The sequence below is a fragment of the Beta vulgaris genome, chromosome 5 (genome assembly GCF_026745355.1).
Source record: "Beta vulgaris subsp. vulgaris cultivar EL10 chromosome 5, EL10.2, whole genome shotgun sequence".
In the NCBI taxonomy this organism is placed as follows: Eukaryota; Viridiplantae; Streptophyta; class Magnoliopsida; order Caryophyllales; family Amaranthaceae; genus Beta; species Beta vulgaris.
Window position 1 is genome coordinate 66,548,008 of NC_079206.1, and position 111,952 is coordinate 66,659,959.

At 34.8% G+C, this 111,952-nt stretch overlaps 9 protein-coding genes and 1 long non-coding RNA gene across 19 annotated transcripts; all 10 read right to left on the reverse strand.

Moving 5' to 3' along the window:
- Positions 1-13,472: 13,472 nt before the first annotated feature.
- LOC104894728 (protein LIGHT-DEPENDENT SHORT HYPOCOTYLS 4) lies at positions 13,473-14,567 on the reverse strand. Its single transcript, XM_010681031.4, has one exon. It carries the CDS (start codon positions 14,314-14,316, stop codon positions 13,759-13,761), a length of 558 nt encoding a protein of 185 aa, XP_010679333.2. The 5' UTR covers positions 14,317-14,567; the 3' UTR covers positions 13,473-13,758.
- Positions 14,568-24,740: 10,173 nt separating this feature from the next.
- Positions 24,741-29,235, reverse strand: LOC104894727 (protein LIGHT-DEPENDENT SHORT HYPOCOTYLS 4). Its single transcript, XM_010681030.4, is given in 3 exon segments — positions 24,741-24,974; positions 28,297-28,614; positions 28,617-29,235. Coding segments are annotated over 3 exon segments (702 nt in total). The 5' UTR covers positions 28,945-29,235; the 3' UTR covers positions 24,741-24,918.
- Positions 29,236-34,757: 5,522 nt separating this feature from the next.
- Positions 34,758-41,567, reverse strand: LOC104894729 (U-box domain-containing protein 3). 6 transcript variants are annotated; one of them, XM_019249806.3, is made up of 6 exons: positions 41,261-41,567; positions 38,864-39,144; positions 38,028-38,162; positions 36,127-37,932; positions 35,794-35,905; positions 34,758-35,437 (listed from the first exon to the last, which is right to left on the reverse strand). In XM_019249806.3, exons 2-5 carry the CDS (start codon positions 39,137-39,139, stop codon positions 35,840-35,842), a joined length of 2,283 nt encoding a protein of 760 aa, XP_019105351.1. In that variant the 5' UTR covers positions 39,140-39,144; positions 41,261-41,567; the 3' UTR covers positions 34,758-35,437; positions 35,794-35,839. The 6 variants fall into 6 exon arrangements, with proteins under 6 accessions (XP_019105351.1, XP_019105349.1, XP_010679335.1 ...); XM_019249804.3 differs by having other exon boundaries at positions 34,758-35,457; XM_010681033.4 differs by lacking the exon at positions 34,758-35,437 and having other exon boundaries at positions 35,489-35,905; positions 38,046-38,162.
- A 14,869-nt stretch (positions 41,568-56,436) lies between these two features.
- LOC125494096 (uncharacterized) lies at positions 56,437-59,370 on the reverse strand. Its single transcript, XR_008969651.1, has 3 exons — positions 59,144-59,370; positions 58,443-58,499; positions 56,437-56,971 (listed from the first exon to the last, which is right to left on the reverse strand). It is a non-coding gene; the product is annotated as an uncharacterized LOC125494096 (long non-coding RNA).
- A 5,437-nt stretch (positions 59,371-64,807) lies between these two features.
- LOC104894730 (probable E3 ubiquitin-protein ligase XBOS34) lies at positions 64,808-69,525 on the reverse strand. Its single transcript, XM_010681034.4, has 9 exons — positions 69,214-69,525; positions 68,303-68,417; positions 67,270-67,350; positions 67,084-67,172; positions 66,897-66,988; positions 66,681-66,762; positions 66,165-66,267; positions 65,920-66,005; positions 64,808-65,696 (listed from the first exon to the last, which is right to left on the reverse strand). Exons 1-9 carry the CDS (start codon positions 69,313-69,315, stop codon positions 65,142-65,144), a joined length of 1,305 nt encoding a protein of 434 aa, XP_010679336.1. The 5' UTR covers positions 69,316-69,525; the 3' UTR covers positions 64,808-65,141.
- Positions 69,526-71,916: 2,391 nt separating this feature from the next.
- LOC104894731 (putative E3 ubiquitin-protein ligase XBAT35) lies at positions 71,917-81,466 on the reverse strand. Its single transcript, XM_010681035.3, has 9 exons — positions 81,117-81,466; positions 80,886-81,000; positions 79,768-79,848; positions 79,547-79,635; positions 79,327-79,427; positions 78,744-78,831; positions 75,203-75,305; positions 74,467-74,552; positions 71,917-72,913 (listed from the first exon to the last, which is right to left on the reverse strand). The coding sequence occupies exons 1-9, from the start codon at positions 81,216-81,218 to the stop codon at positions 72,107-72,109; spliced, it is 1,572 nt and encodes a 523-aa protein (XP_010679337.1). The 5' UTR covers positions 81,219-81,466; the 3' UTR covers positions 71,917-72,106.
- An 878-nt stretch (positions 81,467-82,344) lies between these two features.
- LOC104894732 (transcription initiation factor TFIID subunit 4b) lies at positions 82,345-88,418 on the reverse strand. Of its 4 annotated transcripts, XM_010681036.3 has the most exons (14): positions 88,270-88,417; positions 87,909-87,965; positions 87,407-87,458; positions 85,906-86,138; positions 85,623-85,820; positions 84,928-85,049; positions 84,760-84,847; positions 84,520-84,655; positions 84,358-84,413; positions 84,224-84,280; positions 83,992-84,132; positions 83,812-83,877; positions 83,205-83,394; positions 82,345-82,762 (listed from the first exon to the last, which is right to left on the reverse strand). In XM_010681036.3, the coding sequence occupies exons 2-14, from the start codon at positions 87,939-87,941 to the stop codon at positions 82,587-82,589; spliced, it is 1,548 nt and encodes a 515-aa protein (XP_010679338.1). In that variant the 5' UTR covers positions 87,942-87,965; positions 88,270-88,417; the 3' UTR covers positions 82,345-82,586. The 4 variants fall into 4 exon arrangements, with proteins under 4 accessions (XP_010679338.1, XP_048493592.1, XP_019105353.1 ...); XM_048637635.1 differs by lacking the exon at positions 87,407-87,458 and having other exon boundaries at positions 88,270-88,398; XM_010681037.3 differs by lacking the exon at positions 83,205-83,394 and having other exon boundaries at positions 82,619-82,762; positions 88,270-88,418.
- A 1,442-nt stretch (positions 88,419-89,860) lies between these two features.
- LOC109135046 (rho-N domain-containing protein 1, chloroplastic) lies at positions 89,861-93,611 on the reverse strand. Its single transcript, XM_019249809.3, has 4 exons — positions 92,982-93,611; positions 92,607-92,676; positions 92,108-92,159; positions 89,861-90,966 (listed from the first exon to the last, which is right to left on the reverse strand). The coding sequence occupies exons 2-4, from the start codon at positions 92,628-92,630 to the stop codon at positions 90,638-90,640; spliced, it is 405 nt and encodes a 134-aa protein (XP_019105354.1). The 5' UTR covers positions 92,631-92,676; positions 92,982-93,611; the 3' UTR covers positions 89,861-90,637.
- A 741-nt stretch (positions 93,612-94,352) lies between these two features.
- Positions 94,353-97,054, reverse strand: LOC104894733 (rho-N domain-containing protein 1, chloroplastic). The gene is made up of 2 exons (XM_010681038.3): positions 96,878-97,054; positions 94,353-95,804 (listed from the first exon to the last, which is right to left on the reverse strand). The coding sequence occupies exons 1-2, from the start codon at positions 96,915-96,917 to the stop codon at positions 94,660-94,662; spliced, it is 1,185 nt and encodes a 394-aa protein (XP_010679340.1). The 5' UTR covers positions 96,918-97,054; the 3' UTR covers positions 94,353-94,659.
- A 2,929-nt stretch (positions 97,055-99,983) lies between these two features.
- Positions 99,984-105,850, reverse strand: LOC104894734 (mitochondrial inner membrane protease subunit 2). Of its 2 annotated transcripts, none has more exons than XM_010681040.4 (5): positions 105,557-105,850; positions 104,178-104,350; positions 101,458-101,641; positions 100,569-100,675; positions 99,984-100,314 (listed from the first exon to the last, which is right to left on the reverse strand). In XM_010681040.4, the coding sequence occupies exons 1-5, from the start codon at positions 105,626-105,628 to the stop codon at positions 100,233-100,235; spliced, it is 618 nt and encodes a 205-aa protein (XP_010679342.2). In that variant the 5' UTR covers positions 105,629-105,850; the 3' UTR covers positions 99,984-100,232. The 2 variants fall into 2 exon arrangements, with proteins under 2 accessions (XP_010679342.2, XP_010679341.2); XM_010681039.4 differs by having other exon boundaries at positions 100,569-100,678; positions 105,557-105,849.
- Positions 105,851-111,952: the final 6,102 nt, after the last annotated feature.

Here is a 111,952-nt window from a genome sequence, read left to right on the forward strand (position 1 = left end):
TACAAGTCACGTCGGCCTTCCTAGGAACGATTCGGGTGAAAATATGACCAGGCTCAGAAAAGTCAAAAAAAATGTTCCAAAAACAGCCAAAATTGAAGGTTATAATACACGCTTTCGGACTTTCCCGGGGTCCGAGTTCTGAATGCCACGAGATGCCTCCTAGGGCCATGGGAGGTCATTGGAAAGGAGTCATGTGGCTTGGAACAAATATATGGATGCATTTACGTTCATTTCGAGGCAAATTTAGGTTTCACGAGAAATGAACAAATAAGGTGTTCATAGGCTTTTCGAGGCAACACAAATGGTGCCAAGTACCCGAGCAACGTTACAAGTCACATCCGCCTTCCTAGGAATGATTCGGGTGAAAATATAACCAGGCAGGAAAAATCCAAAAATGTCCCAAACAGAGCCAAAATTGAAGGTTATAATACACGCTTTCGGACTTTTCCGGGTCCGAGCTCCGAACGCCACAAGATTCCTCCTAGGGCCATGGGAGGTCATTGGAAATAAGTCATGTGGCTTGGAACGAATATATGGATGCATTTACGTTCATTTCGGGACAATTTTAGGTTTTTACGAGAAAAGAACAGATGTGGTGTTTAGTGGCTTTTTGAGGCAACTTAAATGGTGCCAAGCACCCGAGCAACGTTACAAGTCACGTCGGCCTTCCTAGGAACGATTCGGGTGAAAATATGACCAGGCTCAGAAAAGTTCAAAAATGTCCCAAAAACATACATATTTGAAGGTTATAATACACGCTTTTGGAATTTTCGGGGTCCGAGCTCCGAACGCCACGAGATTTCTCCTAGGGCCTTGGGAGGTCATTGGAAAAGAGTCATGTGGCTTGGAACAAATATATGGATGCATTTACGTTCATTTCGAGGCAAATTTAGGTTTCACGAGAAATGAACAAATGAGGTGTTTATAGGCTTTTCGAGGAAACACAAATGGTGCCAAATACCCGAGTAGCGTTACAAGTCACGTCCGCCTTCCTAGGAACGATCCGGGTGAAAATATGACCAGGCTTAGAAATGTCAAAAAATGTTCCAAAAACAGCCAAAATTGAAGGTTATAATACACGCTTTCGGACTTTTCGGGGTCCGAGCTCCGAACGCCACGGGATTCCTACTAGGGCCACGGGAGATCATTGGAAAGGAGTCATATGGCTTGGAACGAATATATGGATGCATTTACGTTCATTTCGGAACAATTTTAGGTTTTTACGAGAAATGAACAAATGCGGTGTTTAGTGGCTTTTCAAGGCAACACAAATGGTGCCAAGCACCCGAGCAACGTTACAACTTACAAGTCACGTCGGCCTTCCTAGGAACGATTCGGGTGAAAATATGACCAGGCTCAGAAAAGTCAAAAAATGTTCCAAAAACAGCCAAAATTGAAGGTTATAATACACGATTTCGGACTTTCCCAGGGTCCGAGCTCCAACCCCACGGGATTTTTCCTAGGGACATGGTAGGTCATTATAAAGGAGTCATGTGGCTTGGAACGAATATATGGATGCGTTTACGTTCATTTATAGACAAATTTAGGTTTCACGAAAGTGAACAAATGAGATGTTTATAGGCTTTTCGAGGCAACACAAATGGTGTCAAGCACCCAAGCAACGTTACAAGTCACGTCGGCCTTCCTAGGAACGATTTGGGTGAAAATATGACCAGGCTCAGAAAAGTCCAAAAATGTCCCAAAAACATACAAATTTGAAGGTTATAATACACGCTTTTGTATTTTTCGGGGTCCGAGCTCCGAACGCCACGAGATTTCTCCTAGGGCCATGAGAGGTCATTGAAAAAGAGTCATGTGGCTTTGAACGAATATATATATGGATGCATTTACGTTCATTTCGAGGCAAATTAAATTTAGGTTTCACGAGAAATGAACAAATTAGGTGTTTATAGGCTTTTCGAGGCAACACAAATGGTGCCAAGTACCCGAGCAACGTTACAAGTCACGTCCGCCTTCCCAGGAACGATTCGGGTGAAAATATGACCAGGCTCATAAAAGTCCAAAAATGTTCCAAAAACAGCCAAAATTGAAGGTTATAATACACGCTTTCGGACTTTTCCGGGGTCCGAGCTCCAAACCCCACGGGATTTATCCTAGGGACATGGTAGGTCATTGGAAAGGAGTCATGTGACATGGAACAAATCATTAAAAACAAAACTATCTGTCGAAACATTGTAAAATTTTAAAATTATACACATTTTAGTAGTAACACATACACCTAGTGTATGTGTGGCTCACATACACCAAATGTATGTATAGCCTTTGCGGTACAGTACTTATGTATTTAGTATATTGCCACCATCGTAATACTATCAGACAGGTCGTTCATGGCATCTAGCTTCTTTTTTCTTTTTTGTTTTTCTTAATTAGCAACTAATGGAGGATCTGTATATAGAGTATATTAAGATTATTTTTAGTGAAGGTCATGTACTTATGTTCTCAGTTTTCACCTTGATATCACTTATTTAATAATTAATAATTTCAAATAATCTAAGATAAGTGCTTATAGAGGTTATCTTAGTTCAGTTTACAACTACAACAAGTTCAAGATCAGATAAGTTAAGTTTCAATATTTCATAATAATAAAATCGGGTGTAACGCACTTCTGATATGTCCACAGATATTTATTTGGCTCATTCGGAAAATTCGAAATGACCAAATAAGTAAAATTGGAGAACTCTAATTAAGCATAAATTTATTTAGATGTATCATGCATACGGTACATCATAACCATAAATGTATCTCAAGGTGTACCGTGATCGTATTAAGTTAACATTAAAGTCAAGAAGTTCGGATATGCTAGATAGCATTCACCCGAAGAGGTTCATTTTATCTTTGTAATATTGCGCCAAGAATAAAACCCGAGATAAAATGTTTTTGATTCTAACTGAAAAGAACTAACATTATCAAGATTATTAATGATTAAAAGAAAGTACCATCTTTTATCTGCACCCATATAATATTTTTCATTCGACTGTTGCTATTAAAGTTCAATCAATCTTTGTATAAAGTCTTCCACAGCTATGCAAACAAGGGTACAAAGAGAAAATCCAGACCAATGAACAATGCATCTACAGACAAAATAGGTAGACAAGGGCCTAAATTTAAATGGCATTAATTAGGGCTTTAGGACATGAGAAGCTAGAATAATGAATAATCACATGCTGGCCAAAGCTATATAGTTTCAGAAATAATACCATATTTTGTGGAGTATTGCATGAAATATAGATGCAGCAAATAATATGCCGTTGTTTAGATGTTTTTTAGTACGTTATCGATCTAGGTTGCATGAATTATTAATTTGGTAATAAGATAGTAACCTAAGGTTAAGTTTAGTATGTGACAATTCTTTGGTATCAAGTTTTTTACGTTACATTTATCATGAAGTATTTTGAATGCTATAAGAAATTAAGGGGTGCAATTTTCTATTGGATTTACAAGATAAATTCTTATTTTTATAAGTGTATCGCATGCTGAATATTAGAATATATTTTTTATTCGTGTGTAATGATTTTAGAACTTTAATTTTGCAAATTATAAGATCTTACATATGCGTAGTAAGTAATTAATTTTATACTCTTTCATGTATTCCTTTTAACGTACTTATTATTGGAGAATAAATAGTGTAAAAAAATGTAAACTACACCAAGTACGTGTAGAATAAAAACTGTACTACTACAAGGTGACTAGAAGAAAGTTGGAAATCGTCAAACACCATTATCAGATATCTTCAAAGATATAGATAAAACATCTTGTATCATGCATATTGATATCTAACCAACTCTGGTTGGTCATTCATTAATTTTTGTTTTATAAAAAAACAAGGACTTCTCGAAAAGAGGATAGGTGGAAAAAAAAAGTGACATTGCAGATCACCAATCAAATGATAGTAGGGACCATTACTCTTAAAGATGACTTTGTTGTAATTGTTCCTCAACTGAAAAAAAAAAATATTATCCTTCACAACCTTAATTATAATAATGAAAATAATTAAGGTGCTTAAAATGAAAATAAAATATTAAATTAAGCATTTATTACCTCAGTTGATGTGAAAATGTGTCTTGAATTCTTAAATTGTTTCCATTTAATTAAAAAAATGTATTTAATGCTTATATGTAGCCCTAAAGGCTACATATAACATTACCCTTATAATAAAGCAGCCTAATTATTTGAATGCTAGTTTCGTTCTATGATAAGGTCCATAAACTGATAAACAAGTGCATATTGGTAAGAAGTTTTGACAAAACTTAGTAAGTTCATTTAGGGTTTAAGAATTAATAAGTTTGTATAGGAATAATGTAAGTTTCCATTAGTTTCGAATCAATAAGTTATTACATACGCTATCTGCTCGTCGTTCTATTTTCACTTAGTTTAGCAATAATAAGTTCACATATGCAAGTTAAAGGCTAATAATCTTAGACAAGTTAAATTCATGAATAAATAATGGTTACTCAAAGTCAATTTACAACTGAATAAGTTATTAGAAGTTTTAGTCATGACTCATGAATTCGAATAAGTTCAATTAAAGGTCAATAAATAAATTTGGCTAATAAGTTAAAGATATTCAATTAAGGTTGCATAAGTGAATTTGTGTTAATAAGCGAAAACACCCTAAGCATAAGTCCAAATACGTGAGATTCAAAAAAAATCCCATAATAAAATCAGTTTCATGTTAAGAGAATACACCTTTAACATAAATTTAAGTAAGTGTAATTCCGGTGAAAATAATATATATAATACACCCTTAGGAAAACGACGTACGAGCTTCAAACAAGATCAGAGATCGTAGTGTTGGGGCCGCCGCGCACATTCACACACCCACTAGTATGATATTGTCCGCTTTGGGCCTGGCCAAGCCCGCACGGATTTATTTTTGGGCACAACCCAAAAGTCCTCATACTAGTGTGGTGAACATCTCATCAATAAGGAGCTCTCCCCCTCCTTAATTCTTCCATGTGGGACTTGGATGCTCCAAATCCTCCCCTCAGACCAAGGACCACAAACCGTTGGTCTCCCCTTGCACAATACATCGTGATTTCTTGTACCGCCGCAACTCGCACCACGGAACACGCCGCTTGACCACCCCCAAGTCAAGAAGACTTTCGATACAAGGTATACATCAGGTTTCCAATCGCGAGAGAACACAAGGACTCCCACATGCTTCACCACGGAGCGACATCCACCCCTTCATAGGCCGAGCCCCATCGACCGGCTCGCCCGACAACCTGGCTCTGATACCACTTGTTGGGGCCGCCGCGCACGTTCACACACCCACTAGTATGATATTGTCCGCTTTGGGCCTGGCCAAGCCCGCACGAATTTGTTTTTGGGCACAACCCAAAAGGCCTCATACTAGTGTGGTGAACATCTCATTAATCCCCCTCCTTATTTCTTCCATGTGGGACTTGGGATGTATACTCCCAACACGTAGCAACTAAGTGACCATTCAATTTTTTTGTGTAGTCACTCCAATTAGTTCTTACTACAAGTTTTCAGATCAAACCACAACAAACAACACTTAAAACAACATTGAAACTACAAAACAAAAGCTAGGTACTCCATGAATTTAGGCAAGCCAAAATGGGGGTGGGAGGGGGGGGCCTTCCTTCAGGCTAGCTTTGCTGTCTGTAGTTGATCATATACAATTATTTACCCCAAAAGGAGCAGAAAATAGCTGTTGACAAAAACTCACAAGATTTGTTGCTGTTTATTTGTTACCCACCGAAAGAAAGAATTCTCTATTGGATAAAATTAAAAGTAAAATCAAGAAAATTAATTATAGTAGGACAAATGTACAATTGCATGTTGTGTCATCTCAATCTTTCAATTAATGATCATGGTCTAATTAAGGCATGTGACTCTGATCCATAAAAAGCACAAAGTGTACGAAATGATTTTCAACTATATATGCTGCTTAAAAGTTTAAAGTGAAGAATATGAAAATGATTATAGTTAAAAGAGTACGTACTCCTACTTTAATTTGTTGCTAACCAATCAATAATTGTGGAGTTTTTCTATAAAGATATAGAATCACATTTACAAATATAAAGTGTGCTTTTTATATCTAATTGTATATACTATCGAAGCTATAATTAAAAATAGAAAACTTACACCCATGCATGATATGTCATACATGAAAAGAGGAGAAAAAATGAGTCATATAAGTTAAAAGGAATGATAATTGAGCTTATATAATAAATGGACAAAGCCTCATTGTATGAACATGTATGAACATGCCTAATTTCAACACAAGTTTTAGACATTTGTCAATCCAAACTCCTGATTAGAAGACTGAAAGGTTACAATAAAGGAGTTCGAAAAAAAGAATAAGAAGATTTATATAAAACTTATAATAATTAAAAGTTTAAGACCTTTAGTAGTCGCCCATAAAGAAGCTACCTAAACTTTAACCTTGAATATGTTAAATATGGGTCTGCACCGTGCCTATCACGAGGTCAAAGGAGGTTATACCTTAAAACCATATGGCAATAACGGGAGTATTAGCCCCTTTGTATTATAAATTACTCATTTATTTAATTTATTACTATGTGACACTCACATGTGTATTACGCTAACGCTATACATCATTGCTTCAACAGAATATTATGTTAGATTATTATTCACAACATTAAACTTCAATATGTGAGAGTTGCTTTGTTGAGTGGTAGTTATCACAATTCAACTAGCAAAACGTCTTGGGGGATGGACCAGATTCACAATAATTTATTGTGAACCCAAGCTAACTTTATCACACAAAAACGACTATATTAGAAAAAGAAACCGGCTATATCATACGAAAACTTGCTATATAAGAAAGCTGACTATATCATATAAAAAACTGATTAATAAAATTAAAGGTGATTATATCATACAAAAATTGACTATATCAAACGAAAACTTATTATATCATATAAATTCCGATACACAATAAATCATTGTCAACCCGGTACACTCAAGTTTTTCTAAAACCAAGCTTATCCCCTTCAACTTCAAGTCACCACTTCTATAATACGGTAAGACTTTTCAACCTCTTGACCATGCATATGACTCATTTAATTACTACTCAATCTAGCAGTCTACCGTTAGTAATGGTTTAAGAAGGACATGTTTGTTGTTTGTTTTAGGTGCATGGTAGACCTCTTTAGCTTAGAAAAGTTATAGTATCCAATTGTCGGGCCATAGGACTATATTAGGAGGGTACTGATACATCACCCAAAATAAGGTGACATAACAATAATATGTTTGAATCATTCATGAATACGTATAGCTAGGTTAGCTTATTAGGTCAAGGACAATATATATGGGAGGACCACTAAAAAAAAATAGCTAGTTGAAGTTGGTTGTGTTTGATAATCACAATTCAATACTGAACCCGACCCGATCTGACCCGACCCGATCTCCCTTCCTTATTTTGGTCACTTGTGAAAATGATCTTCTTTTAGAACATTAACAGTGACGATACTATACTACCTTTTCTTTTTTTTTTCTTCTTTTTGTATAGTATTAATCAGTTGGTTTGGTTATTACTCTTATGTACTATGCAATGGTATTATATATGCTACTTTTATTCTGTCTTTTTGTCTATTTTGTCTAGATTACTAACGTTAAATTTCGTCAATAATCATCAAATGGTCATGGGTTGTATCTGTTGCACATGGAGCTTTTATCCTTTAATATAAGAAAAAATTGTTTTTAATAAGTCAACTTTTGGTTGGTCTTCTTAAAATAAGTCACTCTTTTGATTATTTTAGAATAATTTAACCTTGTATCTACTTCTACTGTAAACAAGTTAATGACGTTGAAATTATGATGCGTGTCACACTTTAATAGGATGACATCATGATTTAACTCATTTATACCAAAAGTAGATACAAGGTTAACTTTTTCATAGTTAATCGAAGGTTGACTTATTTTAAGAAGAACGCGCAAAGATTAACTTATTAAAAATAATTTTTCCTAAATATAATCAGAGGAGTAATTAACTCCTCGAACATTCCCTACATATGTAATTTGTTTATAACTCTTATGACCCTAATTTGAAGTATATATCCTTGGGTAAATGCCTTAGTGTAATTTCGTCAAAAGTATTCAGTCCACATCTATTAATGGAGGATTTATATAGTTTAGATCATTTATAAGCCTAAAGGAAGTTTTGTCCGAACATCAATTAGCAATTATTGGAGGCGGAGCAACACTTAATATACATGAAGAATAAAATATATAGTAGAAGTATTATTTCTGGGTAATTCATTATTTCGCGAATAAGAACATGCACTCAAGTAACCATAATGTAACCTGTAGGCATAATGAGCGTTATGTACCCTAATGTATAATTCATGCTTTGAATTATTTCATGTAAAGAATATCTTCCTAGAAAATTAAGAGCTCGCAAGTGTAAGAGGGAGAAATATCCACTTATAGGCCAATCCCATACCATGTCCAAATGGAGTAAAATGTCCATTTTAGAGTAAATTCTCAAAATAGTGTCTAAATGTATCATGTTAAAATTACCATATATATGCTGTCAAAATGTATATATACTATTATATTTCTGCAAAATTATGTGACTTTTGACATCTATTGAAGTTTTTTCTTTTCTCTTTCTTCAATCATCTCAATCGATTTATTATTACTCATATAGAATCTGCTCCGATCAATGATGACCACAAATGTTGATATTCACATTGACATCGATGCAATAACACTTACTTTCGAGCATTGCTTTACCATACTTTATGGTATACCCCTTATTAGTTTGTCTTTCAAATAGATTCGATCTTTAACTTGAAACAAATAAATGAAAATGCTATCTGAAGAGACAAGACCATCATCCACTAGCAATTATCTCATATCTCGTTGAAATTCTTCAATAAAAGAATCATTACTTCATAATCAATGATAATGACAATGACTTAATAGTTACATGATCTTCAAGATACATAATTGACCTTTTATATATTTTTAGTTATGTAGTTCTTTTGTTTCTAAATACTAGATGCATTTCTCGATACATGCTTATCAATGTATAACTTTAATCATTAATATATCTGATTTTTTTTATAAATAATAAGAATTATTAGATAAAAAAAGTTGATAGTTTGAAATTTTAAATCCCGACGAATTTAAGAAAATCTCACATGACTAATTTGTCCTTTCATAGAGATCACAAAACACAATTAAAAGTCTCACGATACATCTCAACTCTATTGGAAAGGTCCCAGATTCAATCTATAAATATCCCAAAATAGCAGAATTTTAAAGGCGATATAATACACGCTTTTGAGCACAAGCAACAAATCTCATGAGATACATCCTGGGTCATAAGATATCTTTTAAGACATCCAACTAGGTTCATAGGGGGGTGTCAGAAGATCTTTGAAGGTTATTCGGGTGTGATTATAGTGATGTTAATTAAGTGATGGAAATGTTCAATGATTGATATATAAAAAGATTATTAATCGCCAAGCTATCAATTTACCAAGTGTGTGAGGGAATGTTTAAGCCAAATATTACCTCTTAACGAGAAAAACAAGTTTGGGAAGATATGAAATTGGCTGTAAATATAATCTTAAATCAATATAGAGGCTCTAAACCATCCAAACAACATATCAAGGTATCTTAGAACCTTTGAAAAACACATTGATAGAAAACATCATCAAGGAGTACCCTAAATTTAACCCTTTTAAAGAGCACAAAACAAGCTTCCTAGATCTTTCTAGGGCTTGAAAAAACTATCTCCATAGATGCATCCTAGGATTGTAGGTAGATCTATTGAAGGGATTGAACTCTCCTCCCTTCTCCTTATCATGGACTATAGATAACATTCTTCACCTTGGAGCTTCATTTCAAAGATGTTTGATTAAGAAAGTTTCTAGAGATCAAGTGAAGCAAGCAAGCTCATGATATAGCCAATATATTTCGTCTTCACACTCCCCCCTAATGTTTTTCTTTACTGATTTGTTCTATGTTGCTATTGTAAAAAAAAAGTTCATAGATGCTAAATAGGAGCATTGTGATTGGAGCTATTTATAATTGGATTATAGCTAAGCTATATTCGATGATTGATTTATAATTACATAGATTGGACGGCATTTGTAAACTCATTGGTCAATAAATAAAATGAAATAAAGAGATACCATTATTTACAAATATTAATGTTATAACTAGTATTTGGGCCCGGATGATGTCCCGAATTGGTATTGTGTTTTCGAACTTTGATATGCATTTTTTTCCATTCCCACTAAATATATTAAGGAAAACTCAACATTTAAAAGGTACAGATATAATAATGTGGATACTTAAAGCATGATTAAAAATTTGTTGAGATGGTAATTGTGTCATGTATAATAGCAAGAAGTCACGGGTTCAAATCTTGTTGCAATTGAATTTTATTTTTGTTAATTGACATGACTTATGTACACATTGGACAATTGTATTGGAGTAACAGAGATGTCACTTGACGTTTATAAGAAGTCACGGGTTCAAATCTTGTTGCAATTGAATTTTATTTTTGTTAATTGACATGACTTATGTACACATTGGACAATTGTATTGGAGTAACAGAGATGTCACTTGACGTTTATACATTGTTATATACGTCTTTTAATATATTTGTATAGATTATTCTCAAACTCCCAATAAAAAAAAGCAAGTACACTTTACAATTAAAAGTAAATTAATGAAGTAATTTCTTGAGAATCACTACTAATTTATCACATTTTAGTACTCCATAACACTTTATGCACAACATAATAATCATGAAATCCAACTTGACAGATCCAAAAATATATAAAAGTGTTGTCGGCCAGATTGCATTAGAAAGACTTCATGATTGAATTCAGTTGTTTCCAACTTTCCATTTAGTTAACTAATTGAATAACTAGAGTAATTAATAATTTATCGTACGTCACCAATTAGTTACTATAAGATGCAGGACAGTAACTTTCATTGGTTTACAGTACAAATTATCATATTTTTAAAGTGATTAGACGTTACCAAATTCATAACCGAAGGTTTCAAATCATACCGACATTTCACATAATGTTCATTTTACATAAATATGGATGACAAAAATTGATACTCCACCAAACAAAAAGAAGAACCATTGATAAGTCTAGAATAATGAAGGTTCCAAGAAATTGCTAATAATGCAACAACACATTATTATTAAACAAACCACCCAAAAAACTTAGCTTGATAATATCTTAATTAATCAAACTATTTACTGGCTCTATTCCCATCTCCTAATTAATCTCACTTATTTAGTAAAAATAACTTCAAATAAGTTAAGTTGAAAACTAACAAGCTAGATTAATTTATATAGTTAAGTTTACTATTTGGTTAACAAAGTCAAAATAGTTAGTTTATACACTACTCAATTTCACTTCAAGTCTATAATACGCTAGTAAGTTAAGATTGAGCCTTTTATATGTTCAAATAAGATAATTTTTTAGATACGTGACTAACGTGAGAATCTAGTCAAAATAACTTCAACATAAGAGGAAGGATGTGTGGTTCTTATGACTTTTGATGGCTAGAATCCATGAGATCACGATATATTAAGTTATGTAGTCTCGTAGTTCGATAAATAATTAAACATGATTGATAATTCTACCTTCGTTTCATATTAGATGCTACACTTTGCAAAATACGGGCTTCGAGGCAATTTTTAAGAACAAGAGAGACAGATAGAAAGAAAAATAGGGATCCATGTAATAGAAGAGAGATGGAGAGGATTTATTCCAAAAAAAAGTGTAGCACATATAGTATAAAAATACTATATTATACAAAGTGTAACATCTAATATGAAACGGAACTAGTAGCTAAATTCAAATTAGATATGAAGACGGAAACAATTATTGCTAATGGTCGGGCCTAATGTGAAGAGATAGGTACCAGCTTCCTTCAAAACCATAATCATAGACAAAATTATCACCCTCAATATTATTGAAATTATGAATATAAATATATATAAAAAAAAGAAAAGAATAAGTAATGAATTATTGATACTAAAACAAAGCAATAATGTAGGGGAAAAAGGTCAAAGTGAAACATTTTTGCACAATGGAGAAAAATACTAATTACCATTTACCCTCCTGCTGCTGCTCTATGTGCAGTGTTATATTTAAGCACACTTTTGTTCATTCTGACAAACATATGCAGTCTTTTGTAAAGTTTTCCTTCATAAATTTCTCAAATTTTCCCTCAATAACAAGTTGTTATTATTTACCATGAAGCCATCATCCATGAGAGAAGAGCTAGCTCGAATATTTCCACTAATAATAATATTTAGGGAACAAATATTCAGAAAAAAACAGTATTAATCTAATTAATTTCTTAAATTTAATTTATAAAAATAACACAATAAGCAACCAAGTAACAACCCTTCTTTGATTTAGGAAGATCTAAGAGTACATTTATAAATGAAACGAGTTTTTAAGTCATCCCTAATTTTCCCAAATAGTTTAGTTAAAATAACGCGTTTTAGACTTAAGACTATATTCTACTCATTTGCTCATTATGTTTATTGCTTATCGATGCCTTCAAACGAGTAAGATAGCAAGTTGGATATACATGCGCAAAAAATAGCCAAGTATATATTAAAAAATGTATATTTCTCACAACAGAAACTCTAATTTCCTATTCAATAAACAAAGATCCTCCCCAAACCACAGAAAAAAAATCACTAATAAAAAAACACAAACACATAGTTGAAGACCCAAGCAACATTTTCCATAAACCAAGCATACATAATTCAAATAGCACCATATATGTCCATTGATTAGTTATAACCTAACCCTATTTAGAAATCAACAATATATACTTCATTGCAAGTCATAAAATAGGAAATTAGCAAATTAACTTTGATTTATATGAGATAGGACTAAAGTAGGAGTAGTTGTTATATAATAAACTAATTAATACTCCTAAAACACACCATAAAATTATACAAAACATAATCATAGTAATCATAGCAAATTAATTTAAATGTATATGAGAAAGAACTAAAGAAGTGTACTGTAGTAGTTGTTATATACTCCCTCCGTTTCATATTAATCTACACACTTTGACATTTTACACTATTCACAAATTGCACTTTGACCCTCGTTTGTGATTTATACGTGAATAAAAACATAGTCATGTGGGATCTTGTTAGATTCGTCTTAGTATGTATTTTATTAATATGTACTTTTTATAATTTTTACAAATACAAAACTAAAAATACATGTCCTCAAAGTTTTACATCGGCATGCGTGAAAAGTGTAAGTGTGTAGATTAAAATGAAACGGAGGGAGTAATAAACTAATGAACACTCCTCCTAAAACACAACATAAAATTACACAAAACATAATTATCATAGTAATAATCCTACAAACTAAATATCTCACCATATAATATAATCTCAAGATGATATATGATAATGATGATTATTATTATAACCATCTTGTAGATAATAAAATTAAACTAGCTTGTATTATATAATAAACTAATTAACATACAACATAAAATTACACAAAACATAATCATAGTAATACTTATACTAATCAACTAGGATCAACAACACGATTCAATTTTCAATTTGAACAGCTACCCACCTATTGTAGACGAGTATACTTATACTAATCAACTAAATATAAAAATACCTCACCATATAACATAATCAATCTCAAGATGATATATGATGATGATGATGATTATAATAACCATCTTATATATAGATAAGATAATTAAATCAAACTAGCTTGTATTATTATTATTATTAACTTGTTGTGGGACCCTCTTACGTTTCTTCTTCTCATAGCTAATACCTCTAGCTTTAGACTGAGAATCTCTAACCTCCCTTAAAAAAAGCCTAACAGCACGGGCCCCAAACGGGTTGATCTCGGGCTTACCACCATTTTCTTCATAAGCAGCTCTCAACCGTCCGATTAAAGCATCAAGTGATCCCCAAGCTTGACGAAGTGGACACGGGCAAGGGGCAGGTGGGTTTGGGTGCCCGTAAAATGGACATAGTTGAGTATGAACCTTAGTTTTTCCAAACTGATCTAAGTAACGTAAGAACTCTAGTACATGGGCTCCACTACAACGGTTAAGTGATAGTGGTGGTCGGTGGTTTTTAAGGTATTGACCAAAAGTGTTCCAATCTCTTCTTTTTTGGTTTTCATATCTTGAGAAGGTTGTTGTTGTTGATGAAGGAGAGGTGGGTTGTGGTGGTTGTTGTGGTGGTTGTGGGTGGTTTTGATGGTGGTTGTGGTGGTGGTCAAGGGTGGTGATGTTATTTGAAGGTGAGTTCATTATATGTGTAAGATAAGAGATAAGATGTGTGTAATAATATGATGAATTATTGTTTGAGCTAAGGGAGTAAATAATATGTTTGTAGTAAAAAAAAACAAAGTTGATTGAGGGTTTTTTTTGTTTTATGAGGGTGTTTTGGCTTTTTTTGGGGGGTGGGGGTGTGAGAGGAAGATAGATTGGGGAGGAGTGTGGTTTTTGTGCTTGATGATGAGGGGAAAGAGGGAAAAAGGAAGTTGGAGTGCTCTTGTGTGGGTTTTAGTTGCTTTGTAGATAAGTATTTTCTTCATTTATGAAATCTAAGTGTATAAGGTAGGTTAATTGTGTTAGCTGGGTGTGTTTTATTCAACTTATTTTTGCGTATCAAGGTTGGGGGTTCAATTCTCACTAGGGGAACTTTGAGGGTAGGAATTTTTCTTACCCTTCCTCCTTACTCTCAAGTGTTTGGCCCATTAAGACTCGTGTGAGGTCTGGGCCACTTCTTATTACCAAGAAAAAAATTGTGTCAGCTGGGTATGTTTTATTCAACTGATTTTTGCGTATCTGAATATTATATTTTCTATATAACATAATAATTGCAATAAATGAATATTTTATATCTCACAAATAATACTCATTTGTTGTAGTTATTATGTTACAGAAGAAGTAAAAACATATCTTAACTTATTAGATCTTATAAACTAGTTCTTATTAGAGGACTTTATTTGACCTTATTTTGTTATAGTATTTTTGTTTATTTAAATTGAATTGAAATTATCTTAACTTGATAGACATTAATAGTCCTTATTACACTTTCTTTGAACTTATTTTTTTGTGATAAGGAGTAAAAATAAGACGAACAAAACATACCCACTGTGTATTGTTTATGTAGGAACGTATAAGGTTTGTCGCATGTGCGTGTGAGATCGATTATACTGGTATGACTGGTTCTTACTAATTTTTATTTTTACTGTAGACCACCAATTTATAATTAAATTTTGAAAACACTTTTTTAATCAAAATAGAAAATGACACACAACTAGTACACAAAGACTCCGTTTGGTAGGGCGTAAAACGATTTCCCGGAAAATTATTTTCCTCTATTTTCAGTTTTACATTGTTTGGTTGGCAAAAGAGTGTAAAACCATTTTCCCTTGGGGTAAAATTACTCTCCCAATGATGGAAAACCATTTTCCTTTCAAAATGAAGGGAAAATATTTTCCTTATCTCTCTTGTACACTCCTCTCACTACCTCCTTACTTTCCCTTTCATTTTCCTTTCATTTCATCATTTTTCTTACATCGAACCAAACAACGGAAAACTAATTTTGGAATTGTGTTTTCCATTGTAAATTGTTTTCCATAAAAATCATTTTACACTAAAAATGTTTTACGCCCTACCGGAGCTAAAATATGTGACTTAAGATTTCAACTCTGAATAAGCTTGTGCTATACTCTAATAGCTTGCATGATCAATGTAAAGCTTTATTCACCCAAGCTAATTATGACACCCCTCCTAATCTTCTTATATCTTAGCCTTAAACTTTAGGTCATGTCAAAACTAGACTAAAAAGGATGTAAAAAAAAAGAGAACATATATTTATGACTCCTTTTTTTTTATATAGTCATACTTTTTCTTTTTGTCTTCTTTCATCTGATTCAAAAAATAGGATAAAGGATAACAAAAACCTAATTATAGCAATACGAAAGTACTGCAAATAATGATCTTTTACAAAAAAATACACACAAATAAAAAAGAAGCGAAAAAGAAGAAAATGAAAATGTAAGAGCACGCATTACGCAATGCAAGTGCCAAAGAACCAATGGATCGCAGTGACCTCACAACCCATAAATGACAATATGACATGACTTGTCTTGCTGACCAACATAGTAGTACTCATTAATGGTTTGATACTCTTCAGTCTTCTCGGTTCATCATAATTCTCTTAGTACTTTTTACTCCTATTATGGGGATATTTATTGTTTAACCATGCTTTAATTTGTAGGATTTCTTTTAGGATTTTTTAGGATTTAGGAGTATTATGCATTGGGGTATTTTTGGTTGTGGGCTATTTTAAACTTTTATTTAGCTGGTTTAGCAAAAAAAAAAAAAAAATGAGAGGTATTTGACTCTTACTCTAAGGCTTTGTTTGGTTGACAAAACAAATCGTGGGAAGTGCAAATTCCTAGGAAGTAGAAGTATATATGAAGTTGTTTGGTACGCAAAATCATGGGAATTTGCACTTTCTAGGAAGTTCTACTTCCTCCAAAATGGAGGAAGTTAACTTACATATGTCCCCCTAGGTAAGTAGAGCTTCCTATAGGAAGTTATACTTCCCATTGTCAACCAAACACAATTTTACACTTCCTAGGAAGTTCAAATACATGGAAAAAATAACTTCCTAGGAAGTATGACTTCCTATATACAACCAAACAAGGCCTAATTGTTTATACAAGTATTTGATAAAAGCATCTATTAATATTAATTGTTTTGTAATATTATGATTACTTTGAATAGATTTAACAGACTACTAATTCCAACAAGATGCATATTTCTTTAAGTGATCTCATTTTCTTATTAGTTACTTCATAATTAAGCGTGCTGGGATGGATGACCTCCTAGTAAGGTTTTTTTTTTTTTGAGGGGACCTCTTAGTAAGGTTTCGCAAGGTACACATAAGTGAGAACAAAATGCGCGACAAAAACTTGTGTTGGTTATTGAGGACAGAATTATGTTCTTAAATGAGCATTGATGACGATAGACTCGACTACTTATGGGTCGGGTGTTACACTTCAATGCAAAGTAAATGTTAAGTTGAATGTCAATTGAAAAGTTATTAAAATTAGCCTTTTGGTAACCCAAAATGTCATTTACCAAATACAATCAAACAAGATCAAATTAATTTCATCTTTAATAAACCAATAATGAACCAGATCTAGTTTTGTGGCACAGGCCTCTTGTATATTCTGTCACAAGCAGCTATTAATCGAACCGTCTATAATTTTGACATAGTTTGAAGAAGAATACTTTATATCTTACCATGCGCCTGAACTTCCAATACCTTCATGTTGATAGTTTTGAATTTCAACTAATCTGAATAATTTCTCATACTTACAAACGAAAAAAACTAGACTCGTACTCCCATAATATTGAAGATGGAGACCTCTACAACATTGAAGATTAAACTTCCCACAATATGGCATGAGAAACTCTCATAAAAAGAGACTTATTTTTTTTTAAAAAATAAACGAAAATGGGCTTGTCATGAATGATTTGTTTCATGGCATTCCCTAACTGATGAAACGGAGAAGTTGAGAAGAGGGGGTGTTGAGAGAATTAGGTTTTGATATGAATATTCTTTTTCTAGTTACTTTATCAAAATAATATGCCAAAACCAAATTAAAAAACTACCTAAAAATCATTCACCAAATATATATATTGATGCTCAAATATTACACCAATCTTTAATGCCCATTTGGCCATTTCTATATACTCCTAAAGTCCTAAACTCCTATAAAAGTTTTGTCCTAAAAATAGATGGCACAATATCAACTTGGAACTGTGGCATGTGGGAGTAAATCTAAACTTACACAACATAACACTATTCTAAATTCTAATCTTCCACCAATACAGATTATGTAATTTATTATGATATCTAATGGATTATTGCGCTTTCCGTACGAAGAAAAGTCCAACCCGACTGCCTAAAGAAGGCAATTTTTTGGGACCCACTATAATCGGTAAATATTTGACGTATTTGACTGCCTATTATTTAAGACGCTCAAATTTCACTAATTCTGATTACTTTTATTTACTCTTCACTTTTTATTTGTATCATATTAAAAAAAAAAAAAAACTCCTTTTTATCATCTGAAAGGACGTTTTAAGCTAGATCCCGTGTTAGTCTCAGCTTGTTCTTATATATTATAAAAAAAATAATAAAATTGACCTAACACACACTAACTTAGTGAGTTTACACCGGAGAGGTAATTGATATTAACTTCATATTGTTAGTTTTATAAAGATATAATGGATTTTATTAACGCAAAACATATAATGAAATTATATGTAATATTGTGGAAGATTTAATTTTAATGTCTTGACATGCAGTGAGATGTAGAATGCATAGTACCAGGGCCGGTTCTGAGGGTAGGCAAGGAGTGCCACCGCCCAGGGCCCACGATCGTGTGGGGCCCAAAAAAAGAAATGAACTATGACCAGTTAAATAAAAATTGATACACTTTTTGAATATTTAGTGAAATTTGTGCTATTTTTGTACAATTTTTAATAATATTATGTGCTTATTTTTTATTGGTATCATTAACAAAATATAGATTATAGTTTTAGGTACGAAGGTTTTAATTATATGACCTATAAAATATTAGGATCGACTCATATAGGGGCCTTTGTTTTTAGGTCCACCTAGGACCCAAAAATTATCAGGAACGGCCCTACATAGTACTCTTATCATGCACGTGCTTTAACATATAGAAAGGTGTAGTTTCCGCATGATCTAGTGAGTGTTTGAATGATATAGTTGATTGTTTACAAATAATGTTGTTTCTGCATGATATAGCTAGTATGTTTCTGCATGATACGATGAGTGTCTGAATGATATAGTAGATTGTTCAGAAATAATGTTTTGCATGATACAACATATTACTACATGATATAGTGAGAGTTTGAGTGATATAGGCCATGTTCGTTTGGACTTATTTTTAGTCCAGTTAATATCAGTTTAATTCACTTTCTCTCTGCAATTCAACTAAGTTTTCAGTTCAATTCAATCTAGTTTCTCTCAATCCAAGAGAACGGTGTCAAAGTGGATTTATGATGAGATTGTTGAGAAACGATGTAGTTTCTGCATGACATAGTATGGTTATGAATGATACAGTGAGTGTTATGCATAATATAGTGGTTTATAGCGAGTTCTTGAATGATATAGTGGATTGTTAAAAAAAGATACGCGCTTTCATCCTGCAGGTGCACACGCACTAAAAACATGCATCGGGTCCACGCAAGTCATATTGTTCTACCATATACGGGCCTGCAACATAGATCGAGTTTAATTGTGTACTTTCTCCATTTTTTTTCTATTGTAATATCTATTTTGGATGGTTTTATATCTAATGTAATAATTATTCTGCTGGCAAAATAAATTCTAGTTGGGAATATTGCCTTTACTTTATCGAGTTAAGCATACGGTAATGATCCAAACTTTTGGGTTTTGCATTGTTTGAGACCTAAAACTTTTTTTTCACCATTTAAGACCCAAAAACACATTCAGATGGTAAATTTTAATGCTACTTAAGCAATGGATCCCTTACATATTATATTAACTCTTTTGACTCTACAATCCTCTTTGCGGTTCTTCTCTTAAAACAAAAAACGCTACACTTCAATCAACTTCGTTAACTTCTCTTCCTCCTCCATCAAATCAATTTAATGGCTCCATTATATTGAAGCCCGATATATTTGCTCACAAACAAAAAAAACCGACTCCTTTGAAGCATCTTGGTCGACATCACAATAGCTGGAACTGTTATTGATTTGTATGAAATTGATATTTTTGTTTGTAAAACTAACTCCAATACGCATTCTTAGGGTACAATCACAATTAATTTTGGTGGTTGTGCTGCCAAATTTGTCAAAGACTGTTGGCAGATTTCTTATTTATCATTTGGAAACGACTATTCATGCCAAATATTACAAGTACTAATTAGCTTGTCCATATATAGTCCACCAATTGCTTAAACATTTACCCTTCACGATTACGTTCTTATGTCTCAAAAGATGAGAGTATCTAAACTCGATCGTAATAAAAAATGATCACCTTAATCCTTAGCTTGTGTTTATCAACATCTGTTTGGAATATCCACTATTCAATACATAATTGACAATGTTCATGCTACATAATCTCTAACTTCAGCTCAATATCTTTTACTCCACAACCTTAGTCCTTAGCTTGTGTTTATCAACCTCGATCTCTTTGGAGTATCTACTATCCAATACATAATTGACAATGTTCATGCTACATAATCTCCAACTTCACTCCATCACGTTTACAGGAAAGCTAATTAAGTCACAACTAAACTTCTAAATTTGGTGAACTATAATGAGCACCACGACATACATCGATATAATAAGGTGAAGAGAACGAACCCTAACGAACCCTAAGAGACGCTACTGAATCATGACAAATGAAAAAAAAGAAAAGAAAGAGTGAGACAGTAGTGTGTAGCCGACATGTATGACAGAAATGCACGTGGGTAATGGAGGGGCTCCGCACGGTTGGTGGGTCCCAAAGAATGGGGTCAGGTGGGTCCTAGTCAAAGGGCAGAGGCGTCAAATCAAAATCCAACGTCCCATCAGATTGACCGTAGATTGCGGGATTCTCGTGCCCAAGTTTCCCACTTGCTCTTTTGCCATTTTTTGCTCCTTTTTGGGCCCCAAACCCTGCCACCATGCCCGATTTATAGCCCATTTTCTCTCTATACGAATTACCTGACCAGACAGTTAAAGATATCTTAATCTAGTGGTTAAGATTGAGATGCGATGAATAATACTCCCTCCGTCTTTTATTAGTTTACCCCTTTTGACTTTTCACATTTATCAATGTCAAACTTTGAGTAATAATATTTCTAATTATATATTTGTAAAAGTTATAAAAATTTAATATTCCAAAACTACATATCGAGACGAATCAAACAATATCACACATGATTATATTTTCCTTACATATAAAGTACAAATGACGGTCAAAGTAATAAAGATGAATAGTGTTATAAGTCAAAGTGGGTAAACTAATAAAGGACGGAGGTAGTAGTTCATAGATTCGAATTCCCCTTATCCTCTTTGTACTTTATACTGCCTCTGTGACTTATATGGATCAAACAAAAAAAGTTACCAGGCCAGACTATTCTTTTTTTTCTTTTATTTTTCTTGGAAGGGTAACCTAATTATTGCATTATATACTCCAATTTACCCATAGTATATGTTTACTTATTTAAGAAAAAAATAAGTTCCAATAGTTAAGTTAGTATTTTCGTTCAAAAGAGAAATTTATGCCATTTTTTTTTGAGCAAAACTGAACTGAAGTAAAACTGTGAAAAACAAGTAATTGAATTATTGACTGAAGTGAGTTGAATTGAAAAGAACAAGAGCTTAATTTAATAGACTAATAAACTCAAATAAGTAAAAATAACAATGATAGGATAGCTCCATAACTAACGTAATTAAGTTTAAGATTAAGAAGCTCAAGCGAATTTATGTAAATGAAGTAAATGTCAAAAGAACAAACCTTACATGTATGTAATCTAAGAAGTAGCTTTTATTACATTTAAATTAATGTGAAATTGTAGTTGGCAATAATAAGAAATTGGTTAAGGGGGTGTTTGGTATCATGTTTTTTCACAAAAGAAACGGAATCAAGTAACAAAATCCGTTTCTACTTGTTTGGTTAGTGTGTAAAGTAACAATTACCGTTACTTGAGGGAAACACATCCCCCTAAGTTGTTTCCATTCAAAAACCTAAGGAAACAAATAACGTTTCACTCCTCAAACAAGAGGAAAGGGAGTGGGTTATATTTATTTCTATTCCATTAGGATACCAAACAACTAATAAGGGTAACACTTATTATTACCCTTTCCCCTCCTTATCAAAATCCTTTCCATTCCGTTTACGGTATTCATACCAAACACCCCCTAAGTGTGTATTATCACATGGGTTTTGATAGTAGTGTAATTTACGGCTTAATATAATTGAAAATGGAACATAATAGAGAATCACAATTCGAAACAAGTTGACCTAATAGATCTATATTTTTAAATAAGTCAAAATCCGATTACCTAAAATATTCAAATAATCTGATTAAGGACCTGTTCTTTTGGACTAAATCAGGTTAAACTGAACTGAGAGAAACTGGAATTGAAGAGAGAAAGTGAACTGAACTAAAAATAAGTCCAAAAGAACAGATCAACCTTAGATTAATACAAAATTCGACATTATAATTACTGAAATTAACTTGCCCTAATCCCATTTGACACAATTATTTTTGGAATTTGATCCAATCTTGTGATAACTAGATTCCAAAATGAGTATCCAAAGATGACTACAACTCCTAATGACTATCAAAATGCAAAACATGTTTTTTTTTAAGCACAAAGAGAGAATATGGTTAAAAGTTAACCTGGCAAATAATTTCATTTCCACAAAGAAAATAAAATTTTCATGTTATGATTTGATTTGACTTTTATATACTCATTGTCGTCTTTAATAGCCTCACACACTCTCCTCTCCTGTCATTCAGCAGCATTGATTGAACAAGATATAAGAGAGTAAAGCAGTAATTTGAAGAGACAACTCCGTCAAAGAATCTCTTCACCATCATCATCATTTACATGACAACTTAGAGATCGAACAATCATAAGAACCCAATTACATTTGATGGATGTTAACTAGAATTATACCTCTTTCTTACCTATTTTAGTTATTTTTTCTTCTTTACAATCTTGCACTTAATATCAAATAAATACACCATTTTTTCTCACCTATTTTTTTCTAACTTCATACCTATTTTTAGCCATTATTCTTCTATTTTGTGGGATCATTCAAATATCCAATAATGTTTTAGTTTTATCACGTCAAGTTGACAAATGACTACTCATTTTGATCAATAATGATTACTTCCTCCGTTTCATGTTACTCGCTACATTTCTCAATTCGCGGACTCCTGAGCAATTTTCGGAGAAGAAAGAGGTAGAGAGTAAAAAGAAAAGGGACTCATGTGAGAGGAGATAAATAAAGAGAGTTTATTGCCCAAAAAAGAAGTGTAGCAAAACTTTGCGCCATAATGAAAAATGTAGCTAGTATTATAAAACGGATTATAAAATTCGAGCGAGTAACAAACAATCTTAGAAAAAAAAGGGTTCAAACAATAATTGCATGGAGGTTAATATTGTGATCCTGCCATATGATTATTTCTGATCCTCAAAATAAACGAACACAGTGCATGTATGACATACGTATAGTAAATACATGCCCAAAAACAGGAACAATAAAGTTTCTCATAAGCTATGGTATTATATTATATGATGAAACTTCAAAACCCTAATAGGGTTGTTGCATTTGCATCCACTTTTACTATAAGATAATTTTTTTTAGCATGTCTTAATGTAATTTTTCCCCCCAAAATTACGATATGAAATTTATTCCTTCTTTGTCAGTGTTTTCCATTAATTCTACTACTTTTTATAATATATTGTTTGAAGAAGTTTAAGCATTGATATAGCTTCATATAGTCACAGCTTAAGATCTTTAATTAGTGGAAACTTTAGCCTCACTAGATTAATGTAAGAGGAATGTCCTTTTATTAATTATCAGTCTTGAATCGTGATTTGGGACACAGAACACCACATGTTGCTCATATATGAGTTTTGTTCGTGCAATCCTATATACATGTAGTACGTGATCACGTGGATCTCATATAGCTTAGTTAGAAAGAATTATGAAGGTGGTAAGACTTGAGATCGAACCCCATTTATTTAGTCGCTCATTTATATAAAAAAAAACATAGAAAATATGTCAAGGAAAGGATAATTTTATTAAGTACGACTTTCTTTGTCCAAAAATATATATTTGTGACATTATTCATACTCGATGGTGTGATTAAATATTAGAGAGCTATCTTTGTAATAGTTGGTTCGTCCCGGTAATCTTCCCACCATTGAGTTATTTTGAAGCAGTTAGATCATCAGGAAATATGTATTGACTATATTTTGAAGTAATCATAGATGGAGGAGAAGCCTACATATCTTTTTAAAAATTTAGTGAGTTTCTTATTGTAATACGGAAACATCTAACAAAATGTTGTAATTTAGAAAAGAGCTAGATTGATATGTAGGGTTATAAATAAATTTAAATATAATGTTGTCTAATATCTTTAACTTATAATTGGTACTTTTTTTGAACGTAAAGGTACAAATAAAAGTTAGGGTAATTCTATCTCAAGAAAAAGCGTAAAATAAAATGTAATTGACACGTATTAATTAAGTTACTATTGCTACGATCTCAAATCATATATCAACAATCAAATCATTTATTATTACGCATGCACAACTTTTTCGATGTACTTCCTCCGTTTCAAAATAGATGCTACATTGTTGACTTTTCCACTATTCATGAATGAGGTTTGACCATGCATTATTTACTATTAGGTAAAATCAAATGTTATAATGTAATATGTTGTTGGATTTGTCTTAATGTATATTTTCAGAAAATCAAAATTTTATACTTTACTCTAATACATAATTAAAGATATTAGTAGTCAAAGTAGTGCCTCGACAAGCGTTTTAGTCAACAATGTACCATCTATTTTGAAACGGAGGAAGTATTAGTTTTGGCATTGATATATAAAAATAGCTGCAAATTTAACACGAATAATATGAAAAAATAAACGTACGTAATAAATTAAGTGTTCTGATAATATAGAAGGGATTAACAATTTAACATTTAACACCCTTAAGTTTATAATTCAAAGCTTCGAGTAATTCAACGATCAGTACTTATCTATAAAGTGAATTGTCTTGGAATCTTTTAAAAAGGGAAAGAAAAAAAAAAAGTCCTGATTAAGCATTTTCTTCAGCTCCACCATGGAAGTTAAGGGTCATCCCAATAATTTTTCCTAAAAAGCAGATAATTATTAGTAAATAAATAAGTACTAATAGTAAGAACACAATATCCAACGATGATCCCAATTACTTTGTCGGCTAGATTAACTACTGATTGAATGAAGTACAAGATTTAACTTCATTATCGATCTATATGGCTTGTTCATAGCAAGCTTTTCGCTTATTAACAAATAATAAAAGGTCATGGAACCATAATAATTCGTTAGATTGAACATAGAAGTTAGAATTATACAAGCATTGAAATTCCATGCAAAGAAATGTACGTACACTTCACAAGAATAGTAATGTTAACAATCAACATATATCATAATCGAATTTCTATGTGTACCTAATTTTTTTTTTTTTTGGGTAAATAGACGTTTTATAAATTAACTAGAAACAGATATAGAAAATACATGCCGAGTAGTTTCGCCCTGTATTAAATAAAAGCATGTGTATAATGGGTAGTATTAAATAATAGGTAAGTATAAGATCCAATTTGAAGAAAAATCTAGATAAAAACACTTATCAGAAACATTTGTAACAAGCAACTTGTGACTTCAATAAAATTCGAGGTGAAGAGATACTTATCTCCGTTAAAATTCCGATCACGTAAGTCAAAAAGTTTGTTATCCAACTATTGTAAATCTTATGTAGCGCAACTAATTACCTAATAAACAATCTCTTTAATTTTTAAAAAATAATCTTCTTTCATTTGATTCAAGTTTCAAAACATATCCATCTTTTACTATTAGGTTATAAAATAGTTTCATTACCACACAACCTAGACTACTGCACTCTACACCCATTAGACAATACACTGAAAGGGGTTACTCCAAATAGCTCATAGATCAAGCTATAATATATATATATATATATATATATATATAATATATTATATATATATATATATATATATATGTTGGTTTTTGTTTTAATCATTGAAGGTGTACTTTCTTGCTCCATCATCCTTTTTACAGTATTATAAACACATCAATCTATTTAATAACCAATCAATAAAAGTTAGTTCCTAAGAGTTGAAATTTTCATAATACTTATAAACTGAAACAAATTTTAACAAGATTTTATATGGCATTACATTTTACAAGATCATTAATTAGTTGCAATTTGATGTCAAAATTTATCTAAAAACAAATGAAGTATAGGTTTTGAGATAGAGATAATTATATAGAAAGTTAGTAGTTGTTAGATATCAAATCTTAGTAAAACTATATAGTAATTAGCTCCCCAAAATTTCTACTACTATTAGTAGCCAAAATGTTGTTTTATCAATTCTCTATACCTATAACAATATGCTAATTATATTGTACTCCCTCCGTTTCAAAATATAATTCCCATTTCTATTTTGAGAGTCAAATTTTAAAAACTTTGACCAAATATTTTTACTAATGTATAAAAAAAAAAATATTCATGAGGGGTCTTGTTAGATTCGTCTTAACGTATAAATTCGTAATAATAACTTTTTATATTTTTTACTAATAAGAAGTAGAAGATATCGTAGGTCAAAGGTACGTCTTGGAGACTGTGCAAAATGAAATGGGAACTATAATTTGTGACGGAGGGAGTAACATTTAGCAAATTAGCATTATTTCATAACCAAAATGCTAAGATAACACTTTGACTAATTAGTTATACACTTAAACATCCTCAAAATGCTAAATTATGTTGTTAGATATAGGTTGTTATTAGAATAAGCAAGACATTTTCATTACTTTAATTTGCACTAAGGCCAAAGTAGAACTTCTAGCCACACCTAAATAGGAAAAATGCTTCCATAAGCAAGAGTATATTCTCAAATCCAAGAAAAAACTACAAAACCCTTATGTCGTCTAAGCTAGCCATTGTTTTATAATATGATCATTCTAGGTTTATCATAAAACATGAGCAATATTTTAAAGATTAGTGAACCAACCAAGAAGATAGATAAAACTTAATTAACTACTCATGTGTCACATGGTAAATTATCATAGAATCTGGTGCATAATTAAGCGAGAAAAAAGACAACAAATAATAGAATATAAACACTTGGAGTTATATATCCTTATTATTAGGACATACTTATTATTAGGACATATAGAAAAGAACAAAATGGCATGTTCAGAACTTATTGAATTTTAATTCTTGCGTAAGTTGTTACTTGGTAGTGATCTCACAAATAATTTTAGGGTTAATATGAATTAAGTTTTTTTTTGTCTCTGAAGTGTAATTAATGCATATAACATATAAAGACAGTATTCTTAGCCAGATATTTTAGGGCATTTTTTGGGTCAAACTCGTTTAGCCGGGCTAATCTTGATCAGCTCTAGTTTCTTTTTTCGAAACATTCTTAGAGAACCTCAAGAACAGTAATAATGTCCCAAATTTATATATAGGTATAACATATGATACGTATATTTTATAACCAAACACAATTGGTAACGCTTCCTTTAAAAGAAAGTAGCATAACTTCATCTGTCATTCACTGATTGCTTTTTTTGGGGGTTTAAATAAATGAAAGCTTCCAATTTCAGCAGTACTACTAAAGCAGAAGTTGAACTCAAACAGTTTCCTAGTATTCTTTTATCATATTGCAGTCAAAGAACAACTGTTTTGAAAATATTAAATATAATGTCCCAAGTTTATCATCTTCATCACTACTAGTATCACTTAATTTATATTAGTCTAGTGTTCTCCTAATTTCTTGTTAGAACATCAAAGAGAGAAACCATAAGCACATTATTACTTATGCTATATCATTTTACCTTAAGCTTAGTATGTTATACTCAATATTATAGGGAATCTAATTAAGTTGCCGACAATAATTTAAGTTTCGCCATAATACTCTATCCACACAACTTAAACGAGACATTTCATAAGAACTTGTTCTTCCTTATTAATTACTTTTGAATTTTGATACTTTGGATCTCTTTTTATTAGTTATGCACACAACTCAAAGTTACTTTTTGACTAATATATTCATATTTTTCATGTCCGAATTGCTAATATCATACAATTAAGCCAAAATTAACCTCAACACCACAAACCATGATGCAGGTGCACCCAACACGACCAACTTTAACCAGTAATAAATTAAATCCCCTTCATTCTTATTTCAATTCAAGATCATGTTACACTTCCCCCCTTCTTTCTCTTTAACCATAAATGACATAAAACATTGATCACATAACCTTACTAATTAATAATACTACTAACCCTAGTAACCCTAACAATGCCACCACATGATCATAAAACCAACAACATAATAACACTACTACAACATACAACATACAACACACATACAGCTAAAACTTCCTACTAATTATCATTAAACAGCACCTGGTGGCGGCATTTGGTGCAGTGGCGGTGGCGGTGGCGGCGGCATCATCGATATCGAATCGATAATCGGGTTCGGGCCCCCATTAACAGGCGGAACCCTCTTACGTTTCTTCTTCTCATAGCTAATACCTCTAGCTTTAGACTGAGAATCTCTAACCTCCCTTAAAAAAAGCCTAACAGCTCGGGCCCCAAACGGGTTGATCTCGGGCTTACCACCATTTTCTTCATAAGCAGCTCTCAACCGTCCGATTAAAGCATCAAGTGATCCCCAAGCTTGACGAAGTGGACACGGGCAAGGGGCAGGTGGGTTTGAGTGCCTAAAGGACATAGTTGAGTATGAACCTTAGTTTTTCCAAACTGATCTAAGTAACGTAAGAACTCTAGTACATGGGCTCCACTACAACGGTTAAGTGATAGTGGTGGTCGGTGGTTTTTAAGGTATTGACCAAAAGTATTCCAATCTCTTCTTTTTTGGTTTTCATATCTACTACTACTAGTTGAAGAAGGTGAGGTTGAAGAAGAAGAGTTTGAGAGAGTATTAGTAGTAGTAGTATTAGTGATAGTGGAAGAAGAAGAAAGGAGAAAAGATGAAGAATTGTTGTTGTTGTTGTTGTTTTGTGTAAGATGAGAGATTAGTGGATGATCCATTTTTTGTTGTTGTTGTTGTTGTTTTTTGGTAACTTTTAGGGTTGTTTGTGTGTTTTGAGGGAGAAAGAAAGAGATGAAGATGATAATATTTGAAGGAATTTTTTTGGGGGGATGGAGAGAATTTTGGGTTGAGGGAGATGGGGGTGTTTAAATAATTGAAGAGGTGTAAATAGTAGTAGTAGATGTGTGGTTGAATTCAAGAGGAAATGTTGAGAAGGAAGTACAAGTTAGAGCCTAGAGGGACTATGTGAGTGAAATTGGTGTATAGCTAGTGAAGGGTTAAGGGTGGGTGGTGTTTGTATTTGTGGGGGGTTATTGAAAGGGGTTATACATTGGAGGGATTGGACTTTAGAGGAGTTTTTCTTCCCCTAAAAATAGGGTCAACATGAGAGTGGGGTTACTATTTTGAAGTTGTTACTTTTGATAGGGAGAGCTAAGGGGTGGGGATGATAGCTAAAGGTGGCCATTGGATTGGGTTGACTCTAAGGAAGACACAAGTTTAAGCCAAAAAAAAATATATATGAGGTAGACACTGTATAATAAGCGTGTTTTTTAATAGAAAGTACGATTGATACAACATACAATACATATTTTAATATAAGGGAAAACATTATGGAATCACAAAATTAAGCCTAGGCATGGTAATCCAGTACGATAGGCCTGTAGGCCATTTGGTTTTGGATCTGATAGGTTCAACATGGTAAGACCATGAGTTAACGCTCTTGCACAATCTAAACCATTATTATATTGATATATAGTGACAATGGTTATGTTAACATGAACGTATAAGGTAATGCTATGAAATCGACCATTTGAATCTAGTAAAAATCACGTGTTTTTAATATATGATGTGCACTACGCTTCCAATTACGTTGTTTCATTATATCTCTTATTCTTTGTTTTAATTTATATATTGTATGTTCTTTTATTATGTATGTTGTTTATGAATGAAGATGAAATTTCTTCTTTTATTTTGAAATGTAAATTCGTACCTAATTTTGAACGATGTCATCTCCCGTGTGCGGCATGATCTAATTAGTGCATTATAAGTAAAGCAATTTAAAATCCTAACTTCTTTAATGGGGTTGTTTGACAATTGGTTGTTGGCTGTTGGCTTTTGGCTGGTTTAGTTGGCTTGTTTGACTGGCTGGAAGCATTGGCAGTATGTATTGGCTTTTTAAGTTGGTTGTTTAAGCCAGTTGTTTGCAAAAGTGTTTGGCAAAATTAATTGTGACTGTTGGTTGTTTATTAGAGAGTTTATGGGCCAACAAGCCAAAAGCCAATCCAAAAAGCTGCTCCAGGCAGCTTTTTCATTTTGGCTTAAAAGCCATCTTTTCGGCCAACCAAAAAGCCAATAACCAAACACTTCTTTTGGCTATTTGGCCAAATGAAAAAGCCAAAAGTCAATGAAAAAGCCATTTACCAAATATCTCATTATGAGTTATATGACTTACCCTAACCGCCATCAGTGAAACAATTTGAAGACCTATCTACTTTCAAAGTTTGAAGACTTCCAAATATTTTGATGGCCAATCCTTGAAAATTAAACATGTTGTTGCCACATTTTAGTAAGGGAAACAAGAATCTTATTGTTGTTTGTCGTTCTAAATTTAATGGTCACCTAGTGACTCCAATTTCATCCAAACTTATCTTTAACTTATATAATAATTGTCATCATCCCATCAAAAAGGTCTTTCACTATCAAGTTCATTTCTAGTCACATAAATAGACCTCAAGCTTCTTTGAGAGCTTGCTTAAGCATTTGGAAGACTTCTATATATTAAGCATTTATCAAACATTTTTTTTTTTTGAGGGGAAGCATTTATCAAAGATAGTATTTAGTTATCTGTGATATGTTCAAAATAAGTAGGAAAAAGTACTTATAAACTAGTTGACATGAAAAGACGTTTTTATACTTCATGTTAAAGTTTTTCTTCAAAAGCATTTGACAAGGCTTTAGGTTAGTTCAAATACTGTTATAAGTTTCGAAAAGTAAAATACACCTAAAGAGAGCATTTTCGATCTCGGATAAATTAAACCTATAATATGTTGAGTTTATGTATACTCCTTGTATCTAGGACCAAATTCACAACTAAAAAGAAAATGAAAAACAAAGAACATGGAAGAATCATGATAATCTAGAGTTTCTTATAATTGCATTGGAAATGTAATTATGATATTTATGAATGTCAAGTTGTGCGATATTATCTTGGAAACAAAGAAGCTTTTGTCATTACTGTTCTTTTAACCCTTTATTTATATTCCTAAAAACCAACCTTCAAACAAAGAGAACGTAAACCCTTTACATATAGCCTAGGTAAAAGCACCTGGAAAATATGACAATTTAGAACAACATAAAAGGTTGAAATGTTGATTTGTACGAAGAGAATCAAAGAAAATGAGCAGAATTTAGAAACTCAATATGTTCTATATATATAAGGTAAAATTCTGTTTATACACTGTATTTAGTCACCGGCCCACTGCCACTGTTCCCTCTATATTACTACAGTAAATAAAAACACCACTTTTACACATGTTACGTACTAAATTTAGGGTTTGTTTTATAAAAGACCGTCTATTTTAAAACAAAAATTAGGCAATAGTAAGTTCAATATTAAAAAGAGAATTAGCCCAAGAGTGACTAAGTTAATTTCTTTCGCAGACAAGTTTAATCTATTTAGTGATTAGGTCTACTTTTATACTTCCTCCGTTTTTTTTTAGATGTTACACTTTCGATTTTAGGAAATTTTAAATTAGATGTTACACTTTTATTTTGGGTAATAACTTCTCTCTATCTATCTCCTATCACATGTTCACATGGGACCCTTTTGTTTTGCATTCTCTCTATCTCTCTCATCTCCAAAAATTACCTAGGAGTCCGTGATTTGAAAAGTGTAACATCTAAAAAAAACGGAGGAAGTATTAAAATTAGACGATCTCTTTTGATATTTTTTGTTAAAGCTAAAATTCCATTTTGAAGTTTGCTTACCATTTTGCTACATTACTTACCTAGAAACAGGGAGCACCGAGTATCTTAACTAAGGATCAACGTCTATATACTTCCTCCGTTTGAAAATAAATGAAACGTTTTTGTGATGTATGAGCATTTTGAGGGAGCTTTTCATGGAGTATTTCAGAAAGGAGGTGGTAAAAAGCTTCTTTCATTTTTCCATTCATTTATTTTCAACCGTTCATCTAATAAATTGATGCTAGTGTAAATTGAGACTTTTTGCACTAAAGTAAGAGATTTTTTAGGTATTTCAGCTGTCTTTTTTCTCACATTATTTTTAATATTCCAGGAATTTTATATTATGATAAATTGATTCCAATCAATATATAACTTGAGTTCAATGCCAATAAAGAGGGTTCAATTACAATTTTATCACTCACAATATGCTTTGTTTAGTCACTTTAGTGCAGATAGATTCAAACAAGTCATATTCAGGGTGAAGAATTAATTCAGATAATTTGAATTCAAAGGCAGGTCAAGTTGTTTAATAACAGAAAATCACATAAGAAAGTAAGAAACCATTGTACATTAGTAGAGGTTTAAAAACATCAACTTTATCATCAACTTGTAAAAAAAAAAAAGACTACACTTTTTCAGTCTCAAACTGAAAACAAATATACTCTTATTTTATAAAGTTTTTTTTTTTTCCTATTTTCATATTTACTAATAAATATTTTATATCATTATTATCGTCAGTTGCATATTATTAAAATTTATATTAAAAAAAATAATATTCTTAATATATTCATTGAAATGAAATCAACAATATTCCACATGACTGTTTTTTTTTTCTTATATGTTGGAAATAATTTACAAGATTTTGCTTTTACTAGCTTATTAATAATGTCAAAATTGCAAATATGAATCACTATACGGAACGGCAAGGATAATAAAGTAAAATTAATTTTTTTTACCCTTCATGCATTACATGAGTTTTTGCAATATGATTTGAATCTTAATATAATTGTTTATAAAGGGATTTATAACTTATGGGGGAAACGATGAAGAAAGAAGTATGCAACGATTATGCAACAGTGGACATGCACTTATAGAGGTCATGTAGTACCATAGTTATGATGGTGGTTAAGACAAATGAATAAATGTGAAAGAGGTTGCAATGTTATCATCGGTTGCAGATAAACAATATATATAGTACTTTGGATGTATTCATAGACCATGATAGATGAATATCACTTAAAATTTAATTAACACATTGCCTTGCTACATATAGAACACTTTGGAAGGTATTAATAAGGAAAGTCTACAATGTGTATATGGTAATATTTCTACACCTCTAATATTTTTTTTTTTTGCCCTCCTTTCGGGAACTCGTGGTAAAAATGAATTTTCTTTGGGCTGCCCTTGTACAGAACCACTCACCCAGAGGCCCACCAAACCCTAAATCCCCCCCCCCCCTTCCCGCCAAGAATGTTGAAATTTGCTTCCACTAAGATTTGAACCGTGGTCTCCCATATGTGAAATAGGAAGCCATTCATTAGACCTAAGGGTCCTTGGTAATTCTACACCTCTAATTAATGGATCACAATTCACAAAGAAAAACACGTATAAAGATAGAGTTGCGATACTATAAACATATTAGCATGAAACTTCCCCTTACAAAAATACATACACATATAAGCACATTACACAATTTATATTTATCTACCATACAAATTCTTAATCATGGGGGTTATGTGTGATTAGATAGTAATCTATACTAATATATTAAAAGACATGCGTAAATCAGAAACGGTGCCACGTGGCGCTCTCCCTAGGGAATTTTAGTTCATGTAATCCATGTACAATAAAAAAATTTAGAAATTGCATAGTATATATAGGTTTTGATCCCGTGACCTCAAGTTCATGAACTAAAATTTTAACCACTAGACCAAGTTGTATTTAGTGCTATCATATCAAAGTACAATATTAATAAATTAAAATTTTCTTACCCGTGGCATAGCGCAGGCCTAATAACTAGTTATGGGAATAAAACATGGGGTTATGTGTGATTAGATAGTAATTATGGGAATAAAACATGGTAAATTACAATCTTAAAATAGAAAAGTTTTTGGTAAAAACTCCCATAGTTTAATTTTTTTTTGAAAAAAGACAAAAAAAACAAACAAACAAATAAGAAGTAAAACTATGACATGATCACATGCCTAACTCCCTAAGCATTGAGAAATTTTGGGGGTGGGGGCATTGAATTGAGATAGCAGCCTTGTAATTACTGACTTCCTATGCCTTATCAGTTATCAAACACCACAACAATTAAGGATTGACTTTATGTAGTTGGACCATTCAAAGAAATGCCAACATTTCATCTTCAATAATTCAAACAAGTCTCAATTTGATAAGGACATGAGTCTTCCAAATACATGCACTTTCAAAATCAAAGTTATTCTCTCATACCCCTTTCATTCATTTTGATAAAAAATCTTCAGATTTTTCTTTGTTGCAACTTATAAGAAGCCTAATAAAGGCCAAATTCAATGGGCCAAATTCCGATATAGATCCTTTTGCTATGACTTATGATATTCCTTTCTTAGTTAATGGTATATATACATATACAGCCATGAATTGAAATTGACTCAAGTGGTGAGTTTTCCCATCTTCCCTAGCAAGGTCTAGGATTCAATTCCTACCCCCAAGCATTTGTTTGGGATTTAAGGGCGAGGGGGGGGGGGGGGGGGGGGGGGGGGGGGGGGGGGGGGGGGTTCAGGGGTTCAGGGTGTGTCTGGCTTGTAGTGGGCCTTTGGGTGGAGGTTGTGCGAAGACAATCCAGAGGATTCTACTTAAAAAATTAATAAAAAATATACGTATACAGCCTTTTATTAAATAGCATATACACCTCATGCGTCGATACATTATGTATACACGTAGTTTCCTTGTATCGTACACATACGTGATGCATGTAGCGCACAAGAAGTGAAAGCATGATATGATTTGCGCCCCTTGTAGGAATGATTTGAAGGTGCTAATGCAATGCTCCAACAATTGCTTCTGTCTTTAATTCATCCTTCTGCAATGAGAAACAGCAGTATGGATACACATTGTTGATCCACCAACTACCCAAACTCTTGCTCCTGCTTAATTAACTCATAGTAAAACTTCAAACATATACAAGTACAATATACTTGTCAATTTTAACATGTCCTTCTCATTACCAATGTACTTCAAACTAAGTGTATGAATTTTATAGGTCTTAGTCAAGCGCAGAGTAGTCAGGCCCAAACGAGTAGAGATACCGAGTAATAAGTGACCATCCAATGGACCAAACTCAAGTCCGGCCCTCTACGTATGTATAATAGAGCCACGAAGGAAGTGCAACCACATCCAATCCAAGGTCATAACTCATAAGCTTCGTCTCCACGTGACTTTACCAATTAAGCTAGTTGAATTTCTTTGTTTTTGCCATCCCCTAATAAGAACCTTAATCGGAATCCGGATGCATGCAAGACTTGCTCAATTGTTGCAAGCTACCTGTATAGACAACCAACCACCTACTTTCTCTATGATGAGAAAATAAAAATCTTGACAAGAAATCTGCTCTCCAAAAGTATGCCAAAATAGCCATTGTATGCTCAAGCTTACACAATGTTCTAAAGAAGACTAAACAATGAATTGCAGACACCAAGATTCTATATTACAAATATATATACAAATTTAAAGACGAATTTTATCAAGAACAAACTCATCACTAACAAACCCCTACCTGACTAGTAGCTAATATGTACTATACAAACTAAATCTTAATGACTTGCATACTTGATTGAAAAGATTTACGAGTTAAAGAATGCCTGATCTAAGAAGGATACGAATTTTCTAACGTAAATTACCTCATTAAAAAAAGATGGTGAATACAATAGGAGTAGCAACATTGCCTCACTTCTTTCTTTTGCCTGAGCCCCCTTCACGCTGAGTACGAAAATGGCTCAGAAGTTGCTGCGCCTGCAAATCATTAAATAAAAATTAGTGTTATTCCTTTAACACTCGAATTTGGCCCATTGACAGAGATTTTAAGTGTACCTCAAAAAGAACTAGACTTTACTTGAAAGCACTTAGAATCTTCAGATAAGTATACTTTTCGAACATACTATAAACTAAACTCATATTTAAGACCTCAGAAAAAAGAGAGAAGAGAAACAACAAAAGAAAAGAGTGTCACATACTTTCTCTTTAGCTCTAGGGGTTCCTGATTGTGACAGAGCAACAAGTGGAGGAACAGCACCTTCTTGAAGCACTAAGTTGCAAAACTTGTTACTATTAAGACACAATTGCAACAGCACAGAAGCAGCATTTTCCTTTCCTCTTTGCGAACCTGAGTCAACAATCTCAACAAGCAGCGGTATCCCACCTTCCTTGGCAATTGCCAAACGCCCTTCTGTTATTGGGGATAGATTTGCGAGAAGGGCTACAGATTTGTCAACCATTCCTGTGGAAGGTTCTAGAAGCTGAACTAGATACTTTACAGCCCCGCCCTGAACTATTCGAGCTATATTTTCATGACAGATGGACAAATTAAACAAGGCAGTTGCAGCATCCTTCTTCCCTCTGATAGTTCCTCGAGCTAGAAGATCAACTAGCACTTTGATTGCTCCAGAGCGGCCAATCTTCGATTTGAAATCCTCAAGAAGAGAGAAACTGAAAAGAGCTGCAGCTGAATTCTCTTTAGCTGTATCAGTGCCTGTCTTAAGCACATGAATTAAAGGTTCAATTATTCCAGCTTCTGCAATCTTTGCTTTAATTTCTTCATTAAGTGAAAGATTCAGAAGCGCTGTCACAGCATGCTCCTGGGTTATCTTGACATCAGTGTGTAGAAGTGAGATTAAAGGGCCAATAGCTCCACATTTCCCAATAATTATGCGGTTCTCCATGTTGTGCTTGGCAAGAAGCCGTAGCTCAGCTGCCGCTGAAGTTTGCAGCGAATTTGATGGTCCTTTAAGATGCTCTACCATTTCATCAACATGAAATGATGACGTCGTTTCATCATGTCCCGAGTCCGAGAATGAAAGTGAGTGAACTTTGCCATACTTATTGCTGCCATTGGCATTCATCGCAGAGCTCGTATATGCACTCTGAGAAGATGAATGCTCTGACACTATCTCACCTACTTTTTCATGCCTGTCAGAAATCCTTGACAATTCGCTTATTGATGATGGCACGTAGTCGCAGCTGGAAACAGCACTTGTTGCAGAGTGGGTCCTACTGTGAGCATACGTGTGTTCGGAGGATCGGTGATTCGAATTCTTAGCCTCCAAACCTTGGCACGTGCTCGAGCTTATCTCACCAGATAAAGAAGAAGGTTCATCAATGTTTAGCCTCCCTACTGCATCTCCAACCTCTAGGGAGGACCGGGACATAGAGTCACTACTATGAACCGAACAGCCGAAACTATCGGTACGAATTACATCTTGAGCAGATAATTCAGAACTATTTGGAGGTTTCAGATTATTTTCCTGTAACCAATTTGCTATCAGTGCCTTGACAGTGTAATTTGGTATGACATTAGTGTGTGAAAGATACTGGCGGGTTTTAGGGCAGATTCTCAACCCATGATCAAGCCATTTCTGGATGGAAGACCTCTCAAAAGTTTGACCCGAAGCTACAATGACTGGATCTAACATGAAAATTAATGACAAAGGACACCGGAAGTATGATGGGATAAGAACACCTTTCATTGTTCCAAAGCATCCATTTTTAAGCAGATAGTCCCGAATAAGAGCCAGGAGATCCACAATTTGATTTATTTGATCCACTTCTTCTACGCACTTGTTTGCATCAAGTTTCACCCTCTCCTTTTCAACAGCAATACTCTCTTTAAGTAACTCCTGATTTGACACTAGGCTCAGAGACTCCACAATTTCTGCCAAGTGTTGACTGCAAGAGATTAGATTATCGTTTTTACTTCTTAGAGCCTGTTCCATGTGTCCTGAGATCCGCTCTGGTTGCCAGCTCTGAAGCTCCTGGACACAATGCTGAAATGTAATACCAAAGTTAGAGACTACGACAAGAGCTTGAAAGTAGATTTAAAGAATGAGAGTATATTTGATAAGGAGTTATCCGAAGCTACCATTATCTCGGTACATACTTGCACACCAGCGAAACTTGACGAAGACGGTGATGTTCGTAACAACCTACATAATATACTACAAATCTCAAGGGCAGATCTCTTGATTGTTTTCAGCAACTGCTCACTTCGTGAAACCTGACAAATGAAGCGGTTATAAGATAGTGGTAACTCAGAAGAACAAATTGTTAAAATCTAGCACAATGTACATAAACATTACCCCAAAAACTACAACAGGTACCCAGAATTTCCTTCTTAGGTCTTTACTGAAAAGCAAAGCACATAATGGGAAGATAGGGAAAGGGGGAAGACTAGAAAATTAACAGTTAGAGTAGGTCACAAGTAGCAGAAATGCACTATTTGAAAAATGATGTTCATGCACGCAGGAGAAAGAGAAGGTATAGCGAGCAACAAGTAGCACCACCCATAGCCTGGAGGAACAGAGTGAGCATGGAAAGTAACTACAGCCAAAACCATCACCATTTCAAACACTGCTAAACCACATATGGGAAAGTGAGCAATATCTTAAGCATTGTCTTAATTTCTTACTGTTTCCAAGCTTCCTCAACTTTATAAGATTCTTCAATTTTCAGCAAAAAGGTGTAACAAAGGGAGCATTATGCCGTTATCTTCACCGGAGTGTCACGAATCTGAAAATATAACCCCGAACTTAACTATTCTGAACTTTTTTAAGGGAAACTATTCTGAACTTAATAGACCTTATATTAGCCCAACATCTGAACTTATTTCCCAAAACTAAGTGAAAACTAGGTGAGGAGAAAACGCCAAAACTAAACTGGAGAGGAGAGAATGTGGGGAGGAAGAACCCATCTACTCACAGAAAGAATACTGCTCATCTTCGGAGACCACTGTTCCATAAATTCCCTAGCAGTGTTAATGTAAATATCCAGATCTTCACACTCCTTCCATAAAACTGCTTCTGAAGCTATCTTGTCATCATCAATTTCATCAAGAACAGGTTTCAAATGCTTGAGCATAGTAGCCAATATCTCAAATTCATTTCGAGTAGGCATAGCCTTTGATGTTTGACATGACATTAAATGAATAAATCGAGAAATGCTGTTGTTCAAACATCTCATGTATTTAGCCTCCATTTCACCTGCATCAACAACAAATGATATGCTTCAATTGCGATGTATCTGTAACATAGTAAGCAAAAATCTAGTTTCTCATCTTGAGAAGAAACTTAAATACAGCAATCAGAACATTATCAAGAGAAAAGAGATTCCTACATACACTGATATGCCTAATTGCCTATATTGTAATCCTATTATCTAAAGACATCGTTTGATTTCGTTTCCCAGTGTAAAGCCCCCGTTGTTTTTCCTCATATACGTAAGGATCGGTTTGGAAAGTATTCTATATGATGAACAGAGCTCCAAATTCCATATGTACATACAAAAACTCAATCTTGATTCATACAGTTGACCCCATCGGGATTAAGGATTGGGAACTTTTGTTGTGGTTGTGGTCACTTTAGACACTGGTAACAGCCTATATTCAGCAGAGAAGTAAATTATCCTCAGCTCCGCAGCCAGAAGGGAATGGGATTTAGGCCCTGATGTCAGTTGGTTCTCATCACACACAGGAACATGCACTGAGATGGGACTGTCATGCCCAATAATGCATGACATACATGCCACCGCGATACACAGATATATAACTACATCTAAAGAAAGATTAATGCCAAGAAGCTCCAAGCATTGATCATCAGCATTGAACTAATTGTTATGAAAATATACTTCTCGTCAGCTTCAAGTTCAATATATACACAAATCTCTCAATATATCTCTTGCTTTTAATAAATCCACAAAAGCAGGTGTAATGAGTAAACCACAAAAGCAGGAAAAAAGAAAAAAAAAAAGCGAAACACAAAATCTAAATCCCAGTCTTTTCTTGCTTTAGATCTTCAAGTTTCAGTCTGTAAGGCAATCATGTAATACTAATCTATCATGATAACTTTTGCAGTAGGCCCTCCTTATATCCTATGGGATAGTCCAGGGTATAGTTCGAAAAAGTTTGAACATGTGCTTTGGCAGAAATACATGACCTTACACTAAAAAGCTATATTATGCATCATACCTTTAAATCTAATGTCTAGACAAAGCGTGTCTCGTACGAATTCACAACCCAAAGTCTCAGAAGAACAATATCTATTCCATAGAGCTAAAACACTGCGACACTTTTAATAATCATCTCAAACCATAGTAACATATGACATCTAGACACTTCAAATGACCAAAAAAATGATCCAAATCCCTAAAACAGATGAGTCTGAGCCTCAAAGCCACCCCGCAACCGCAAATTGTCCCGACTCGAACTACTATATACGACAACTCACAAGTACAACTCAGTTTCCAATAAGCAAACAGAAGCATAAAGAACCATGAAAGTTCAAACATCCCCCACCTTCAGAACAAGAGAATTACAAATCAGAAAGAAAGATAAAAGGAGCAATGTAATTAAGCCTCTAAATAGATGATTACATAAACTCTGAACATTGAAAGATTTCTCAAATTCTTTTTAGATTTGAAATAAAATAATAGGTGACAATAGTAAACATCTTTACTCAAATCTGATGTGCTATAAGCTTAAAACATCCAGCTCCTCATCCATTTAGGATCAAACATTAACCCTCAATATAGTAATTTGTTCCTTGTTGTGCTGAAGAAAGTTGTTAAGTGAAGTATTTGGCAACTAGGGTCATAACTCATAACAACAGTTCTTACTTCACTTAACACCTTTCTTCAACAAGGAACAAAAACACTATAAATCCAGAAGAAAGAGCACCAAAAGGGGCTCTCTTGACATAATTTTTTTCAGGAAAGAAAAACATTTCTCTTAATAGAAGACTTCCATAACCCAAAATTTCTCTCAAGTAATACAGAAAACCTCATATTTCTGGAGAAATTTACACCAAACACATGCAGCACCTATTTTCATAGCACAAACAGCATCAATTTTCAATCTTTTCATTTTCCCAGCTAATAAAACATCATAGAGAACAAAACCCAATTAAATTCTAATCTAGAGGATCTCCAAAATAACAATATTACTCAAAAAAATTAACAACCCAAATCATGAAATAGCAAAAAAAACATGAATTTTTACCATGTTTCTACCCCAATAACATGGAAATAATTACAAGTTTGACAAAAGATATTAAAAACCCAGAAAAAATAAGAGGAAATATCAAATGAAGAATATGGTTTTACCTGATGCAGGGGAAAAGAGTAGGTGAAGGCATTAACAAACCCAAAAAAAGGCAAGTTTTGTTAGCATGAAAGGTGGAAAATTTGTTGAGACTGGAAAAAAGTCACCATTTTCCCCTCAAAATTTTTCCCATTTCTGGAAAACTCTCATATATATATGTACCTTGTTTACAACGCTTCCATGGACATCAAAATTTCAGAAATTTAAGAGAGGGAGTGTATTTTGATTAAAGAAGAGGGGTAATTTCTTTTGTTTTCCTGTTTAGGGCAAAAAGAGATAGGGGCCCATATTGTTTAGGACATGACTGTTTTTTTCTGTTCTAATCTCAGTTTTGTTCATGTTAAGAAGCTTGAATAGATTCGGTGCACAATAATTTTACTGTGAATATTGTACGGTATAATTTATTTTTATTTGATATAGTTGGTTTTTGTATAATATAACCACTGTTTGTAAAGTTAGTGTCTGAATGATATAGTCAGTTTTCTCTGTTATAATAATTTTTTTCAGTTTTAGTCAGGCTTTTGTGTAATATAGTCACTTTGTGTTCACAATAAATTATTGTGAGTCGTGTTCCTAAAAAAAAATAGTGAGTCGGGTCTACCCAAGACTTATTGTGTCTTATGTGTATAACACGATGCACGCTCAGCTCAAGTAATTGTGTGACGATATTATCGGTCGCATCATTTGTGCACCATCGGTCGCATCATTTGTGCTTTGTAGCTATTAGTAATTTTGTTTATGCATTATTAATAAACCTATGACTATCATATATTAAATTTTGTATTTTTTTAGCCTTTTTTATCTCTATGTTGCACCTTGAATTTCTTAACCTTTTGCGTTTATAGCGTATAAAAAAACATTAACATAAATCACCGCATATTTTAAAGGTTTATTTTCAAATTCATAACTAAGTTGTTTAGCAATGACCGAAATAATTTTTCGTCCACCATCCATATTAGGTTTGTACTGGATAATTTTACAATTAATAGTTATATATTTATCTCATAATAACTCCTTAAACATAATTTGTTATATTTTAGAGAAGTTATTATTTGCATATTGGTCCATATTTCAAATGAGATGAACGACGTACTAATATATTAAAAGGCGTGCGTAAACGAGGAACGGTGCCACGTGGCGCTCTCCATAGGGTGTTTTAGTTCATGTGATCCATATACAATAAAAAAAATAGAAATTGCATAGTATAGGTTTTGATCCCGTGACCTCAAGTTAATGTACTAAAGTTTTAACCACTAGACCAGGTTGTATTTAGTGATATCATATCAAAGTACAATATTAATAAATGAAAATTTTCTTACCCGGGGCGTAGCCCGGACCTAATAACTAGTTGTATAGTCTATAAGTAACTCCAATCCTTTCTATTCTTCAAACTAATGAATGAGGGAGAAAAATAATTACATTAATATATTAAGTTTCTTTATATATAGGATGATTACTAAAAGCATATGCTATTATTTCATTAAACATATAAATGAAGTCATGGCTTAATTTGTTGGGAAAAAAATAGAGTTATGGTTTAAGAATTTATATGTAAGATGTGTTATATATTGTGATTTTGAGTTATATTTTTGCATATATGTATCATACCAATATAACATACACCAAAACATAGATATATCATATGTATAATATGCATGTTTAACCTAATTTGATGTCATTATCCCTCGTTGATCACCAACCTAATCAAATATAATGTGTATATTTCTTCTAGCCTGAGAGTGAGCTTAGCTCAGTTAATTAAAGCTCCCTTTTCAATTTCACGAGATCTTGAGATCAAATCTCATCTCTACATTTTTAGCTCTCTAAACAGTACCCAAAAAAGTTCTTCTAGCCTTTGGGACTAAGGATGATCAGCAATTGGATGCACCTAATAGCCATTTTCTAGGGAGATCATAATGTTAATTTGGATGTATACATTTATTATTAGTGTTTATACATTATGTAACCTTTATATGTATAATTAACTCTAGATACATAAAATAAAATATTGTATCATAAAATTTTCCTAACTATAGCATATAGGCAAAATTGACCTCAACATCATAAACTATAGCTCGACTGCATCCAAAACCACCAACTACGACTAGTAGCCTAAATACCACCAACTATGTTGTGCGGTGCGGTGTATTTCGTACCACAAATGAGGACGAAAGCCTAAGATATTGCCAAAGACGGTGGGTTTTTATGGTACACACGACACCCCACCCGTAGTTGCTGGTACAAACTGCACCCCACCCCGTATACGGTAGTGTTTAGGTTATTAGTCATAGTTGATAGTGTTGGGTGTATTCAAGCTATAGTTCGGAGTATTGATGACAATTTTACCTAACATATAAGGTTAGATGAATTGTCACCCGATGAATGTATATTAAAAATGTGGAAGTTTGGTGTGCCTCATCATTTTAAACTAAATTGGTTCAACTAAACAACTAAGTTAGCAATTATTATCCTATTTATCACCAAGTGATCTTATTAGTATTATCTTATCCATAAACTTGTCACCATACAGTTGTCTTCCGGCCTTCTATTTGGACTAAAGAGTAAAGACATTATAATTTTACTTGTTTTGTCATTTATATTACGGATAATTAAGAAGTTGTTGTCTTTGACATATAATTATTGTCTCAACTTTTTTTTGCTTAAAAGTCTGCTACCGGACAGATTAGTATTATGTATCTTCTCAGAATATATTTCACTGTTTGATGGTAAGGGTACTAATAAAATCATACTTCCTCCGTTTCAAAATAGATGCTACATTGTTGACTTTTTCACTATTCATGAATGAGGTTTGACCATGCATTATTTACTATTAGGTAAAATCAAATGTTATAATGTAATATGTTGTTGGATTTGTCTTAATGTATATTTTCAGAAAATCAAAATTTTATACTTTACTCTAATACATAATTAAAATATTAGTAGTCAAAGTAGTGCCTCGACAAGCGTTTTAGTCAACAATGTACCATCTATTTTGAAACGGATGAAGTAGAAGAAAAAAGCACAAATTTGTGGTTGGATACTTTTATTGCATTTTGGCAAGTTTTAACTGTTTTCCCTAGTTTTCAGCCCTCTTTTTAAAATTACTATACATAACACAAACCTCATAATAACTTTTTATATTTGATGGGTTTTCCACAAAATTTTAATAAAAAAAATCTCACTCCGATCGAGTGCAAATAATCGGAGCATTTATGCTTCTAATTTAGACATTAATTCGCCCTATGAAAAGTGAAAACGATTTATATATTTTAATTTATAATCTTACGTGCTGCCAAAAACTTATAAAATCTCATATATAAGAGTACTAGTAAAAAAGATTGACACTACCAATCGATACTCAATTCCTATTTGCAAATTGCCAAATAAGGGCTTTTTTCGATTAAAGGGAATTCATTCAAGCATTAGTTTTGAAAGAGTCTAATACAATCATCCGCTAACAAACTAGTGCAACAATTAGGGGGATCACATAGTTCCGTAACAACAGTAGGAGTGGCTTCCATCTTTCGTGCATCTTTGGCGAGCATGTCCGCAACCTTGTTATCTTCACGCCTCAAGAACACAAACTTCACTTCTCCGAACAGTTTTGAAATTTCCATGCATTCTTTTATAACATTAGCATACACATTATGAAAAATCTCTTCTTGGCTGAGTCTGGTTATTGCAAGTTGGCAATCTAAAGCTAATAAAATTTGACTATTCCGGATTGTCCAGATTTCTTAGCAAAAGAATATTCCAGGAGAGATTACTAGACTTCTCTTTACAACTGATGTTAGACCTAAGGGCTTATTGAACAAATTATTTCTATAGCTAGAGAGTAGAGACCATCTAAAATCAGTAAGATATGCTCAATTTATTGATGGACAACATACATCACCAAATTAAATGAAATTGTACCTCTATAAACCAATGACAGGCTTTCAGGGATTTGGCTTCAAAATATTAGGATGTCATTCTTTCATAATTAAATGTAGGTAGAAGGTAGGAAAGTGTAAGCATGCATGTAGTAGGTACCAATTTTTACTATTTTAATGGGTCCAAAACTTCATCACTTTTGCTAAAAATCTAAATATTATTAATAATGAATCATGTTTATAGAGCCTTCGATGAGAAAGGCTTGGTAACCAACTGTTTGAGTCCAAAAAAGACTCAAACACTCACATTGGTACCATTATAACCTGGTATTGGTATCACATTGTTATCAGGATTGGTACCAAGCAACCTTACTTTGGTATCAAAATTTTCGGACAATGTACCAATCTAACCTAGCATTGGTACCAAACAACACGCGAGTGAAATTTTCAAAGCTTAAAATGACCAAATTGCCCCTGTTTGAGTCTCCTAAAAGACTCAAACGGTTGGTTGCCTAGACAAACTCAGCCTTCGATGGTGCAAGATTGAAGGTTTACACACCACAAAGGTAATATATCGCTTTATACTAAAGTACAATGATTGAAATCCACTACTAACCAAACTTGAAAAAAGTAAGCAGTGATATTAGCTCTATTTTAGTACAATAAGCTACAATTAAAGAACATGGTTAGTTGAGTTAGTTGTTCATTTGACCTTTTATATGAATTGACTAGCAATCATTTCAATATGTCCCTCAAATAGCAAGGAGGTTAAATATGATTTACCTCTAATATTGTTTGCATATAGTCATACATTTTACAAGACTAAACTAGTTATATATTAGGTCGGGCAGTCCAAGTAAGAAAAAATTTCATTTATTAATATAATACTACTTTATGATAATAACACTAAATACAACTTAGTATAATGGTTAAGACTTTAGTATATATACTTGAGGTCTTGGGATCAAACTCTATACTACATAATTTCTAAATTTTTTTATTGTACATGGATTATATGAACTAAAACTCCATAGGGAGAGCGCCACGTGACACGGTTTCTTGTTTATGCACGCCTTTTATTATATTTATATAGATTTTCATATTTCACAATTTATTCAGAATACTATATTGTAATTTCCCATTGGTTTCCAATATATTTTACATTTTTACTACATGTTTTTCGTACTTGTAAATCATAAGTTTTGCCATGCGTAGTTTCTTATTAGTTTTTTTTGTGTTTCATTTATATTATTTCCTTTTGATTTGCTAGTTTATTTTTCTCATTCTTAGAAGGCTTCCTTTCTCTTACAAATCCAAATATAAAATCAATATCAATCTAGCTATACATGTACCAAATAAAAGTGTAAAGTTGAAATGAAAATTATGAGGGCAATAATATTAACGAAAATAAAAAAAATATATCGAATATGAATCACTATGTTTAACGAAGGTAAAATAGTTTTGGCCTATTAATGGATAAAGATATTTTTCTTTAAAAATGTCCTAATAAGTACTTTTAATGATAACAATAGAATTTAATGAGAAATTGAATGATGTACTTAATAACATTCAAGTCTTGGCCCACTTTTCAAGGACATCATTAATAGTATGCTTATGATACAAAAAAGATATAAATTACTCCCTCCATCTTAAAATATAGCTTCCATTTTCCTTTTTTCACGGTAATTTATGTAAGTAGAATATAAGAAGCTAAGAATAGTAAAGATTTTTTGTTTATTTAAATAAATGTTGTATGAGAAAATACGATTTTAGGAGAGAGAATGGAGAATAATTGGTGAAAGATTGTTAATTGTAACATTTTGGTTGAATAAACAAAGGAAAAAAAATAAAATCCAAGAAGCAAATAAATTATGGGACACGGTTTTTCTAGACAAATTATGGAAAAAATGTGAAACTAAATATGGAAATGAGAACTACTTTTTGGGCAAAGGAAATACTAATTTTACTAAAAACTTTGAGTTTTTATTTTATTTTAAGGGGAGAAATATTTGCTGTTTGAGTGTGTGTGTATATATATATATTGAACATCTAATTAAATTATTAATATATGTATGTAGACTATTAAAAAATACAAATAAAGAGAATACTTATAATTTTAGTAAACTAACCATATGAAAGAAACCTGAAAAGACTGAAAGAGCATATCATTGAGTTGATAAAAGCTATCTAACTTTTTTTTTACCACAATATCTGTAATTTTTTATCGTGATAGGGCTCCTTCAGGTCCGGTCATATTTTTTCCCCGAAAACATTCCTATGGGGTACGACACGACTTATAATGCATCATGGATGTTTCACACCATCTGAATTGCCCCATAAGGCCACCAAAACACCCATTTATGATTTTGTGGAGGAGCCACATAATGGCCCTGAAAAGGTCGTAAAAGTTGTTCTTATGTCCGTTCAAAGTCGTGGAAGTCCTTAATATACCATCTCATGTTTCCTCAAGATATCCCACGACATTTGGTGCACAGGTCCCAGGGACGTCAAAAACTGTGACTTATAGCCTTCAATTTTGACCGTTTTATGGCTCCTCCGGGCGCAATCATATTTTTCGTCAAAAAACTTCCTATGAGGTGCGACACGACTTATAATGCATCTCGGCTGCTTCGCACCATCTGAATTGACCCAGAATGCCACCAAACCACCTTTATGATTTTGTGGTGCGGCTAGGGAATGACCCTGAAACGGTCATAAAAGTTGTTCTTATGCCCGTTCAAAATCGTGGAAGTCCTTAATATACAATCCTATGTCCTCTCGAGCCATCCCATGGTAGTCGGTGCACGGGTCACGGGGACGTCTAAAACCGTGACTTATAACCTCCAATTTTGACCGTTTTAATGCTCATCCAGGCTCGGTCATATTTTTCGCCGAAAACCTTCCTATAGGGTGCGACACGACTTATAATGCATCCCGGGTGCTTCGCACCATCTGAATTGGCCTAGAAGGCCACCAAACGTCTCATTTATTATTTTGTCGTGCGGCCACAGAATTGCTCTGAAACGGTCTTAAAAGTTGTTCTTATGCCCGTTCAAAGTCGTGGCAGTCCTTAATATAGCAACCCATACCCCCTTGAGGCATCCCACAACATTCGTGTAACACCCCCAAAATCCATACACGTCTAAAGCTACGTCACATCGACTTTGGGAGTGTTACCGCCGCGATGGAACGCAAGGCATAATTAGAAATACGGTAACTCAAATTCATTGTCTCAAAACCAAATTGCAGCGGAATAGAAAATGTAAATACAACTCGGGAATCATAGATGACCCCTCTTTATTCAAACTCAAACCCTGTAACAATGTTCTATGAAATTCATTAATGATCAAATCAAAAGTTAACTTCAAACTACAGTCTAGCCCCCATATGCTTGATGTCATAGCAGCACCAGCTCACCTAGTCTGCTCCCCATTGAAGTATCAATAGTTCATCACAGGACAACAAACACATAACAACACACAGAGTCAGCTATGCTGAGTACGTAATGAACCATGAAAACCATATGAATATAAATGAAGCATACATTACAACTGTTATATGAACCCACATTATCTCACATCCTTTACTCTTTCATTATTTGGCATCGAACGGGCACCGTCATCTTACTAGAATCATACGGGCTACTGAATCCTTAATAGACGACTTGGTCTATTAGATGAAATGCAAATACGGTTTTGTTCCGTCTCACACCCATCACCTTAGTATGCATACCCCCAAGATCGAACGGAACCTTCCGCCTACTTGAGTTATCAAAATATAAGGACACTACTGTCGTCACAGTAGGCCTGCGTAGGAGTGTAGGACAAGTCCTACACTCCCCCCATTGTTCTATACTTGTAGGGAGTCCAACTACAAGTATCGCCATAATCTTCTTTTATTACCAATCATTCTTTTATAACTTTAAGGAGTCATTTACATACTCTCTTAATTACCAAACTCAATCTTATCCCTAGTAACACTCTTGTTACTCTATAGATCAGATTAATAATGCTGATGTTACACTACGATAGAACTTCGCATTTCAATGCAACATATTTCAATGCATCATATTGATTTCACGTTATAAACGTTTAACCAAACAATCACAATCAAATGTTCCCTATCATGGTACTAGGTTCCAATAACATGAACTGCAACCTAAACATGATACTAAGCTTTGAAAGTAAACTGGTACGCGTACGTACCTTGTAACGGAGAATTTTCGCTGACTTAATAGAACGAGCCGCTTATGAAATTGGGACCTAAACCGTTAAAACAACGCTTTAGTGTTACGTCCTTGATAACACTAACAACTACTACGTACTAAGACCATAACGACCTAACGATTCGAATTAAACGATAGTTAAACCTTATTCCAGAACTTTCGTTATAATTCTAATCTAGTGAATTTAACGTCTTTTAGAAGTCAGAGTTAGTGAGTAACTAAGTTAGTTAGTAACATTAGTTCACTATTTTACCAATCCAAAAGGGTCATAAGTCCAACCTGTCTTATGTCCAGAAGTTAAGTCATATGTCCAAAAGTAAGTCATATGTCCAAAAGATAAGTTCCATGTCCAAAAGGTAAGTTCCATGTCCAAAAAGGTAAGTCATATGTCCCAAAGTCAGGTTCCATGAAACAGGTCACCCATGAAACGATAATAACTGTAACTAGTAATAGGACACACTTTTCCTACTTTCAACTTATTCCAATTACAAACCTAACCAGCATTTTAACTTAAAACAGAACAATAACTTAACTAGTTAACAATCTAATAAATTATTACACAACTTTACTTACTAATTATTAATTACTAATTACTAAAAATACAACGTACGTAATTATGAAAAACAGTAAATATAAAAATAATTAATAAACTGACATACTAAGTTAAGTACAAAAATTATACCGCTAGAACTCGCCGGCGAAAGAATTCCGGCGACCGAAAACCACACCACACACGCGCACAACACCAAACCGGTTTTCCGCTCCCCAAACCCCTTGCGCGACCCAGATCCGTCGCGCCACCACGCTCGCACGACGCGGAACCACGCTCGCACAAACCTTCTCGCAATCTGTCGCGCAGCTACACTCGCAACGACGCGATTCCTCGCGCACCCTCACCGCAGCTTGGCGCACTACCTCGAACACCTTCGCGCACAACTCGAACCTCTTCGCACAACACCTTCGAGCACTCTTTTCCGCACACACGAACCACGCAGCACTTCGCACAAGACCCTCGTCCACTCGCACCACACCCTCGACGAATTCGCACCAATCTCTCGACAGAATTATGTCTCGCACCACCACCACTCACGCACACAATACACAAGTGACGAGAGGGTAGAGAGGAGAGGGAGAGCAGCGAGGTTGAGCGAAAATCCGAGAGAGAGAGAGAGAGAAAAATCTGAGAGAGAGGGAGAGAGAGAAATCGGCTGAGGAGAGAGTGAGGAGAGAGAAAAGTCGGCTGGGAGAGAGGGAGAAGAAAGGGTTTAGGGTTTTTTCTGAAATTCCATCTTCTTTTCTTTTTATCTCCCTTCAAAAGGTAGTAACCCTAGGTCGATTAGGTTACTCTTTTAAAATTCCGGAAATTCCTAACAAATTCATATTACTAATAATTTATTCCTATTAATTGTAAATAAATTAAAATACCTTTTTTATTAATTCTTTTATATTTTCTTAATTAGTACGAAATTAGTATAAAAATACGGAGTATTACAGGCTTCCCCCCTTAAAAGAAGTTTCGTCCCGAAACTTTGAGGTAGCCCGTCTTAACGACGATCTTTTGCACTTCTAAGTCCCAAATTTCACAAGCGTTTTCTAACGTTCACACAATAGATAAGCAATTTTCACACATAACTAGCATATAACTAACATAATCAACATAATTAACATACTTTAGGGTGAAAGCGCGAAATTCTATCGCATTCTTCCCCCCTTAAAAGAAAAGTTACGTCCCCGTAACTCACGTACCTCTTGGAAAAGCTCAGGGTACTTCAGACGCATTGCATCTTCGGCTTCCCATGTGGCTTCCTCGGTAGTTTGATTTCTCCACAACACCTTGACAATTCTGACGTCCTTATTCCTCGTACTTCGCACTTTGCGGTCTAGGATCTGGACAGGTTTCTCCTCATAGGACAAAGTTTCGTCTATCTCTACGTTTTCAGGTTCAAGGACATGTGACGCATCAGGTACGTACTCCGGAGTTGGGATACGTGAAACACGTTATGGACCCTTTCTAGGTCGTTGGGTAAATCCAGGCGATAAGCAACTTTCCCTACCCTCGCCAGTATCTCATAGGGTCCTATGAACTTAGGGCTTAGCTTCCCCTTTTTCCCGAATCGCATCACTCCTTTCATTGGGGACACCTTAAGCAACACTTTTTCCCCAACTTCGAAATTTTCGTCCCTTCGCTTCTGGTCCGCATAGGATTTTTGCCTGTCCTGTGCAGTCTTAATCTTTTCTTGAATGACTCGCACTTGATCCATCGTCTCTTGAATCATATCAGGTCCTAACACTACAGTCTCACTGATGTCGTTCCAACACAAAGGGCTACGACACTTTCTCCCGTACAACGCTTCAAATGGTGCCATCTTAATACTAGCATGGTAGCTGTTGTTGTATGAGAATTCTATGAGGTCCAAATGGTCTTCCCATGACCCTTGGTATTCTAAAGCACATGCTCGCAACATGTCCTCTAAGGTCTGAATAGTTCGTTCTGTTTGACCATCGGTAGCTGGGTGAAAGGCTGTACTCATTAATAGCTCACTACCAAATGCTTCCTGGACCTTTTTCCAGAAATTCGACAGGAATCAGAGTCTCGATCTGATACTATACTTGTGGGTACTCCATGCAATCGAATGACATTTTTCACATAAGCCTTGGCTAAGGCTTCCATACTCCACGTATCTTTCATAGGTATGAACCTTGCTGTCTTGGTTAGTCTATCCACTATCACCCAAATGGTATTATTGCCTCCCCGACTCCTAGGTAAGGCGACAACGAAGTCCATGGATATCGAGTCCCATTTCCATGTCGGAATGTCTAAGGTTGAATCTTTCCCTGAGGTCTCTTGTGTTCACTTTTGACTTTCTGGCATGTTAAGCATTTGGAAACAAACTCAGCTACTGCTCTCTTCATACCAGGCCACCAAAACATCTTCTTGAGGTCCTTATACAACTTATCTCCCCCGGGTGGACAGAATACGTCGTGTTATGACCCTCGCTCATTATCTTTTGTTTCAGCTCTTCACACTTTTGTGGCACGCACCACCTACCCTTATATCGTATGCTCCCATCCTCATGGATCGCAAACCCCTCTGCTTTGCCCTCCTTAAGCTTTGCCTTGACTCGCTCAAGTTTCACATCCCCAGGTTGACTCGCCCTTATCTCTTCTAGGAAGTTAGGTTCGATGGTTAGGGCACTCAGCAATCTTTCTACCTCCCCTTCATGAACAACTTCTATCTGAAGTCTAGAGAATTCCTCACAAAGTTTGTCGGCAACGACTAATGTATTCAGGCTATGGCTAGACTTGCGACTTAACGCATCAGCAACAACGTTGGCTTTACCCTCATGGTATTGGATGTCTAAGTCATAGTCCTTGATGAGCTCTAACCATCTGCGCTGCCTCATGTTGAGGTCTTTCTGGGTGAAGATATATTTAAGGCTTTTGTGATCGGTGAAGATACGGCAGGTTACCCATAGAGGTAGTGTCTCCAGATTTTGAGTGCAAATACTATGGCGGCCAATTCTAGGTCATGTGTTGGGTAATTGACTTCATATGGCTTCAACTGTCGGGACGCATAAGCTATAACTTTCCCGTTTTGCATCAGAACACAACCCAACCCATTTTTGGATGCATCACTATACACATCATATCCTTCGTTCCCATTAGGCAAGGTTAGGACAGGGGCTGAGGTTAATCTCTCTTTGAGTGTTTGGAAGGCCTTCTCACTGTCCTCATTCCAGGTAAACCTACAATCCTTCTTCATCAGGTTTGTCATAGGTTTTGCTATTTTGGAGAAGTCTTTCACAAATCTCCTATAGTAACCGGCTAAACCCAAGAAACTTCGTATATCCGTGACATTCTTTGGGGTAGGCCATTCACTCACGGCTTTGATTTTCGCAGGATCGACTGATACACCCTCCTTAGAGATAAAATGACCCAAAAATGACACTCTTTCCAACCAAAATTCACATTTCGAAAACTTTGCATAAGTTGGTTGTCCCTAAGTGTCTGCAAAATGACCCTCAAATGATCTCATGTTCCTCCTTGTTCTTAGAATAGATCAGGATATCGTCTATGAACTACGACGAATTTGTCTAGGTAGGGTCGGAAAATTCTATTCATAAGGTCCATGAAAACTGCAGGTGCATTGGTTAACCCAAAAGGCATAACCGTAAACTCATAGTGGCCATATCTGGTTCGAAAGGCAGTCTTAGGTATATCATGATCAACAATCCTCAACTGATGGTAACCAGACCTTAAGTCATTTTGGAGAACATCCCCGCACCCTGAAGTTGGTCGAACAAATCATCAATCCTAGGTAATGGATACTTGTTTTTCACAGTGACATTGTTCAACTCCCGGTAGTCTATACATAACCTCAAGCTACCATCCTTCTTTTTCACAAATAAGACGGGTGCTCCCCATGGCGACATGCTAGGTCTAATATACCCTTTGTCTAGAAGTTCCTCTAACTGGTTCTTTAACTCATTCATTTCTGCCGGAGCCATCCGATACGGGGCTTTCGAAATGGGTCCAGTCCCAGGTACAGGTCAACGGTGAACTCTACATCTCTCCTTGGAGGCATACCAGGTATTTCCTCAGGAAAGACATCCTGGAATTCTCGGACTATGGGCACATCTTCAGGCCTTAACGGATCATCCTCCACTCTTCTCACTGAACACATAAATAGGGGCCAACCCTTGTCTACGTAGTTCTTAAGTTGTAACGCATTGATAACTTTAATTCCTGGTTCTCGAGGTATCCTCCTATATGACACTCTTTTCCCCAAAGGGTCCTTTAGTTCCACTTTTTGCGCATCGCAATCTATCTTAGCCCTGTACTTCCCAAGCCAATCCATCCCCAGAATGATATCTAGGTTTGATAAGTTAAACTCTATCAGATCAGAGGGAAAGTATCCCTCACCTATCTTTAATGGCACTTTTAGGAATCTTTTAGAACAATTAACAGTCTCCCCGATGGAATGACTATAGGCATAGAAATCGACTCAGACTCGACCAATGTTAAATTTCTAACAGTTGCATGGGCAATAAATGACAAGGATGCTCCAGAATCAAATAAAACTTTAACAGGAGTGGAGTTGATAGAAAATGTACCCGTGACAACGTCTCTACGAGCCTCTTCTTCACTAGCCGTCATCATGTACAGCTTCCCTTTGCCCTTATCTTGGGAACTAGTTGCATTGTTAGCATTAGAGACTTGGTTGCTGGTATTGGTAGCGGGCTTGGAATAGTTAGAATTCCCATTGTAATTACCTCCCCCGTTACCATTCCCGTTACCATTTCCGTTTCGGGGCTTGTCCCCATAGTTCCCTTCCTTTGGCCATTGGGGTTTAGCTTGTTTTTCGAATAGCATTCATAGGCTCTATGCCCCATCTTCCCACATTCCCGGCATTCAACCTTGTTACCCTCACAATCCTTACCAGGTGTGTTGTTCGGGCACTTTCTACACCGATATACACGCTCAGGTCTGCGGTTATGGTGTTATTGTTGCGGTTGTTGTTGTTGTTGTTGTTGTTGGGATTATGGTTATTATTGGGTCCCTTACCAAAATTTCTCTGAGGGTTTTGATTATTCTGGTTCCCGTTGTGCTTTTTCTCAAACTTTGGCCCTCAGGGTTTGGGTTATCCTTACGTTTCTCGCCCAGCTTACCCCCTTCCTCCCTTTTCCTGATAGCATAAAGGTGGGCAGCTTTGCCAAACACATGGTCCAGAGAGGTGAATGTATCTCCCCCCAGTCTACCCTGCAGGTCAAGGGTAAGTCCCAATTCAAAACGTGAGGCTTTAGCCTCCTCAGTAGGGGCAATCTCTGGGGCAAACCTCATCAGTTCAATAAATTTTCGGTAATATTCCTCTACCGACATGGTCCCTTGTTCCAGCATCATGAACTCTTGGGCTTTTTGTTTCTTAAGATACGGAGGGTAGTACTTGTCTCTTAGGGCCTTTTTAAAAGTTTCCCACCCGAAACCCGGTTGGCTGAGAAGGTTGTCCTTAGCCTGGGTCCACCAGAAATGGGCATCCCCCTGCAGATAGTAACTAGCTAAGGGCACTGTTTTCTCGTCAGGACAGGTTAGGGTGAAGAAAAGCTTATCAAATTCCCCAACCCAGTTTTCCAACTCTTCAGGTCCCCCTTTTCCATTTAGTATAGGTGGGTTCCTACGGGCCACTTTTTCAGATAGGTTCCCATCCCGGCTGTGACCTTGGGCTAAGTTGGCTGTAATCTGTACTAGGTCACGTATCGATTGCTCGATGTTAAGAGAGGTGTCAGGGGCGCCTCCCGATCGAACCATTCTGCGCTGAAATTAACATAGTAGCTATTTCAGTGACTTACACATAATTTTTGTTTTAACTTATTCAACGAATACACATTTAACATATAAACATATATTGCGAACACCTTTAAGTCTGTACTGACTTGCATTACAATCATCCAAAATAAGATGCCAATAATTAACAATAAAAGATAATACTATGCACTATTATTGAAAATGGGAATGTAATATTTGTAAAGAAATACTATATATATATATATAATCAAATAATGTTACTCCCTAATCGGCATGCAAGCCTTATTATCCCTAACATAACAAATGAACAAAAACGATCAAAATAAAACAAAAATCCTAATCCTACATATATGTTCAAAAGAACTATGGGCCAAGACGGTGAGCTTCATCCTCTGATCCAGAATCCTCCATCCCTCCATCAAGGTCAATCTCATCTGCCTCAGGCTCGCCGTCCTCAAAGAATATATCCTCTAGTATGGGTCCTAGGTCTTCCTCGGGTCTTCTTCCTCGATGGGATCCTCCTCCTCAATGGGATCCTCCTCCTCAATGGGATCCTCCTCCTCAATGGGATCCTCCTCCTCAATGGGATCCTCTGCCTCAAGGATCTCTCCTGAACAGGATTCTCATCCTCAACAGGGTCTTCATTCTCAGCAGGGTCCTCTTCCTCAACTGGTATATCCTCTAGTGGAGGTGGCTCATCATCATCATCCTCCCCATGTAACCCTGGTACAACTGGACCCCACCCAACACTATAATGAAGGTCCTATTGTTCCTTTCATCATCAGAGACGTAAGTGACTGTCCTAAGATTCTGAAAGTCATCGGCCAATAACTCATCCTCAAATGGCTGGTATCTTGGCCTCTTTGCCACAGGTGCTGATGGCGGTTCAGGTATGACCCCTGGGTTCTCAGAATTCCCATCTATGGCCCTATTGCTCGAACTTTCCCTTTCAGATGAAGTAGAAGGGTTTTGACCCCTGGTCTCACGAACCCTCCACTCATTCTCGCAGTATTTAAGGTCAGTGAGGAAGTGCTTTTCGGAAGGCAGGTTCTGGTATCCGTAGGTATGCTTATTCCTATTGAAATACCCTTCTGAGTCCACATATCCCCATACCTACGATGAACAAATCTATATGGCTCTATATCTGGAACATAACGAAGCATGAAGTGTATCCTAGAGCCCTCAGATCGTAACCACTGTTCCCCTTGCATAATTCTGTAATCCATAGCAGACTTCATTTTAAAGAACCACATATCCCAGTCTTCCCCTACTTGTTTCATCAAAAAGTCCCTACAGCCTATGTCGTGAACCATCTGTGAAAGTAAAAACAAATAGAATAGTCTAAGTTTTTGTAAAGAGGTAAATGCTCATTTTAACTTTGAAATCCACAAGTGAAATCAAGCTCATTCGATCAATAAATAGTTTTTATACTTAAATAAGTTTTGAGTCTAATCAATTTAGACCTATCTTTGTACACTCTCTTAATCTAGTCACATTTGAAGATTTCAAGAATCTTTCACCATTTCAATTACACAGAGAGTACATACAAGTTCGAGATACAAACAAAGTGCAATGATAACATGCCTATGACTTAATGCATATGACATGATCTATATGCTCCTAGCCCATACTACCCGTTTTGAAATCGTTTCGAAAACGTCTTTGAAAATAGGAGCTTCTGGCTCTGATACCAGTTTTGTAACACCCCCAAAATCCATACACGTCTAAAGCTACGTCGCATCGACTTTGGGAGTGTTACCGCCGCGATGGAACGCAAGGCATAATTAGAAATACGGTAACTCAAATTCATTGTCTCAAAACCAAATTGCAGCGGAATAGAAAATGTAAATACAACTCGGGAATCATAGATGACCCCTCTTTATTCAAACTCAAACCATGTAACAATGTTCTATAAAATTCATTAATGATCAAACCAAAAGTTAACTTCAAACTACAGTCTAGCCCCCATATGCTTGATGTCATGCAGCAGCACCAGCTCACCTAGTCTGCTCCCCATTGAAGTATCAATAGTTCATCACAGGACAACAAACACATAATAACACACAGAGTCAGCTATGCTGAGTACGTAATGAACCATAAACATATGAAATAAATGAGCATACATTACAACTGTTATATGAACCTACGTTATCTCACATCCTTTAATCTTTCATTATTTGGCATCGAACGGGCACCGTCATCTTACTAGAATCATACGGGCTACTGAATCCTTAATAGACAACTTGGTCTATTAGATGAAATGCAAATACGGTTTTGTTCCGTCTCACACCCATCACCTTAGTATGCATACCCCCAAGATCGAACGGAACCTTCCGCCTACTTGAGTTATCAAAATATAAGGACACTACTGTCGTCACAGTAGGCCTGCGTAGGAGTGTAGGACAAGTCCTACACTCCCCCCATTGTTCTATACTTGTAGGGAGTCCAACTACAAGTATCGCCATAATCTTCTTTTATTACCAATCATTCTTTTATAACTTTAAGGAGTCATTTACATACTCTCTTAATTACCAAACTCAATCTTATCCCTAGTAACACTCTTGTTACTCTATAGATCAGATTAATAATGCTGATGTTACACTACGATAGAACTTCGCATTTCAATGCAACATATTTCAATGCATCATATTGATTTCACGTTATAAACGTCTAACCAAACAATCACAATCAAATGTTCCCTATCATGGTACTAGGTTCCAATAACATGAACTGCAACCTAAACATGATACTAAGCTTTGAAAGTAAACTGGTACGCGTACGTACCTTGTAACGGAGAATTTTCGCTGACTTAATAGAACGAGCCGCTTATGAAATTGGGACCTAAATCGTTAAAACAAAGCTTTAGTGTTACGTCCTTGATAACACTAACAACTACTACGTACTAAGACCATAACGACCACACGATTCGAATTAACGATAGTTAAAACCTTATTCCAGAACTTTCGTTATAATTCTAATCTAGTGAATTTAACGTCTTTTAGAAGTCAGAGTTAGTGAGTAACTAAGTTAGTTAGTAACATTAGTCCACTATTTTACCAATCCAAAAGGTCATAAGTCCAACCTGTCTTATGTCCAGAAGTTAAGTCATATGTCCAAAATAAGTCATATGTCCAAAGTAAGTCATATGTCCAAAAGATAAGTTCCATGTCCAAAAGGTAAGTTCCATGTCCAAAAGGTAAGTCATATGTCCCAAAGTCAGGTTCATGAAACAGGTCAAAAAAATAACTGTAACTATAATAGGACACACTTTTCCTACTTTCAACTTATTCCAATTACAAACCTAACCAGCATTTTAACTTAAAACAGAACAATAACTTAACTAGTTAACAATCTAATAAATTATTACACAACTTTACTTACTAATTATTAATTACTAATTACTAAAATACAACGTACGTAATTATGAAAAAAGAATATAAAATAATTAATAAACTGACATACTAAGTTAAGTACAAAAATTATACCGCTAGAACTCGCCGGCGAAAGAATTCCGGCGACCGAAAACCACACCACACACGCGCACAACACCGAAACCGGTTTCCGTCGCCCAAACCCCCTTGCGCGACCCAGATCCGTCGCGCCACCACGCTCGCACGACGCGGAACCACGCTCGCACAAACCTTCTCGCAATCTGTCGCGCAGCTACACTCGCACGACGCGATTCCTCGCGCACCCTCACCGCAGCTTGGCGCACTACCCTCGAACACCTTCGCGCACAACTCGAACCTCTTCGCACAACACCTTCGAGCACTCTTTTCCACACACACGAACCACGCACGCACTTCGCACAAGACCCTCGTCCACTCGCACCACACCCTCGACGAATTCGCACCAATCTCTCGACAGAATTATGTCTCGCACCACCACCACTCACGCACACAATACACAAGTGACGAGAGGGTAGAGAGGAGAGGGAGAGCAGCGAGGTTGAGCGAAAATCCGAGAGAGAGAGAGAGAGAAAAATCTGAGAGAGAGGGAGAGAGAGAAATCGGCTGAGGAGAGAGTGAGGAGAGAGAAAAGTCGGCTGGGAGAGAGGGAGAAGAAAGGGTTTAGGGTTTTTTTCTGAAATTCCATCTTCTTTTCTTTTTATACTCCCTTCCAAAAGGTAGTAACCCTAGGTCGATTAGGTTACTCTTTTAAAATTCCGGAAATTCCTAACAATTTCATATTACTAATAATTTATTCCTATTAACTTGTAAATAAATTAAAATACCTTTTTTTTATTAATTCTTTTATATTTTCTTAATTAGTACGGAATTAGTATAAAAATACGGAGTATTACAATTCGGTGCACGGGTCCCAGAGACGTCTAAAACCGTGACTTATAGCCTTCGATTTTGACCGTTTTAGGGCTCCTCCGGGCCCGATATTATTTTTTGCCGAAAACTTTCATATGGGGTGCGACACGATATATAATGCATCCTGGGGGATTCGCACCATCTGAATTACACCTCGAATGGCTCCAAACGACTCATTTATTATTTTTGTGTTGTAGCCACAAAATGGCCCCGAAACTGTCGTAAAAGTTGTTCTTATTCCCGTTCAAAATCGTGGGAGTCCTTAATATACCATCTCATGTCCTCTAGAGGCATACCAAAACATTCGGTGCACGGGTCCCAGGGACATCCAAAATCGTGACTTATAACCTTCAAATTTGACCGTTTAAGGGCTCCTCCGGGACCGGACATATTTTTCGCCGAAAACCTTCCTATGGGTTGCGCCTTGACTTATAATGCATCCTGGGTGCTTCACACCAATTGAATTTCTCCAGAATGCCACCAAACCACCTTTATGATATTGTGGTGCGGCTAAGGAATGACCCTGAAACGGTCGTAAAAGTTGTTATTATGTCCGTTCAAAATCGTGGAAGTCTTTAATATACCATCTTATGTCCCCTCGAGGCATCCCACGACAGTCTGTGCACGGGTCACGGGGACGTCTAAAACCGTGACTTATAACCTTCAATTTTGACCGTTTTAATGCTCATCCAGGCCCGGTCATATTTTTCGCTATAAATCTTCCTATGGGTGCGACACGACTGATAATGCATCACAGGTGCTTAGCACCATCTGAATTGGTCTAGAATGCCACCAAACGACTCATTTATTATTTTGTCGTGGGGCCACAGATTGGCTCCGAAACGGTCGTCAAAGTTGTTCTTATGCCTGTTCAAAGTCGTGGCGGTCCTTAATATACCAACCCATACCCCCTTGAGGCATCCCACAATATTCAGTGCACGGGTCCCAGGGACGTCTAAAAGCGTGACTTATAGCCTTTAATTTTGATCGTTTTAGGTCTCTTCCGGGCCCGATTATTTTTTTTCGCCGAAAGCTTTCCTATGGAGTGCGACACGACTTATAATGCATCCCGGGTGCTTCGCACCATATGAATTGCCCCAAAATGCCACCAAACAACCCATTTACGATTTTGTGGTGCATCCACGAAATGGTCCTGAAACGGTCGTAAAGGTTGTTCTTATCAAAGTCGTGGAAATCCTTAATATACCATCCCATGTCCCCTCGAGACATCCCACGACGTTCGGTGCACGGGTCCGGGGGATGTCTAAAACCGTGACTTCTAGCCTTTAAATTTGATTGTTTTAGGGGTCCTCCAGGCCCTTTCATATTTTTTGCCGAAAACCTTCCTATGGGGTGCAGTACGATATATAATGCATCCAGGGTGATTTGCACCATCTGAAGTTGCCCCCGAATGCCACCAGACAACTCATTTATTATTTTGTTGTGCGGCCAAGGAATGACCCCGAAACGGTCGTAAAAGTTGTTCTTATGTTGGTTCAAAGTCGTGGTAGTCCTTAATATACCATCCCATGTCCCCTTGAGGTATCCCACAACATTCAGTGCACGGGTCCCAGGGATGTCTAAAATCGTGACTTATAGCCTTCAATTTTGACCGTTTTAGGGCTCTCCGAGCCCCGGTCATATTTTTTGCTGAAAACCTTCCTATTGGTGCAGCACGACTTATAATGCATCCCGCGTGTTTTGCACCATGTGAATTATCCCAGAATACCACCAAACCACCCATATATTATTTTGTGGTGGAGCTACGGAATGGCCCTGAAACGGTCGCAAAAGTTGTTCTTATGTCCGTTCAAAGTCGTGGAAGTCCTTAATATAATATCCCATGTCCCCTCGAGGCATCGCATTGCATTCGGTGCACGGGACCCGGGGACGTCTAAAACCGTGACTTATTTGCCTTCAATTTTGCGTTTTAGGGCTTCTCTGGGTTCGGTCATACTTTTCGCCGAAAACCTTCATATGGGGTGCAACACGACTTATAATGAATCGTGGGTGCTTCGCACCATCTGAATTACCCCAGAATGTCATGAAATCACACATTTATGATTTTGTGGTGCAGCCACGGAATGACCATGAAACGGTCGTAAAAGTTGTTCTTATGTCCTTTCAAAGTCGTGAAAGTTCTTAATATACCATCCCATATCCTCTCGAGGCATCCCATGACATTCGGTGCACGTGTCCCATCGACGTCTAAAAGCGTGACTTATAGACTTCAATTTTGACTATTTTAGGGCTCCTTCGGGCTTGGTCATATTTTTTCTCCAAAAACCTTCCTATGAATGCGACACGAATTATAATGCATCCCGGGTATTTCACACATTTTGAATTGCCCCAGAACGCCATCAAACCACCCATTTATGATTTTGTGATGCAGCCACGGAATGGCCCGAAAATGGTCGTAAAAGTTGTTCTTATGTCCACTCAAAGTCGTAAGTCCTTAATATATCATCCCATGTCCTCTCAAGACATCCCACGACATTCGATATGCGGATCTCAGGAACGTCTAAAACTGTGACTTATAGGCTTCAATTTTGAGACTGTAGTACATTCCTTTCCCCACCTCCTCCTTAAGTGCTGCTTAATTATATGTCATAAATAAGATTAGTGTACAATTTTAGGGGTCAAAGATGGTCCCATAATAAAGATTGACTGCCGTTTACTCCATCCTGATCCTGCCCTCCAAAAGGGGAACTCCAATAAATGAAAGGGGGTGCACCTCCCATGTGGAGTTACATACTTAAAGCAAAGAAACTGTCCCACTAAAAGATTTTGTATAAGAATCACATAATATAACCTATGTAGAATTTATATTCTTTTCAGAAATAATAAGACAACAGTTTTTTTTGGTCATGTGTTCATTCATCAATACTATATGATACCTCAAAAAATTTCTTAAGATTCCAAATAAACAAGATGGTGATGTACTGGGAAGTTATAATTGCAGCAAACTTTTTAGATGTTAAAAAGGTAGTCATTGATTTGACACAGTTAATTATTGTGAGATTGGATCTATTATTTCACTAATGGTATTTTTGGGGCAAACATGTTCGCTTCTGATCGTGAGAGTAAAAACAGGGGCGTTTTAGTATTTTCGCACAAAAGACAAAAAATCGACACTGAACTTTGGTATCAACTTATACCAAAGCTTAGTATATCAAAATAAGTCTTACTTTGATACCCAAGTGTAAATAAACTTTAAGTATCAACTTTGACCTTTGGTACCGCTAGAAAAGCCATTTAGTCTCTTACGATGAGACACATATCCGGCCTCTTTTTGGCAAACTAAAATTTTTAGACAAGGGCAAAAATAGATCTCTTTAGAGGTTTAAATTCTTATTATCCATCTATTAGTGTACTTGTGTAGTTGTATTTTTCATGGCAAAAGTAATTTATGTGGCTTAGTGGTTGTTGTTACTTGTTCATATGTTTCCTTTACGCTATTTCCTAAAAGCTATTCCCCTTAAAACGATATTTTATTATATACCACTTTTCATTTTTATTAGAGTTTTCACTTAGCCAAATTTTTTGGGCCATTTGCTAGTTGGTTATAAATGGTGGTAACGAGAATTAACTTATATTTAAATTAGTAAAGATTATCATTGCTTATTCTCATGGTAATGCTAATTTATTATAAAGTATCTATTTTTCTTCTTAAATTTTCATTCACATCTAATAGTACCTCGTAGGCGGTAATGAGTGGTAATGAAAATTGCTTATTCTTGGAGGAAAAAAAAAAGTTTAAGGGATGAGATTACTTCTTCATAGAGAAAAAAGACAAACTTGAGAATTGCCTCCTCACGAGAATTTTAAGGATACTTCCCTTATAATTATACTTAAAATACATTCTCATTACCCCAATACGTCTATTAACGACTACCAGACATGCTATAAATATACTCAGTAAGTTACTCCTGAACACACCTTTAATAAGTTACGTTACTTAGGTCTATATACATTGACTTGCATTTAGTTACCCGAAAATAATTGTCCCATCTAAAACATGAACTCTTCCCACAAAAAAACCTTGATTTTGACAAACTAAAATGAACTGGCTTGAAAAATAATCCACCAAAAAAACTAAGTATGATTTTGAGATACTCGAATAATGCTTCAAACTACATTAATGTTAGGTGGCCCAAGTTCAGTACTAGCCCGAATCCCACAGGCCACAAGGCACATGTAACATGTTGGGCTTATAACTCTTCAGACTTCGATGAGTTCAATCTTAGTGTAATTGTTTCAATTCCTTAACTCATAATTTATGATTTTGTAATTTCTATGATATTGAGTATAAATACGACGGGACAACTTTTGTATTGTTTAAAATTTGCGTAATAACAATCATCTTTTTCTATTTGTCCACTTGTTTTCTTTACGTTTATTAATTTTTTAGATTTAATTAGAAATAAGCAACCTTTATTTTTTCTTAAGTTTATACGTGATGGGACTTGATCAGCCTTAATATTGATCTTTTAAGCTAAAGAGTGAATTATTAGATACGTTTCCGTGAGAAAAGGTATTGCAAACTTTTTCTTTGCTTATCTTATATCTTTCGAAGAATCTAGTAAGCTCTCCTTTAGTATTGAAAAAGGCAAGAGAAGGTGTTGTAAACGACGTGAAGTCAAGTTTAATGTTATGAAACAAAATTTTACAAGTAATATATTAAAATAAAAAAAAATATTTAAAATTATATGGTAGTGCAAACTTTTAACATGAGAAATTGGAACCATTAACTATTGACTTGACTGCGAGTTCATGAACGATTCTTCGATTTTGATCTAATAAGCTTCTCCTTTAGTACCAAAAGAGGAAGAAAAGGAAAGCATTTTTACAATTTGTATATGAGAACAAAGTTTATCAAGAAGTTGAACAGAGATCCAAAAACTATCTCAAGTGTCAAATAATGTCACCAACATGAAAGCAAAATTGTCTTAAAGTATACACTACTATACATGAAAACTCCATGATATTGCTGGTATTCACATAAATATATATCAAACCAAAGCAATATCATGTTATTTGTGTTACTGCATAAGCTATGATAACATAATTATCACAGGACACCCAACTCTCCCCCAAATAAAAGAATTACCAACGATTTACTCAGTCTTATGTACAAAACCCTCTAAATAACTGTTTTTTATTTTCAGATTCCATAGAGTTTAACAACCTGACTAATCTTGGCTCTGCAGACAGGGCAAACCCCTTTGTTGTCTATGATCTTCTTTACGCAAGACATACACGTAGACACGTGCCCACATGGGACACAAGCTCCATCAACCGGAGATTCCCAGCAGACCACGCACACTGTGGACTCAGCTGTTGCAGGCTGGTGCCCTACAGATTCAGCAACAGATGTGGGCACTTCATCAATAAAATTGCTAGTATTAATCGGAGGAGCTGATGGAGCAGGCGAAGAAACTGCTGCAGGTGCAGAATATCTGTCAGCTGTCGGCAAGACTAAAGGACTCAGCTTATGATTTGATGGAGTAAGTGAGGATTGCATGACGCCCCAGTTGCCAGGGTACTGATCTGTGCGTCTAGGTGATTCTTGCACCCAAACGTTGTTGTTTGGTGTCAAAGGAGGCGAAAATACTCTGGGTGTTCGCCAAGCAGGACTACTCATTTGAGATGCTGCTGACGAGTGAAGTGGTGAACTTACAGATTCAGGATTCATCATCTGAGCTGAGGCTGGCCTTACCTACACACATATATCGAACCATGAGACAAGACCAGACCAGCTCAATCCCCAGCCAAATCTTATTAAGTTTCAGACCAGATGAAACCTTAGTCTGAAAGTGTTCTCTTAGCTCATAAACTTTTTAATTAGGAAAAGCACAGAGTGATCGAACATTCTTGGATTATAATTTTGTTAGTATTGAAGTTATTAATTGTATTTCTAGATAATATAGATCATCTCATACCTGTGAGATCCCTTTACAAGCATTGTACAATCGTCGAAGTTGTTGTTTGTCATTGTAGGTGACTGATGAGAATTTATACCGAGTTTCTGGACAAGAAAACCAAAATGAGTAGAAGCTCGATACAAACAGAAGTAGTAAATTGATTTCAGAAGCTTCTTTACTTCTTAGTGAACTCGTCATCAATCAATCAACCTAATCAGAAAAGTTAGAGCAGAGTTATGGAGAAAAAAAATGTATGAACTCACTAGTCAGCTTGTCGAAAACTGTCAAAGCAGGATTTGGTTGATCAAATCTTGGCGCCTTAATTTTAGATCGATTAACAGAGACAATTTTACGCGGCTCAGCATCCTGATCACCATATTAAAGGATAATAGTATGTTAATGCTTATAAGAGATGGCTACTTGGCATTCAACATCTGAATGGCATAAGCAAATTAAAGTGGTTACAACTAAGCAAAATAGCACTAATCCATCTCTTCAAAACCTACATATCTTGAATAGAATATAGCATGAATGTTTTGGGGAAATGCAGTCTAATTCTATTTTTCTTGCACTAACAACAAAGCTCTCAACATTAGAGTGATGCCACCAATGAAGAAATGTTATATTCCTAATCAATTTCGAGCTCTACTCTCTTCGACTTCTAAGAATCAATTTCTACAGTAATCAGTTGCTACACATGACATTAACACTAGAAAATCTATTAAGATTAAGTTGGACGAGTAAAAAGTTATAATCAGCAAAAAGAAAAGAAAACATACTTCAGGAGTTGAATAAATGACAAGCTCTAGTTTTGGCGGTTTTTGAGGATTATGAGGACCGTGAGGTACTACAACCACCCAACTGCACAATAGCAAGATTATAGCAAAGTCTTCAGTTGAAGTAAAAGAATCAATGATTGATGAAAATATGCAGATTACAAGTACTTAAACCAATTGTTAGGCTTGATTATGGAGCATTGATTAATGATTACTAACATTACTCTTGAGGATGATTCTGTAGTTGTTACATCAGACAATCCTGGTCCAAAAGTTTCGCGGATGTGACCAGCAAAATAACAAATACGGTTCTGAAAGATACAAAATAAAACATCAAGAACATTGAAGATCAAATGTTGTAATTAACAACAACTAGCTATGAAACTGTAAGAACACATTGTTAAACCTCAATCTCTCGAACAACAATATTACGACCATTCTTCCTAGCGATGTCAAGTGGTGTTTGATGATCACGATTCTTGACAAATACATTGGCTGTGAATTCATACAAGAGAGTAAATTGGTTGTTAACTATTTGTTGCAAATGATACGAAATTTGATTATTAGCACATCAATGTATATATATGTATACCTCCATGTGTGAGAAGTAATGCAACTGTGTTCTCAAGGCCTTCCTTTGCTGCATAATGTAGAGGTGTTCCTCCATCATGACCTATGATGAAATATCATTTCACATACTTAATAATGTTCAACTCATCTTATTTTAAATTCTATCAGGGAAAAATAAATTCAGGACTTATAACTTCAAAGTTCAAACCACTCAAGTTCAAAACCGGTAAATTCATATTTGTTCAGATAATCAAATTCGGGTCAATAAGGGCTACCAATCAACTTCGACTCACAACTACGTACATTAAGTTCTAATAAGTTCTCATAAATTTAAATTAGTGCTAATAAGTTTAGATAAATGAAACTTAAGGTGAACTAAAAACACCCCAAAATTTTGACAAAGAACTAGAATCTTAGAACTAGGAGACATTTCACTTTAAGTATATTAAGTGTAATGTGCATGAATTCAAAACTTCTAGTTCACTCTATATAAATATAGGCAAAATTCGGCCGCTTGTGAACCTTCAGGTACTGTCTTATTCAATGTTTGCTCAATCACTCTTTTACCCGCGAATGCAATGTAGGCGTTAGGTTCGGCAATAATGATATCCCCCAACATACCGAAGCTGGCTGTCACTCCACCAGTAGTAGGAGATGTAAGGATTGATACATAGAATAACTAAAAAAGTAGAAATCCCTGAATTTTGTTTGTAATTATTTGGTTTTCATAAGTTAAGTAATATAGCAGAAATTATCATATTTTAAAGAAAAACTAGTTATTAGGTCCAGGCTATGCCCCGGGTTAGAAAATTTTTTATTTATTAACATAATACTTTATGATAATAACACTAAATACAACTTAGCCTAGTGGTTAAACCTTTAGTATATGTACTTGAGGTCTCGGGATCAAACCCTATACGATGCAATTTTTTAAATTTTTTATTGTACATGGATTACATGAATTAAAACTCCCTAGGGAGAGCGCCACTTGGCACATTTTCTTGTTTTCGCACACCTTTTAATATATTTGTATAGATATAAAATTTAAGGTTTACCTTTGCAAATAGCATTGACATTAGCACCCAACTCAACAAGAAATTTGGCAACTTCAAAAAGACCAGGATCCTTTGCTGCAACAATAAGTGGTGTTTTGCCTTCTTTGTCTTTCCACTAAACTCAAAAATCATCAAGAAAACAAATTTTAATTTCATCACAAATACTTATTTTACTAACATTTTAGCTATTAATTGCATCAAAAAGAAAAACTTAAATTTATCTTTGGTACCTATACAAACTAAATAAAAATTATGTTACATATACACTTCTATGTTTGAACTTTAAATCATCCATACCATGTACCAAAAAAAAAAAGTACGTACAAGTACTCTCTTTATTATTTAAAGTTCTACTTATCGAGAATATACCACGCAATATATCTTAATTCATGTTATGAATAAAAAATCATCACGTGACATCTTATTAAATTTGCTTCGATGAGTATATATAGTATTTTATATATAGAGTAAAATTCTCGTAATATTTTACAAATATGTAATCAAAGATATTAATGAATAGTGCTTTACATTGAAAATTGTGTAAAATACTACTCGTAGTAATGAGTAAACTTTATAAAAACATACTAACTCATTTATTAGTTCCCTCTTCTGAATGATGTTCGATTGATACCTGGAACAAGAGGTTCGAAAAGAATGATGTTTTCGTTCGATTGACATAGAACAAGAGGTTCGAAAAGAATAACATCCCTCGTATATTTAACAAGGTTCGAAAAGACATATTATTCCTACTACTAAATACTTATAGCAAATACTCCTAAATCTATCCTAACATCTAAACATTAAAATATGATAATCCATATTCATTTTATAAGAAACAAATCTATCACCCCAAAATAAAAAGTAAAAAAATGCAAGAAAACAAAGATTAATTAGTTAGATTAGTTAATTACCTCAAGACTAGCACCTTGTTTGGATAGAAACTCAATACCACCAACATCACCATTAATCACATAATGATAAATCAATTTTTCTCTTGATTGTTTTTGTCCCATAATTAAGAACACAACTTAACAAAAAAAGAAAAATGAATTTCCAAACAAATGGAAAAATAAAAAAGAGGGAGAAATTTCAAAGATAAAAACTTTGTAATATATTTGTAAGTGGATGAAGAAAACTCAGAGAAACTAACAGAGATGGTAATTGGGTAGTATGAAGTATGAAGAGAGAAAGAGTCAAGAGTAAATTGAGAGAGAAAGAGGCGGGTTTATTTGTCAAAGGATGACATATTAATCTTCTTTCTTTTTTCTAAATAATAATAAAATAAAAAAATACTCCTTTTTTTTTTTATCGTTCTCACCTAGAATCTTGACACTGTTCATACCTAAAGAGAATTTTCTTAATTTTTTTCAATTTGTAAAAAAATAAAATAAAGTCATGTAAGATTTTGTTTGATTCGTCTCAATTATTATTATATTATTATTATTCAATCGTTATAATTTAAACTAATATATAATGGAAGATAATTAAGTTCAAAGAGGTGCATTGAGAGATACACACGAAAAAGTGAGAAAGATAAAAAAAAAAGAGTATATTTGTATTTGCGTAGGAAAATAAGGCTTATTGGGAAAATGATGTTTTGGTCAACTGTTGGGAATATGGACTGGTGCAATTACATGGAACAGCATAATTATTTTAGTAATATTAAATCTCATAAATTATTTCCTATATTCACACTTATTTTTCCCTTTCACTTTATTTGCACTTTAGATCTAAATTTTGATAAAATTGATTGGGTTTTTCTAAATAGTGTCGATGTGTTTTACGAAATTTTATGTTGTATCCGATCTTTTTGAAATTTCCACATCGTACCCCTAAAATTTATTAACCTTACACAAAGTACCTTTAGATATAAAACGGTTGATTTTGGGATTTTCTTACCTTGTGGGCATAGAGTAGGATTTTGTAGCCTTGTTAAATTACTGAAATTTGGAATATGATTTGATAAATTAAAGACTAAATGAGATTTAAAGTAGAAATTTTTATTAGTAAGGATATTTTGTGTGACGTTTAGAGAGTTTAGGGGTACAATGTGTAAAGTTCAAAAAGGTCGGGTACAACATAGAATTTCGAAAAACATAGAGACACTACGTAAAAAACCCTTTACTTGAAACATTTATTCGGACATACTTGCTGATATGTAACTTTAATCATTAACATCTTTAATTTCATATAAGTAAAAATAAAAAAATTCGATATTTTTAAATTAGATGTTCATGTAAATCTGACATATCTCACATGAGTATATGTTACTTTATGTAGAATTCACATAATATAGTCAAAGAAAGTGTCTGAATAATGTAGAAGTCAAAACGTTTTAAGAAATGAATGAATTACCTGACTTATTTTTTTAAAGATGCAACATTTACATTTTTGTGGAGTTAGACTAAAATATAATGAACGTAGCATTTTCTCAATTGGTTGATTCACTGAATTAATATTTAATTGCATTAAATGACCTAAGAAAATATCAGGATGACATTGATTTAGATTAGCCAAATGAATAACTAATTAAAATCACGTCGTTTTAACAGAATTTTGTCCCATATTTCATATTAGATATGTCGTTTTAAAGAACATCCCACTCAAAAAAGTAATTCAATGAAAATTCCACTAATAAAAAAAGCTGATGATTCTTCATGGTAATGTATTAACTAATTATTATACTAATTATCGCTTATGGAAAATAAATGTGCTTTATTTAGCGTACCCACTAAGTCAATGTGGTGGAAAATTCATGTTTTTTAATGGTACACCAAATTTTAAAATGTCAACCAAGAAAATCTAGAAGTTATATAGTATATTGAATCAATATATTCTCTAGAGCTTTCGTTTTTGTAAATTTCTACGCGTGGTTAGACAGGATTTCAGTAAGGAAGAGAATTTCACATGTACTTTCACAATTATGTGATAATTGACCCTCTAAATATAAATGTGATTTATCGACTTACTTCTCTCGTTTTTTATTAGACGACTTTGACGATCTTTTATGATTTCTATTTAAGAAAAAATAGAGTTTTTTTCTTTATATGTAAATGAGTGATTAAAGCGCAATGATGTAGACGGGATTCGATTCCAGATCTCGGATATCACCTACATAAAACTTTACCAGCTAAATTAGATGACATCTACGCTTAATAAAAAAACATATCGAGAGATCTTTGTTAGTTTCGTCTCAATATATATTTTCAACTTTTTATAGTAATTTTTTCTTATTTATAATTAGAGACATTAAAGTTCAAATTAGTGCACCGTCAAGTGTCCCTAAAAAAAAATGACCAACTAATGAAAATGGCAACAATTAATGTTCGTCATTTTATTTTTTTAATAATTCTCCAACAGAAAATTCCTTCATTTATAATATAGTAGACCACGTTTCATTTGATAATTGTTTTTGATAAGGAAATGAGTTGAAAAATCAAAAGTATCCTTCATGAAATAAGTTTCTTGAGCTCCACAATGACATAAAAGGACAATAAAAGTTTGAAATTTAAGCTGTTCAATTATACTAATATTACATATTATTTTTGGAATAAACTAAAAACAAATATGAGTTCTTAATTACAGATAAAAGTATATAATTAGAACGAGGAAGCTTCTGAAAATGGATTCACATAGATATATAATTTATAGCACATCTATAACTCATTCTTAAAACAATGTTGTGGTTTCTGACTATACAATGATTCAATATTACTTTACAAAATTGAACATGATCATAGTGTAACATAACACCATATCCCCTAATTGCATAACTGGCAAAAGAATTGTGAAGTAATCTTGGTCTCAAACAGCATAAAGTCTGATAACCTGATCAATTTTGGCCCGGCAAACAGGGCAAACCCCTTTCTTGGATTTGATTTCTGATAAGCAAGAGATGCAACCAGCCATATGACCACAAGGAATGCATGCCCCCTCAATCGGGGCTTCCCAACATATCACGCACCCAGACTCATCCGATTTACCTTTTGCTTCGCCACTGGTGACGGGCAAGTCCATAGGGACCATGTCGATTGTAGGATAATGAATAGGCCCGTCATCTAAAACATCTGCAGGCAATGGAGGAGCTGATGGAGCAGAAGGAATGGATGTTGGGACAACAGTTGTAGGATTGACACTTGGTTCAGATGGACCTGGATCAGCCCATCCATTATATTGCTCCGGTTTGGGTTTATCGGCCCATCCATTGCAGCTTGCCTTTGTGGGTGGTGGAACACTGGATGGGCCCCAGTCACTGTGAGTAGCATTACCTTTCATATCACCCCAAACTGTTGTAGTAGAACTTGACTGAGAGTTCGAACCTGATGAAGATTCTGGCCGATGGCTTGCCTTAGCTTCTGGTAGTGTAGGCCTGGATGGACCTGGATCAGCCCACCCATTATGTTGTTCTGGTGTGGATTCATAGGCCCACCCGTTGCAGCTTCCCTTAGGGGGTGTTGGGACAATAGATGGGCTGCAGTTACTGTGAGCGGCATCATTACCATCAACATCGCCCCAACCATTTGTAACAGAAGTTGACTGAGAATTTGAGGCTGATGAAAATTCTAGTCGATTGCTGGTGTTAGTTTCTGGTAATGAGGGTGATGGCATAACCTAGTTAACCAATTTCGCAAATTATCAAGATTAGCATTTTTTATACATGCTTCTCTATAAATAAATATATCGGATGGATGCCTAAAGTAAAGTCAATCTTGTAATTTAATATTTTGGACCGGAATCTGTATTTTTAAAAAATATACACGATTTCCATGTTCTGTATCCTCCACAATGAGTGAGCTAAAGTAATAGGCTTTCACTTGGTTAGCATGACACAATATTCAACAGCTCCGAAACACATTATTCAGCATCAACAGCCTAATTCCCTCAAACCATCATTTCATGACTTCAGGTCCATTGAAAATAAATTCTCAGGAAAATAAGAGATATTAAACGCAAAGGCACTAAGAAACTTGGACTAGAGGGCTATGACCCAGTTATGGCCAGCAAATACTAATGCACTGCTACTGAGATCAAGTCAGAAGAAATACAAAATACTCACACCTCTTATTATTTGGCCCATTTGCTTTATCAAGGTCAAACATCGATAACATCGACCATCAATTCACATCGATATATAAGAGAAAACAATATCATGTGGGATCTTGTTACTGTTGTTAGTATCCTTGTATCGTGTTGTTTTCCAAGTATCAACTTTTTATAATTGTTATTTAACGTAATTAAAGATATTAATGGTCAAAAGTGCATCTTGGAGAGTGTAAAAAAGTAAATGAGACAAACAACAAGGGACAGAGGGAGTAGCGGCTAATTTCCTTTCAATTTGTTGGAACGATCCTTGGAAGCTGAAAATGAAAGCTTGTACTCGGCAAGGATTTAGTAACAAGCTTGCATGAGCAGCCATGAGGCCCTGTCTAAAACTTCAGCGATCAGCAGTCAACTTCAAGCAACCACTAATTATTATTAAAGCATGAGCTACTAATTTTCCCAAAATTTCTAGTAGGCTGCATGATCTGAACCTCTAACCAAGGAGATTCTGTGATTACCCAAGTTATAGGCTATATATTATCTCTGAGCTACAATACTTCGGTTAAACGCCCTAGGACCATCAGAAGCCATGAACTAAAATCTCTACATGATAGGCACAACCACGAACTACCTAAGGTTCATAGCCCTTAAGTTTGCTATGTATAGGATCCTTAACTAGGACATGCAGGTGCAAAAGGTCACGGCCATCCGGGTCTGAGAGCACCATCTCTTCCACCCTCTAGAAAAAGAAAAGGGATGAGAAATAGCAAGAAGTAGTTATAGGTCCGCACAGAGCCTTCCCAAAAATTCTGATGCAATTTTTTTCCCACCCCGAAGCACGAATGGTATTCACGATGGTATCTACTATAAAGAGCAAGCTTGTCAAGAAAAAAACATATTTGTAAGTGATATTTGAGAGGGATGGTTAGAGTAAGGTTTCAGTTCCACTCCAATGCATGCATTGCCTAACCAGATAAATGTTCATTGAGCATAAGACTAACACTATCAGCTTTCTCAAATTAAGCAGACTAAACAAATTGCCAGTTTAATATGCCTGTGCACAATTGCACATCAGGATAAGGCAGAAATTAGTCCTAAAGTAATGCTAGGCATTTGATAAATACCTTAGGAAATCCTTTGCAAGCACTATATAGCTGAGCAAGTTGATGCCTGTCTCCTTCAATGGCCGATAAAAATTTATAACGGGTCCCTGGAAAAAGGAGGATAAAGCAATATTTTAGAGAGAGAACCCAAAGGAGGTGGATGGCAGACACCACTCTGGCATTCTTCACACAAAAGGGGGGGGGGGGGGGGGAGAGCTTGTTTATTAGATGAATAATACAGCTCCCATATAGCAATCATCTGACAAGGATAGTGCTAATCATATACTATCTTTTGGTAACAAGCTTTCAATTAATTCTCCAATTACATAGGAGTAGGACCAAAAGCAAACTGATAGAAAGCTTCAACCATAACGTTGATGTTGAAAGAAATCATCAGACATCTTGTTTTATGTCACATTTCTAGTTCCTGCGGTATCAATATCAAGTTTCTACAAGAACAAAATTTACAAGGTTCACTACAGAAATATATGACATATATTAAGCATGTTTTGTTCTCTCCAATTTTCTATTCATTGTAAAACAGCACTACAGACAAAGGCTTAGGCTGAGCACAGGGGGATACTAGCTTCACACCCCATAACTAACTGTAGAAGGCATAACCATTCAGCAATGACAGATTTTGAAGTAATAACTAGCTTAGCACAGATAAATATCCCTTTTCACAGGTGAGCACTAGAGAATGGAGCATGCCAAAAAGAAGTGAGCTGGCAAATATAATATATAGTAATGAACTTACTAGTTGATTCATTCAAAATTGTCAAGGAGGGATCTGACTCATGAAACTTTGGCTCCCGAATATTGCACTTCCAAAGAGGGATGATAGTACGAGGTTGGGGATCCTGTTCATTACAGCTATATTTAGAAGGGGAAAAAAAGGTAGGTTTACAAAGTCACAAGATGAGTTTTTAAACTATGGAATTAAAACCCAGTTGTTCCTGTTACGTAACGGCCATTCTGTAACGGATTTGGAAGTTGTCGTTCCGAGAAATCCCATTATAGAACGCCACATCAAAAATCATGTCCTTCTCGCCATGTCATCCGTTACGTAGCAGTGACTTGCCAGGTTAGAACTTAGAACATTCTTTTTTTTGTTAGGTCTGTTCTTTTGACAGGATTCACGAAAGAAAAAACATAAATAGTAAGAAAAACAATATGTACACACTCAAGAAGGGAGAATAAATTAGTAGGGGTATTTAAGTTTGGATGTGTATGAGTTGTTTCTTACTTCTGTTTTTTTAATTGCACCGTTTGTTGTTCATGTTTGTCGAAACGCTTCTTTGAACGTTAACATCTCTAATTGCATATAAGTAGGGATTATAAAAAATTTGATATTTGGAATCCTCAAATTGAGATGAATCTAAGGCGACCCACTTTGACTATGTTTTTTCTTATACTATAATGATGTGAAATAGCTTAACAATGTTGGTTGATAAATAGTGTCAAAAAGGAAATGGTGTAGTTAAAAAAGAACAAAGGAAGTATATTATGATGAAGAAATACTTGGTTAAATTACAAATTTGCAAATATGACGTTAAATCCCTTATATGTGAGCTTTTTCAAAAATTTCACGCTGCTTTAGCCGCGATCTGTCCATAACTCCAATACAAGCTGCTTCCGCGATAACGCGACCGCATCTGCAATTTTTTCTGTGGTTTAAAGAACAAAAGATACATGCAAGACACCAGTATTCGAGAGCAACTCCGCCACCATCACTCAAGCTGTAAGATCAGTTAGGTCACATCATAAACATTTTAAGAATACAAAGTTGATAACCCGATCTGAATGCACAGACATGTGATGAGATATCCTATGAATACAATCCGCAGGTATGAGCACTGGTTCAGCCCTCCACCCAACCCTTGTACTGGCGCACGCGAAGTTGCAAACCATGCTCTAGAATGAATAACTGGATCATGGTAGCTCTTGCATCCAAAAACTCTAATTTTAAACAAGTAAAAAAGGGATATGCATTCCTATGTCCATTTCAAATACACCGACATAGACATTGGATCGCAAAACAATTAGAAGTCTGATGAGTGAGAATTCAGTCTCACTCACGTATATATTTTCGTTGTTTTTGCATGTTTTTTTTGGATTCTTGTGCATTTTCTTTCTCCATTCTCCTAATTTTCATCCTCCATTAGTAAATGCTTGTATTTAGGATCTCTTAGTCTTCTCCCCCTCCCCTTGATCACTAACATCTATTTTAGTGTTGGCTTGTTGCTTTGTTGAGAGAAAAGACCAAAACAGGGGAGGAGCTGGCACTCCTTCAAATACAGGAACGGTAACTCCTAGGAGTTGCAGGGCATAACACATCAAGGTAGGAAGTTTGGAGCGAGGAGCGAGCGACCATGGATTAAGCGCCCCTGACTTGTATACACAAGGAACGGGTGCTTCATAGGAAAGAGGAGAATGTGCTCCTACTGCACACAATTCAAGAAGACACTGAGTTTTGAGCGACCCATGAGCTAACCATGAGCAAGAGAAACTGAAACCCTAGAGAGAGAAAGTAGATCTTGAAAGTTTATTGCCCTACCTTGATTAAGACTTGTGTACATAAAGTCATAAATTTGGTTTGTTGCTTGCTTAATTCTGTGTATTGTGATTGAGTATCCTCTTTCAACTCCACAAATGACTTCCCACACAAAGAAATACAAGAACCTAAACAATGTCAACCAACCCCTCCCTCAGCGAACAAGTCCATATCCCCGCCCTTCAAATTGATCCCAATACCAACCACAAAGGCCTACCAAATTCTATCATGGGCCTACCCTCGAAACTCTTGGCATTTTTCAAGATGTTCTTGCGTGCCTCACGGACTTTGGTTGGGATTTTTTTCTTCTCTGAGTGCCTTAGACCCTTGAGTTTCTCGCTTCCCTTGAGCGCACTCTAAATAGGGAGGAGGAGTTTGATATAAATTTCAAACTTCTTAAGCAAATTTCACATGATCACAACGAAGCTAAATGGGGTATTTGTCGGGCCCCAAGGCGAGGATTTACCACCCTCACATCCAAGACTTCCCCGTTTACAACCAAGAAGCCTTTTGGAGGCTCATAGCCTGCTCTCTAAACTTTCAACCTCGAACCACCACCTCATTGGCCATCATCTCCTTCGTTCTTAGGTACACCCATGACCCATCAACTACTCGTTGGGTGCGTATATACTAGGCAAGAGCTTAGTTAAATGACTCAAGAAGACCTTGTAGCACTTTACATGGCAACCAAGACCCCCAATTGCCTAGGGGAATGCTTAACTCGGTTTTAATTTCTTAGAAAGGTGTGTGGAGATAAGGTTGGGGGAACTCTATAAGGGTAGATTGACATTGGTGGTATGATATCTGTAATAGCTATTCACACGGGATTTGGGAAGCACCTAAAGCAACTAAAGCTTATAGATAGTAACCCTTTCCTTAACCTTTGCGGCAGATGCAATACATCCGTCCTTCTCTAGACCCCCCGAGCGTTGGATTTAGCTTGTCAAGGGTTACCACCGTTATTTCCTCCCTAACCCGAGGCCACTAGGATTGATCGAGAAGTGGATAATGTTTAGGATGTTGATAGTGAATCCAAAGATGAACCTCCAACCCGTGCACAAAATGTTGTTTCCCCTCCTAGAGGTCTCTCAAGTAGACAACCTCAATCTTCCTCTTCTCCCTCTTTTGATTATGAATTTGTTATCACCTTCCTCTCACTTACTCAAAAAAAAATCGTATGTTTTCTATGATGGAGGACATGCGGAATGATTATGATGGTATGATGGTGCAAACCAACCAAATCTACAAAGTCAAAACCTTCTCCCAACATGAGGGATACCTAAGCTCAATGCACAACTACAATAAGAACGTTGTCGTTGAATATAATAAGTTCAAATAAGGGGAATTCAGCTTGTGAAACTGGAAATGCCACTTGTCAGCAACATTACCCATATACCAATGTTGTTGGTAGACAGTGTGTTGTGTGCATTTGCATTGTAGATTCACGAAAACCTTAGTCTTAAACAATCAAGCCACTCAGAAACGAGATTGGACTTTTGAGATGCAAAGCCCAAAAAGGAGAATGCGTACCCAGTACCCACGTTTAACTATTTCACTAGGACCCAATATTCATAGACTCAATAGCGAATTATATAAAGATACTGAATTATAGTAGTCCAATATCACAAACCCCCGATTCCTATAGTAAGCCGAAAATTGAGAATACAGAGGCAGAAAAAGAACATAGCAGATCCTATGGTTTCAAACAAAATTTCAGGTAAGACTTGGAAATAAAGTTACATACCTGTGCACTAGGATACACAGCAAGCTCCAATTTTGGAGGCTTCTTTGTATTTGGGGGACCACAAGGAACAACCACCACCCAACTCTTCCTGGGAAAGTTATGAAAAAGGTAAGAGAAATATAACAACTTTGAAGTTGCATGAAAGCTATATAGCAAACTATTGTTGAAATGAGTATTGACGCTTTTTTTCAAAAGAGTAAATTTTATTTGAAGTTACAAGTGGAAAGAGAACCAGCTACTTTGGGACCATTGACTTTTCACTCAGTCACTATAAACTTAATTTCGCTCAAACCTTCCCCACAACCATGTCAAAATGTCAAATAAACTTTCACTTCCATACTTATCATCAGTCTTGGGATAACATATTTTTGAAACTAGAATATCAGCAAAAGGCTCATAGTAGATGGACAAGATTAACAAAAAAAACAACAGGTTAAACCCGTCAAAAAGAGGGGAAAAAAAAATCAGAAGCCCGTGCACCATTTAGCTTGATTGTTGGGTCTCAAGGATAGCTACACTTTTATAGACAGAAACGATAGCTCTAGATGAATATGCAAAGTGCAAAAGGTAAAGGAAACATTACTTTGAGCTCTTTCTTGCTAACCGTTGAGGCACCAGCGATTCAAGGATGCCTGGCACCAACAGAATCTCACGTATATCACCAGAGAAATAGCAAATATGAGCCTGAGAGGAGGGAAGCAAAACCCCACAAACAAAAAAGGAATAGAGAAATATAGTGCATTTAGCTGTAAATCTTCAAATATAAAATCCAGCCATCATAATTATTATTCCAAATAAAGTACCTCAATTGCATGTACAACATTGGTATGTCCTTTTGTTCTGGCTACATCTAACGGCGTTTGACAATCATCATTTCTTGCAAAAGGGTTTGCTGCAATTATTTTAACAGAGTCCATTATACATTGACATACTAGCATTCGATAGACTTCAATCACTTAAGTCTCCACTACCAGGAAGCACAGAAAGACAATCTTAAATGCTCGGTGACTACTTTGAACTGTACCTCCATGCGCTAGAAGCAACTTAACAGTGTGGTCTAGGCCTCTCTTTGCAGCATGATGCAAAGGTGTACCTGCATGACTACCTAACATACAAATGGGAACTTCTGAGATCAATGAAGAGAAAGAATTGCCACACAGAAATAGAAATAAGAAAGAACCATATAAGATCAAAAGTGAGCATTTCAATTCTTACATAACTTCCCAGCATCATATTATAACACAAGTAACTCTTTAGTACTCCCTCCGTTTCATTTTAATCTACACACTTTGACATTTTACACTATTCACAAATTTCACTTTGACCATCATTTGTGATTTATACGCGGATGAAAATATAGTCATGTGTGATCTTGTTAGATTCATCATAACATGTATTTTATTAATATGTACTTTTTATAATTTTTACAAATACAAAAGTAAAGATATATGTCCTCAAAGTTTTGCGTTGGCATGCGCGAAAAGTGTAAGTGTGTAGATTAAAATGAAACGGAGGGAGTACCATTGATCCCAGATAAACTTTGTTTTAGCTAGCTTTTTTATTAAAAAAGTTGAGACAAAAAAAAATCCGAATCAAATGTCATGATCTATTCTCTAAATTCTATACAAAACTATGATCACTTGTGCTAATCTACTCAATATCTCAATCTACCTCCCCTTTCAACTCATATAGGAGACACACTTCTTCCATTTAACAAAACGGAGGCAACTTCGGTCATTTCATAAAAATACATTCCTTAACTAATATGTATTACCATAAAACAACACTAATTTACACCTTTATAGTAGTATATGAGTATATGACTGATCAACAAACAACCTAATGAGGTACACCAGAATCAAGTGGGCAATAATCTTCGCGACTTAAAACCAACTAAATCCTAACTAAATCTGGAATAAACTCAATCATTACACACAACAACATCCAATAAGTATCATCTCACTCAGCCAATTCTACATATATAGGAAAAGACTATAAACCAAAAAAACTGAGCTAGTAAGACTTAATTCTTCAAATATCAACAAAAAAATACCAATACTCATAAACTCATTCAATCAAATCCAAAGCAATTGTTAGTTTTATAATAGAAAATTAAAAAAAAAATAAAAAATAAAAACTTACCAGGACGATATGCATTAATGTTAGCACCCAACTCAATCAAAGTCTTTGCTACAATATAAAGTCTTGGATCCATAGAAGCCACAATCAAGGGAGTTTTCCCTTCTTTATCAATCCACTGTAATTCACAATTATAACCCAGGAAAATCATAATCTTATATTTAAAAAAAATACCATCTTTACTCCATTTTTTCAGTAGAAAATTGAAATGAGAAGAAAAAGAAAGAGAGATACCTCAAGACGAGCACCTTCTTTGCAGAGAGCTTTAATGGCTTCAACATTTCCTTCCATCACTTGCTGATAAACCGATTCATCTTTTGAGTTTTTTTGGCCCATTTTTCACTACTTTTTTTTATTGATTTTTTTTTTTAAGAAAATGGAATTGAATTGTATTCTAAAGTATACCCAGAAAATCTATTCAAATTCCCATATTTTTACAGGCACCCTCAATCTTAACGATGAAGAAGGATGAGTGTGAATTGAGAAGATTGTGTATTTGTGTGTGCGCGGTCGTTTGGCATTTGGGGAAACTTTAAGAAAGTTGATTAAGCAACACGTTTGTATGGTGAGGAAGGTGTGCATGATGAACATTAATAGCTAAGTTATGAACATACATATCAATACCAATGAATTAGGTTGTGGTGGTGGTACCGGTAGATATTAGAGCTTTTTTTTATCCAAAAGAGGTACAAACACCAATAGAAAAAGTAAAACAACGAAAGAAAATAAACTACTAAAATCTTCGTGGTAGCTTTATTAGAGTTTAATAGTGAAAATTGATTTTATGATAATTATTCTTCGGTAAAATTAATTGGTAGTTTAAAATGATATCAAAAATAAAATATATCAGTCTTCAAAAACTACTCAAAAAAGCTAATATTTATAGCTTTTCCAAAACATGAGTTCAAACACCAAAAGCTATTTCAAACACTACTTTTCACCATCATTAGAGTTTTGACTAAGTTCAAATACTAAAATCCACCTTAAAAGCTATTGCCGAACATGTCAATATGTCTTAAATCGATAATTTGTCCATTATATAATTATATTCAACCATATAAGAAGACTAACTTCAATGTAACTCATAATTACTCTTAAAATTATCAAACATCCTAGTGCCTTAGTATATCCTAATAATAATGCAACCAAATATAATTTTCCCCAAAAAACTCCTGTTTTTAAAATTCATTATAGTTCTCTTAATAAAGCATTTAGTTGATTTATTTTGACAATTCCACTAGCACGAAGAACAAATTTCCAATTCAGCAAGATTCATCAACCTAACCCCAAACGAAGACAATGGCATCATAGATAAGAAAAATACTTCTACCAGTTCATAACATCATCCGTCATTACTATCTCTTCATTATTTTGTAATCGTTCTTTACTTGGGTGGTTGAAATCTCTCTATTTCATACATATTCATCTCTGAGTTTTTCTGAAATAAATCGAGTAGATGGAGTTTTCGGAACAACAATTGGTATTCATTACATTAGCTAAAACTTTTTTTGTTCTTGTTCATTTCTATCACAACAAGGACTTTACCTAAAAAGGGGAAAAAAGAAAGGTTCACAAGAACTCATAAGTGGCACCGTAAGTGGTAAGAGCAAAACTTCATGGGCACTATACACTAAACAGGTAACCAACGTTGTTGCAACTTCTACACTAACAAGCTGATACAATGAAGCCATAAATCCCCCCCTTTCACTCAGTTTGAGCAGGATCATCATGCATTTTGTCGTAGAGACGATACATTATTGTGGACTTCGCCATCTGAGGTTCTTTTTCCAGCACGGCAATCACATCCTTGATGGAGATACGCCGAGCTACCCTAACAGATGTTGCAGCAACCTGGCTTCTACCACCTTGTGTCACCAGACCTGCAGCAAAAACAAGTTCACATATTAAAATGAGTGTTTTCAATACTTTTCTTTTCTATCCCTCCCTTGCAAATTAGTTTACGCACACTGACTTTCACTGTCTCTAAGAAAATTTATATATGAAGAATGATCATAACAAGCTTGTATTTTCATAATATACATTTGGTGACGAATAAAAAAGAGCCTGCATGACTATGTTTTTTCTACATTGGTGAAGATTAATGGGCCAAAGTTGGTGAAGTTTGACCTATGTAAACTAATCTAAGGCTGAGCAAGTAGTTTTATCTTTTACTCCAAAGCTTGGGGATGTAAATGAGAATGGAGGGAGATGCCAAAGGTATGCGAGGCAGGAGAAATGAAAAGCTCTCTTTGTCCATGAATCATAACTATGGCAGATTCAACCAACAAATTATGCGCTATTCAGACAATAACAACTCATTACCAGATGCAGAAAGATCCCTTTGTCCAGTTCCTCGAATTTCCTTTTCATTCCCAACAGAATTCGCTAATTGACGAGCTTGTACCATAAGGTCCCATTTTAATTTCACATCATCCCCCCCAACAGCAGCTCGGGAAGCTACATTTGCTGCTGTTATACGCAATTTGTCATCCTTTTCTTTGTTTACTGGTATCTATGCACAAAGAGAATTGTACAAGATCCACTATAACTCTTTCCACTGATTGCATGAATAAATTCAAAGAAATATCCACAAGAATACTTTCAAATATTGGCCATCTACCCATAATAATCTCAATAATGGATTATTTTAGTGTAATCCCAACTATGGGAGATGTGACCTTCTGGCTGATCGTTAACTTCATTTCTTAAGCTCTTTCCTTCCCTTTTCTCCTTTGGTGCCTCTCTTGTCAGCCAACAACGCTTGACACATCATCATTCCACCTCTTAAACTAATCCGTTCAGGTCACCATATCCTTTTGAGAAGACAGTTGGGATTATTCTAGAATAATCTATAGTTGAGATTATTATGGAAAGACTGCCCATAATTTGATTATTCTTGTAAATTTTTCTTAAATCTAATCAGCTTTACCTTCAGTGACTTTGGACGTCCTTTATCTTTCTCTTTCTCAGCATTAACTACGGCACTGCTGTCACACTGCCATTACCACATAGAAACAGAAAATCCCAAGCATAAATTAAATAAATATTCACAGGGAATAACAACAAAAAATGAAAAAAAGAACTTATAGAAGCACACTAAGATGCGCACTTCATTTTGTTTCCGGAGTTTCTCAGCTTCAGCTTGTTTCTTATCCCATTCTTCTCTAGCTTTTCGATTAATGGCCAAAATTTGTTCTCGAACATCAGAAGTGACAACAGTACCATGCCTTGACTTTTCAAAATCAGCTCGCTGTTGAAACCATGAGCTTTTAACTTAGGAAGGTAGTTAAACTATGATTATTTTAATCAGGCAATCAGCAGACAGACGACAGAAACTATACCTGTTTTGACACTCTGATCAGACTACTTATCAAGCCACGCAATCTTTCCTCTACACACTAATGATCAAATTGTTTATGGGCACTGACAACAAGAGAGAGACAATCAGACAAGTATGAAGCACTTAAAATCTTACAAGTGAGAGGCACCGCTCCACATCATGGCTCAAGTTCTTCAACCCATATTTTCTCACTGATGAACACAAAGTAAAGAAAGATGAGCACCACAGAATAAGTTTGCCCTTAAATAATTATCTAATGAAGCTTCAGAAGACTCATAAAGATGGAAAAATATTAACTTATTTTTGCCAACTTCTTCTGGAGAGGAACCTTTTGCAGAATCAGTCTGTCCTTTTGTTTTTGAACAGCCTTATGAGATGCTTCTGATACTCTACTATCATCCTGGGGACCAGAAAATAACTGTTCCTCCTCTTCCTATCATTGGAAATTTAAAAAAAGATGAAGATAAAAAAAAACCCAATTGCTAAATCAGCTATTATAGTCTAAAAAAGAAACAGCACTGGAGATAAACAAAATACCGTAAGATTAATCCCACTAACAGCAGTAACATCATTAAGATGTTCGATGCTTTGATCGGAGAAAGCCCCATAAAACTTTTGCTTCTTACTGCAAGGTCATTGAGGCAGGATAAATTAAAAAAGACTTTTGATGGAGTCGTTAGATGTTACCGGAACTACCGGAACTACCTTGGAAGAGATGGTGAAGGATCAAGTGGCTTCTTCAGACCAATAGATGGCTTTTTAGCTGATGCCTTGGAGTTGCTCTCAATACCATTAGTAGGAGTAACAGATATACTCTGAGACCTTATCTAACGTACAAAGAATCATAGAAAGCAGGGGCACAATTTGTTAGATGATCAAGAATAAGAAACATATGGCACATTACAAACAAGCATACGCCAAAAGAGGATCTGAGTACTAAAAGCATGGAACAAGATAAAAAAAAGTTCCAATGTTAAGACAGAAACAAAGTTTAGGAGAATGAGTTGAGCCTCAAATACGGGTGGGAAAATCACAAATAAATAAATAAATGAAATTGAGCTTGTTGACTTGCTCAACAGCTCCTTTCTGATCACTTGCTCATAACCATCTTTAAAAGAATAAGTTGAAAATCAGAGAGGGGGAGGAGAGAAAACCGACCAGTTCAAAGTTACACTGTAACACTAACCTAGATGGTGCTTTCCCAGCCCCCTGTCAATCCCACCATGTGCCCTGCAGTCTAGTCCACATTTTTCATCCATCCATACAGAAAAGAAAAATTCGAGAGAGAAATCACTCTACCCAATACCCAGTACATACATTTTGCATCTCCGGATATCAGTCAGTAAACCTTTGGACATTAGCTTACTCATGTTTGACGAAGCACCAATTGTTTCTCTTACCTGCCAAGGAACAGGAGCATGTTGCATTGAAATAGTGGACATGTTGGTCTGAGGCATGGTTGAAGTAGAAGTCCGTGTCAGGGCTGGAGTGTTATGGCTCTTCTGATATAGAAGCCCAAATGAATAAGGATCAGACAATTGGGGTGCAGTGCCAGTTTTAAGTCTCGGATGTGGCTGCTGATTAAGGCTTCTCTTTGACTGCACCAGAAATCAATTAGCTCCTCTCCATCCTGAATATTGACTGCCTCTTCAGCAGCAGGCAATTAAATAAAATTCAACATACCTTTGCGCCCATCTTAGTCGCAGCCAACCTACCACTAGGCGTCTGACAGCCATCGAGTTTTGTCTGAATATTCATACTACATCCATCTTCCTTCATCTCCACTTGAGATGATTCTTGTTCTTGAGTCCTTATATTTTGCTGCTCGGATTTGTTACCACTGTTTTTATCTTGGATAGAAGGCTGCCATTGTGAGTACATCTGACTTGACGTTTGACTGTTCTCTTGAGAGAATGCTGCAGACATTTTAATAGTAAATAACAAATGTGATTATTGATAAACACAAAAAAAAAAGTCATCCAGCAATCGAGGATTTTTCTTGGAAGGAAAACGATCAGGAGTAATTTCAAAAATATACAAGGTTCTACACCACACTATAGAACAAGAAAATTGAGCGTTACAACAAAATATTCCACAACTTATAACAGGGATGGAAACAAAGACCTACAATACATTAGGGAAATCAGTCTATGTTACTGAAGAAGAACAAAACCACAGTAAAAAGATACTCAGGAAGAATTCTAGGCTATTATAGATCCTTGAAAGTTTTTAAATACATATCATTCACATGCCATGTTATTAAATTCTTCATTCCACCTCAAATTGCAATTTCAGATCCTCAACACTTCTAAATGGGTGTGGATACTTGACACCTCATTTTGAGCCAAAATCAGGAGGTCTTCATAAAATAGCAAAAATCAAAACACTAGAAGACATACCAAAGTCTCACACAAGTACCTGAACCCGAGTAACATAGTAATGTAGGGAAACATTGAAGATTATTGAAAATAGTAAGCTAGAAAGTATAAGGAATCCTTGTAACTATATTTACAGCAACACGTGAGCACGTATCAACGTCACAGAAGTACCAGTGGCAGAACCAGGGGGCTGGGGTAGGCCCTGACTCCCTGTGGTTTTAAAGATTGATAAAAGTTAAAGGTAAATACTACTTACACTATATGGTTGAATTTGTTTAATGCTCCATATTTTGTGCTTGAACCTCCCTATTTGCATTTCTATTTCTAAGTTGCATCTCTTTTCTCTCATGATCTGGCACGTTTTGAGCATTTATTTCCCTTTTCTAAAAGAGCTATACACACCCCCCCCTAATAATAGATACATTTCGGCTCCGCCACTGAAGTACTCCAATTCGATTACCAATTACCATAGTTCAATGGAAACAATGAAGATAGCAAACTGTAAAATATGAGAAAATCTTGTGACTATGTTTACAGTCCAACCAATTCCCGAAAGGACAGAAAACCAATGCAGAAACAAGAACATCTAAGATAAGAACCAGTTGTACTTACTAGTATCCGGTTGTTTGCAAACAAGTTTCTCTATCACAACCAAGCAATGAAAACTCCAGAAATTGCTTTTCCATAATTTTCCACAATAAACATTAAAAAACCCAACAAGTGAAACTTAATAAACATCTACCATTATTCTAACAAAAAAAAGATTCCAAAATATAGTTTAAAAGTTAAAGAGATAAAAGGCTTACAAATATCTCTTTTCATAGCATCAGCATCTGCTCCAGAGTGCACTGACTCATCCTATAATTCATGATTTTCATTTCCCAAATCATAATAATTTCAGCCATTCTTATTAATACTTTGTAATCCTAAGAGATATTTTTACATAAAAGAAATACTAATTGAGGCTTTAAATTGGTAGAAATGATCAAGCAATACTCCCACAAATTCCGAGTTCTCTTTAATCTTTTTTACAGCGCGTATTTACAAAATTGCCACGATATGAACGTTATTCATTCCTTGCGTTACGAGCTACGAGTTCACCACAATGCAAAATACTTCCTCCGTTCTTTTTCTACTCCAACACTCGGATTTTTACACTATTCATCTACAACATTTAACTATCTATTGCGATTTTTATATAAGAAAAAAAATAGTCACGCTAAAAGATATTAAGAGTCAAAGTTGCACATTAGCAAAAAAGAACGTTCGTAGTAATTGGCAAACTTTGGCAAGAAAAGGGAGAAATACCTCATCGTCTTCAAGATTTATGATCCTATCCATAACTGAAGATTCAATTCAAAACTTCTGCAAATTGTCAATTATAACATAAACATATTAATGTACAATCACTCAATCAGGTACAAGAAATCTAAAAATTTCCGCGCGAAACTTTCTCTCTCCTCTCATCAATTTCCGCGCATAATTTACATCATAAGATTTTCTCGCTCCTAATTCTTTCGCATGTTCATTCTTCCTTAAGGTTTGGTACTTTCATGGCGGCAAAATAAACTAATTTAAGACGTTAATTTTTTTTAAAAAAACAGTGGAATTCGAATTGGCTCCGCCATTCATAGAAATTACTGAAGAAATTAAAGTTTTGAATTCATACCTGAAGAAAAAACGATTGATTGAGTATGTTGATTGAGTTCAAATTGAAGAAATGTGGCAATGGAGATTGGAGAGAGAAAATAGTGGAATTCGAATTGGCTCTGTATTTATACACAAGGAAACTTAACCAAGGGTATAATGGTTAAAAAATGAGTGTTCTTATTTCGTTTTTTAATGCATGTTTCGTTTGGACTTATTTTCAATTCGATCACAAAGTCTTATAAAAGATGGTCTCACGTTAGTCTTAATGTGAGACCTGTCAAAATAAGGATGTATTGGCGTCTGGCCCAAGCGCGTTACAGTCCCAAGCGCTACTAGTCTAAGTATTTTTTCTGATATAACTAACATACTTCCGAGCTTAACTAATATACCTCAGCGTTTAACTAATATACCTCAGCGTTTAACTAATATACTTCAATGCTTAACTAATTCATCTAGAAGCAATTTAAGGCTAACATAACTAATAGGTGCAAGCGTTTAACTAATTCTACTGCTGGTTTGATGCACGTGCGTGATATCAGCATGACATCAGTGGTCTCACGTTAACACTAACGTGAGACCGTCTCACCAAAGATGAACTCCAATTCGATTATTCTCACATTTTCTATTTAATTCAGTTTAGGCTTTTACTATCTAAGCATATAACTAACAAGGAACTTAACTTTTCGTTTTTTTACCATTAAAGATTTTATGATATTGTTTATCGTTAAGGACTTAATAACTCCAACTTAATGACATTTTTATGATGAAGGTTAATTATACTAGTTAGATAATTAAATCTTTTAAGTTGAATTAAAGAAAATTCAGATCAGTTCTTCTTACAATTTAGTTCAGTTTATAAATATTTAGTCCAGTTTAGTTTAAAAGAACAGAGCCTTAACACAATTCACTCAAGAGAAATTAAGTTTGTTCAATTGAGACAAATTCAATTTAATTTAATTAAAAGAAAAAAGCCCTAACATTAATGGTAACTAGTTTTATATGCACACTATGTGTGCGAAAATATGTAGGAAGTTAGTTTTTTAGGGGACGTAGAAAATTAAATTAATTGTTAATTATATATAATAAATTAGAAATTTTTGAATTGTTGACAGTTTCTTTTTGCAATATTTTTTTTATATCTTTTTTTTACTTTTTCAATTAATAGGTATTCCCTTATCTATTTTTACTTTTTTTGTTTTTTAATTATTGTAAGTAGTTACTTCTTTTCTTTTTCTTTTTTCTATTTTTTGGTGTCCTACCCCTCTTGACATATAGAATAGAGATAGAAGCAACTACAAGATTGGCAGTTTGGCACCAACTTATCTTCCCCTTATATTGTTCATGAAGTTCCTCTCCAAGGCTTCAAGTAGCAAAGCTTCCATTTTTATGTTGCTATTTTGAAGCATTTGAAGGAATTTTCAGCAAATTTCAATAAGATATTGAAGTTAAAAATTTAAATCATTCATTTTTAAGATTTTCTTTTATATAATTGAAGGGTGATCTATTCGTGGTTTCCCGGTTAGGTTTTAGGTATTTTGAAAAATCTGATTTTTTTTATAAAAATATTGATAAGGTGAGATGAAATCCCTTGTAAGTAGGGAGAAATGGCAAATGGGGATCCTCCTTGCAAAGGATGAAACTCATCAAGGATCGAAAATGATACCAAACACTACTAGGCTCTCACTTACTACTCAAACAAAGCGTGAGACATATTGCCTCCAATCAATATCTAGCATGTAGTTGTACGAAAAATTCTCTCAAGAATAGCATGTTTAATACATCAAAGTTGCCCAAACAATCCCTCTACATAGAAGTGTCAAAGAGAGCAGAAAGTATACAAAAAGGAGGGAAACTCATTCATATATCCTAAATTTCCTTCATCAACTAAAAAACCAAGTATAAACTATCAGCACCTATGCTAAAGACGGCCCTGCTCGCGAGTTGTCTCATCTCGGCTCCGTTTGGTAGGGCGTAAAACGTTTTCCCGGAAAACTGTTTTCCTCTATTTTCAGTTTTACATTGTTTGGTTGGTAAAAGAGTGTAAAACCATTTTCCCTTGGGGTAAAATTACTCTCCCAAAGATGGAAAACCATTTTCCTTTCAAAATGAAGGGAAAACTATTTTCCTTCTCTCTCTTGTACACTTCTCTCACTACCTCCTTACTTTCCCTTTCATTTTCCTTTCATTTCATCATTTTTTTTACATCGAACCAAACAACGGAAAACTAATTTTGGAATTTTGTTTTCCATTGTAAATTGTTTTCCATGAAAATCATTTTACACTGAAAATATTTTACGCCCTACCAAACGGAGCCTAAATGAAGTTTACCGCCTATCGGGAAGGAGAAATGTCATTGATCTCTCGATGAATACAGGTAGTTAGATTTGTCAAGGATTACATGTAATCATCACTGAGCAGCCAACAAGCTCTGACTTCTTCAACTTCCAGTAACCTTTCATGCCTCGAGCTTTTGCAATCGCTCTCAAGTTAGATAGCTTCATAGCATTCAACTCCAGGGATTCAGTATTCTTCGTTTCTTCATATTTCTTCTCATCATAATTATCTTCTTCAGCATCCAAAAACTCGGTCTCTGACAACTTACAAACTGTGGGTTCATCCACAGAAAAAGCTCTTGTATCTAACTCTAACTCGGCCTCTTCCTCTGTCTCCTCTTCTTTTACTAGCTCAAGCGCCGAGACCAGATTCTTGTGTGCCCCTTTATTGCAAGTTAGTTTACGCACATGAAATTTTACTGTCTCTAAGAAAAATTATATATGAAGAAAAATCATAAAAAGCTTGTATTTTAATACACATTGTGATAAATCTAAGAAGAGCCTACATGAATATGTTTTTCTACATTGGCGAAGATTAATGTGCCAAAGTTGGTGAAGTTTGACCTATGGAAACTAATCTAAGGCTGGGCAACTAGTTTTATCTTTTCCTCCAAAGGTTGAGGAGTTTAAGTCAGAATGGAAGGAGATGGCAAAGGTATGCGAGGAAGGAGAAAGAAAAGCTCTCTATCCATGTATCATGACTAGGGCAGATTCAACCAACAAAGTTTATGCGCTATTTAGATAATACCAACTCATTACCAGATGCAGAAAGATCTCTTTATCCAGTTCCTCGAGTTTCCTTTAAATTCCCAACCGAATCTGCAACTAGAAAATATAAGGAAACCTTACAACTATATTTACTGCCACATTTGAGGACGTATCAACGTCACAAAAGTACCAGTGTAGAACTAGGGGGGTGGGGTAGGCCCTGACTATGTGGTTTTGAAGATCAATAAAAGTCAAAGGTAAAGTATTACTCACACTATGGTTTAATTTATTTGAGGCTCCATGTTTTGTGCTTGAATCTCCCTATTTGCATTTTTATTTCTAAGTTTCATCTCTTTTCTCTCATCATCTGACACAGTTTGAGCATTTATTTCCCTTAATATAGATAGATTTCACTCTGCCACTGAAGTACTCAAGTCTGATTCCCCTAGTTGATCTAGAGAAACAATGAAGAAAGTAAACTGAAAATTATGAAAAAATCTTGTGACTACGCTTATAGTTCAATCAATTCTCAAAAGGACAGAAAACACATGCTGAAACGGGTTCATCAAAGATAAGAACCAGTTGTATTTACTAGTATCCGCCTTTTCACAAACAAAATTCTCTATCACAACCAAACAATGAAAACTCCAAAAATTGCTTTTCAATAATTTTCCAAGATAAACATTAAACAATCCAACAAGTGAAAATTAATAAACCTCTAGTCCTCTACTATTTCAGTTTCCCTCAAATTTCCATAGATTCTAACAAAAAAAATTCCAAAATATAATTTAAAAATTAAAGAGAGAAAAGGCTTACAAATATCTCTGTTTGAAGCATCAACATGTTCTCCAGAATGCATTGACTCATCCTATCATTCATTACCCAAATCATAATATCAGCCATTCTTATTAATACTTTGTAAGTTATCCGAAGAGATATTTTTACATAAAAGAAATACTAATCGAGGCCTTAAATTGGTAGAAATGATCAAGCAGTTTTCCCACAAATTCCGAGTTTTCTTTAACCTTTTTCTTTACAATCTTACATCGCGTATATGCAGAATTGTCACGATATGAACGTTATTCATTCCTCGCGTTACGATTTCACTTACCATGTAAAATACTTCCTCCGTTCTTTTTCTACTCCAACACTCGGATTTTTACACTATTCATCTACAACATTTAACTATCTATTGCGATTTTTATGTAAGGAAAAAAATAGTCACGTTAAAAGATATTAAGAGTCAAAGTTGCGCATTAGCAAAAAAGAACGTTCGAAGTAATTGGCAAAATTTGGCAAGAAAGGGGAGAAATACCTCATCGACTTCAAGAAGCTTCATGATAGAATGATCCACTGCACACAACTGAACATTCAATCCAGAACTTCTACAAATTGACAATAAATACAGGAACATATTAATGCACAATCACTCAATCAGCTACAAGAAACCTACAAATTTCCGCGCGTAAATTTCTCTCTCCTCTCAACAATTCCGTCCTACTTCTTGCTTTCGCATTAGTAAAATTTTCACTCTCCTAATTCTTTGGCATGTTCATTCTTCCTTTTTTAATATCTGTAATTATTACTTTCATGGCGGCACAATAAACTAATTACTAATTAGAAATCACTGAAATGTAAACCTCCGCCATTGATAGAAATTACTTAAGAAATTAAAGTTTTGAATTCGTACCTGAAAAAACGAAACGAATAATCCAATTGAGTTCAAATTGAGGTTTAAATTGAGTTCAAATTGAAGAAATTTGGCATGGAGATTGGAGAGAGAAAGTGAGAGTTCGACGATGGAATGCTTCAGCTTTCGCTCGTTTTTCAATTTGCTCTGTATTTATAAGACAAAGGGTATAATTGTAAAGAAGTATACACCAACCACCGACCCTAACTTTTTTTTTTTTACCATTAAAGATTTTATAACGTCTAAATGGTACACACGCTTGTACATTAAGCGTGATGCACACATGACATATGTACACGGCATAAAGTCTTTCATGTTTTGTGCATATAGTTCTCATCCTATAGACATATGTGTGTACTAATTTGGAAAGATTTTATGTTTTTTTCATTGAAAGTACTTAAAATGATACTTTATAGTTTTATGACGAAGATTAACTACACTAGTTAGATTTATGGATCTCTTCGATTTAAACAATTATTATAAAAATTAATGAAATGACATCTTAGTCGGATTCTTTGGGAGGAAACAAAAGTCATCACACCTAACACCCAAATATTGTGTAATGATGATAGGAACAACTACATTTTAGTCGGATTGGTGCCAAACTGCCAATTTATCATCCCCTTATAATGTTCAAGAAGTTCCTATCCAAAGTTTCAAGTGTCAAAGCTTTCATTTTCAGGATGCAGTTTTGAAACATTTGAAGGATTTTTCAGCAAATGTCAATAGGTTTATTTAAGGTGTAAGGTGCAAGCATTGAATTAAGGGGGAAAGAGTCTATAAATACATAAGGTGAGACTTCGGGAGTGTAATGACACTACCAACGTTGCTTGACACCAAATCGGACTATTTCACGAAATGATGTGCAACAAAGTAAACATCCCTATACACGTATGACCAGACAACAAAATCAAACCACTTACAATGCTCAATGGAATCAACTAAAATTGTATTAAGATCAGCAAAATAAAAGACATTAGACCATTCATGTTTTTGTTTGTCTTTTAAATAATTATAGGGTAACGTATTAGTAGTTTTTCTGTTATGATTTAGGTTTTTTGAAAAATCTGGATTTTAAAAATATATGTTGTTTATTTGAGGTAGATATAGATAGATTTTCATTAAGTTTTGTTGTGTCTAGATTATGCAATAAAAAGAGTTTGCATGCATTTAGATTTCGAAATTGGGTTATACAAAAATTTTGACACTTGAAAGTTGAGACTTGTTGATTATAAAACCTTAAATTCTATATTGATAGTCCTTCCACATTGACATAGGACTAAGATTCCTCTGAAATTCCATCACTCTAGATGACAAAATAATGGAACAAAGCATGATACATATGGCCTCCAATCAATATCTAGCATGTAGTTGTATGAAAAATCTCAAGAATAGCATGTTTAATACATCAAAGTTGCCCAAACAATCTCTCTACATAGAAGTGTCAAAGCGAGCAGAAAGTAAGTATACAAAAAAGAGGGAAACTCATCCATAGATCCTAAATTTCCTTCCAACAACACAAAAACCAACATAAAAACCAAGTATAAACTATCAGCACCTATGCTAAACAGGTAAAGAACCAAATGGGTTCATTTCATCTAACTGAAATTAACCGCCGAAAAGGAGAAATCTCACTGATCTCTAGATGAGTACAGGTAGTTAGTTTCCTCACCAAGGATTACATGGAATCATCACTGAGCAGCCCAACAAGCTCTGACTTCTTCAACTTCGAGTAACCTTTCATGCCTCGAGCTTTTGCAATCGCTCTTAAGTCAGATAGCTTCATAGCATTCAAGTCCAGGGATTCAGTATTCTTCGTTTCTTCATCTTTCTTCTCATCATAATCATCTTCTTCAGCATCCAAAAACTCGGTCTCTGACAAGTTACCAACCGTGGGTTCATCTACAAAAACAGCTTCTGTATCTAACTCTATCTCGGCCTCTTCCTCTGTCTCCTCTTCTTGCACTAGATCTAGCCCCGAGACCATATCCAGATCTGGCTCTAGATCATAAACGGGTTCAGGCTCGGGAATGGGTTCGGTGAAAGTCTCGTTTGTCTTTACATCGAGATCCGAATGATTGACAATCGGCTCGTATCTAACCTTAGGAACGGGAGACCGCCGTCTGAACTCAGAGGCTGGCCTGCTGAATGAAGGCTTATTAGTTTCTTGAGGCTCTTCCTTAACCATGCTACTGGAATTGAAAAAGCTTTTGTTCTTATCCTCATTAGATTGTTGTCCACTTTGTCTTGGATGATCATAACCAAATTCATTGGTACCACCACCATTAACTTTTCTTTTACCTTGCTCAACTGAATGCTTCCTCAAAAGCTTAAGCAGAGAATCAACAGTTTCACTCTCTTTAGTTTGTCCTTTAACAGCTTCAAACTTCTTCTCTTCCTTGACGGCTGTTCTTTGACGAAGTTGGGCCTGAACCTTCCTAAAGAGTTCGACAATTTCCCTTTCTCTCGGTCCAGGAGCAGCTGTGGCATGGGACTTTGGGCTATTGGAAAGAGAAAGTAATGGCCCGTTTTTAGTTGATAAGAACTCAGATTCATCAAGGTTCTCAGAGTTGTCCCTCTCTTCATTCACTCGATTCCTATTTCGAGAGTATCCAGATCTGTTTTGCTTGGGGAAATCTGGATTTCTTCTGTAACCACCAGTACTTGCCTTGCAGATGAAAGACATGTGCTTCAAAGAACACTTTAATGGTATAAAGTTCACCTGAGTCGTTTTACATTCACTTCGAGGACAAGCCGATACGCTGACTGCCCTTCCAGAAACCCCCAAGCACGGGAGAAAGGAGCTCTCTGATGGTCCATAGCCTAGAAAATGAAGAACAATAAACCAATGGCCCCCGACTTTTACATAACAGTCTTAATCAGAAGAAAACGTTTAAGCAAAGAGATAACCAGCATAATAACGCAAATTATTAGTCAAGTATCAAATCACAAACTCCAACTGAATCTGCGGTCGAAGTTACTTTATTTTCAGGAAAAAAAAATCTATACAATACTTTACATCCTTTCCATTCTTAATCTTCCCCGTAGATCTTTTTAGGCCATCAATCATCCATTATTCAATGCCAATTGCGTATACCTGCATCTCCTTCCAAGAACACCTAAGACTTAAGTTGGATAATTTCTTTGTCTTACAATATCTCTATTTGATGCATTAATCTATATCTATTCGCTCCCATCTCCTTATGACCGCGTAAATGCAACAGAAAACTTTGGTCCAATGCTCACAGTATTCAAGCCTATCTCCAACATCATATCTAATCATACACAAACCCATTTGAATTGCTAATACGCACAACTAACTAAATATGCAATTGGTGCCTAATTTCCACCAATATATTTATACAAAGAGCTCTTTTTTTCTACTCTAAATGCAGCAAAATATTTCCGGGTTGCGATTATAATCGCAAAGAACTATATAGAGCCTAGATTGAGCAGAAATTACATCATACAAAACACTTTCATTTCTACAAACACTAGGCGGGCAGCACCAGTAGCTTGCAACACAACAACATATAACCCAGAAAACCAATTTCCTACAATAAAAACAACACTTTCCCACAAATAAAATGAGTACACAAATGAAAATTCACATGCCCATTTGATGAAATTCTTGCTAATTTACTAAGTGAGAAATCACAAATATCCCAGAAAAATCAAGAACCTCAAAAAAACTAGAAGCAAGAAGTGAAACTTCAACAGCAAAAATCAATTGTAAACAACATTTAAAATTAAAAATTTCAGCTCAAAGATCATAAATGAGAAAAAAGACGGTTAACAGGGGGGGATTACATGCGGAGCTAGTGAATTCAACATGAAATTGTATTAATAAACGAAGTATTAAAGGAGTGATTTGCTTCTAAAATGGAAGAATATACCTTGAACGTTGTTAGAGATGATATTTAGGGTTCGAGACATGACCTTCAAATGTGTTCTTCAATGGCGGTTTTTTTGCATTTGTATACAGTGACGATGTATGCTTCACTGAAAGCAATCCCTTCTTTTTTTTGTTTTGGTAGTTTTCTTGTGGACTGCGCGATGTCTACTTTTTATTATAACGGGGACTAGAATGTCTACTCGGGTTTTTTTTTTTTTTTTATAGGACACGATAACACAATTGAAACTGAACAAGACTCGACACACAAATACACACTATTAACATAAATCTATACTAGTTTTTATATGCACGCGATGCGTGCCAAAATACGTAGAATTTTTTTTAGGAAGTATAGAAAATTAAATTAATTATTAATTATATTTGATAAATTAGGGATATTTGAATTGTTGAAGGTTTTCTTTTTGTAATGTCTTTTTTTAATTTTTAAATTAATTAGTTAGTTTCTTTTTTATTTTTAAATTAAAGTAAGCAGTTAGAATAAAAATGTAATGAGGGTAAAATGGGGTTTCTAATATTTTGGTGTCCTACCCCTCTTCCCATATAGAATAGAGATTCACTCCGCATTCAACATATTAATATGTAGGGAAGAATATATGTTAGGTTTAATGAGATCAATTAGGGTGCGTTCTATTCAACTTATTGGCCATGAACTTATTGGACCTTATCTGAACTGAACTTATTGAACCTGAACTGAACTTATTGGAACTTATTAAACCTGATTGGACCTGATTCAACTATTGGACCTGATTGAACCTGATTGGAACTTATTGGACCTTATTGGAACTTATTGACCTTATTGAAACTTATTAGACCTTATTGGCCCTGATTGAAACATATTAGACCTTATTGGACCTGATTGAAACTTATTTGACCTTATTAGACAAAAAAAATTGACTATTAGTAATATAAATATTACCCCTAACGTAAATACTACCCCTCAAAATTTATTATGAAGTAATAATTAATAAAATTCATCCTTTAAAAAAAATAATTATTAATTATCTCTTATGATAATTAATTTAAAAAAAAAATTACTATTTATATATTTAACATGTTATCTCTAGTTATTTAAAGACGAATTGCAAAATATTGTAATTATAATTATTATTTTATTGTTGACCTTAATTATTTGACCATGATTATAATATTATTTAATAGCAATATGAATAATCAAATAATAGACAATAATACATGTATAATACTATACATTGTGGTACTTTAATAAAAAAATTCTAATAATAACATAATCAACTAATAGTAATATGAATAATAAAATAATAGACATAATACAAATAAATAATAAAATAATAGACACTAATACAAGTATAACACTATATAATAATTGTGCTACTTTAATTAAAATTCTAATAATAACATAATCAGCTAATAGTGATATGAAATTATGAATAACAAAAAAAAAGGGACAATAATACAAATGTTTATTAAACATTAACTATTTGGACCTTATTGGATCTTATTAGACCTGATTAGACCTTATTAGAACTTATTGGATCTTATTAGACCTGATTGGAACTTATTGCACCTGATTGGAACTTATTGTACCTGATTGGAACTTATTGGACCTTATTAGACCTTATTGGAACTTATTGCCCTTATTAGACCTTATTGCAACTTATCTGAACTTAACTGAACTTATTGGACACGCACCCTTAACCTAATTTGAATCTAAAAATGTTAGAAATTTTGCTTATATAATTTGCCATTTTTGGAAATTTTTTGGTAAAATTGATTGTCTGCACCTACTTAAAATAGTAATTTTATTTTCATCCCACTTTATACATATTCTGGAGTCGCTATTACTAACATGTTGCATTTCATTTAAGGCAAGTGTTAGTTTTTTTTATCCATATGAGCCACAAAGGCAGTATAAAGAAGAGGATCGGGAATTCGAACCTATGACCTATTTGCTCACAGTACCTCAATCATAACCACTAGGCCAAGACATCCTTGGTAAGACAAGTGTTAGTAGCATTACTAAAATAAGAGGGCTAAGAAAAAGTTACACACACTAGACATGCTCTTTTCAATGTACTTCCTATGTTACACAATATGCAACATTCGCATTTGGTCACTATTCATCAACTTACTTTAATAATCTCTCTCATCATTATGTAAGAAAAACATAGTCAAGTAGAATCTTGTTAAATTCATCTCAATGCGAGGATTTCAAATATCAATTGTACAGTTGAGGCTCTAACGATGATAACTTGTGTGTTTGGAATTAAGTTGTCAAATTGAAGTTGTCGGTGTAGATGAATCAATAAATATTGTATTACATACTTGTTTGATTACCTTCACTGTTTCAAGAAAGATATTTGGTATCTTCTATGGTGAAATATGACCTTGAGCTATAGAATAGAGATTTAATAATTCAGAATTGTGAACGATAGGATAATGTTTCAAAAGAGGAAGTCAAGATAATATATTTTTGTAAAACACAAAGATCGTGTCATGTTATCAACTTCGTCAAAAATTCAATTATGCACCACTCTCGATTTATTACGTATTACAAATTTGTGCTATTGCTTTTACATTGTTAGGTTTGTGACAAACAGTGTTGGTGTGTTAAGTTCAAGTTATCACATTGTCATCCCTTTTTTTATGTGAATCTTTATGTGACGAGACTATTTACTGCTCGTAATTACTTATACAACTCATATTATATATGTATTTCGTATATTTTATTTTCCCTCCTCTATCTTTTTCATCACTGCCACTGCTGCTGGCACTACTAACACTTCCACCATCTCTAACACAAACAAGATATGATTTGCGACGAAGCATTATGGCTTAACTTCATTAGTATGCATATCTACACATTAGTCTTCTATTTACCAAAAAATATGATCTTTAAGTTCATATCATTACAAAAGTGTGATTTGTGCACACAAAAAGTGCACATACTTTCTTTTTCTTATCGAATTATTAATTGATGAATGATTATTCAAAACATCAGATAGATTACAGCTTAAATCCAAATTATGGTACTGACTGTCATGGCAGTTTCAAGAAGAAAAACAGCAGGTACAGTAACAACTAAGAAACTGTACCAAATGCATCAACAATTCAACAGAATCATCTCTTTATTATTTAGTTTTCTTTTCTCTCTTTTACTAAAATTTCGACAAAATGAATCTTTTCCACCATAAAAAAAAATGATCGAAAAGGGCACATACAAACAAATTCAGTGAGGCTCTAACTTTCGGGGATATGCAAATGCGCGTGGTCAGGGGGTGATTAACCAATGACACAGTGCTTAAGAAAGCATAACATTGCCCACATATGAGCTCCAGAGAATGGACTGGTGATTCGAATTAAGTTTTGTGATTCTTTGCCATCTCATCAACATCGAGCTCAACTTCTAACACCGGAGAATCCTTCTTGTTGCTGAAGTGACTGAAAAAAAATGCGATTCAAGTAGATCACTATGCTGGTTAATGGTTGAATGTCACATATGTAATCGGGCAATCATAATTAATGAAAGAAAAACTATATTTGGTTAACGATTTAGTAGCAAACAAGCAACTTCAATTACCCATTCACCCTCACTGGCTCAAGCAGAGAGAGAATTGCACCTCTTGTTTGCTACCACACCGCTTGCAAGATTGCCCAACTCAAAGTAAAGCAGATAAGAAAGGTGCTATTCTCACCTATTCTGCACAGGACCATGATCAACAGCATTGCGCAAACAATAAATAACTCTACCAATAATGTCTGACATAAGAACTGGACCAAAAGTTCGACTGTCCTTTGCTTCCTGCTTCAGAAGGGGGGGACGGGGATCATATATTGTCAGAAGCTACTTAGTATTTGAGAATATGTTAAATAGATTGAATTTCCAGTAAAAGTAATCATAAAACACAAAGTTTAACATTCAAGACGATAGGAAAAAGAAGACGCTTGTGCCAACACATGATCAGAACCAAGCACGGCATTGAGGTAAAGACATTATTCCTCTGTTTTTAATACACGCAACATTCGATAAGTTAGAATCTCCAAGACACGTCTTTGACTATTAGTACTTTTATATATGTACTGGTAAAAGAAAAAATTGATACTTCGAAAATAGATCTGACAGATCGGAATAATATATAAAGGAAAAAAAATACTCTGACCTAGAATGTCAAATGTTGCATGAATAAGACAAATGAAGTATAACAAGCTGCACACATCACAAGAACCTTGACTCACTCCAGCCAAAGCCCCTCCTTACTTTTACCAAAGCCAAGGGTAAACTTCAACTTTATCAGTGACTTTATGTTATATTACCCTTTCTTCTTTGAAATGCACTTAGAGACAAGCAATCAAGAAGAACAAATATGAAGCAATGATTTACAAAATGATATGTTAAATTCCAGGGATTGTAACAAATGACTAAAATAACAATAAAGAGAAAAAAGTGATGTTGGTCATCTTAACATGAATTATAAACAGTCAGAGATCATGCCGAAAAAGTTCAAACTCGGTTCTGCTAAAAGCAGAAGCAAGTTTTTGAGCTAGCGACACAGTTTGTTTTAAATGAATCGGAAAAGACAGTACCTTTGGCTTCAAAGCTTCATTGTCAGCAAGCACCCAGCACTCATCCTTGTCAAGAATAAAAGGCTCCTCTTTTTCGTCCTTCGAGACCATTTCAAAACCTTCAGTTGCAGCAAGTCTTCTCACTAGATAATTGTCTGTGTTTTCAGGGTCTTTCAGGACCACTACATCTCCAATGAAGATACGACTGCCATGATCATATACATGTTTAAGAAGCTAAATCGGAAAACATATATAGCAATCAAATCCAGAATTCTTAGTTCTCCCTTTCCCTTAAAGCAAGGATAGGGGTTTTCAAGAAAATAGTGCAGTATTGCAGCAGCAATCAATTGCAATTCAGACCATGGATGCTAGGCAACACATTCCAGGTCCTTGATCGAAACAGCCAAACAGGTCTGGACTTGCAAGACAAAAAGTATATAGAGCGGGAGAGAAGATATCATATCCACTTTCTACCAACCACGAGAATTGTATATAATTTAACTAGAGCTTAAAGGCCCTAGGAAGGATTATAGTAAATTTGCAAAGGACACGTCTGCCAATAAGCTGACCAAAGTCTTTAGAATGTTAAGGACAAAATGCAATGAATCACTATATACTTTGCTTATATTAGGCTTCAGCAACGACAACGACAACAATGCAGAAGTCTCAATTCCAATATGAGTCAAGATTTTAGCTCAGCTGTCGTCCACATAGATCCCATGCTTCCATTCCCTTTCGCGCCAAGTCATATATGATCCTGAAAACCTAGCATCTCGGTATCATTCATAAGACACTCTCTCAAAAGTCATTTTTGATCTCGCTCGACTTCCAAAAAGCTCCATAACCCAACTCTCCAATACCCTTACTGACGTATATTTTACCAGGGGATGCAAATCAAGAATCAGTTGTAGAATTATATACTCAGACTCCACATTCTTGCCACCATAACTGTATCGAAATAGCACAACTACAAAAACAAAGACTTCATGTCCTGGTCACCTTGTGACCAGACATTTCATGTGACCATGAGTCCACAAATTATTAGAGGGTCACAGGCAGAGAAAGCTTCAGATGTTGAGCGTAATTATTTCAGGCAGCTCAGACTTAGAGGAAGATGTAGACAATTTTTTTGTGAGTAATGTCTCCTTATATAGAGTAAAGAGGTTAGGCTTTGTGCTTTATTCTTTCTTATAATTCTTTCCAAGAAAATATTGTTTGTATATCAAAACACACAAATAAGAACGGCGTGTATGCACACATGCTCAAATTTATAGCAGTTTCCTGTTAGCTTTTCCGTAACTGTATCCAGTTGACATGGAAGTAGGATACACAATAAGACCAAGTGAAGAGATAAAGTAGACTAGTCTACCTCAACTCTCAGGCTAGTTCCAAAGAGAGACACCAACGTTTGTAATCCATTATTTAATTTCTTGAGAAAGAATCAAATGATCCCTCAATCAATGTACTCCAACAACAAAGAGTTGCTAGCTGATAGATGGAGGAGTACAACATGCTTGACATTCTTTACTGGATGAAGATAAATGCGTCACTTATGCTAGAAATGCATCTTATGCCGGGAGCTGGAGCAATGGATTGACAATTCAACATAGATGGATACAGGATGCTAAGAAACAATGATGCACATCCTAAAAACATGTCAAAGCTTGAGAGTGAAGATAGATATTGACCTAAACCCATAGGAGTTACAACGAAAAGTTCCAAGCCAGTATTGACCTCAGGCAATATCATTATAGCTTCTTATTTATGATAGTTAGTGGTCAAACCCGTCCATCGTGATTCCTATCTTCAAGGATGTGTGTTGACTGTTGAAGGTTGGGTGTGTTTTCAAGGGTTAAGTTGGATATCAGATAGGTCATGTCAACCTTGCAATCGTGTAAGGGATAAAATCAATGCATTCAGAGATCACCAAATAATCCTTATTCAGAGGCCCATTAGCCCTCGACAACAAACATAAACTTATCTGCAAATGAGTGAGTGACAACTATTTTCAAGATAAAGAGCTTGGCTTTGACTATATAACAGCTTGAAACATGCATACCAATAATTTGACCTAAAACAAGCGCTTACTACTTCCTTTCCAAGTAAAGCACAAAAATACGAACAAAAGTAACCTCCAAATATCTGCAATCCAATTTTCTTTGAACCTCTTCTTCCAAGTTAGCGATACATATCTTTTCACATTACCCGGTTGAACTCAATTAAATCCAAACAAAGACAAGCGAAGGTATCACCAAAGAAACCACCATAAACAGAAAATCTAAAGTTTGAATAAAATCAAGTTCTGATGACCATTACAAGATTTTTACATGATTATCTTTCCACAATATTATAAGAAAATAAATTATCTCCATATCACCTCAAAACAACAAAGGACACAATATCTTACGTGAGTATTTACATAAAAAAAACTGCTGGAGCTTTGAACATTTGATAATAAAGATCACCATTTTATAGAATGCAGCTAAAAGTTCCCATACACCCCCAGCCAACAAAATATTACATATTCATGCACTTACAACCAAAACATCGGGCCTTTCTAAAAATGTAAAGCAAAAGACCATTGTCACTAGCCCTTCATGAGAGATGACAAGTGTAAACAGCCCAGATAAAGGTGCAAACTTAACAGTACCAATCTATTAGTATGTGAAAGTAAAAGAATATGAGATTCATAAGCTGTTCGAAAGAAGGAAGAACAATGAGAAAAGGCAACATGGAATTACCTTGGACCTGGAACTGGTATTTTTCTAACTAAGAGAGTCCCACCTTGAGACCCTATTGTGGGAGCCATCTCCTCTCCTTTATTCCAATGTAAAAAGGTTAACTTGCCCTGAAGTAGATTTTTCCATATTGTGTCTCCCACTTGACCTTCAGATATCTGACCCCCTTTATAATGCTTTAACCACATTAAACAGCCCCAATCAGAAAAAAAATCCACCCTAAGATTAATAACATGTAGCTACCCCACTATCAATGGTAAATGCAAGAAAACAATAAAACACCGCAATTGCAGAGATACAAATGGCACTGGCATACATCTGTAACAACAACCCAACATGAATACTGCTGATTTATAATGAATTGAGGCTTCGCATCGAGAGGTCAAGATGTATGCAACCTATCCCCTAAACAAACAACAGAAACAGAAGGATCTCGTTTTCAACAGACCAGAGCATATTCATATAATATACGCAAAAAAGAAAGGTGTGAAACAAGTTAAAGTATGATGCCAACTACATATCATCACACCATAGATTTCAAATACTACTTACGAAATAGAAAACTTGTTCCTGATATAGTGCTCTAGCCCAACTTTACTCAAAATTGCTATGGAGAAATAAGATGTCATACATCCCTAGTAGATCATCAATTTAATTTACTGAGACACAAGAACTAACTCACACCCCGGCGCCCAGCAGGATAGCTCATGCCACTAAGTTTGACAAGGGATTCCTTAGATAAGATATATATCTGGTATCCATCACAGAGAATTCATCTCATTTTTTTATATCATAAACTCTTCCTTGTATTTCATTGTCAATTCATACCTAAGTACTCTATGTTTTTTACATTGCATTCTTACATTCATTGGACAATCTTAATAGGCATTTTAACTAATTAGAGATAAATGAGGAAAAGATGGCACCTTTAACAAGGAAGACCACCAAACAAACAATTACACATTGAATGCAAGCTATAATTGAAATTAACAAAAGCTAAAAGCTAAGAATAAGTGAAATTCTCCAGTAATGTATACAAAAAGATCCCAAGAATCATAAACCCTAAACCCCATAAAAATCAAGCCTAAATTCATCAATTACCAAGAAATTCAAAGCAAAATCAAAGAAAAAAAAAACACACCCAATTCAAGAAATTACTAATCCCAGATTCAAAGATCACCAACAAACATAAATGAAAGGCAAATTAAACAAAACCCATCACCAATATATAAACTCATTTTTACACGAACAAATCAACAACATTAATGACAAATTAAACTTCAAGATTGCTTATTTACACATAACTTTAAAGCAAAAAAAATACTTTTTTTACTTATGAAAAATAGCAATTAAATAACTATAAAAAAAAAAAAAATGGGCACCTTCCAGCTGACAGCCATGGAGTATTCAAGCTTGTGTCCGATGTAACGACACCATGTTGATACAGAAACCATTGCTAATTTTCTCTCTTAACTATTTCTTCTTCTTATTCTTCAATTTTAAATGGAAATTATGGTGAAAATAGCATCCATAACATTACCCTTCTTTTCTTTTTAATTTGTTTTCCTCTAATTCCTAAAACCCCAATTTCTAAACCTCTTTTGCTTTTAATGCTTCGAATGTGATGGAAAAATTGTCGACTATCACGGGTTTTTGCCACGGTTCAATGTTCATGACCTAAACCTGGGCCAACGACTTGAGGCCTGAGGGACATGTTTTGGACCGTTTTGTGTCAAGTATATGAGACTATAGCTCAAGTCGAACCCAACACGATCCATGATCACTTCTATACTCTAAGTTCGAAATCGCTAAAGCGCATTTGCTGTTCTCCCTTATCAAATGTGCAAAGGAGATATATATATGGTTTCGGTTAGCCGATAAATAATGCATGCTTGAACTATGTAAAGGATTGTATTTATTTAATGTTCACTTCTCAAATAATTGCTTACAAATTATAGTTTAATATGATTTTTTTTACAAATTTTATCATATACCTGGGTGTATCGTGAGCATGGTACACCCAATGCTAATTTTTTGGCTCATTATCTTTAAAATGAGCAAGATATACTTAAATAGAGAGATTCAAATAAGCAAAAATTAGTCTTGAGTATATACTCGTGGATGTATGATGAACATACTCATATTTCTTTTATGGTGGAAGAGTTTAATATTATGTTTTAACGATATAGAGCATGACTGAATGTAGTGGTGAAGCTATAAATTAAGAGTTAACGGGGGCTAAGAATATTTAAAGCAAATTTACAAAAAAAATAATTACTTTTAGTTATCCCATTTTACCGCTTAATTAGTAAGAATATCTATGTAATATAATAACCAATTCAATAAAATAAACTTTAAAAACTTACAAGGGCCACTTTAAAATATATTCAATCACTTAATCACTTGTTATATTCAATCATCTTGTATGCCATGCTAAAATAAATGTGATGGCAAAGTAAATGAACTAAATTAGTGGAATTTGGGGTGTTATGATGGTCAAATTATAATTTAAATATTAAAATAAATATATATTAATTATCATGTCATTTTGCTGCCTCCTTTTTAACCACAAAATTTTCACTTATTGTATGATATTATCAACGTACTAAATATTACTTTACACAAATTCATTTTGGCATAGTTTAATTTAGTTATCGTTCTTTATCTTTTTTAATAAAACTTTAAATACATGTAAGATACTATATCTAATCACTCACAATAATAAAAAAAAAAGTAAATTATATAAATTGTTCGTTATGAGTTTATGACATACTCTACGAGACAATTTTGCCTAAAAATTATTCACTAGATATTGATTTTTCCCTCTTAGGCTGTGGGAACATCTTAAATTGGCCTCCTCATTAAGAGATTGGCCTAGTTTTTCTTTTCTTAATTAAAAAAAAAATCTAAGTAACTATAGTGCTCAATATATAAGAGAAGAAAAACTAAACTATTTCCTCCGTTTTATATTAAACGCAACAAATGAATATTTTATATCTCGCACATAATATCTCTTTATTGCATTAAACAGACGGAGGACGGGAGGAGGTATAATAAAATCCTCTATGAGCTACAGCTAGAGCAAGATAGATTACAACATAGAAGTAAGATTCTGTGAATATAATAAGGACAATAAGAAAACAAAATAATAAGAAAAAAAATATATTCCAAGTTACAATAAATCTGAACTTCTGGATCAAGTATACTGTATACATAAACAATGACAAAATCAAAAGCTGTCTCATTCTCTGATTTTCTTCAGAAATCCTCGAATGATCCAGCTAGGCTAGACTCGTTAATCTTTAATTTTCTTGTTAAAACAAAAATTAACATTAAAAAGTACCATATAAGTTCAGAAACCATTAACCATACATCACTTGTTACAACATTTTTATTTTTATTTTATCTTTACAAAACAAAGATTATATAATATACTTCCTCTGTTTACATTTACTTTACGACGTCTCTTTTTCTACAGTTTTTAAGACTTTTTTAGACCATAAATATCACTTATTCCATTAAAGTAAAAAATTAAAAAATCGATACTATGAATATACGCAGCGAGACGAGTTTACTATTAATCAATATACGAGAGGTTACAAAGGACCGATCCTACCGTCTTACTATGTATGAATTTTGGAAAGATAATGATGATTTACACATAAATATTTCTCTAAATATGTGGAGAAAATATCCAAAATATATTTGAACGTCAAAGTTACATCTCAAAGGTTGTACAAAAAAAAGAAAATAACCATTATATTATGGAACAGATGATTTATATTATTAAAACACGGGGGTAGCATTGGAGCCCGCCTATGGGTGAAAGTTTGGTGTGCCGTTTAAAATTATCCCTAATCCAATTCAATCCGAACAAAACTTGGATGCTAATTTTCCTATCGAAATCCAAATCCAAACCAATTAGAGTTCGATTGCAAACCAATTTGATTCATTTTTTGGACACTACATTGGATTCGATCCACATTATCCAATTTTCTAAAACTCTATTTTTTCGATGAAATAAATTTGACACGATTATCAAAATAGAGTGTTCTCGATAATAGAAATAATTCATACAATCCCATAAAAGTTCTTTAATAAATTAGTAACAATTAATAATTTGTTATGACACAAGGTTCAACAACAGCATGCCAACATGTTCAATTACACAACATGTTCAAATTTACATCAACAAGTTAGGATTTTAACTTTTAGGTGAAGGGAAGGGTTGTCGGACCATCTGGGTTTTATTTTTTAAAAACAAATCAGTTTAGCCCAATCATAAATAAAAAATGCAAGACCTATTTATTATTTGAATTATTGGTTCCAATTAATCACCCTCAATGGAATCCAATCTAAAAAAATATTGTTTAAAAAAGATGATCCGAATCCAATCCAAATATAGTTTGTGTCCACCTAATTCGATTTGGATTAGATTGAATTTCGAGTTTTATCCGAATAACTTTCACCACTAAGGGTTAGAGGTGATCATGGGCCGGGCCGCGGCCAAAAAAAATTTTCCCATTGGTCGGGTCGGGCCTAAATTCGGGCCGAATTTTTGTGTCCAAAACTCGCTATTTTGGGTCTAAATTAGCGGGCTTTTACGGGCCAAAACGGGTTGGGCCAAAAAAATAGACTAAAAAATCGTTTTTGGCTTGCCCAAAGCCAAAAAAATACAGGCGGGCCGGGCCGGGCAAGGGCGAAAAATTCTGCCCAAAAGCGGGTCGGGCCAAAATGATCACTTCTACTAAGGGTCTGTTCTCTTCGGCATAAAATAGATAAACTAAACTAAAAAGAAATTAACCTAATCACTATTGGGCTAATTCTCTTTTTAATATTGGAACAAACTCATAGTAATATGTAAAAGTAAAAGTATTAGTGTATTACCTAGAAGTCTAGAATTGAATTGAATTAAACTAAACTGAAAATAAGTTCGGGAAAAGCTATCTTACATCCAGTATAAAATAATACGTTATAATTTGTGCATATAAAACCTCCCTCCCTCTCACTCTCCACGTCTCGCATACTTTGAACTCTCCTCATGTTATATCAAAAAGTTATTATTATTTTCCTAACCGAGTTGAAACAGAGAGAAAATCGGTAGAGATGAGCGAGTTAGGAGCGAGTTACCGATTCTCGAATAGGAAAGACAGCACAATGGTGACGAGTGGGCGAGTCCACTCGTCAACAGGAGATGAGTTTCCACCATACCCAATGCAGTTAACTCGGACGAGTCACGAGTCAAGGAAGAAGAAGAAAAAATGGGGTCGACTCAGCGATCCAGAGGCTAAAAGAAAGAAACGAGTTATCAAGTATAAAGTTTATACAATGGAAGGTAAAGTCAAGGCTTCTTTTAGAAAAGGGTTACATTGGATTAAAAATAAGGTCTCTGCTTTTGTTCATGGCTATTGATATTGGTATTGGTCAAAGGAGAGAGATTGAGAGAATATATATCATCAACAATGTAGAGGATGAGAAGAGAAAAAAATTCATAATGTTAAGTGTAATTTGATGTTTTTCTTTGGGATTTGATGGTTTTATTTTATGTATTATTCTCCCTCATTATTGATTTGTTTCATATTTGTACTTTTTATTTTTTTTATTTTAAGGCAAGGAGAATTTTTCTCTTAAGGAAGGGGGAAAATTGAGATTCTTTTGACAAGGGATGAGAATCGAACTTTTATCATAGGAGTGGAAAAAGAGTTTTACAATCACTAGGCCAATCTTGATTATCATATTTGCACTTTTTGTATGCTAAGATCTATTTCATTAATAACATGACAATTGGTTTAGTTCTCTTGCTTGCAAAGTCTAAGGCCTTGTTTGGTTGACAAAGTAAATTCCTAAGAAGTGCAAATTCCTAAGAAGTAGAAGTATATGAAGTTGTTTGGTTGGCAAAACCATGAGAACTTGCACTTCCTAGGAAGTTTTACTTCCTCCATTTGGAGGAAGTTACTTACCTAGGTCCCCTTAGGTTTAGGAAGTTCTACTTCCCATTATCAACCAAACACAATTTTACACTTTCTGGAAATTTCAAATACATGGAAAAAATAACTTTCTAGGAAGTATGACTTCCTATATACAACCAAACAAGGCCCAAAGATTTGTTTTTTTTTTGTCTTTGATAAACATATTAGCAAGGGAGCAAATTATAATTGATATCTTGGTATTTTGGATTTATTTCTTTATTTTGTCTAATAAGTGCTAAAATCCAAATAGAAAAGGTCTTGAGTCTCAACAAATTACAAATGGTAATTTTTTTTGGGCCCTCTTTCAGGAACCCGTGGTAAGATGATTTTTTTCGGGGCTCGCATATGGCCACTCACCCAAAGATCTAACAAGCCTAATCCCCCCCCCAAAAAAAATAATATCAAGATTTTGCTTCCACCAAGATTTGAACCTTGGTCTTTCATGTGGATACTGATACGATATATTGTAGTTACATACATTAAAGTGAAGATAGCGTTGGTCGTGTTGGATCGTCCTCATGATGAATCGTCGTCCGCCGGTCGGTCGCGATGCTAACTAGATAACATTGGCCGTGACAGATACTCCAGGAGACTCGCGAGTCGCAAGTCATCGACCCGTTGTTATGTCGTGTCACGTCTTGGCACTTGTACATAGTAGTGGCGGAGCCATGATTTTGAATTCGGGGTGCACCAGTATAAACATAAATCTATCTTCCCTCTTAACATCCAATTATTAGAGATCTCATATCCGGTCGTCTTACTTGGTCTAGAATAGGGAAGAGCACTCTTAAGTCTTTTTTAAAACTCTTTTGAGTCAAAGTTTTGTTTAGGGAAACATTTCAGTTGCCTTAAATGATTAAGTGCTAATATATTTTAGGTGCTAAAATGATTAGTAGTGTTTGGAAGTACCTAAAATAAAATTTCACGTGGTTAAAATTATAGCCGGCAAAAAAGACCTGTACCCGCTGACCTGACTCAAAACCTGTTTTCAATTGAAAGTAATGACCCGAACAACATCGAAACCCTAAAGTAAAAATAGAACTGGATATGACCAGACATTGAAGTGACCCGATCCAAAATTGACCTGATAATGATGACATGATCTCGATCCCGACCCAAAATGTTGTCATATTAATTACTTTTTCAACAAATTTAAGGAAAAAATTGTCGTCAAATACTATATATAGTTTAGCCACTATCCATTAATTATTTAACTTACCCTCATTAGTCTTATATGTATTTTATTTATTTGCAAGATTGAAGACCCGATTTAACCCGATCAGATCTCACTCGTCTTGATGTAACGCGACCAGACATGACATGAAAGCTCATGGATACAAGATGGAATCGAACCTGACCCGAGTGTAACTTGAACACAAAGTTGACCCGATTATGACACGATCCGCATGACCCGTTTGTCACATCTGGTTAAAATGACTTAAATGATAAGTTAAATTTTGTACCTTTTCAATATAAGGTGATTGATATTTTTGAAAATCTTTTTAAAAGTTTGATATCAACTAATTTGACCAAAATAATTTATCAACTTAAGTAACAATTTTGCCAAACAGTTAATCCAATTAGCTACCTTGTCAGTTTCAGCCTTATCTTATCAATTTCAGTTTATTTTAAACTAGTATTTCCAAACAGAGCTAAACTATGTTTTAAATTCCTTATAAATTAAAGCCCAATCAATTACCCCTATAACTTATTAAATACATTATTAAACTACTTTTTATTAAATCTATACTAATATACTAAAAGTCGTGCTAAGGAATTGTATGTGTCACGTGACACTCTTCTCAAACT

Coding starts and splice junctions, on each gene's coding strand:
- LOC104894728 (XM_010681031.4), bottom strand. CDS start 14,316: ATGAACTCACCTTCAAATAACATCACCACCCTTGACCACCACCACAAC.
- LOC104894729 (XM_019249806.3), bottom strand. CDS start 39,139: ATGGAGGCTAAATACATGAGATGTTTGAACAACAGCATTTCTCGATTT. Junction 38,163..38,863: donor AGATGAGCAGTATTCTTTCT/GTGAGTAGATGG, acceptor TTCATTTGTCAG/GTTTCACGAAGTGAGCAGTT. Junction 37,933..38,027: donor AAGTATGTACCGAGATAATG/GTAGCTTCGGAT, acceptor ATTACATTTCAG/CATTGTGTCCAGGAGCTTCA.
- LOC104894730 (XM_010681034.4), bottom strand. CDS start 69,315: ATGGGACAAAAACAATCAAGAGAAAAATTGATTTATCATTATGTGATT. Junction 68,418..69,213: donor AACAAGGTGCTAGTCTTGAG/GTAATTAACTAA, acceptor TTTTGAGTTTAG/TGGAAAGACAAAGAAGGCAA. Junction 66,268..66,680: donor TCATTTATTCAACTCCTGAA/GTATGTTTTCTT, acceptor TATGGTGATCAG/GATGCTGAGCCGCGTAAAAT.
- LOC104894731 (XM_010681035.3), bottom strand. CDS start 81,218: ATGGGCCAAAAAAACTCAAAAGATGAATCGGTTTATCAGCAAGTGATG. Junction 75,306..78,743: donor CTGTGTATCCTAGTGCACAG/GTATGTAACTTT, acceptor TGTAATGAACAG/GATCCCCAACCTCGTACTAT. Junction 72,914..74,466: donor CTTGCAAAGGATTTCCTAAG/GTATTTATCAAA, acceptor TTGGTTAACTAG/GTTATGCCATCACCCTCATT.
- LOC104894732 (XM_010681036.3), bottom strand. CDS start 87,941: ATGGATAGGATCATAAATCTTGAAGACGATGAG. Junction 85,050..85,622: donor ATGCTCCTGTTCCTTGGCAG/GTAAGAGAAACA, acceptor TTTGTACGTTAG/ATAAGGTCTCAGAGTATATC. Junction 83,395..83,811: donor GACGTCCAAAGTCACTGAAG/GTAAAGCTGATT, acceptor CTTTGTGCATAG/ATACCAGTAAACAAAGAAAA.
- LOC109135046 (XM_019249809.3), bottom strand. CDS start 92,630: ATGAAGCTTCTTGAAGTCGATGAG. Junction 92,160..92,606: donor AGCTTCTTGAAGTCGATGAG/GTATTTCTCCCC, acceptor AATGAATGATAG/GATGAGTCAATGCATTCTGG. Junction 90,967..92,107: donor TGCTTCAAACAGAGATATTT/GTAAGCCTTTTC, acceptor CTTGCAATAAAG/GGGCACACAAGAATCTGGTC.
- LOC104894733 (XM_010681038.3), bottom strand. CDS start 96,917: ATGTCTCGAACCCTAAATATCATCTCTAACAACGTTCAAG. Junction 95,805..96,877: donor CATCTCTAACAACGTTCAAG/GTATATTCTTCC, acceptor TTCATTTTCTAG/GCTATGGACCATCAGAGAGC.
- LOC104894734 (XM_010681039.4), bottom strand. CDS start 105,628: ATGGTTTCTGTATCAACATGGTGTCGTTACATCGGACACAAGCTTGAA. Junction 100,679..101,457: donor ATGAAGCTTTGAAGCCAAAG/GTACTGTCTTTT, acceptor CCCCTTCTGAAG/CAGGAAGCAAAGGACAGTCG. Junction 100,315..100,568: donor CATGGTCCTGTGCAGAATAG/GTGAGAATAGCA, acceptor ATTTTTTTTCAG/TCACTTCAGCAACAAGAAGG.